This window comes from Poeciliopsis prolifica, unplaced genomic scaffold, assembly GCF_027474105.1.
Source record: "Poeciliopsis prolifica strain line A6 unplaced genomic scaffold, Auburn_PproV2 SCAFFOLD031, whole genome shotgun sequence".
In the NCBI taxonomy this organism is placed as follows: Eukaryota; Metazoa; Chordata; class Actinopteri; order Cyprinodontiformes; family Poeciliidae; genus Poeciliopsis; species Poeciliopsis prolifica.
In genome coordinates, this window is record NW_026562406.1 from 1,089,332 (window position 1) to 1,214,214 (window position 124,883).

Below are 124,883 nucleotides of genomic sequence, written 5' to 3' on the forward strand. Positions count from 1 at the left end.
TCTTGTGACTGGGCACAACAGACTTCTGTTACATTACAGAACAATAAATGTGCGACGCGCTGCGCTCTGACAGGTCTAATGATGTGAAGCTGGAGGGTGTAACTGTAGAAACATCAGCACTATGTCGGGTCACATTCAGTTCACATGACACAAGAGTTGCTGGCAGCTGGTAAACCATCAAATAGGCCGAGACGTTGCCCTGTGGCGCGGCGAAATGCTAAGCATTTGCGCGTAAATCATTAGAGTCAAATGTCAGCTCCCACAAGGTAGAGCTTGTTCGTCTTGGGTGACCGTCCCCTCCCAGCTTCAGCACGCAGCCTTGACTGGAATCTACGTCCTTCTTTTTCTTTTTGTTTTCTGTTTCTTTCTCTTTGGGTTGTTGACAACAAAATCCCCAAAGGCGATTCCTTCCAACTGTAACCAGTTTCCTCTCTTCTTCCTCGTGACATTTCATCTGCGTGTTTGTCTCCTCTGCCTCTATGCAGGCTTTTACAAGGACACCTGACAGGCCTAAATGGGGCCTCAAGTTGAGGGCTTTTAAAAGTGAAGGAGAGTGTGTTCAAGCTTCTAGGCTAATGCACTGCGTCTCGCAAAAGCCTTTGTGCACCGGTGGATGTTTCTGCATGCTGTCATGTCTTTTGCCTTGAATCAACAATCTAAACATGTCGAGCGTCTGCATTCAAAGTGCACACACGTCGAACTTGAAGTGTCGACTGCGTGTGACGCCTTTGGAGTGAACACGCCATAAGTTGTTTTTTCTGCCATCAGCACATTTAGCAGTGCACACACAAGGTTGGTTGACAGCGCTAAGACCCTCCTCCAGACGCTGATTGTTTGTCTCTGACTGGGAGCGGTGCATTTCTTCCTACAGACGGCAATAGTAGCACTAGGAGGTGGAGGAAATTGATTTGTCTCACATTGTACAGTCACAACATGGTGACAGGTTTAACAAATTATGTGCAAAACACATTTTTGTACAAGTTACACACTGCAGCTTTAATATCCAAGACAAGAAACTGTCTTCAGAAGTCCAGCTGTGTATGAAAAAAAATGAAAAAAATACAATGTTCACAGACACCCTCTGTCCAATCCAGCTGAGCTCAAGTTTCAAAGAACGTGCAAATATTTGAGTCTCTGCATGTACACACCTGCTACAGACAGATCCCAAACACATGCAGCCGGAATTGCAGCGAATGTGTCTCCACAAATTATTCAGACTGCCTAAAAACATAAAAACAAACACTTTACAGATTATTTGTGAAGAGTGTGGGGGTTTTTTTCAGTGCACAACATTGCACTGCTTTCTGCTGGTTTGTCAGTCAAATTCCCAAAATAGTGACTGGATCTTGTGGGAAACAACAGCAGGCTCTTTGACATGATTGCTTTTGCTTAGCACTGGATGTCTATCACTTTAGATCCAATAATATTTAGTCTAGATGCATTATTTAAAAACAGAATTTGACTATTTGTCTAGCATCATAGCATGGAGTTAGGCTTTGCCTTCATCATTTTGTCACTGATTACTTCTGGCAGCCGTGCTGCAGAATGTAATTGGATGAGTTTCAGTGAAATACATCATAATCTCCACAGTTTTCACTGGATGTTCTTTTTCCAGGGAATGGATTCCTTGGAATTACCGGGGAAACTGTATCCCAGCAGACATGCTTTTCTTTTTCTTTCTCCTAAGCAAAAGTAAAACAACTCTTGGAAACGGTTTCAAACTTGCAGACAGCCAGCTGCCTTCACGAAAGTTTTGAAAGGCTGGACGAGATCGACATACGATTCAAAATGTCGTGACTCAGCCAGCAGCTTGTAGGCTTGTAAAAACAATCAATGTTAGGGAGGCACGATGCTTTCTGTTTAAAGTTTAACTTCACTGAAATGAGGCTAAAACAATCTTAATACGAAACATGTCCTCCTTCAGCTGAATGAACAAGATTTAGCATCATGTTGCTCACATCTGTTGCTCAACGGGAATTGATGATCTGTTGCACCTGAAATCTTACCTGAACTACGCAACGAGGCAACGCCGGCCCCTTGTCTCCCCCCTTAGGCTCACACGATGGAAGAACCAGCTGCAGGGTCATGCCTGAGGTCAAACGGGCCGTGGTGACAGGTCGTATTATACCTGCTGCTGACAGGGGGCGGGGGGGAGCGGGGTCAGCAGCTCCATTTGGACCGCGAAGGGAAAAAGAGGAGGTGAGAGGAGTGGGCGGAGGAGGAATGGAGCTCCTTTCATTGCTGGCCTTTCTGAGTGACGGGCAGCGCAGCTGCGACTCGGACGATGCAAACGAGTCCATATGGACAGGGCCGCCAGGAGGACCGCAGGAATGTGGCAGGAGCACAGACCCGACTCACCAAATTCTGTTTACACATCAGGTAAAATCGGTTAAAAGGGTTCGACCGCCTCATGAAACTGAAAAAATAAAATTAAACACAGTTCTGTATCGTTTGGATTAGATTAAGTCTTAGAAAAACAAGTGTGAAAGGAATTAAAAGTGACATTATGAACATACCAGCCAGGTAGAATACAAAACTGGGGTGCTGCGGTGGCACAGTCGTTACGCACAAACCCGCATGAGGAGGCCTTAGTCCTGAGCGTGGCCGTCGCAGGTTCGATTCCCAGCCTGGTGACCTTTGCCACATGTCTTCTCTCTCTCTCATTACCCAACTTTAATGTCCTAGCACTTTCAAATAAAGGCCACTAGAGCTAAAAAAAAAAAAAACCTTTATAAAGAATACTTTTAAGTTCACTATCTTTCAAACACGAGGCCCAAGGGCCAAATCCGGCTCCCTGCAGCTTTTTATATGCACTTTTACTTTTGGGCAACATTTCAGTCTGATATTTTTTCTATTGTTCCAGCTGACTGCAATATTTTACGTGCGGCCCTTCTCCAAGCCACTGATGTGTGGCGTATATTGTTGTTCTTTTCGCTAACTGTGGCTTTCTTCAACCTTCAGTGCCCAGAGTTTTGCAGCTGGCTTCGGGGACAAACACAGCTGCGTCAACTGCCTTTAGACTCATCAACCGCGACACGCGTCCCCGCTGTCGGCCCTCGCCGAAACCCCTCATCGGCTTGACCCAGTTTCAGCCGCACTCTTTCGCCCTTTCGTCGGAACTGTGAACACTCACCTGGAAGACTGAGCACACAAACGCTCAAATCATTAGAAACACCGTTCCACTGACTTCCAGACATATGTTGTTTAAAGGGACAGTACAATGAGTTTCCCAGGCACATTGTGCCATTTTATACTACAATCAAGTCTGTTCACTTCAGTTGTCATAGAAATGATCTATATAAATCATGAAATATGAGTTTGAAAAAATTTTAACACCTTGAAATTGGGCCTTTGTTTCTTTAAGAAACTCCTGCTCTCGAGGAAGTCGTCACAGAGTGGCTCTTCTATTGACCCTTTGCCAACATTTTTACCAGCGTTGCTCCTCATATTGAGCTCATCAGATGCTCAGTTCCACCAGGTGTTTGCTAATTGCTGCTGGCTAGTCTGCAGGAGCTGAATTGGGGAGTCAAAGAGGACGGACTGCTCTGTGAGGCGGAAGCTTGAGAACTGCAGCTCTGAGGAGGAGCTGTGTCTCGAAGGCGGGGCCAGGTCCATCCAGCTGAACGGTTGCCACGGGAGATCAAAGGAGCAACTCCAGGTATGTTTTTGACAAGAGAATAACATCATACCATGACGCAAAGCTCTGAAAAGTTGATTATACATAATGCTGCCCCTTAAAATAAGATTTTAACAAGTCTTCCAACAAAAGCTATGTTCCATTTCTAATTATACGTTTCTACAATTCACTCTGTTACTATTTTCTTATGTCAGATTGGATCCTGCGTGCCTATTTTCTTCTCCTGGCTCTGGCTGAGAGGAGGGATTGGTCAGTCCAGTCGTTTTCTAACCTGTCAGCATCATTAGTACTTTCACCCCACACCCGCTCATATGCATGTAAAGTAAGTAGCGGGTTTACGAGGCTGCGGTAAAACAATCCACCCTGCACTATCTGAAGCCAAGCACAGAGAGAGACAGCCAGTTCTCCTTGTTAGACTCTGCTGACACAGCTTGTCTGCCTGCCTGCGTGTTTGGGGAGGTGATTTTGAGCCAGGTGGCCATTTCAAGATGGCCGACTGGCCTGTGTCCTGAGAGGACGCGCCCTGCACACAGAAGAGCATATTTTTGATTATTTCACCTCTGCTTATTTGGTGTACAGTCAGGAACATTCATACGTACTTCATGCTTCTCCATCTCACCCCACACAATGTGCAAACAGTGCAAACGTCTAACACTCCTAATGTGATCCAGTCACGATGTGTTTTGCCAAAACTACATTTAAGTAACGTCTGAAAGTTACTTTTAATGACAAAGGTTATTTGTTGATCACTTTCTAGCCTTCAGATCCACGACTCCTTGCCCGTTTGAGTCACTGCGCTGTTGCAGCAAGAGACCGACTGATTGTTTGACATTTCTAATTAAACTCGGCCTCAGAGATATTCCATCAGTTCTGCTTCGAAATTATGAGTCTGTCTGAATATCAATTAATTTCCGAAACAAAGCGAACACAAAGCGTCTTGTTGTAGGGAACACAATGTGCAGCTCAAGCAGCACAAGCATGTAATGTATAATATTTATCAAAGTTCTCTTGACTTGCAGCCCTCACACAAACAAAACTTCTTCTGCATATCGACTGAAATATCACAACTGAACACGGTTACACAAGTTAAATTTTTTTTTGTAAGGCCAGATGAATTTTTATTCCAAAGAACATTAGAGCACTGCAGCCTGGCTGCGTCTTCCTACGCAATTCAGTTTGATTCTCATCTCTCCTCTGCGCTCCATCTGGGCTTTCCACCATTGACTTGAATCTCCGGACCACCACTGCTCTACATGTTTGCTAAAAGTAGAAGTCAGGTCTGTTGCTCAGGATTCTTGTGTTTTGCAAACCAAGCAGACAGAACTGTACTGATTCTGTTTGGATGAACTGGATCTCTTCTGCTTCATGTCAGACCCCTGACTGCTAAGTCCTCAGCCTGACCTGCTGCAGACACACAGAAGACCTGATCAACACCCGGTCCAGACCGGTCTATCCCGGCGTAGGCGTCAACCTCTCCTCTCTTTCTGCTCCTCGAATCGGTGAAGTCGACCTCCATCTGTTCCCGGTTTCCTTCGCGCTGACGCACACCACCGACATTTGACGAGTTCACCGGGACGACATGTGTGCCCACATGACATTTGCACCGTGTCATCTTGTTGTGCCCCCCACTAATGACCGCACACACACACACACACACACACACACACACACACACACACACACACACACACACACACACACACACACACACACACACACACACACACACACACTAATGCAGGGCTGAAATGACTGAGGTATTTGGACGTGTCAGTCCGATGTGCAGCGGCGCTCGTCGGCTCACCAGGCGAGATCAGATCAAGCAGACAGGCCTCTTCATGGAGGTCTGGCCTCTTTCTCCCGGCGACAAACACACACACTCTGATTCGCAGGTAATTAGAAGCTGGAGACCTTCCACCAAACACAGACTCACCCCTCTTAACTCAACAAATATTGATTGGCTGCAGCCACGCGGAAACAAACGTCTCTGTCAAGACGCTGTTTGCATTATTTGATTTCGGGCGTGCAGGTTACTTGCTGACTTATTTTTTCAATTTTTTTTGAAAATGTCATCCGCCCACCGTGCGCGCTGACACGGCTTCTCTGCACATCAGGGCACATTCGTACAAAAAAAAAAAAAAAAAAAATTAAAAAAAGAATTAAATAAATAAATAAAAAATTAGGTTTGCAACCCAAACACACCGGAGTTCAACACAAAGGCAGCCAAGTATTCCGATGAAGCCAAGCGAGGTTCATGAGTGTCAGTCAGAGGTGATCTTCCTGTCTGTTGGTTCTTGTTTTGTATTTGTATTTGTGTGTGTGTGTGCGTGCGTGCGTGCGTGTGTGTGTGTGCGTGGGTGTGTGTGTGTGTGTGTGTGTGCATGTAGAAGAGAGTCTGCTTGGTTTTTTTGGATCTCAGCCTACAGTCTATCCAGGCCATCACTCACACTTTACCCAGGGAGAGGGCGTCGGACAGGTTTTATTAAAACCCTGTCAGAGGTGTGTGTGTGCGTGTGTGTGTGTGTGCAGTTTGGTGTGTATGTGCGTGCGTTCGCCTCAGGCTCAGAAGAGATATCATCTCTCCCTTGACATGTTCTTTCATCTTGCCTTTTTCCTTCTTGACAGACACTATTTTGGTTGCCAGTCATATTTTTTTTTTTTTTTACCCAGGTCTTTCTGCAAGGCTGACTTAATCCATTGTAATGTTCGCCGCAGCACCTCAGTTGCTCTCTGTGAAACGCCTTTCAAGTCACACGACAGAAGCAAAACCAACACAACGCAAGCGAATCACAACATGGGGGATGTAAACTGCAGTAGTTCAGGCCTCCCCGCCGCGCAGCGACCATTTGTGGCATTTTCATTTCGGACACAATCTCCAGAGGGACGTCGACACCGTTCTCCGCCCAAACGCTGTGCAAATCACGCAAAGCCTCATGGGAGCTCGGAATGAAGTGGATTAGATGGACTAGGCCATTCTAACAAGATTCATTTCTTGCACTTTTCATTCAAAACCTTTGTTTAGGTCAACATGTGACACGTTCATTTTCAACTTTAAATTAGATTTTTTTTTCTTTCAAAGTAAAATGATAAATGGTTTTCAATTCTTTTCAAAAATCTGAATAGTGCGGAGGTCCCTAGGTTGATATTTAACCATGTTTCGCTCCACATACTCTACCAGACTGCTTTAAATACACAATGGCACTTTCTGACCGTTCTTCTAAAATGTCTCGTCATAGATTTTCAATTAGATTTAGGTTTGGGCTTTGACTAGGCCATTCTAACACATGAATTTACTTTTATCCACGCCATTCGATTCTATCTTTGGCCGTATGTTTCACGTGGTGGTCCTGTGAACCGAGTCTGAAGGTTTCTTCAACATTAAGAAGATTTTCTCCGAGCACTCATTCTCTCAGCAACTGTAGGAAGAGCATGCCCGCAGCATGACACTGCCACTTTCCCATTTGAAGGCATGGATGATGAGCGTTAGCTCCACCACCTGATTATCAGGAAATGAGAGCAGAATGACTCTCAGTCGTCACTAATGTTTTTGTGAATCCTTGCCTGACGAGGTGTGATGCACAATAGTAGTCATGCTCACGTACTCGGAATAAACACAAACAACTTCTCTCCAAGGTATGAGAAGTTATGAGCAAAATGACTGACGTGACGATACTTTATTCGGTGTCATCACGAAGCTACTAAAAATTTCAACAAAATACAATGCTAATAGATAAATTGCTGAATTTGTAAAAAAACCCCCAAAAACAAACAAACTATGTTTTGGATATTCTGATTCCAGATGCTGTTTGACAGAGCCACCGCAGATCGAACTGAGCTATAACGCAGCTGCACAGCATCTCCAAACGTTGATGGATAACTACGGCTGACAGCCGCCACGAGTGATGATGATGTCACTTCCAGAATTAGCGGCTCAACTCGTCACTTAACCCACATGAGTTTCTAAAAACCGTCAACAAATAATTTAGAAACTGCCACGTTTGCATTAAGCAAATTTATTTATTTTTTTCTGATTTGACATGCAATATCATGACCAGTGGAAAGGCAGCTAACAAGACCTACACCACTCAGCCAGAAGGACCAGATTTATAACATTAACAACCGAGGATTCCCACTGATGTCCAGGCTGCGTCTCTCTCCTTCCCCATCCTGTAGACCCGCAGGTGAGTAATATAATTTCCAATAAAGACTTGAACAGGACTTGTTGCAGAAGTTAACAACAATTTGGGACCTGACTCTGCTTCAAACTTCCCCTCAACTTCCTCCCCTCCATCCCTGCCATGTTCCAGGGTTTTTGTAAAGCCGTTTGCTCAACGACGTTCCCTAGAAAAAACCCCAGAGTTCTTCAAGTTCCACTAAAAAATCAAAAATACGTTATTGATCCCAACATTGTTGTCACTCATATTGATTCAAAACTCTTCAGAGAGTTATTGTAGATGGTGACGGCTGTCGGCAGAGAGCATCTAAAGACCTCAGTTTGTTTCTGGGGGATTTATTTAGGGACTTCAGAGGCGAAGGGGCTGAGCACGACTGCACCTTTCTGCAGTGAGAGGTGGCACAGATGTTATTTTTTTATATCCGAATATCTGCTAATTGTCATAAGCAGAGCAGTTTCACGCACACACACACACACACACACACACACACACACACACACACACACACACACACACACACACACAGCGAACAGGCGCAGTAATTAGAAAGCCAAGACAAGGCTTCCCCTGTGCGACGGGCTTTTCGCTCCCCCTCTCCTCACGCCCATCAACAGGCCGTAAGTTTTTAATCACGCCGAAATGATTTATTTAAATGTCAGCCGACGTGTCACCCCCACTTCCTTTCATTTTTCAACATGTTTGTGTTCTTTGCCGGATGATGAATTTATCTTCAGACAGCCCCAATATGACTAATTAACTCTGAAATATCAGAACCAGATGTCGACTTGAAGGAAGTTCTTCACGGGGAGCCAAGAGGACTGACTCACCTCCCGCCTTCCTCCGCCGGCCCTCACATATTTGATTCCCTCTCCCGTTTTTTTTTTTTTTTCTTTTTCTTTCTCACTCTTTCTTTTAAACCCACACCATCCTGTCCGCCTCGTCGAGGACTGACACTCGTCCGACCGGGTCGTAAATCTGATAGCGCCAAGTCAACCTGCGCATGCCCTGTGTTCACCTCCTCCTCCATTACTCCTCTGTGACACTCAGCACCTCCACCTAATTTATTTCCCTCCCTCCTCTCCCGACCAACTGGCTCTCTTTTCTCACTCCACCTCCAAATATTCAGGTTTTTAGCGAGGCATTGAGCCCGAGCCCAGAAAGTGTAACCAGACTCCAAAACTCGGTGAGTTATTGCTCAGACTCTTGGAGAAAGACAGAGAGAGAGAGAGAAAATCCCCAGTGCAACTAACTCTTTAACTTATTCCTGTCTCTTTCGCAGCTATTTTCAGATAAATGTACTTTTTTATGATTTATGTCACTCTTTATTTCCGCCTAATGTCAAAAATGTTTGGATCAGGAGAATTAAGTGGGATATAAATTCTGCTTCTCTGTGTTCTGGCTCGCACATTCATAATGTTTGGAGTTGAAGAAACCCGGTGGTGAGGAAAAAAAATAAAACAAAATTTAAAATCTCGCCCCCCCTCACCCCCCGTCCCCGCAGAGCCGCCTGGAAAAAACAGCAAAGGGCCCCTGCAGGAACGCTGACACTTTGACAGTTTGCCATGAGTGACGTCTGATCTGTACAAATTTCAGGACTAATAAATCTACCTGTCAGAGCTCGGGACTTGAAAGGGGCCGCAGCCCTGCGGCACAGCTTTAACACAACTTGTGTTGATGAAATTCTGTAGGCTGGAGAATTATAGCTGTCAGAAAAACGCCCACATCAAACCTGAAGCCTTGGCGTTCCTTCCTTCTTTCTTTCTTTCCCCCCTCCCCCCCTCTCAGCTCTCTCAACACTCACATATTGCTCATTCACCTCCTCCCCTCCACCACATCTCTCTTTTTTTCCTTCCTCCTCCTCTTCTTCCACGCTGCTTGAAAAACGAAACAGGCGTCCTTTCATTCTGCGGTGACCATCATTACATCATTTTGACACCCGGCAGCACAACACGCACTTTATCATCGATTTTTTTTTTCTTTTATAAATCCATCGCTCTGTTAATGGGAAAAAAGTTTTCTTGCATGGAGTAAGTTACAAAAAGAGTGACAGATGAGGCTCTTCGGCTTTTCTGCTGCGTCGGTCAACATGGAGTCGGAGCGTTCTCATTGGTGGGCTGCAGGTTGCAGCAGCAGCTGCACAAAATTATTCACACCTCCTGAACTTTTCACAACACAGCAACTATGTGATGGCAAATGGACTGAACTTATATAGCGCTTTTACAATCATTTGGACCACTCTGAGCTGTCAGTTGGATCGAGGTCCGGACTTTGACTTGGCCATTTTAGCACATGAGCATTTGTTGATTTCTGTTGCGGCTGTGATGGAATGCAAGCCTGTTTTCAACGATGTTAAATGGGAGCATCTCTTTGATTTTTGTCCAAATGGTAAATATCATACTCATCAAATGGATTTTTGCTCATTATGACAGGATTAACTGAACGTTTAGGATCGTTGTGCTTCTACAAGTCAAGTTAGGCAGGTGAATTTTCACAGCTCATTTCAGCGTTTAATCTCCAGGATGACCAAAACACCTGGGTGGACCTAGCTCCGCCTTCGAGGATGAAGCTCCACCTCGGAGCGGCAGTTTCCAAGCTTCGGCGCTTCCGCCTCAGAGACCTGCCCTCCCTCGCGGCTCCCCCAGCTCCTTCAGACTAGCCAGCAGCAATTAGCAACCACCTGGTGGAACTGGACATGTGCCGAGTTACGAGCTACTTCTCAATGAAACGCCGGTTAAAAGTTGTTTCGGCTGGCAGTGTTTCATAAACAGCAATGGCAGAGGCTCAATGTTAAATCAGGAAGTCATATTTGATATATGTAGCATTTTTTTAATGACTGACACTAACATGGTTACTCGATTATGCTATAAAATGGCACTATGTGTCCGGAAAACAAAACTGCCCCGTTAAGGACTGCGGTTGCAATGTGAGAGTCATAAGGCTGTAAATGCGTCTGTAAGGCACTTTGCAGGTCGAATAAGATTCTGGTAAAGTTATGGAAAGACACTTCTCACAACAAGGGGTGTTTTCAGGTGACAGATGACTGAAAGGGTCATGAATCAGCTGTCCGTCCCTCCCCGCTTCACCGTCTCCTCTTCTTTCCAAGCTCCTTCCCATCCCTGCGGGCCTCCCCTTTTCTCTGGATTTATTCCTGTTTATCTTCAATCCCGGACTGGTTTGTTCCTCGTCTCCTTTCAACCCGAGCCGACGCATCCTGTGGCTGATAAATCATCCGCGAGTGTTTAGATAATCAGTTGCCGCCGCGGATTTTCCTGTAAACATTTCAAGAGGGGCGGACACTATTTGCATTCTTCGATGCACCGTCGTCCGTGTTAAAAGTTCATCGGAATCCATGGGATAAATGGCCGCTCCGGTTTAATCATTGAAATGTCAGAAGGTGTGCCTCGTGAAAGAATTTGGGACCATCCTCACGCAGCTCCATTGTGTCCCGACGGCGAAGGGTCAGCGAAGCTACCTTCTTCATCATTAAACGCTTTTCACTTCAGTTTCACGAGATAGGGATGGCGTCTTAAAACAAAGTTTACATTTCTGTTAACACAGTGGAAGAAGTGAGTCTCTTTTAATAGGGAACTGATGATTAACCAATTCTCAGCAAGATTTGAACATGCTGCCCGGCTGCAGAGCACAGACGTGCGCTAACTGCGGTGCAGTCTTAGCGCCAAAATTAAGACGGTGGCGACATCCTGGTCTGTATCCATGCTGAAGCCAGCCAGTGGTCTGAAGACCACTCCCTCACCGGACTGTCTTCTTCTTCCTCTACTGACTATTAGCACAGACAGGCTAACGTTAGCATTGGATATGCTGGTGTTCCCCTTGATTTGTGAACATGAATGCGACTATGGACCTTTTTATTGAACCTTCATGGTTACAGATATTGTGTACCAGTCTTTTTTATTTCATTTTGGGTTTTTTTAAAGAAGAATGTACGAGTCACGGTTGACCAACCGAAGCATGCTAGTTGTTAATATCTCCAAAGCTAACGCGAGCAGGTCAATCATTAATCAGATCAGTGGAATGGATTTAGCTTCCTGCTATATAGAAGGAGCCAGTGCTAGGCGCAGAGCAGTTTTAATTTTGGCACTGAACCTGATACAGTTAGCACTATGTTAACATAAACAACAAAATGTATGAAACCGCTTTTGCTTCCTGCAAAACAGGAAACAGATTGTAAATAATCTCGCAGGGGCTGTGAGATTATTTACAATCCGTTTAAGGTTCAGTGTTATCTAGAGAGAAAGATTATTCCCACGTGTAAAATATTAAGAACAGGTGCAACATTCCCAGGAATGGGTGTCCTGGCAAATTCACCCAAAGTGTACAGTTTGTATTAATTGGAAAATTTCCACAAAAAAAAAAAAAAAAAAAAGCTTAATCTCTGCCTCTAACACTTGACCGATCTAACTGAGGCCTCTACAGTTCTTTGATGTGCGATGAGAAAAGGACTGAAAAAGAACGACTGCTTTCAAAGAACTGGCCAAAGAAAGCCTCGGTGTGATTTCGGTTTGCAAAAACTTCACAAAACTTATGGAACAATGTCGTCTGGACAGATTTAGACCAACGTGGAGATGTAAAGCCATGTCATGTGCAGCACTAAAGCCCAACACAGCATGTAACCCAAATCACCACATACCAGCTGTCGGCTGCGCAGAGGGGTTACAATCTTGGTTTGTTTTGCAGGTCAGGACCTCGACACCTTACACCCATGCAGTTCACCATTATCTTCTCTGAATGCCAAAGCATTTTGATTTCAAATATACCTGGAAAACTATGGGTCATAAAACAGGACAATGACTAGAAACACACCATGACATTTCCAAAGAAGGCTGGAAAAGGACAAGAATCAAGGTGTCGCAGTGGCCCAGTCAAAGTTTAAACCTTACTGTGATTAAAATGCTTTCTGAGGCTTTAAGTAAATGCACGACTGAACTGCACTACAAAAACACAAAATCTTATCGTTTTAGTTTCTCGTGCAAAAATCTCAGTACACTTGAAATAAGACACAACTAACCTACAAGTAACTTAAGCAAGAAATATGAGTTTGTTTTAAGGTAATTCCTTAATATTGACGGTAAAGTATTTATTCAATTGGCAGATCATTTCACTTATAACCACAGCACCAGACAGTGAGTTTGTCTGTTGAACTAGTACTTTTTTAACAATATTAAGGCATTGGTGACTGAGAAGGGCAAGAAAACTAATCTAAACTTAGGGTTGGCGGAAAGCGAACCCTTCAGCTCCGGCGATTGCCGCTTTGTGCGAGACTCTCCGACCCCGGTGTCGTTTCAACGAGATTTCTCCGTGTGATCTCGGCTGACTTTGATCTCACCCGAGATCCTCATCAGTCACGTGACAACACCAAATATCTTTGTCCATCAGCCCCATGCTGAAACGGCAGCAGCAGCCATTTACACTACACACAGCGCCAGCGCAGCGACCCGTCAATCCGCATGCTTGTCAATCACCCCTGTCCTCTGTGGGAAGCCGGCCCTGACTGACGGCCCGTGTGATCTCTCCCGAGGGCTGGCAGCGAGGCAACAAAAGGCCCCGGCTGCAGTAATTGGCAAGACAAAAGACTTCCCGCGAAAGCAGCTCTGTCACTCATGGCGTTCCAGGGCAGAGAATCGACACGGAACACGCCACACCAGTTAACCAGAGGGAGAGCGAGCTTGTTGGCTAACCGCTAACTAATCGCAGGGCCGGCTGCAGGTCGCGTCCCCTGACGACTAGCTGAGAGGTGACCTGTCTAAACCAACACACCGGAGCTCTTTGGATACACCTTCTGACCTCCCCACCCTGCCTGCGCTGACCCCTCGCCGACCCGCCAGCCTCTGGCTGAGAACATAAACGCTCCCTCCTTTCTGTCCTCCAGCCTTCACACACCTTCTTTTCATTTTTTGCCGTTCCATGCAGAGAGCCCATCTGTCTGAATTTCTTGCTTGAATCTCAGTATTTGGGACTTCATGGTGGGGTAATCATTAGTAGAAGTGGGTTTCATGACACAGCACTGACTGTCACACAAACACAAATGCTGCTCTTGAAAAACATTTGTTGTCCACAGTAACTGCATTTAATCATACTTTTTAATTTCTTAATATTTACTGATACACCTTAAGTGAACAAACAGAAAAAGTAAGGGATCAATCAAAGATATTGATAGAGTAAATACCTGTGTGGAACCGATGCTAGCGTGGTAAGATCGATACTTTAGATTCAGATTTTGCTAGTTTCTGAATTCTACCTAAAAATATATATTTTTATTTTCTCTCAAATTATTATTATTTTTTTTGCACTTTTATTTTAGAACAAAATAAACGCACTTGTTTTGATTCTGTTGTTTCTGTTCATGCTCTTCATATGTGTATGCTATTAAAGGTGAACTTTGTTCACGTTATGTCCAATGTTTTAAACAAAATGATTCAAAGGAAAAAACAAAGAATAAAACAACTTCATATATCATCAAACTTTAATAAAACGTATCTGTAATATCGGTATCGGCGATACTGGCCCTGTATTTACTTGATATTGGGTCAACACTAAATTATACCATGTTGCACACCTCTAAAAAAACAAAAATTAAAAATTGCAATTACATTCTTAATTAGAAATCATAGTGACAAAGAAAAATAAAAAAATGTTACTTCCATTCACTTATTGGAGAAAATGTAGAAAGAATTACGCAGACAGACACACACTTTCGCTTTTTTTTGGTTTCATAAGTTTTACATTGAAAGAAATTGATTTGGAAAACTATGTTTTCTTCCCTGAAGCTGTCATTTTGTAATTGCATTATACATTTTCATTTTGGTCTTTAAAATAGCAAAAAATGTCCACATCACTCTACAATTTTGTCCGTCGGATGATGCCGTTTTTAAATAACAAATGTGATCGGTTCTTCACTCGAGTGGCATTTTTACCAAATCCATTTCTATCATTGGTATTTCCAATATCTTTTTACTTTGGCTGGAGTAAAAGTAAGTTGAAGTCGTGCTGCTCTCACTCCGCTGTCGACAACGAACCAAATGACTGTGGAAAGTCATTTCAGGAAAACGCTTTTGGTCTGAGATGGAGCAGAGCAGGACGTCCACTCAGAAAGGTCGAGGACGGTTTCTTTTTTTCCTGAAGACGTTTCGTCACGGCGTGTCGGTTACTGAGCATGTCTCCTGGTGACCTTGGAGTGACCTCCTCCTCTGTCTTCTCTCAATCACCCCTGTCTCCTCAGACACCTTCCCTCCTCTCTCCTCCTCCTGCTCTGTAGCAACACGAGAGCAGAATGTGTGTGTGCGTGTGTGTGTGTGTGTGTGTGTGTGTGCGTTGGGTGGGTTTGGATGGGTTGTGTCTCTGCGAAGAACCCCCCTCACAGCATATCCACACACACGCACACACACACACACACACAAACACACACACACACACACACACACACGCACACACACACACACACAAACACACACACACACACACACACACACACAGCCTGCGTGGCTCTTCACAGGCCAGTCATTAGTCATCAGACGTATCAAAGGACGACGACAGGAAGTGAAAGCAGCCTGACAAGCAGCGGTCCATCGGGCTGGCAGGCCATCGCTCATCCTCAGCTGACAGGAAGCCCTCCATGCATCTCAATGCTCAGCTTGCTCAAAGACGGATTTCTGGGGGGCTTTTTTCCGAGAGGTTAAAGGGTTCTGTTGAAAGATTATGATCAGTTAAGATCTTAAATGTAGATGTAATATAATAGTTTACACCCGGAGCGCATAACTCTCTCAGTTCTATGATGAATCTCTAATTTGTCACATTCATCATGTCTAAAGGAGCATAAATTCATTTAGAAAACGTCACACTTTGAGGAAATATATGACAGTCTCGCCACCTTAATTCAGCTTCCCAGTTAATATTTTGAGACAGACGTCTAGCCAGATGTTGAACATGTTCGGCCCCTGTGTTCAGGTCCAACCGTGCGAAGCTGACATTTCACATGCAGGAGTTTCTTCGGCCACTCAGCTGGAAGAGGACATTTCTAGATGGCTTCCTCTGAACCTTCCTGGATATAAAAACCAGAAAAACTGAGAATGTTTGAAGAATAAAATCATTTCAAGCTTACAAAGTTAAGCATAGTGATTAATCCTGACTAATCACAGCACTAGTGTGTGAGTAATCTGATTACATTTGTTTTATCTGTTGAGAAATATTTCCTTACTTCCAGTTTTATCAAAATTATTGCAAACACCTTGTCTCGCCTTGTGACTCTTGTATCTTTGTAGCGCTGCCTTCCAGCTTCATACCACAATCATGGAACCTCTTTTGTAATTAAACCTGCAGCTATTAAAATAAAGTAATTACGGATACAGTCATTGCAGGAGGCCGTAATCCATCATGCTAGCAAGCGCAACAAAAACTAGTCGCGCCAAGCAAGGGCGCCCCGCTCCTCCTGTCACCGCCCGCCCGGCCCGTAGGCAGGGTGACCCTGTGCTTTTCGCTGCGTGACCGAGCGCCTCTCCTGCTGCACAGGAGGCATCAATTACAGGCCCTGCCGTTCCCGTGTCACTGCTCTGTAATTAATGGGCTCTCCCGGCACTGCGCCATGGGGCCTGGCCTCACCGTGAACTCCACAGGAATTCAGAGGCAAACACACACACACACAGACGCACGCAAGAGAAAAACACACATGCAGGTCCTGGAGACGCTTTGTTGGATGCGAGATGCTGGCTAACACCTGTTCTTCGAAACGTCGTGGAAAACTGACATAAATAATAGTGTTGATACGTTAGCGCTGAAGGACATACCTATGTGCAGTTTTGTTTGAGGGAGGGTCTCACACACACACACACACGCACACACACAGAGGCGCAGCCCCCCTGCCTGCTGCCCCTTCATTTGTCAATCAGCCAGACAAACAGAGGCACAAGGTTTCCCCAGGTCACAGGGTCATGGGATCCTGAGCTACTCCATATCTCTACACACACTCTTGATGACTTCCCTCCCCTCTCAAGCTATCCAACAGGATTCAACCTGCACCTGTAAAGCACACACACACACACACTGTGTTTCAGGAACCCTACAGTACCTGAACATGTCACACTAGCTACATCACCATTAACCATACAATTGAAGGAAAATTGAAATCATGAAAATAAATATGCTCAGTGGAATCGCAGCAATGTCAAAAAAATTTCCTGTTTTTGCTAAAAAAAAAAGAAGTCTTGACGGAGTGTGCATAAGCCTGACACACTGTCACAAACACATGGGAAGATGGCCACACACTTCATGAAAGTATGTGACATTGTGTCATTTTGTAAATTACATTTTTAAATCAAAGTTGACATTTGTTTTCTTTCATCAGAGACTGAGTCTGATGAAGCAAGTCTGACTGGCCCAGACAGGATTAGGAGCCAAAGATTAATGAAAAAACCTTTGATTCAAAGTCATTGGAACATAACATACGATTACCTTCAATATTCAATAACATTTTATCAGTGCTAGCTGTATGCATTTACCGAACAGAACATTTAATTATTCAGAACCAAATGTGTTTGGAAGAAGGAAGGAACCAGATGGCAGCAGAAAGGTACGACAGGAGGATAAACTCTGCAGATGTTTCTGTCTGCTGCAGACATGCTTGAGATACTTCCTGAAGTTTTCTCTCTTTCACTTTCTGCTTTCACTTCTTCTCTCTCTTTCTTTCTTTCAGGTTGTTTCCTGTTTCCTTCCCCCATCACTCGCTCTCTAAAATGCCTGTTGCTGACACCGAGCGTGACCCCGGCTTTATTGTTGCACCGGGGCAGAGGCTCAAACGCGGGGCAGGAGCTGTCACCCCGGTGATTAAAGAGCGCATGCTTTCAGTCAGACCGCTCAGAAGGGAGCGATCCCAGAGCGGCTGCAGGGAAGAGCGAAGGACGAAGGCTTTCAGCATCTTCCTCATCTGAGGAAGGAAAGCATTTTTTAACGTGAAAAGACGTCAAAAGGGACAAACGCTGCGCTGGTTGTGGTCAAGCCGCTGAAATAATAATAATAATGATAAAACCTTAGCCACCATGTCAACTCTTCTACACACTGCCGTCTTAAGGGACTTTTTAAAAGCAGCTTTGTGACGGGATTTCTTTTGTTTGTTTGTTTTTTGCCTCGTGCCGGGACTGCGTGATTGGTTGAAGGAGGCAGTTTAAGTGTGCATTTAATTTCTCCTCAGACATTTTTAGGGTTTGAAGTCGGGGGGAAAACTGAGCTACAAGTCATCATTCTGAGCGGGAGCTTTTTCACCACACTCATTTAAACCTGCGACGTGTTTAAAGCATCTGAGCCAATGTGCCAAAACACACCATCTAAGCTCCATGTCAGACCCACGCTTTGCTGTTTCACAGCTTCTTCTTCTTCTCTTTATTTTGTCATTGCTTTAAGTGTCAAAGTTAAAAGCAACAAAAGGGAGGGAGGAAGGTCTAAAAGGAGAAAAGAGGAGAGAAAATGCAAGACGATCCCCGAGAAATCTGCTTCTACAGCTGCAGAAAAAGAAAGCCGAGAAACCGTCGCGACATTTTACAGCTTCTACGTCCGCTCCGTACTGTGAACAAACCATTTGGCCATCACAGGATTAACCATTACTGTTTATTTCTCCTGGCACTCAGGTTGAGGATATAATGTTACATATAACATAGGTGAAATTTAACTTACATTTTAAGTAGTAAAATTCCTCAAGAATACCTATTTCTATTCATTATGACTCTGAGCCTCTGTTGGCTGGAAGCCCTGCATTAAATCGGGGAAATTATGACCGCTGGTTGAGCCAAAGCCAATGGCGCGGCCTCCTGCTGAAAGACGTTATTTATTATCGTCACATTTCCGTACAGCAGACTGGCACGGAAACTCCTCTTTATACCCCACCACCCCCAAAAAACATTTTGGGGTATGATTTGAAAACTATTAAGAAAATAAAGCGCAAGCACAAAACCCAGCATGCCATTTAAAAACAATGAATAAACTGGGGGGTTTTTTGCACTTCAGGTTGTTTTTATTCTTTTTAACTCTCCACTCATGTAGCTTTTTCAACCACCTTCAGTGAAGATGTTGATGTGGAGTTTGAAAATAGAAACCGCAAAGGAATACAACTTGTTAAAAGCAGTGAGCCTGGATGAGTGTGGCACTTACTAAACTTAGTAAACTTCAAATGAAGAACTACATGGTTACTTCAGGTCCGTTTTTATTCCTTGAAAAAGAGTCCAAACTTGTCTAAACGCGATAAAGTTCCTCTAAAACGCTTTGCGACAAACTCCTCGCCATGTCCAGCAGAAACGAAGGCCGCTGTGATCTGACCCTTCGAAAGTGGGAATAAATATATTGGTGCGTGTTAGAATATCAGATGGAGAGCCGTGAGTTCCCATTTTGAGAAGTGACGACCTGTAAAACACTCAATTACGCGTTCCCGTGCGTTTCTAGCAGCTGTAAACCTACTGGAGAAAAATTAAATTAGCGCAGAGTTATATCCCCTCGTTGGTAGCGAGGAGACATTTTAGAAGCTTTCCTCTAAACCTGTCACATTTAGGGATGTTAATAGGCAAAAGAAAATATAGGTATTGTCATCTAAGCTCCATAAAAACGAATTCAGACCACCATGAGAGAGAGAAAGAGAGGCTGGAAAATAGCAGCTATAGGACAATTTGTCCTTGATGGCTCAGAAAGAGGCAAATAAAAAAGCTGCTTGTTGAGTTATGGCACCAGGTTGAGAGGGGAAAAAAAAGTCGTAGATTAGTATTTTGACCATTAGCCCTCCCTCCAAAAAATATTATTTTTATTGATGTGAACAGGAATCGGTTTCTTCTACAGCACTCGCGAGGGCAAAGAAATAAAATAAAAATAGGGCCATGAAAGCACCAGGCAAGGACAGAAATAAATAAATAGTCCTGCTGCCTCCATGTTTCATATAGCAGTCACCTCTGAGAGCTGTGGGCCTCTGTGTTAGGCGTCCAAACTAAACACATGGAAGTTTGCTTAGCCATAAATTAACAACTTGACAGTAAAAGTGTTCAAGCTAATTTGTCAAACCTCGCTTGTTTTTTTTTGTGTTTTTTTTCCATCCTTTAAATTCATTGCAGCAGTTTTTTTTTTCTCTTTTTTTTTTCCCCCCCTTTCCACAGGCCCTCCATACCTTGCAGTATTCTGGAAAAGATAACTCCAGAAACTAAAAGCCTTCAGCTGTAAATCATCTGCGCTGAAACCGAAATCCATCAGTTCCTCCAGTACAGAAATAGGCCTGATTTAATTCACGCCCAGGCACAATTCATCTCCGTGGGTTGCCGTCAAGGGACCGGGGCTCTGTAAAAAAAAAAAAAACCTCCAGGCGTCAGATCAACATCCAGAGCTCATCAACAACTAGTATTTATTTATTTATTTATTTGTTAATTCAGCAGTCATGTTTCGCTAAAATGGAATAATTACTATTGACACGTTTTTGCCAAACATGCCAGTGCAGAATAAACACGGTGATGCCTTTGGCTCGGAGCGTCAAACAAACAAATGTCTCGAATATGGAGGCAGAGCCGCTGCAGAATACCCACAATGCACTGCTGCCCTATTCTGAATTGGCTATTTCTGTGTGATCCAAATGTCGATTTCTTTTTTAATTAAGAACAATAACAAAGTCTGAGAAGCAAAGAACAGTACAGACGATTCTTTTCTGTTAGCTAAATGAATCTTTAAGATAAAGGTATTATTAATTTAGTGCTGAGCGCCACAGTAAAGGGAAAGCAACACAGAAAACAGCTGAAAAACATCTCAAGACCCTTCGTAGTCTTTTTTCTCGCTACGCAGACCCGTCGCCATAGCAACTGACTGACTACAGCTCCGTTACTATATCAGGATTCAACACCGAAAAACTTTTCCCACACATAGAGCAGAATATTCAGTCTATCACAGCGCCATGTTTTCAGGCTTGATGTTCATTTTGCCATTACGAGTCAGTGATCGTCTGAACACACAGCGGCGCTTCATTAGCTAATTTAAACACCTGCTCTGCTGATGATCTGTCAGAGTGGGTGTGTGAGCCGACACACACCGACTGTGCGCTAAAGAGTTTCGGTTCGCACCAGAAGTTGCCGTGAACCGAAACACGCCGCATTCTGCAGCACATCTACATGCAAAGGTTGTCAAAGTCAAGCTAGCATTGACCTACTTCCCTCTACCTCAGCAGATTAGTTTTTTTTATTGAAACCTTTTCCTGACCGGTGACATGTGAAACCTTGGACATTGTTTTCTAGCTGATGTAGGGTTGTCAATTAGGAGCCAAACACTGCGTCCCCTTTTCTTTTACATATATATGACACGTTAAGTTAAGAGTTAGTGTGTTAGGTTGACAACTCGACAGCTAAAACAATGGTAGTCATCGTCAGCGAGCAATTTTTTGTTGGAGGGCGAGATCTCGTGTTCATGACGTCACACTGTGTTCTTTGACATCAAACCTGGGAACGTATTGCATATTGGGAGGGGGAGGGGTGTTGCACAATTTTACCCACAATTCTTTGTGGGAACAGTCTGCAGCAGTCGGCAGGCTGAGTTAGCAATAAAATCTGTTACTGTGTGAGGATCACCGAGCCGACCTCAGCTTTAGGCAAACAAAACGACCCAACACGTACTGATAAAAGTCACATTTTCAAATCTGTAACTGCAAGTCGAAAGTCTTTATTTTTCCTGACGAACATTTAGCGCTCCCTCACCCTCCTCATCTATAAGCCGATGAAATCATTTCACAGTTGGGAGACGTCAACATAAACAAAGATGACAGCTGTTTAGTTGTGAAGGGTCGGGCTTGTGTGGAAGTGTGAAACACATCTGTAGCGTCTTGGCAGAGACGAATGCCGAAGGTAAACATTTGACTCCAGTTGTTTCGTTGCAGCCGACTTACAGCTGTTGCAAAATCCCCGATATGGTGTCAGATTAGCGAACCAGGGGCACAGAGAAGTCCAAGAAACACAGCAGACGGGTCAAGAGGGTTCTGGAGAATCTTACGCATATCTACAAAAAAATCTGTCCCTTATGAGGAATGGCAACATCACAAGAAGTTCGATTTCCAGAAGCGCAAACCATGTAGACGACGCGATGTCTCTTGGTGAAAGGTTTCTCCTCTCATTCCAATGTGTCACATCTGCATCTTTTATCATCACATTCAGATCCATTTTCATACCTTTCCCCTCCCCCGTGTTATGTGTGTATGTGTGTGTGGTCTACGTGGCTCTGAACATGTGAGTGTGTGTGCCGTACCCTGAGGAGAAAAGACAGGCACAAAGCACGAAATCCAGCAAACCTCCTCTAATTCCTGCCTGAATTTATGGCTCTCAGAAACATGTCATGCTTAGCCTAAACAAACGGTCCTTTGTCACTGACAGCAGCCTTTGATCACAGCCAATCGGATTCACTGTCTAGCTACCGCACCGGATCTGCCCTGATACACACACACACACATACACACACGCACACACACACATGCATGCAGTCCTAAGGTGCACCTGAAAGGATACACCCTCTTCCTGAAGTCTAAGCTCTATTCTCCCCCACATTTCATTTTATTCTGAACTTTTGACCCCTTACAACACACCCGGCCCTTCACGGGGCCCCGCAGGGTGACTGGCAACTGCGGGAGAAATTATGGAGCGTGGGGCGGAGATCGGTTGGAGGGATCATCCAGCAGCCCGCAGAGGGAGAAGGTTATACAAGCTGATGTGACTCCCTCCAGTGCAAACTACCAAGGCCTTTGCAGGCGATATTCTCACCCGTCGACTTCCTGGCCGGAGATCGTTCTCTGCAGAGTCCGCCCAAAATCGAGTCGCGCTTTAGGTTGGTGGAGTCTGAAATATACAATAGTGGATTAGGGCCACCGTAGACAGAGAGGGACAGGAAAGAAAGGGGTCAATTTTCCCACAAAAAAAAATCTCAGAGAATTTCTGAGTTTCAAAAGTTGAACATTTTTGACTTTTTAGCAAATTTTCAAAATCAGAAATGTCCTTGTCTGTTTGAAATCATTTCAGGGATCGATCTCTTTTTTCTCTCATTTTTGGACTTTTCAAACTCAGAAATTTCGTCTTTTATTTTTCTCAACAATTTCTAAGATTGACTAATTTGAAGATTCCTGACTTCTTTCCGGCGGACATTTGCTCTTCGTTCTGCCCGCAGCGCTCCTGATGCGTCGCGGTAGGCGGGGGTGGGGTGGGGTGGGGGTGGTGGAACGCGGCTGGTGGAACGCGGCTGACAGCCGGTGGAACGCGCAAGTGCGCGCGCAAGCTCGCGGTGTCGGCTCATTTAGCGCGCGTCCCTGCTGGCCTGTGGGGGATTGACAGTAACGCCGGCTGACTTTGGCGCACAGGAGGAGGGGGGAGGGGGGGGGGGGGACCGGCGGCTCTGGTGTAACAGAGACACACAGGCAGGTACTGTTCTCCTGCTGAGCTCGAAACAAACCGCTGTTGACATCCCTGTCACCGGCGCTCATTTCCAGTGCTCAATGAGATTAGACTCAACTGGCGGCGGTAGAGACAGAGGCATCAAATTAAGCGAAAGCGGCTGACAGCGAGCATGTTCGCTGCGCCGGCTTTCTGCAGGCTGTTTTCTTCCGCTTTGCTTCGCGTGAAGCGTTATCTTTCAGCCTGCATTCCAAGAGGAGGGATCAAAGATTGAACTTGGGGCAGATCTGGAGAGCCGGTTTTTGAAGAGGAAGTGCTCCGAAAGATGGAAGAAAGCACGAAAGGGAAAGAAAGTGTAGGTTGAAAGCAACTGAACTTGAAGGTAGAGTTACGAGACGGGATTGCGTCATCCGGCTTCCACTTCTCCAAACTTTTTTTTTGTTTTGTTTTGTTTTTTTTTTTTTTTGGTGACATGGGCATAATTCACGCCTCGGTCTCACTCTGTTGCGCGCGTGCGTTTTTACGCCCGGAGACGCCGTCCCTCGCGCGCACGGCTAAACAAAACGCGCGGTCACCCGCCCACCCGGCTGAGCGCTCGGCATCCTGACACAGTGAAGTTGTCAGGGAAACTGAGAGGAAACGACACGGGGCATATTTCCCACAAATCTTCCCTGTTGGCATCGCTCTGCTCTGGCACGGGGCCTGTCAGCAGCCTGTCTCTTCGGTTCAGCCATCAGACACAGCCGGGCTGCCAAACACTCTGGGACGCGCCCGTCCTGAGACGGAGGAGGCGCGCGTGGAAATTCGAGAAAGAGATGCTGCAGAGGAGGCAGGAGATGAGGGAAGTACAAGAAGAGGTTTGATGTGACTCTTAACTGCCTGCCTGCCTGCCTGTACACCCCCGTCTCACCAGATCCGTAACCCAAACCGCCGGGCCTCAGGGCGCCGCACGTCACCTCGGCTTTGCAGAAGTTGCTCTGATGAGGTGGCCGACGGCCAAGGCCAGGCGGCCTGGTTCACCGGAGCTCTGCTTTGGTACTGATGGATGTCTCCTTCAACCCCCTCCCGCTTTGCTTGCCGCTGCGTTCCTAAACACACCCGCAGTCCCCAGCTGTGAAAGGCGTCCAACCGCCGCAACAGACGCGTCGCTGTTCTGCCTGCTCTCTGCTGAAGCCGTCTCCTGTCATACGGGACGCTTAATTATCCCACTGCAGGCACGCTATGTTGCAGCACTGTCTGGGGCCGCTGAGGGCCCGATCACACTGAGACCCTTTTCAGTAGCTGTGTTTGTCAACTTTGTTGACGTTCTGCTGATGTCGTCATTGCGGCGTTTCCATTAAATAAGAAACACAATTAAAGTCACGTGGGCAATTCAAGCAATTAGTCATTAAAAACACAACTACTACTTCCCGTCGACTTCTTCGGGGCTTGCGCCAATGGCAACATCGGGTTGTTGATCATCAATAGTTTTCATTGCAGTTTTGCAGAATAAACCAATTTCAATGCTGCCAATTTTTTTTTTAAAAAAACACGCCATCGTATTGTGTTTCCATTCAACAAATTAATTTTCTGTCAAATTGTGCAATTGCATGGTAAGAAGCAGCTACTGAAACTGTAACGCCCATTTACTCCTCTGCAGGGATTGGAGTCTCTGTAAACCGGGTCTCAGGATGGAACTTTTCGGGAACACGAGCCGCACATGGCAGGACACAAGGCTGCAGGGTTTATTCTACGCATGCCTGGGCAAATACCAACTAAAACAATCCCATATTATAAGGAATATATACCTCACATGAGCATTTTGTTCATAGAAGACAGGATACTGTTTACCAGAGATGCAAATCTTTTGGTGTTTTTCAATTTGATTCCGATTTTTTAGGATCACTATTTGATTCAGAAAAAAATTTTTGATTCAGAAAGTATTTCCAGTTTTTCTGTTAAAATGGTACAGATTCTGTTTATGTTATATGACTCACAAGAAGAAGAGAAAAACATCTATAAACAGATTTATAAACAGCGGAAAATGTCAGACAGTTAGGAAGTAGGGAGGGTTTCCCGTCACCGTCAGTTCCCAAAACCACACACATAAAAATACAAATTTTGTGAACGCGCACGCGGGACCAGTGGGACTCCACTGCTGCACGTGGTCTGATGTGCAGCAGACCACGTGCACAGGGTCCATGCTGCATCGCATTCCATCAATCTATACAGAATAGACGCGCAATGCGGTACGCAGCATACTCACAAATTGGAGCCATAAACATTAACAACTTAAAATCCATTTTTGAGCATTTTGAATCAACTCAGAATTCCCAGGAATGGGAATAAATGTTCTTTCTGTCCTGTTTTCTAAAGGAGGTGGAAGCCAAAGGTCAAAAGCGCATGTGCGTTTTGACTGCACACTAAAATTGCAGCGCCACACAGTGGCCTGGCATGACAACTACAGTGGATTCATGGTGTCTTTGTTGTCTTGTAACGTGTAACTTTTCCCCCAATCGACATCCAGAAATAGCACTGAATGTGCAGTTTCTAGATAGCGCTCATGTGTTAACGTAGCCCAATGCAATTATAGCAAGCTTTCAGGATCCGCATGTGTGTTTTGGTGCATTTTTGTACTCCAGTAGAACAATATGATGGATAAAAGGCCCCTGGAGAGGACAGTGAGGTGAGATGCCATTGGGGGATGACATTGCGGGATGTCCCTACCCCTCTGTCCAGGAACTGTTTCAAAGTTGCTTCAGGAAATGAGGATCTGAATGTTATCACAGATGGTCTCTGTGCCAACTGTTTGAATAACTCTGGTGATCTGAGTTTTCTGTTCTAAATTACTTCATGTTGTGCATTTTTTTTCATTTGATACCATGAATTCATAGTATTTTTACTCAAGGTTATAATATCTGGGCAAACCTACTGCTGTGGTGTTTTACACTGATATTTTTAACCTTTCAAACACTGACTGGTGACATTCAGTGCTAAAGAAAAACAGCCAAAGGAGAAAAGAGAGGTCAGCTCACTGCTGTCGGACTGCGTGGAAGCCTCACAGGAAAGACCAGAGGTCAAAGCCACCTTTCACCATAGTCCCTGTTTGCAGCGGGGACAGTGGCACGGTTACAAACAAGGACACGAATCTGTACTGCACTTTCGCCTGTGTGCAATTGTGTTTGTTTACGCCGCTCTGTTGGCTTTTGCCAAGAGACTTTTGATTATCCTGTCCTGAGGGAGTCATCTCCCTGGGGAGTGTGGATGATTAGCCTGTGGTTATAGCCTGTCACCAGTTCCTACATGTCAACACACAAATATTGCACACATATCGCACGCTTTGGCAAGGAGAGATACAGTTAGCATGTACTCCTCAGGCGGCGTGAGGTCACTCGGTTCTCTGTTTCAAAGGAGTCAGGGTCGCCGCCGAGCCATCCGAGGACCCCGTGGAAGCAACTAGTCATGTGCGATTTTCCAGTTCAGTGCTCCGTGATGAGCAGGTGTGGCCGCGGCTCGGCCCCCGGGGCTCACCCCGCGCAGAGACTGGCAGCCTCGGAGCTTGTCCACCTTCTGCTCCAGCCCCGACTCATCATCGGGAAATGAAAACCCGTCACGGACCTGCCGTCCAGCGCCGCAGTCATCATTCTCCTCTGGGCCGTCGGCCCTACTGGGGGCCTCAGCCCTGTTAAATTATGCTTACCCACACCATTATTAGACTCATTATAGACCCATTTGAGTGGCTTTCAGGCTGTCACAGCCGTTCAACTATATCTTCAGCCTGACTTGATTTCCTCTGACAGGCTTTTCTTAAGCTAAAAGGCTGGGGAGGAGGGTCACGGAGATGTGAGTCTGGAGGAAAACAGAAAAAATACATCTTGATGGAAGAAAGCAAGGGATTCTGGGGCTGGTTCAAAACACTCATTTGATTTTATCACAGGCATATTTTGGGGCACGGCTCTACATTCAAATATATATTTTGATTCTTTTTTTCAGTTGGAAGCGCACACATTGACGAGAAACTTGGCAGATTACGTCAGCTCTCCTGCTTGTCGACACATTTTTAAACACTGTTGAGAAATGACCCTCGTTTCTGGAAATCCACAGCCTTCCACTTTAACGGCGCTTGGCAAACAGACTCAGGATCACTTAGATGTCCAATTCCCTGTCAACTGGTAGATCCCTCATCTGTTCGTTTCACAAGTTGTGTTCCTGCTCAAGTCTGTCTCGGCATCTTTCATTCTGTCATCAGGAACATGAGAGGGAATTCCTCTGGAGGAAGGAAAACGTGATTGGTAAAGGCTCAGAGACATGTGTACCAGTCCCCCCCTTCCTTGCCAAAATCTCTCAATCTGCAATGGCTCATTTGGAAACGCAGCCTTGAGCTCATGTTCCTCCCTCCCAATGCCAAATACAATAACTCTTTTTCATTTCTCCATACCGCTTTGAAAATGATGGGATTTTTCACTCGCAACTCTGGACTCTTGGAGTGTTTTATTGAATTTCCTGCTGGACTTGGCTCAAAAGTCCATTTGCATTCAGCTTAAGCTTAGATCCTTCTGCTGTTTCACTTTTCTGTCACTGAAGAGGCCTCGCAACATGGTCAAAGACCGAAAAGCCAAAGTTCCCTTCCAAATGTATGTCGACTGCAATCATTAATGCTCCATCTGGATCCGCCGTTATTTCCTCTGATATTCCTTAGCATTTTACTTCCCCGCTCTGTCAAGGATAGCTGCGGGTGATATCATTGTTGTGTCACCGCTCATCTTCATCACGCAGATTGACAAGACGAACCCACGGCCAGCTTTGCTTCTGATAATGGCTGATCCAATCCACACTGCTGTGTACTTTCTCCCACTCAGCTCCTCTGTTCTTGGCAGAGACGCGTTTTTAAACCCAGAAAGCCTCTCCTTTCACCCCTCCCTCACGCCTCCCCCATTACATGTGTTTGCAATTCCCCCTCCAGGGGGTTATGATTCAACAGCGGCATCATCTCAATTCGTCTCAAAGCGTGAGCCATCGCAACTGAAAACTAAAGTGGGAGACAACACGGTCCTCTCTGTACATCCCTCTCCCCCTTCCCATCCTCTCTCTCAGCAAAGAGCCTGAGTGTGTTTGGCGGAGTTGGACGGGGAGGCTCGCTCTTCGGGATGTGGGAGTTTAAGAAGAGAGTGCTACGCTGGCCTAATCACATTACGGGTGCCATATTATGTGTCAAGCTGTCACTTTCAATTGGAGCCACCCCACTGCAGTGGCGGGCCCTGGCTTTCTTCACATTACTGTTTTGATTGGGGCTTGATAGTGACGAGGCTGAATCCGGGTGAAAGTGGAGAGCGGGGAAAACGTCGTTCCGCCGCGGGAGGAGCACTGATCATATGTTTGCCATTAGCTCTGGTCAAGGTGGAGATGAAGGGTATCTGTGAGTCCCTCCGAGGGGGGAGGGGACTCTTTCCCACTGACCTCTTTGCATTGAATCATATGTCTAATCTTATTCTTGTCTCCTTGTTTGAACTGATGTCGTGTCTCAGAGTCTAATCTGTCACAGCACTTGACGTGCAGACAGTGTAGAAATGCCATGGAGGAGAGGCAGGGTTTGTGCAGGAAACTCTATGAGCAGTGTATGTTGAAGAGATACAGACTGACAAGAGGGACGGAAAGGGTAGGAAGGGTTATGAGATGAGGAAGGGGTGGGAGGGGGAGCGCGGGGCAGGAGTTCGCTTAAAGCCAATTGTCCAGCAATTGAGCGGAATGGCTCAGGGGAATCGGCAGAAGTCAAGTCTTTTGTGTGCAGGCGACTGAAACATTTGAGCGATTGAGTTAAAATCCGCCCTGTTTTTCTACTCCATAGACTCTGTTTGGACAGACAGTCCAATTCAGCTTCCCCTGAGCAATCACTCTCCGCCCTTTCTCTTCTTCTGCCTCTCTGCATTTATCTGCTCTGTCTCTTGCTCCATCTCCCCATCTGTCTCTGTCCAATAGATCATCGCCATGCTAACAAAGCCCAGCAGGCTGTCAACTCTGAGGAACTTCAAGCTGCACTTTCCAAAAAAGCCCACACCACCATGCCACAAACAAGGGAGGGTGGTAGGCAGTAGGCAAGGTGGTTGGCTGTGGGTTGAGGAGAGAGCTAGCCGTCGGTAGCCTGTGAGATCCAGCCCACGTTGTTGATCTTAAACAACGTGAAAATACCAGATTTCCCCAAAGCTCCAGAGTTGGTTAAATCTAGTTGGAAGTCTTTGAGGTCATATACACCTCGTCAAGCGTTTTACAATGACCACCGATGGGCAAAGTCATTTTAGGAAACTGTTGATCAACTGTTGCTAGCCTGCCACAAATGCTAACACCAGCTGGCATAGCCACAGATGATGGCAGGTAACAGTTTTTCTGAAGTTGTTTCCCTGCCATTGGCACATTTAGCACACACACACACACACACACATGTGATTGACAGCGCTAAGACTCTCCTCCCGGCTCTGAGTTTCTGGCTGGGGTTGTGCATTTTTTTTCAGCCCGCAATGACAATTCTGGAGGAGGTAGAGGAGTTTCATTTTTTTTCTTTTTCTTGTCTTTTTACAGATTATCTGTCTCATACCAACATCTCACAACATGGTGATAGTTTTAATAAATATGGATAAAACATATTGTGCAAAAGTCACATAATGCAGCTTTAAATGATCTTCTTCCGCCATCATTATGGACTTCCGAAGGGCCAACGGGTCTAATGGAGACCCGCTGACCCTGCAAGGACCAGAGGGTTTAGATAAGAGCTGGTTGGATGGGAGAATGTCCAGCAATCAGTTTGTGACCTTAAGGCATGACAATGACCAGGAAGTCTGCCTGTGAATGGTAAAAAAGCAAGATTTTGGAGCGATCTAATCAAAGTCAAGAAAGCCGTAATTCCACAAAGAAGAGAAGAACAAAGTTTAGACATAGCGATGTCAAGCAGAGGACAAGTGACGATGGTTAAAGGTGCCACAGCCAGCAAATCATTTGAAAACTGTCTCTTGTATTCACCATGTCATACCTTAGTCTGTTATTCAAATTTGTGAAACATTTAACTGAGAAAAAACCAAAAACAGGAAAAAAAAAGTTCATTTTCACTTCACTGTATGCTAATACTTTCAACAAAACATTGTGTCTCATAAAACCTAATACCTAGAGCACATAAAAGGGCTGCATATCCATAAAATTCCCTCCAGACCTCAAATTTTCTGTATACATAAACAACCCGCTGTACTAATTCTAAAAATAACGAAAACGACCACGGACAGGAAGCTCCTGCCGCAAAGTCCAAGTGTGAAACGAGGAGAAAGTCCAGAAATGGATCCTTTGCACATTTTCCAGACAATCCCACGCAAAAAAACATTCTTTCATTTCCCAACGCGGCAGCAAAAAAAAAAAATTAGATACTTGGATAGGAAAGTTGCCTTTCAGTGGGAAATATTTGCATAAATAGCTGAAACCGCAAGTTTTTTTCCAAGGAAAGAAAAAAAAGCTGCATGACGTTGAGATATATGCAAAACAATGGCCCTGGGAAAAAAGAAGCAAGTGTCAGTCGCACAAGTTTCACGACCAAGATTCAAACTAAAGTAAGTTTTGTCCATTTTTTAGGCACTAATCAACTTTATCTTTCACTGTTTGATGCAACGACGAAGGACAAATAATAAGGTGGCAGGACCTGATTATCTGAATGCAGCTGCAGAGGCATTCACGTAAATGCAAGTAACTTGTTACGCTTCAAATGCTCAGTCTGACTTGATTTATTACACCTCATTTACATTCCTGCTTCTCATGCAGCTAATGGACCATAAATCCAGTGCAGATAATGTCAATGGATTAAAGGAAAATCACAGGCAGTATAAATCAATTGTAAAACAGAAGGATTTGTTGTTTTAATAACATGTGCACCATTAGTTTGCAAAGGTATTATTTATGTCTCCTTTTTTTGATCCATAATTTTGTTTTTTTTTGTTGTTGTTTCTTTTATCTTGAAAGACTGGAAGTTATTTATTAAATTTCAGATGTTCCCCTTTTGTTTGCAGGTGCCCACACCTTTTTCTTCTTTTTTAAAAATTAGATAAGCCACGTGACGCTTACAATGAGCTAATGGGAAAACAAAAATTTAATACAAAAACGAGATCACTGAAATACAAAGACGTTCGTGACGTCAACAGTAAAACTGTGTGACTCGGTTTGATCTGTGAGAGAAGAATCTACTTAACTACCTGATTGGACTTCATTCAATCTCTTCCATGGAACGAAGCGACAACAGCAAAAGTATGCTGCTTAGAAATGCTGCTGTCAGAGGGTTGTGTCGATGAGTTTAGTTCTTGTTTGTGTTCCAGGTAGGTCCAACATTCACTCTTTGACTAAACAGTGATTCAGTATCTGCGGATTCACCTATTCCTGGGTTAAACTCCAATGAACTCTCAGGAGAGTTTGACTTCCTGTCATCCAGAGACATTTATGCCAGATTAGTTGACTGGTCTATCTTAGCTCCTCACCAGACGTACGTTGTTCATGGTTATTCGCCTTTTGCGTTAACTTGTGGTGGAAGCCCAAGGATACGAAGTTTAATTCATAATAAACCTGAATTATTTCATGTTTCACCAAAAGCTAGAATAGCTAAACATAACCAAGCTTTACTTTTACCCCAGTAGTGATATTGTGTTGTAGTTTTTGGGGGGTTTTTTTTACTAGCTGCTGCTCTTTCTCATGTCTGAGTGACTGCAGTAGTAATAAATTTTAAAACATTTGCTTCGAATGAATGTTTATGCCTTTGGCTGATATTTGGTCAAACAGTAAACAGTGATTATTAAGGACTAGCATAACTGGTGTGAGAGAAATATTACCTGGGGCCAGATAAATTTATCACATGCATGTAGAGAGTACCTTTCTCTCTCAACAGACTGTGCATGTAGGAAATACATAGTGAGCTTGATGTCACTATTTCATGTGAGCTGATATTTTCAATTTGTCAGTCTCTCTGTTTATCATCGGATCTTGGCCTTTTGAAATTAGGAGAATGAGAAAGTTCTGACAGAACCGAAGAAAAGGTGGAGCCAGTGAGACGACGAACCAAGAGGGTCCGGAAATCTGGCCACAACACAAGAACCAGAACCATTCGACTTGCAGCAATAGGTGGTGAACGGGGAAACAGTGGTTATGGTGACGTCAAACTGAAAAACAAGAAAAAAACAAATCGAGATTTTATGTCATTTCAACACTTAAAGTCTCCTTTATATTCAGCGATTTCCACGGCATCGGCCAGATTTATTTACATTTCCTAGAATATCTGACTTGTGCGTGATCTCCTGTGTGAACGGCCCAATAGTTTCCCGCACGCACACTAGAGGACACACTAAGGTCACATGTAGCGAGTGTCCTCAGTGCTGGCGGAAGTAAACATGGACGCTAACTTTGGAGCAAAACTTCTGACTTTAACCGGAATAGTGACTTTTGTCGAGCATCAATGACGTACACGTGAACCTGGCCGAACCGACACAACTCACATTTGAAAAGATCAGATATGTATCGGATTCATGAGCACATATCCAAGAGGCCTGGGTCTCGTTTGTGTTGTTCAGACTGTCACGAAAAGTTCAGATACAGGTCGCGTAAGGACAAAGAAATGAACTGATTTGGTTCACTTCGAGCTGCACTGCGAACGGAAAGTGTTTTACTTTTTTTTTTTACACACACACACACAAACACACACACACACACACACACGCTGCCTCTTCAGTTGGCATCTGTGAAATGAATGTTGTGGACTTGTATCCCAAATCTTGTAGCAGAATACATTATGTCTCCTCAGGCTCAAACTGAATAATGCAAAGCAGAGCCTGATACGTGTCAACCACCAATGAGAGCGGAGGCAGCAGCAGCACAGAATGAACGAGAATAAGAAAGAAATGTAGAAAGTGAGAGAGAGACATCAAAGGCCAAGTGTTTTCCATACAGCAGGGCAAGCAGGGCTTTGGGTCTGACAAGATCTTCTGTAAACAGCCTCCTCAGATCCTGCCAGCAGGAGGTTCCCCTTCAGCATGCTGCTTTGTCTATCAAAGTGTTCCCGCAGCATTGAGGGCCACTGGAGCAGACCTTCATCACCGCTCCTCACCCTCCCCTCTCGTATACGCAGGGCTGCAGCAACCAACCCCCCTAACCCCCACAACACAGAATCACAAATCAAAGTGATAATCTCCTGCAGTACCACCCCACGCCCCCCACCCCGTCTCCCCTCATCCTCTGTGTTCTCCTTCATGTGTTTCAAAGGTCTCTCTCCTGACGCTGCCTCCTTTACCTCAGCTCTCCTCCTCCTCTGCTGCACCCCAACACTTGTTTTGTTCCTGGGAAAACGCGGATCACGTAAGACGCGCGCTTGCTAAATTCTTATGGAGAAGCACAGAGGAGAAGTTGTGACCAGGCTGATGCCGCCATTCAGCTGATCACAATTTATGTTTACGAGCCATAAGACACAAATTTGCTCCATATCATAAGAGATTGTTTTTACCCCCTTCAAGACATATTCGAAACAGCTGAATTCAGCTTAATATTTGAGAGCGCGCTCCCACTCTCCTCATGTTTTGCTGCTGTCTCAGTAGCTTGTTTTGTGCATCTTCAGGCTGTTCTCTCAACTAATTAGTTATATGTTTTTCTGCACTTTTTCCAACAGGTACATGTTTGGGTAATTTCCACCCAAGTCAGTGATTGGCAGTAAAATATTTTTCGGGTGACATCAGTATTTGCACGGTAGAACATGGGAGACAACGCTCAGTCTTGCCGTATTTAATTTCTCTCTCAATTTTTCGTGATGGAGGGCGACACGCTAAACATGTCTCAGAGATCAAAGGACAAGTTTCCACTTCTATTATTTTAAGGAGTATTTCATTAATGATTAAAATATTAAAACATTTTTATTGGGTCCCTTCATGTCACTTTTTTCCCCATATTTTATGAGCCATTGCACAACTGCAACTTCAACTTGCTATCCTTTATTTTATTTTTATTTATTTTAAAGAACAGTAGTTTTTGGGAGGTGTACTAGATTGGTTATTATTTACTCAACAATACTGATGGAGTTACAGAAATGTGTTTCACGTTTCTCATGTGAACGTGAACCTTTCTGTCGTGATGAACAGCAGTCACTAGAAAGCTCCAAAAGTTGAGCAGAATTGTGCAAAGGCAGACAAAAAGCTACAGGGCTGACATTTTAAGCTAATTTCCTATATTTTTAATTAGCATACTTTGGGCAGCTAATATGATTTGTGTTCTTTACACTAACACAAAGTAGACCCTTAAGATAACTGTGATATTTTCAAAATTTGCCAACTCAGTATTTTAATTTGGACTTTAGAGAGGAATAAAACAGAGAAACGTGGCTATATCCTATCATCCTCTAAAGATTAACTCACAGTAGCCTGAAAAAAAACCCGGGCCCTGTTGTATGCTTTGTTTCGTACAGATGGTCTGGACTCTTAGCTGCTGAGAAACAATTGTTTCCTAGAAGTGTGGTCTCCGTTTAGGTTTTAAATTTTACCCAATCCCTAACGTTTGGCTTCGCACCAGTTGGATGTTATGAAGCTCACCAGAAATTTGCTGCTAAACAGCCGTTCTCCACTGTGAAGAGAGAAGCCCTGACCTGATCTGTTAATGCTAATTCAATATTTAAAGTGTGGCCAACATAGACTTCATTCAGTGCCATTGCTAAAACTACAACCAGACTACTGCTGGAAAACAGCACAGAATCACAACCACATCATTCACAACTTCTCCTTGTGTTCACTTTTTGGCCATGTTGAGATTCTGCCGGAGGGAATCCAAGTCAATTAGAGAAAGCCCAGACTGAGATGTGAAACAAGATTAAAACCGAGCAGGATTGTGTAGGAATGCGATGGCCAGGCTGATATATCACTGTTGTGACATCCTGAATGAACTACATCCACACTGAAGAGCATCAGTGTCATCAAAAACTGGTAGCACTAAGGTGTAGCGTGGAAAAACAGCAGATTTTTCATCATTATTTTTTTATAACCTGCCCTTCTAGTATCTGGTCGTCCTTCTCCAGTCACCAGACGTTTTTATCTTAACCAATTTTCCACTGTGTCCGGTGACAAGAAGAAGGAAGGCCTGCACCAGTAAGCATAACACCGCCACCAAGAGAAACTCAAGCCGCTCTTCGTGAGCGAACTGCTTATAGTCTGGTCCTGAGTGGGAAGTAATTGTGAGACTCGTTCCTGTCTTCTGTTTCTCTCTTTTCCTCTCTCCGCCTTTTTTCAGTGGGCTTTAGGATCCGGCTCTGCGAGCTCTTCCCCTACTCTCATCCTCCACTGATCAAAGCCTGTTCGCACAGATATATTTCCCCTTGCAGACAATGCCTCTTCTCAAGGTGCTGTCAGGTTCCCTTCTTTGCTTTAATTTCATCTCTTAAACTTTTTTTTTTTTTAATCCCCCCATACTCCCTGCCTCCCTTCTCGCTCCTTCTTTTGTGAGGGCTGTCAGCCGTGACAGTTTGTTGCCGGGAGGGACTTGCGAGAAGAGAAGGTAGGTGCACTCTTACAAAGAGCCGCCGCCTGGCTGCACCTCACTCACGCTGTCACTCAAAAACACCCTGCCTCGCGCTCGCAACACACGCACACACAGGCGAGGTGACACGCCCCGGCTTTCATGCGCCGACAACAAAAACGCAGACGCCACTTGCGCTCAGACCCGACGCAGCGAAACATGACAGACACCTTGACCTTGCGTTTGTTGCGTGTGTCCCACAAGGTACAGGCGCTGAAGGAGGGGGTGAGGAGAGGAGAGTGAAGGGTTCTGAGAGGCCGGCTTGGGTGTCTCAGATCAGAGGCCTGCAGGAAACTCCGAGCGACGAGAGCCGAGGCGGAGCGCTGGCAGCGCCTGCGCTGACGGGCCTCCGATGACAGACAGGAGCTGACAGACGCTGACATCTTCGTGTCGCCTCGGGGAGACGAGCAGGCCTCGAACGAAACCCGAGGAGTCCAGCCCGCAGACATAACTACCAGCCAGCCCGCGCGAGTTTAATCCCTTAAAAGTTTGCAGAAAGACGGGCGGGATGACAGAAGGGCAGGGAGCGACGAAAGACAACAGAAGTATCATTTAATTTCTAACAGAAAGGAAGATGAGAGGTTTCGCCCGGAGGGGGAAAAGAGGCAGGGCATGTGAAACATTAATTACACTTTCTTTAAGCCAATAACCTTCACATGCATCATCTCTTCCTCCCCCTCTTCCTTGTCTATCTGTCTTGGTTTCTGGCAGGTGCTGGTGTTGCTCCAAGCAGGCGAACAGCTTCATCTGGTCCTTTGAAAGGCAGAAACCTGAGGAATATGTTCTGACATTCCCCCACAAAGTTCCTCAGTTTGTTCTTAATGCTGTTTGATCTTAAAATAAGACGCTTACAGTCGACATTTTGTTGGTTGAATTCATTGTGAAGCTCAGCACATATTGCTACAGAAAGCAAAGTCTGATGTCTTCCATCCAGACACCATTGTATTGTCTTTGCTCTGCATGATGCAGTCCACAAACTCCTTCCCAGTCGGCCATCTTTGTTTACTCTGAATTTACGTCTGTTCTCTGGATCTCAGATTTCTCGACATCTGAATGTTGGTGAATGAAATTGATATAACAAATCTGTTATATCATGAAAAAAATTTATTCATATTTGTATTGTCTCAGGTTTTGAAAATCATCTGACAATTTAAAAATGTTACCATGTGGACCAAGGATTAGCCCCACTGTTTTAGCTGCCGGTCTCCTGATGGTCATAATGAATAATCACAAAACGTTCTGAACAACACATTGTAGGTTCGTAACCTCCAGCCTTCTTAAAGTCAGCTTCTGTTAAAAGGTTTTGAGCACTAAATACTTTACCCCCAGAAGATACTGTAACTTTCTTGGTGTCTCTATTTGGTAAAAATTCAAACAAGTTGGTCTGGGAGGCCAAAGCTAACTTCTTGTCCTGGAAAACTAAAGGTTGAAGTGTGTTTTTACCATGTAAAAATAACTCAGTTCCCAAAGAAAGTCCTTGTGGTTCATTTGAATGCCATTTTGTGAACTTTAAACTGTTGTCATATTTACATCTGGGGGTTATTGACACAGAGGTTAATTGGTATTTGCCCAGGAAATGGGGGTAAGACGTGTTGCGCCACAGATGATATTCCTGTGTGAAACCCAAACTGGAACAGAACATATAAACTACTTGTGGTTAGATGAGATGTCCAATACAAAATAATAAAAAAAATGTAAAAGTAATGCCTGGCTACACTGTGGCTGATTTTTATGTTCTCTGACTTTTATTTTGGAACTGGAAGCAATTTGTATGTTCCACTTTCAACACATGTTCTTCAGGAGTTGATCATTAGAGGTACACCACCTCCTATTTTCATTTCCTGTATTAATTATCATCAGGTTGTGTTTGAAATAACCCCCCAGCGCAGGCCAGCGGCAGATTTAGGGTCATAAAACAGTGTTTGCATAAACTGACATAGCATTTCCAGCCTTGTTTCCACCCGGTGGCGCGTCTCGTTCTGAGCTCCTCTCTGGACGTTAGCTTCACCCTCTGGGCTCAACAAATCTGGATTTATGATACACAAAGATTTTGTTACAGCAGATATGAACTTTGTTGCCTATAAACTTAAAATATAGCTTCACTGGAAAAAAAAAAACACTGACAAGTTTCTTTAACAGGAAAGAACAATGTTGTGCTTTCAGTTCAATTCTCAAAAGCCGTTTGCATTTAACCCTTACAGCAATTGAACGTCTCGTTTGGTTTTCTGATTATCTTAATCATCCTTTTATTTTTTTTCCTGTAGGTAATTAATGCTGATTAAAAGAAAGACAATAAAATTTTATACTTTCGCTTTAATCTCATAGCAGTACATCACATGCATTTCTAGTTCCTCACCCTGCGGTTTGTTTGTTTTTGTTATTTTCATTTTTTTTCATGTTAGCAGGACACCGGCTCATAAATTCTGACTATAATGAAAGAAAAAGTTCTTGGACGTATTGTGTCAGTCCAACTGAACCGGTCCAACAACCTGTTCTCGGTTCGGTGGACATGAACGCATCTGCTGCTGTTTGTTTGTTTTAATTAATTAATTAATTTAACATTTTCTAGTAATCCGATAAAGTGAATCTTCATCTGCTTCACATGGAAGTTTTGGCCTCTGGTTTGCCTCTAAAGTATTGCTTTCCAAGTCAGACAGGAGATAAACGGGGCATAACTATTGCCTCCAAATATGTCACAACTTTAAATATCACATTTCTCTCTGCTCCTCCTGTGGCAAACAGCACATTAACGTGACTGACAGCTCCAATCATTCCACTCTGTTTGCTGAGCAAGTTCAGGATGTGAATGACACTCTGCCCATTTGGCAGCAGGAAGAGGGCAAGAAATTAGGAGGCAACATCTACCAAGCATGACAGCCCCTCCGACCCCCCTCCCCCTGACTGGCCCGCTCTTCTGCCATCTTACCCCCCCCCACCAACCCCTTCCTTCATGCCGTTTCGTCCATCATCCTCCCATTCTTGTCATTCCTTTTCTTCTACAAAATCCGTTCTGATAGCGAGCCGCCATGGCCCGCCAAAAACCACGTCTAATCCCTCAGTTTTATCGGCAGACACTCCTCGTCTTATTTTGTCTCGCAGCATGTAAAGCACAGCAAGCCGCCACGCTCGCTTGATACAATCTGCCGGCCGACACAAGCCGCGGCAGATCGCACAAAGGTATGAAGGACGCGGCAACACACTGCCATGGATCACACCCGATAAGGCCTCTGATATTTTGTGTGTGCTTTGAAGACGAGATGCATGAGTATTTACAATGTTTGGCAAAAATACGTTTGTGCATCTTATAAAGCGGTGCTTAATTATGAAGCGTAGACATGTGGAGACGGAGTTTCCAAATGATTTCATTGGTCAAAACCCGAAAAGTGAGGCACGATCCTATTCTATTGGAGCGTCAACAAATGGACTGGCAAGCAGCAGCTAGAGCGATTTCGACGCGCCTCCAAATAGACTTTAAATGTAAACCAGACGTGCCTGATGCTCAAAAAAAAGACTTGGTGTTGAATGCACACGCGTCAAACTTGAAGCATCGGACGCGGCACAACCATAACCATAACTACCTCTCTCTTTCTTTGGTTACCTAGCAACAACCTGGTGAGTAACTTGCATGGTGTAAGGCGTCATCAACAGTGAGCAGTGAAAACTGTGTAGACATGAAAGGTCACACCAGGTGATTTCAAAGTACTTTTCTATCATTTCATTGTTCGTCTATTAGTGGCTGTTGCTGATGAATTTGTTTTCAATACGACTCCTGCATTTGTTAGAAAACGCCAGCATCGCAAAGTCAATTCAATGTCCCCCAGTCCTCCCCATGAAGTACGAACAACTGCAAAACTTTCACCAGGTCCTCGGATTCATTTTAAGATTCAAATGCGCTTCAGCGGAGCAACGTCTGTCAAACAGTTAGATCTCCATCCAAGTCGTCAGCAGTTCTGTCGCATCTCACCGAATGATTAGTACGTGTCTGCACAAAAGATGTAGACATGTTTACGACGGCAATAAACTGTCTCCACTGACACCAAAAATAGGAGAGCCGCTATTGTTAAAGCTGTCAAGCGGCAGCAAACAGGCGTTGACAGTCGTGACAACGTGGGAACTGACCCCTGTAATTTACCTGCTACAAGTCAATCTTTCCTCATTTAAAAAAAAAAAAACACAAAGATGTCTTTCTGCATACCTACATAATCGCTGATATGAGCTGCAGTAATTTATTGCTGTCAGTGTCACGTCAGCTCGCCCAACAGGCCCGGCTGACACATCAGAGGAAAGCGGCGCCTTGAAACGGTGGCGGGTAAATAACTGCGAGGAATTAACCAGATGATTTACTCCTAATGGTTCTGCAGGTTAGCCCAGGTAATGACTCCGATCTGTCTGAGAGGAGGGAGCAGGAAGAACATGGACGACAAGAGAGTTTTAATTCTTCATCATACGAAGCATGGAGCATACAATGCCAAGCGTCGGCTTTATTGGGTGAAATGCAGAGCCAGTCAAACATCTGTACAGATGTTTCTCCCTCATAGTCGAAAGAACTGCTCTTCCATTTGTAAAAAAAATAAATAAATAACATGTTCTTCCCAGACAAACAGGGAGGGATGACTCTGACGCATCGGAGACTTAACGCAGAAAATCAAGGCGCTGCTTTGTTCCCCGATGAGAGAAGACATGCTCTGACGGAGATGAGATCAGAGACAAAAGTTAAGATGTTTCAGGCATGATTCTGCACCAAGCAGGCATAACATTATGGCTACTCACTGGTAAAGTTAATGAGCGGGTGGAATAGATAAAGCGGCCAGCAAGGGATATTTTTCTTCCTGCACAAAGACGACGTTTCCAGTGGGACCAGATTTGGACAATTCCACTAGAGCCAGACTGTGATGGTTAGACACACAGAGTACCTCTGTTGCGGTGTCCCACTCTGCAGTGGGCAGCACTTGGGGTGCATTCACACCCCGTCCGCTTTAGTTCAACTCGACTTCGTCTGGTTTGTTTGGGTAGGAGTGACCAAACAAAGCCAACTCTGATCCGTCTAAAATCCTGGGTCTCGGTTGGGTTGAAGGGAGCTTGGCATCAAATGCATAATGGATGCCAAGCGACTGGAGATTGCTCCAAAATCAGGAAGCTGACTACAGCGCAGGGCACTCTGGGTAAATACAACCAAAACAAATGAGTTTGTCTTGTGTTAACGAGGAGTCTGTCACCGAAGACAAAAGAGAAATCCCTCAACCGCTGAAATCTGACGCCACTCCATTTTTGTTTGCATTTCGTGAAGAAGGACGTTGTGCTCTGTGTCTTCTTCGGAGGTTTTTGTGTCGTTTCCTTCAGTGGTGCAGCGCCGCCACGGGCGAGGAGGGGAACGGGGTTTTCAAAGGGTTTGGATTGTGCAAACCCCATCAGCTGAAAACTTAGCAAATGTTGCAATTTTGGTCCCCAGTCAAAATAAGTGCAAAGCATCAAAGGAACCTGAGCACCAGAACAAGAAGAAGTCAGTCTTGTCCTTTTAATAAAATTTTCTCTTACATACCGTGAATGTTCCTTGTCACAAAGCAGCATTCAAGGCATCAACTCAACTTCCTAGTTCTTAAAATCTCAGTAAAAACAATCCTGAATGGGATTTGTTGCACAAACTGCTCAGATCAGTAGAGGCCCAACCTCATCGCCTCCAACATCTTGGTTCCAGGCACTAACAGCGAGTCTCGCTGTGTCCACACCGCAACAGGGGTCTACCCATGAAATTTGGTGCATGGAAAAAAATCATTTAAAGTCATAAAGACAAGACGAGTCAGCCCAAAAAAACAAACAAACAAAAAAAATAAAACTGTAAGTCTATCCTGAGAACCTGAGGACAAAAATTAAGAGTTTGATGTTCTGTTGTCATTAGAAAATGAATATTGAGAAAGGATTTTTGTACAGAAAGGATGACCTAACAAAGACAATCTTTGTCTATCAATGGATCCTTTTAATGTGTTTCAGGAAAAATCTATCTAGGAACCTTCTTGGTACAATAAAACTTTATTGCTGCATGACTGCCATATATACATATATATATATATATTTTTTTTTTTTTGAAGACACACAAGGAGAACTTTATCTTGGTCTTTTAAAATAGTTTGTCTGTTACTTTTATTGGTTCAGAGACTTTTTCTATTGGACTATTTATATTGTCATAGTGAAGTAGACTCAAAATACAATATATAAATGTTTTTACAAGAGATAATAACTAAAACCTCAGTCAGCCAAAGAGTCTAAAACAGTACCAGTCTCATCAACTTGGGAGACTGAATTCCCAGTAGTTTAAGCTCGGTCTCAGAGCTGTTTGTGCGCTGATGAGGACGTGTTAGTGTCGGATTGACTGGGAAGCGTTTTCTTTTTGTAAAAGGCTTTAGGATTTTGCACAGCAATTATCCCGGCTTGTCTCAGCGGGTTTGAACAGGCTGGCCTGTGTCGGATGCAATGACTGACTGAGGTCGGGGCAAAGAGTCGACTGCACTTTGAAGTGGGACGATGCCGCGCTCGTTTCCAACAAGGTTGAGAAACGATGACTGTTTCTCAGAAGCCTAAGATTTTAGCCACGAGGTGAATCAGTTTGGAGTGTGTTGTTTGTTTGGTGTGTATAATAAATGGCTCTTACAGTTGTTAAGCACCCTGAACTTTTATAAAAGGTAAAGGAAGTCTTTCAGCTCTACCTGTGCTACATTTTGACGCCTCAAACACTTTTCTGGTTTTGCTGAACGAAATGTAACGATTATTAAATTTCTCAAACTGGAAACTTATTGTAAAATAGCTTCAAAAGTGCTCCTGTAATATCATTTTAGGGCCAGGGATTCCAGGAAGTGGCTTTTCTCCAGCTATTAAGCAAAGGAGAAGGCGATTACGAGGAATCCTGAAGTGCGTGTTATTGTCTTGAGTCGGGTTTACTTGGAAGCTGTGGCTCGGCTGCTTGGAGGGGGGGAGTTGTGGTTCAGGGGTTGTTCATGTTTTGAGGGCTGGAAATCCAGTGTTGACATAAAACAAGCTCATATTTTTGCTGGAAAGTTACTTGTAAGTTAGTTTTGTCTTATTTCAAGCTCACAAAGATGGCTGTAAATTGAATCTATATATGATAGAAATCGGAGAAGAAACGAGGTTCCTGCTCATCCCGCATTGGAACAATGAAGGTGCGCGACACTGGCTAGAGCGGCTAACAGCTGCTGTCCCGTCCAGCAGTACCGACATGGTGCTCACCGTGTTCGAAGGACACGTTGCTGTGGTTGTTAAAAATTAACGAGAAGTGCAGGTTGCTGGACACGTGGGCGCTCCCAACCCCGAAGCACCCAGCGCCTACGATGGAGGGCGTTTTGAAAAACCAGAAAGAAAAAAGAAAAAGAAAAAAAAAACGCACTGTGAATTTCAAAACCTAATGTTAATACCATGTGCTTTACCAGCATTTGGGATTATTATTGTTTCACAAATGGCAAAAATTGGTAAGATGAAACAAAAGAGGCAAGTAGTCCAACTTTAAGACCCCAGTGATTGATGAATAAGGCAGTCTAATTCTAATTACATGGCATATTATTGGTGCATTTGAGTCAGATTAAATACCTTAAGAAGATATTTGATCTTAATAAGGGTTTATCTTACAGTGGTTACTTAATTCAACGCTTTAAGCTGAAAAAACAACACAGAGCGAGCTTCATGCATCAGGATCGGTGGCCAGCCTGCCTGGGATTAACAGATTCAGAGTGGAGTGAGTTCACAGCAAAGACAGGAGGAACATGACTCATGTGGCTTTGTAGACTCAGCCTGTTAAATGGTTTATTACCCTTCAGCTGCGCTATAAGATTGTAACATATCAATATTAGCAAAGCTTAACATCGTGCACCACATGGGTAGACTAAGCAGCCCAGCACTTGCTGTGGCACGAACTCCACCGAAGGCCAATTACCAGAAAACGCTGGACTTCCTGGGTGATTTTACAAACACAAAGACCGATCTCTGGGCATTCAGTCGAGAACAAACTCCCGTTATACCCATTTTTCCCCACCATATTTTGACAAAAGATTTGTTCAAACTGGTTTTCGAGATGGAAGGCAGATTCACAAACCAAGAACTAAATGTCTTCACAAAGAAACACACGAAATCAAAATCAGCATAAGAACAGCAGAATCCGCTAATGAACTATAAACCCAGGCTGCTTAAGTCGTGAGGCGGAGTGATAAGTGACATAGTAACCAGGTGAGTGTAAAAAACACAACGCTGGAGAAGAAGTCAAGCAGGAAGCCAGAGGAACACTAGCTGCGTTTCCACCGGCAACATAATTGCCCAATTTGACATTTCAAAAATCAATTTGTTTAATATAAAAATGCATACTATTTCTTGATTAAAAGCTTTGTCACTAGGAATGAGGTATTTTTTTAGCCATATGGAAATCGGCTAACTTTGCAAAACTGACATTTTAAAAACACATTTTTTGCGTCACGAGTTGCATGAACAACTGCCGGTCGTTGCCCCAGGGCAAACCACAAAGACAAAAAACGAGTATCTGGAGGATGACAGGGCTGCAGGTTTTTTGATGACTTGTCGCGTGAGCAAAACTATTCATGTCCGATTTTAATCGCCTTCATTCTTTGATGGAAACACCACAATTGCAAAATTGCGTCTTTACGGCATTAGCAGAATATTGACAAAGTTTAATGACTAATAGGCAATGAGAGAAGCTGAATAGAAACACAAGTTGTCCAAATAACCAGGGGCTCAGAAATCAGATTAATATGAGCTTAAAATTTGAAGCTAGCTTCTTTGCACACGTTCCATCTCTGCAGACGAATGTTCATCTGGTGAACTAATCCAAGCTAAAATAATATTAAAGACAAAAACATTCAGCTTTTTAGTGCTTTGCTTTATCCTCCAAGTTTCTCTTGCTGAACATGTTTGATTAGGTGTTCTTTTGTTTTCCGTTTACAGTCAACGCCGAAACCAAGCAGGATGTTTATGACTGGAACAAAGAGTCAGGCCCTGGCGTGGAACAGCGGCGTTGAGTGGCGACCGTGAAATCAGAAAGCTGATCCACAAATATGATTTCATTGTTTTGTCAGCTGTCGAATATATTAGAGAAGTCGTTAGTTTAGGCTGCGTGCCTCTTAATTGGCTAATTTCGATGATTATCATAATTAGGTCATTTTCTGAAAACATCAAAGCCAAAACTGCGACTTACGACTCTGCGATTAAGTAACAGGGATTCGTTTCCTGCAGGGATCAGATGCTGACGGATGTAGCTACTGATCACATAAGCATCCCCATCGTTTCCAACTTTTAACTTTTCACAAAATTTGATTTCACGTTCAAGACGAAGCAAGAAGAAGGGTGATGAATCTTTCTTCCTCGGGAGAAGGACTCCTCTCAGCAGGCCTTGTGAACTCAGCAGCCTGGCCCAGACCATGGATTTTTTTTTTCTTTTCAATATGGCAGCTCGCCCTGATGCTGCAGATTTATTGCTGGGAACGGCTCACTAAAAAACAACTTGAAATCTGCCACGAGTCCAATCAGCAGCTTCCCACTCCACCCCTGACTGTGCCCCGTTCTCTCTCAAGGTACTGGGCGCCTTCTGAGTGGAGTTAAAAACATACAAAGAGAAATATTGCTGTAATTTTCCATGTCAAAGTTGCAGAATTTTGATTTTTTTTAAAAATACATGTATTATTTAGTCTGAGACTGTTGCAGACTAAACCCAGCTAAGGTTGGGTATTTATTGTATCATTTATCATGGTAAATTTCTTATTGTGATTTATCGGTGTCATGATAAATTCCAATTAATAATGCTTATAAAGCCCCATAACTGTCTGTTTTGTAATCTCAGTTCAGTGAGAACTATTGTTCTCCACTGTTTGCTCGATAAAGGCATCGATAAATATGAAGGAATTGAAGAACGTGACTAATTTCGGTCACTGGGTGATGTTTCTCGAGAGCCTTATCTGCGTTTGTTTGACTTTGGTTGACATCACCTAAAAATAGAAACAATAAAATAACTCTTATCGTCACTTTTATTGTTATCACAAAATATTGTGATAGTACGTCAAGTCCATATCGCAGACCCAAAGTCCTAGCTGTTGCTAGGCTTGTGGTTCCCAAAGTGTGGGGCGCACCCCCGAGAGGAGGCGCAGTGACACTGCAGGGGGACGAAGGCAGCAGTATGGATGAAAAAAAAAAAAAATAGTTTCACAAAAGTGTTTCACTGTAAAGATGGTTTGTAGTTTATTTTGTTGCAACCTGAAGTGTGAAATAAACTTCAGTGGAGTTTAAAAACAAATTATGTGTACAGGTTTATGTCTGGGTGAACGATGTGTGTGCCCAGTTGATTTTTTTTTCTTTTGGGGAAATTTATTGTAATCCATAGGGAGGCCCGGAAAAGGCTGTATTGGCACTGATACAGATATAAATATCGGATTGCCGCATCTCTAATGTACACACAAAAATGTGAATGTTATTCTGCAGTCTAACTAGTTGTGTTCTCTCACTCCAGTGATAGTAATAAGAAACGAGAGAATAGTGCACGGAAAAAGATTCATCAGTTTTTATCACTGTCGGATAACTGCAGCGTAACTCCAGAACCAGATTTGGGATCATTGTCCTAAACAGCCAAATTTGTCTAAGTTCGGGTCATCTGGTTGTTTATTCGGGATGGACTGTAAGAATTGAGAGGCAGTCCACAATCCGCTTGCGTAACGTGCCAACGCCGACGTCAACAAGAAACCCTGTATTATGATGCTGCCACCGCCGCCCCACACACCACGGCTGGTTCAAACCTGACCCTGGATGTCTGCATCCGTCACGGCTTGTGACTCATATTATCGCCGAGACGCTTTTAAGACCTAAATCGCAGCTGTATTCTCCGCTTCTCCTTCGTAAGCCTCATTTGAGAAATGCGTCATTTTAAGGATATCCTTTTTTATTTTCGGTGTTTGTGTGTGACTATTAAACTACCCTTTTAACATTTTTTTAGGACTCCATGTTCCCTCTAAACAATGCCACATGATCCTCTCGTCCTTTGTAATTAACATGTTTAAGTGGGATGAAAGCAGACGTTTCCCTCGTTGTGGGAACCTCATAATCTGCCGCATTTACTCAACAGAAATCAGCAATATTCAGTGCCCCGGCGCGCATAAGTCACCGGCAGCTGGAGGTACTCAACACTCACCGGCTCTGACGCTGAGCTTTGAAATAGCAATCAATGCCTTTATACTGCAGAGGGGGGACTCGTAAAAGTGTCGCTGAGAGGAATATATGATGTCGTATATCAGCCTCCCCTCCCTATTTTTAAACGCTGAGTTACGACTGCAGAAATGTGTACCCATTAGAGGTGATATGATGTATTTTCTGCCTCGTTCAGAAAGCCATTCATCACCAAAGACCAAAAAGAAAACTGCACTTAATCTTTCACCCCTTCTTCTTCCTCTCTTATTTTTCCTCTCCTGTTCTCCCCCCCCAACCCCTCCTTGTCACACACACCCTGTTGTTGTACGCTGCCTGGAGTAATTTACGACGTACCAACAGAGAAACACTCTGGCAGGAGCTACAAGAGCATCTTGCTCCCAGTCATGGCAACAAAATAACCTTTCACAAAAGACTAAATTTGGCCAGATCATCTGTGGCTGGAAATACGAGGGCAGAGCTGGACGGAGAGCCGATCGGCCTGCAGAGCAAAAAGAGAAAAGGAATGGGTCAAAAACAAAAGAAAGGAAGGTTGATCTAGGAATAGTTCAAGATGCCGCAACGATCTCGACGTAAAACAAAAACTGTGTAAGTTTGAATTTGTTGTTGATATTCTCTAATGTACAAAGTCACAGTTTTATGCGCAAGCTTATCGGTACATTTAAACTGGCAGTATGTAAAATCATAATAAGAGATTTGTCTCAGTGAAACGCCAGTAAAAAAAAAAAAACATGTTAAAGGCTTAATGGAGAAACGCTGAATTGACTTCCTGAAGGTGGAGCATCGGAAACAGAGCAGGAGCTTCTGACAGAGACAGAGGCCCAAATTCAAGCCATTAAATTGAGAAGTCAGATTTTTTTTGTCATGTTTGATATATGCAGCATTGTTTACAACAACTGAAGATAACATAGTTCTTTGATTTTGCTACAAAATGGCACTATGTGCACATAATGCTGCCTCTGAGACGTTCCTTCAGTCTTGTTGCACAAGTTAGTAGGGCTAAATTAAACCTGACAAGCCCGTGTCATCAGATGACGGGTAATAGATTAAGGTGATCAGAAATGGCTCAGGTATCCCGAACATTCAGGGCTGCCATGAACTGGAAGAACATCGGAATCTGTTCACAGGAAGTCAACTTACGCATTGTTGAGAGTAAATAAATTCTGTGTTTTCCTTCTAGCTCTTTTACACCTACAGAAAATGACATGTCAGGAAACGCAAATCAGAGCTCTAATTACAAGAAATGACACACTAAGGAACGCCCTCTTTGGGGCGAAGCTTAGCCAGAGGCTAACAAAGGTAGTTACCAACTGTTGCTTGACGCCATTTTGACCGTTAGCTCTTAAAGGTAGCAGGTCATAACAGACCAGCTGTATTTTGGAATTGATTAAATGGAAATCATGAATTCAGCTCGCTGACTCTTCCTCAGCCTCATACATCAAGAACTCAGCATGGAGAACTGTTAACTCTCCACGGCTCCATCGTGTGACGAGTCGGTACAAGAACCTCTAGCCCCAGAACTGCCACCTTCAAGCTCAGCTCGGATATCCACAAGAATGAGCCGAAGCATCTTCTGGAAAAAGCATTTTATACCAATGAGACAAAAACAAAACCATTTGACTGCAGTGACAAGAAGAATCTTTGAAGCAGTTGAAGGTCCCCTACTTTAGAAATGCAATGCTGAGTGTTTTATCTTTGTTTAATTTTTTATAAGAATGATTTCTCTAACCATTTAAATTTGACTAGAACTGGCTGGTTAGTTGGAGAAACACTTGCAAGCCACTTAATGTGGGCTGATGACTTGGTTTTTAGTCCAAGATCAGCAGCTTAATGTGTCTTTGGTGTACGCTGAGCTACATGACGTTACGTTTTAACCAACAAGTGTAATGTTGATTAAAGAGGACACATGCAGGGCTTCAAGTTGACTGTGATTTTATTCTGTTTAAAATGAAGTAAAGTATCTCTGTCACGTGTCTCTTCATGTCATTTGGACAATAAGTCTGCAGTAAAGTAAAAATCTATCTGGAAAGGCGGCTGAGGAACATCAATCAGAACTATTCACATGTCGGTATGTCTGTACTTACACACACTTTTAATTATGTTTGTGTAAGAGAAAATCCAGAATAAACAAAAACTGGTCCATCCAGTTCTAGTTCCTGAAATTTACTGCAGATGTTTGCTTTATCAGTTCGTGACCCACGCGTCGTTACGAGCCCAAACATGGTCGGATCGTCCGCCATGTTTGATCGACGATTCCCGAACCGATTCTACAAACAGCCACAGGATATTTGACTATCCTCTCTACGCCCAGTTGATGCTCAATCGCAAAATTTCCCCCTTCCTGACGTTCCATCCTGTAAATGAAATACAAAGGGTAAAACTTTCCCCCTTGTTCGCTGCTGTTCCAGCCCATTGTTTAGTTGTGGTGTTTGCAGCGTTGGCCATATGGCTTCGGCTCATTACCTGCAGTATATCCTAACCCTCCCGACTGTTCCTGGCACACACTCAGATTTAGCTGAAATAAATCTACAGAAGCAGTAATCATTACTATTAAGAATAGATGTCGCTGCTTTGTTTCTTGCAGTCGCTCTGTACGAGTGCGCGTGTGTGTGTGTGTGTGTGTGCGCGTGTGCGTGCGTGTGTGCCTCTGCTTCTGTTGCTAACAGAGAATTAATCTCCCCAGCTGAGGCACTACCTAAGGTCAGCAAGGGAAATATTTCATAAGTGTCAGCTTGGCCTGCAGCCCTCGACGCACAGCTCCAAACGAGGCCGCGTAACAAAGGCCGTGCGTGACTTTGCTCTGTACTCTGGAGGCGGGAAGTGGGTTGATATACGGCGCTGCTTTGCTTTCATGTATTTGTCTGAGCCTGTGAATTACTGCCAGATACAAGCGCGGTGCTCTGTCACTGCAAGGACCCAGTTGGGAAAAAAAAAAAAATCTTTTTTTTTTTTTGGCCTTTCCAGGTGTGGATGTGGAAGGCCTTTACTCATAGCATAAGTCTCTGACTTTAAACTCTTACCAATAAAAAATGCTAGTACTGCTCAGACTTATTTAGGTCAACCCAATGAAGCGGGACACTTTAAAGGGACGGTAGCGTTTTGACGGCGCCCATATTTTCTACATTAAAAGCTCCGGGTTGCAGTTTTTTTTTTCTTTTTTTCTTTCCTGCTCCTGCCATGACCTGGAGTTGGTACACACACACACACACGCACGCTTGTACACACACAGACAGAGCGAGATTATTGACATGGGCGGGCCGCTTCAATAACTGTTTGGTGTGGCAAGTGTGAGAGGTGCTGATTTACTTGCACATTCATCAGCTTCAACTCAGTGATGCCACTCCTTGTCAAATCAAAGAGGCGGCTGATTACATGACTCGCCTTCGCCAGGGCTTGTGATGACTGATGTTTACTGCCGGGCCCCGCCCGCCCCGCCACTCTTCGTCTTCTTGCATTTGGCAGGAACCGCGGCAGGGTCTGCCAGTTCACAAATCCCCAGCAACGTGTACTCTTGGATAGGGCCCGGGCCGCGTCTGAGCACTTTAGGGCTGAGCAAAACCTTCTGTTTCCTTGCCCGGCTCCTGATGAGAAAGTCAGTCGTGGTTTTGGTTTCGTGACAAAACCCGAGAAGCTCCGCAGGAGGAGATTGAGAAAGAGCGGATAGTCCTGGCGGCGCACTCCTTGACAAAGGTTGGCCGATGAAGACGAGGTGGCTGAGACTTGGCCAAGGGTTAAAGGAAGCAGCACTGTCTCAGAAAGGCATGAAGGATTTGCTTTAAGAGATTCTTTTGTCTGGCCTCTTGTTGTTCCTTACGCCAGACTTGTCACACGTCCAGTCTGTGAATACCTTGATTGTGCTGCTGTCAAAACAAACCCCAACAGCCTAGTAGCACCTGACCAACAACAACAACAAAGAAAAAAACACAAGCATGAAAGAAAACATGTTTGAATGTCATCTGAAATTTCACACGACACCGCCGGATGATATGGTTGGTGCCGAAACAGTCTGACGGCGCAGGCCTGCTCCCTCCTCTCTCCTCTTTGCCTTTCTCCCTCGTTGATAACTTCCCTTGCGCGGAGGACAATGGCGGCTTTGTTTCCCCTGGAGGCGCCATGGGCGTCGCGCGGCCCCCGTGCTCGTGTGGGAGTGCGTTTTCAGGTGCAGAGAGTACGACAAGGCGGAACCCTCGCGAGGCGCGTTGGATTCGGAAATAAAAGTGCCAAAAGTGTAAGGGTTGGTGAGGGGCGCCTATTATCCTGGCGTAATTATAATGCAGACGGATAGATGGCAGGTAGGCAGAGTGGTTAAGAGCGTTGGCTTGTGAGACGTGATGAACTGACAAGAGAGACAATCTCCCACCTAAACTACGATAAGGCAGTGGCTGATAAGGCTGTCAGCCACTACTGTGACATAAAGGTTTACTATAAGCCCAGATAGATGGTAGTCTCTGGAAGAACTTAAAAAAAAAACAGCCAAAAAAAATCCCCAACAACCCCACAGCTTTCTAAGATGTTATCATACACAGCAAAGCCTGTCTGTTTATGTTTATGCGCACCGGCCAGGTCTTCACGTTTGACTGCGTGCACACTCAACTGTGACAGGATTAGTGTGTGTATGTCAAAGATAGAGGGAGAGGCAACCGCAGAAAGACAAATGAGGAAGTGTGAATGCATTAAGTACACTGTGTAGACATTGTTTGTGGACCTTTCAGCTCAAGGAAATCCTTGTTTCAACAATCTGTCCTGCCTGGAATGTTGCCTGTGAGGCTCTTTTTAAGTGTTCGCTTCTAAATGCCATGTCTGCTACACCCCATGAAACTGTCTTAATCCACTTTTTCCCCCTCGGTTTTATTACCGCTGGAGCAAACGCGAGGGATGGAGCAGAGCCCCAGCCTGGGGCCTCTATTCCCATTCCACACACCCCATAAGTCAGTCACAGATAATTAAATAGAAGTTATTTACACTCGTTTTCCCCTCCCCTGCTTCTCTGCTGCTTTTATCATTTCATGCTGCTCTTTGTACAGTACTGCACACAGCCAGACCCTGTCAAAAGTCTGGCTGACATCAGCGAAGCCCTGTTGAAATGTTATAGCTCGAAGAGGAAATAAAAAAAAAAAAAGAAGGGAGAAACAAGACTGTTACGAGCTCCTGTCAATGTCAGCCTTTCATTAAACCGTCACATGCAGCATCTATGCTAGTCCTCCTGTGTGCCACAAAACACCTCTGCGCTTCCAAACGGACGGGAGAGGCTTCGCTCGAGCTCGGGTTGAAGAATTCGGTCGCCTAACGTCAAGCACTGCTACATGTTTACCTTGGTGTCAGGCGAGCGGCTGCTTTTCAACACGCCGGTGAATTAGAGCTGTGGCGTCCATAGCAGGCCCTTTGCGGTTCTCTAAATCCCAAAGATCAGAGCGTCTGCTCCTCCATGGCTCCTGCAGGGTTAGGGTTTATTCTACGGGGTGTGATAAGAACCCGCACCACAATATTTCTAGTTCACTCAGTTGCTGTGACCATGAGACTTCATCGGTGAAGTGAGTCTTAGCTGTTACTCTGAGGGACAGGTATAAAGACGCTTTTAAGCTCAAATGAAACGATTTTTGTTGCGGAAGGCTAGCAGCAGGTAGAACCCTGGATTAGCGGATCCTAATACAGTGGATCTTGTTTAGGCAGCGCATCCACTGAGACTTGGCATCTTGGGAGACCAGAAATTATGTTTTTCGAAACTTTGATCCAGACGTGATAAGTTTCGGAACGCAGGTTCCATGTTTCCATGTTTACGATTTTGTAAAGTGACGGCGTCGTAGTTCCGTCTCTCTCCGCCCCGTATGCGTCTCACTCTCCCAAGTAAACATGAACCTATTCTACGTTTTTGTGTCTTTCGTGTGCCTGTGCCTTTTCAGCTCTCATTGCACTTTGGAAGTTACCCACACTGAAAAAAATAAGTCATTGGATGAACATAAAAAAATTATGGAAAGAATTTCCACCTGATTACTTTGCTTTATTTCAGCACCATGTACTTGTGTTACTCCTATTTAAAGCAAATGTGTTAGGTCAACCTAATTTATTAAGATTATTCCAATGTAAAGCAAATGTGTTGGCTCAACTTGTTACAATGGTGATTCAATGGGCGATTCTAGATCAAACATGTTGGCTCAACGTAATATATTGTGGTTATTCTTATATAAATAAAATGAGTTGGCAAAACATAATTCATTAAGGTTGTTCTAATTTAAACCAAATATGTTGGCTTAACCAGAATTATGGTAATGCAATGGATGATTGTAAATCAAATGAGTTGGCTCAACTCCATTCATTATGGTTATTCAAATTAAAATGAAATGTGTTGGCTCAACATATGTTTAAAGGTTCCTTTAACTGAGTTACTATAGCGTGACCCAGTGTAATGCAATACAGCCCGCCAACTAATCTGCAATGTTTAGGACCAAATCATTGATGTGACTTCATTAAGATGAATGTAAATCTAGTTGAAACCACCTTATTTACAGTGGTACCTTCACACTACCTGATTCAGTAGGTCCAACCCACTAAAAGTAAGTTAGCTCAACAAATATGCTTCATGCTAAAAGACAGCTAGTTAATCGTGTGGAAATCCTTTCCATTATTTCATGACGTTAATTCAAAGACATTTTTTCAAGCGTTAATGAAGCATTTTAAGATAGCACTAGGTGAAAGTGTAGGAAGAACACTCAACAATTAGAAAAGGTACAACACAATTGTATTTTCAGAATTGTTATACATCGTTTTTTTTACACAGCACAAAACACAGCTGAGTTGGACATTGAAATAAAAAAACAACTACAAAAAGGTTACAGTTTCATTTCCCAGCCAATTCTTTACAACATAAAACATGTCAGTATATTTGCTCAACTTAGAGAACTGTAACAATATAAATCTTTTCTACTGCAGACTTTAAACACTCATTTTCCATATGAAACTTTACTCAACTTAGCGGCGAGTTTCATATTGAGAACTTGTGCTTTCTTTGATAAGTTCTTTCCATCCAATTTCATTATTATTTCCTGTATTACTTCAAAGGTATGCTTGAGTTACTGAGCAAGTTGAGTGCTGAACGCACTAAACTTGAGGGTAGCTCAAGTTTAGTGCGTAGATTAGTCCCAGCAGCATCACTATTGCAGAAGATACATTGCCCAAGCTGTTCATAACTTCCACCTCCTCCAGGACAATCCCAACATCCAGATGTGCATCGGCACCCTCTGCTCAAATGACGATTCCGAGGACAGTCTCGGCTTTGGCCATTTCTGCACATCATCAACGTCCTAAGGGAGTTAGGGAAGGGTATTGGGGGGCAGACAATTCACATGTAATTAAATAAATAAATTAAGACTGACATTGATTGAGTCACTCATGGACCTTAGTTGGTGAAAGTATTTTAACAACTCTTAGGAGTTCTATTGTAAACACAAAGAGAATTTAACATACCATGTACTCCCTCACCAGCTTCTCTGGATCTTCATTTAGGTACACACAGACCTTTGAGGATGCACTCTCGTCTGACCTCAGCAGTGTCTTCCTAAATATGCAGATCAAAAAACAAAGAGAACAATCTCAAAACTCCAGCAGTATAGGTTCACACACTTGAAAACATAGCTACATTCAAAGGAAGTCACAACAAAAGTGATCAGTGGCTTGCAGTCTGTTTGAAAGATATTTAAAATTGTTAGTATCCTTCATTGTGCCATGACTAAAATGGAGTTTAACATTTTATTTAAACATCTAACTGAAGCTGTTAGATGTTTAAATAAAGACATGAATATATCACCAAAGAAATATGTGAAAAGTACAGAATGGTCAACACAGTCTATATCCTTCTACTTAAATGAATATGCAAAGCATTCCATGTCTTACAAGTACATGGACAGTCTATGTGTGGGCATGGATAACGTCGCATATGCCGGTGTTTAAGTGTAAAATGTTTTAACAGGTCATATCTACGAGACAGAGAGAGACTACACTCCTTACATTTCCACATCCCCACGCAAATAAGACAAATAAAACAGACTGGCCAAATAAAAGTTTAGCTGAACCCTAGCTTTATAAGCTCTCTAACACTACATTCAGTCACTTTAGATCTGGCAAAACTTACTATTAGCCACTGAATCTATAATTTGATAGCCGATGAGCCCCTTGACCAGAACTTAAGCAGGTGGATTACAGACAGGTGATCAGGTGATGTTCTGAAAGAGATCAGATATATTTTCAGCCATTAAAATATGCAATTCATACTGAACTGAGTTGTATCTTTTAGTACAAGTCCCTTGAATGCCTCATGAATATAACCACTGGACACTTGTATGCAAGCACATATGTGCAGAACAATGGTGAATTGAACATGATAGAAAGCAATAGTAACATAGGTCAAAATGAGCACATACAATGAACACAAAAACGTCAACATTTCAATTAAACCAATGAACTTCAATATTGTTTCTGAGCTACAATTATTTGGGGACAACAAAGAAGAGTCCAAAAAAAAACCCAACATCTTTACAGCAGAGGAATATGTATTTTAAAGAAAAAAATTAGAAAGCTCAAGTCTGTAATAATGGATAATCCATTGAGAGTTTTAGCCTGACAAAATATACTAGAAATCCATAACTAACAGGTATTTAAGGAACATTTAACAAAGCTCAGAAAGCAATGCTTTCTGCAGGTTTCACCGACTGAAATGTAGGACTTTTTATTACCATAATTAATTAAGAATCTCGATGATGATAGAAAGGTACCAAAGTGTGTGTATCTACATTTACCTCCATAGTAACATTACTGAAATAGAATTAAAATAGTTAGAAATAGACTGATGTTAGATCCGTGTGTTAAAAATCCACTAAACCTCCAGGGAGCTCAGGAGGAGCAAAACTGTGACATTTCTGGGGTCCATTTGTGTCTCTGGCAGCAGCTTTGTACACTACATATGGCTCTGCAGACTTTTTTCGCACAGAATGTACCTAACATGGTGCGGCGATAAATGTAAACTTACCAATGATATCACATATAGCTATCTGCCTTAACCTAACCGACTTAATCTACAGAACATGAAATAATGTGACACAAGTATGGAACAAGTAGAAAATGGTGCAAATGTAGAGACATTTTAAGTTACATATTTTTATATGGATTTAGATGAAAATAGTTTGACTCTTACCTTCTTCAAATTAAGTGGATGCACGCCAGGAATCTCCCCTCTGCCCTTGAAAAAACCCAACAAGGTGCAAGACAGTTATCTCGCGTGCTTTTCCGTAATCTCTTGACCTGGATCCTCTTCAGCGGGAGATGAGTCTGACACAATAGCGCTTTGGAACTGACGTCACTGTGTTTTTTTTTTATTAGATTAACTTTGACAAATATTGATATGGAATAAAAAAAAACCCAAAAACACACATATATATATATATATATATATATATATATAATATATATATATATATATATATATAATATATATATATATATATATATATATATATATATATGAGCTACAATTTAAAGAAAAAATAGAAAGCTCAAGTCTGTAATAATGGATAATCCAATATATATATACTGCGCAGGACCCTCAAGCTCCCAGGCCTCTGGTAGAGGACCCGAGCTCAGAGGATAAGAACCACCCGCGGTGGGTATATATATGTTTAATTAGATGTATTCAAGTTGAGATAACGTCATTCAATCACGTTAGTCCAGTTGAGAGAAAAAAACCGATTTTCTCGCGTTTTCTCGCGTGATATCCCGTGATCTCACTCGTTGTCGTCAGCACAATATCAGTCTGACTATAATGAATCATGTTAGCTCAACATGATTCAATTTTATAAATGTGAAGTCGTGGAATATCTTGTTTATCCAACATGATTTTATCACGTTTTCGCTTCAAACCCAACATTATTGTGTGAAAGGTACATGATATTCTTTTGTTAATGTAATACGCCCCGACGTTCTTTTTTTTTTGGCGGAAGATCTAGCTGACGTAATTGAATCACGTTATCTCACCTTAAATACATTTTATTCCATTTGCGAGAAAACCGATTTTCTCGCGTATTCTCGCGTGATATCCCGTGATTTCCCGTAATCTTGCGTGATATCCCGTGATCTCACTCGTGGTCTTCAGCATAGGATTGGTCTGACTATAATGAATTATGTTCTCTCAACATGATTCAATTTTATAAACGTTGAAGTTGTGGAATATCTTGTTTATGCAACATGATTGTATCATGTTTATGGCTCAAACATGGAATTATTTAGTTAACAGTACATGATATTCTTTTGTTAATGTGATAACCCATGAGGTTCCTTTTTTACAGTGCAACAAAACCTTGACGCGGCCTCCACCACCGTAACGTTAGTAACACGGAAGTTGCACGGTCGAGGAAAAAGGAATAAACCAAACAAAAGCCTTTTGTGAAAGTGCTGGCACTTATCAACCAACATAGAGTTAAACAAACTGAAACTACACCAAGCCTCTCAGTGGATCTGAATTCTTATTATTTTTTAAGTCTTAGATTCCTCTTCTGCTTTGACTTGATCTGTGGAGCTCCAAGCTCTTTGAATGTGGATACATGTGAAATGTTCTGGTTATGTTGATGTTTATGTTTTATGTGTTTGTGTGTGGGCACATAAATTTGAATGCACTGCAAAACAAATATAGCTACAGGTATAGACAAAGTAACCTAACCTCAAATCCCAGAGATAGAATCAGCTTAAGTTCAACTTCCTGTAATGAACTAAAACCTGCTCAGGTTGGTCTGATAGCCGCTGGCCTCCCACTGCTCTGTGGTTTTCTTGGCTTTTCTACAAACTTACTGTGACATAACATCCGTCTACTCCCTGTAAGAAAATCACTACAGATGTTATTTTATAGCAGCTCCCTTTAGATAAACCCAAAGTGTACACTCTGGATCTGTGTACAACACTTATTTTGATGGGTCGGGGGGAGGTCTTGAGTCCCCTTATTGAATTCAAGGAATTGATTAATACAGACTTCCTGTCAGGTCAACTGACAATGTCCAATTACAATAAATATATATGTATTTCGTAGGAGCCTTTATAACTTTAAGATCGTTTGGGTAATGAGTGACAAAAACATCCAATTTGGTCGTGTCCAAGTTCATGGGCTACATCCTTTGAAAGCTGCATTTGTATAATGCACCAGTCCGATGTCATGGAGCTTACCTGGAATTTTTCTGGAAAAAATGCCGAGCTGAACAAGAAGGCTGTTAATGTTAACATGACTTAAAACCGTGGCCTGATTGACTTTGTTCACGTTCTCCTCTGCTTAAACTGCTGGAGAACTGCGATTCAAAAACAGCCCAGAAAATCAGTGTGATCGTTCACAACTTCTGCTTCTGCCTGCTGATTGGTTGAAATCCTACCGGAGGGAATCGGAGTGAATGGGAGAAATCCAGGCTGTCTGTGAAGAGAGATTTTATCAAGCGGAACTGAACAGGAAGACTGTAGTCCAGTCAAACCTGCACTAGAATACTCTGATTACATCCTGTTTAAAATATGACACTTGATTCTTTTCCTTTGTTTTTTAAAACTGAAAAATACTCAAGTTTCCCTTGACAAAAAGTCTTGTCTTGTTCTGGCGGCGATAGCGTCATGTTGGTAGCAGCTCCAACATGGCCACAGGAACCTGTGAAAAATGCCTCCGGGGTGAGTTGGACCGGGGCATGCTGAGAGACCTCTTAAAGTGAAAATATGTCCCTTTAAAATATCTACAAGAGGAAACAGGCATCAGTCATCCACACGCCAAAACAGCTGTTACGAGCCGACTTCAAGGGGACACATGAAAGGAGCTGCTCCCTGTTGTCTGAGCCCTCCCTTGTTTTATTCTCTCACTGCTTTTGTCTGGCTTTTCCCAGGGCACCTCCTCCTCTGGTGTCCTGTTTAACACCCCCGCCCTCTTCGATGGGGCAGACCCGGGCCACACTACTGCAACTTCGCCCAGCAACCCTTTTTGATTGTCACAACTTGATCCACGGGAGGGGGAGGACCCATCGTGATCCCCTTCAAGATCTGAGCCTCACCTTAAAATCTGTCTGCGAGAACGCGGTTTTGTTTCGCGTCACCTGTTTATGTGTCTCAGCCCCGACATGGTGAGAGAAGGTTTCAAACAAACAGGCCCGTTCAACCACACAAAAGGCAGCGGCGGCGACGGGGCACGTATGAGCTCACGTACCCCCCGGATCCTGGCAGGTCACTGGAGCGTGTGTGTGTGTGTGTGTGTGTGTGTGTGTGTGTGTGTGTGTGTGTGTGTGTGTGTGTGTGTGTGTGTGTGTGTGCGATGAGAGACGACTAAGCCTGATCATGACAGGTCAAAACGGCGATGCTGTTGAAGCGACTTCACGCAACTGAAGTTGTCCGCAGATAAATGGCAGCAGCCATTACAATCAGGCTGTGGTTGATAAGGCCGGCCGGCGCTGTGAAGCGTCGAGGAGCTGTTTCACTGTTCCAGACCTCGGAAGGAAAAAAGAAGGCTTGCTGTAATTTTCCTCAGGCTGCAATCACAGAATCTTAAACGTGCTTAAAACACACACTCGACAACATATTGTGGATTGCAGATGTGGCACTTTCGAGCCAAACCATTTGATCATTTCGCCCACGCTGGAAATCCCAGTGAAGTGTGCTTTCCTGCAAATGATGTTCAGGAGGCCACTCTTACTTTTTTCACAAACGCTTGATGGATGGAATGGATGTTGACTTTTAACAACTTTGCTGTAATATACATGCATATTAGGGCGACCAATTTTGATGTACCAACACATGAGATTAGTCTAAAAAGTTGAATCATATCAATCTATTTTTACCTAAAAGCAGAGGGCAACCCAGTTCAACGCAACCTGTTACGCTGTCTTGTACTGCGGTCAACAATGTGGTGCGAGTGAAATGATGAGCGAGGAGCGTCAGATTGGTGAGAACACCGCGATGGACGACTCAATAAAACCAAGAAATGTAGCGGTGAATTATCAACATTTCAAAATTAACGTTTGTTACAAAAATGACTTCCGTTTTAGCTTCCTGGATATGAAAACGTGGAAACCTGAGATGTTTGGTTGGTGATAGTAAAACATTTTTTGAAAACATGCATTTTTACACTTCAAACTAATCAGGGCTAGAGGGTGATTAATTTGATTAAAGTTTTTTTTTTTATCAATTCACAGCAATAATACATACAGCCCTGGAAAAAAAAGAAGAGTCCACTTAAAATGATCAGTTTATCTGATTTGACTGTTTATGGGTATATGTTTGAGTAAAATGAACATTACTCTTTTATTATATGAACTACTGACAGCATGTCTCTGAAATTCCAAGCAAACATTTAGTTTTTATTTGCAGAAAATGAGAAATAGTCCAAATAACAAAAAAGATGCAGTGCTTTCAGACTTCAAAATAATGCAAAAGAAAACAAGTTTGTATTCATTTCGAAACAGCAATGCTATTGTTTGAACTCAGAAAGAGTTCAGAAATCTTAATTTTGTCCAGAGGTGTATATGATTTATTTATTTTGTTTATTGTTTTAATCATGTTTTATTTGAGGAAGATAATATGCTTTTATATGAATTTGTATAATTCAGAATTATATAAGGTGGGGCCATGGCCCCTTTCAAGCCCCCTCTTGGGAGCACCACTGGCTAAGACATTAATCATAACGATGGGAAAGGAAGATGAACTCTGACATTCCATCGTTGCCAAATTTGACAGAAATCCATACAGTGTACAAAGGCTACGGGTACAACTCGTTGGAGGGAGGAATTTAATAAAAACATGGGAAAAAAGATCAATTGCTTTTTATCTTGATGTGACAATTTAAAACATCAACAAATATCTGAAGGGAGCTTAAGTGATTTCACAGAAAAGTCAAACCCACAGCTTTAACCAGGTGAGGTGAACTCACCGGTGTTGTCTGACTTATACAGACAACTACAGAAATGATTCAGTGTCGGAGCAAAGGCCATTAAAGTTGAATCTCGTGAATTTGTCGGATTCCACAGAAATTTAATTAGCACTGAAATGGTTTTTTGATAGCTATAATCTAATAAACTTGTTAACATTCTTGAAATGTGCTCAGACACCAGTTTATGACCGACTGTGAACTGGACATCGACTTTTATGTGCACAAAACCTGATTTCGTAATCTCTTTTAACATTGTGAAGAAAATAATAATATTTTTTTAAAAGGATACAATATAAATAGATGCGTTTTGCAGTTCAGTGTGAGATTCCCGTGATTCATCCTGCATGTAAAATTTGGAGGTCACTGGCACACATTTTCCTGCAACATTGCAGCTTCACCCACATGATGGGGAGAGCGGGAGGCAGGCCACGCCCCCTCGGCTTGGTGCTCCTCCCCTCTCTGAACGCAGCCGCTTGTGATTGGAGCGCAGCGGCCTGATCTGAAATTCCGCCTCTTGCATCCCCAGTCCGTGTGGAAGAGCCAGTGAGCGAGAGACCGAGAGGCAGCTGCAGTGGGAGACGCAGCAACGCCACACCGCGCAGGACTTGCCGCACACAATTCCCTCTGCGGGGCTGTTCCCACAACTTGCCTTCTATTTTTAATGGTCTGTTGTTGTTGTTTTTCTCCCCCTCTTTCTTTTTTCTTCAAAAGCCATTTTTCTGGATGAAGGATTTCTGAGCGATTACCTCTGAAGGATGACACTTTGGGTATTTGGGCTTTTTCTAAAAACGGCTTGACTCCGAGGCGGAGGACGCGTCCTTTTGCGCACTGCCATTTTGGATTAGCGCACTCTGTTCCTGTTCCGAGTTTGCCGTCATGAAATGCGCAGATAAATGAAAGCCGAGCCCGCGTCCGCTCCCCGCGCGCCCCTGGTTCTGTTCACGCCCAGATAGATTCAGATGAGAGATCTGCCCGCTGGATCTGACGCGCCTTTACGCAGCCAGCCGTCCCCGGTGCGCAACGGCGATCCACGCCGGAGAGCAGCAGAGAGCGCGTCCGCTCCCACACCCACGTCTCTCCCGTGTCCCGCGGACCCGTCGCGCCAGAATAAGAGGCTTCCCGTCCGGATCGTGAAGATGTTGACGGCTCACAGCGGCCACCTGCTGCACCCGGAGTATCTCCAGCCCCTCACTTCTGCGCCGGTTAGCATTGAAGTAAGTTTCCCCCAGCCTTTTTCTTTATATATATATATATAATATATATATATATATATATATATATATATATATATATATATATATATATATATATATATATATATACATACATTTATATATATATATATATATATATATATATATATATATATATATATATATATATATATATATATATATATATATACATTTTTTTTAAGTAAATAAAATAAATAAGTTGGCGTCACTTGGTATGTTATTTCTTTGCTTGTTTCACCTTAATAAGCACTTGTGTTCTAGAAAGATTTTCTTACATTATTGTTATTCTACGGTGGGAAAATGCCTTGTGGAACACTGTATACACAGTAGTTTGCTTGAAGTGTGTGTGTAAGTTCATAAAAAATGTAAAAGCACATCTTTCTATTTTTATTTTGCTGTATATGTTTAATGAGGGGTAATGGCTATGTGCCTCTCTGGGATTTGGAGCTTTTAAAAATGTGAAAAGCAAAATAAAGTTCCTCAAGTTGCCTCTCTTGTTCTCCTCAGCTGGATGCCAAGAAGAGTCCTTTGGCTCTGCTGGCCCAGACCTGCTCTCAAATTGGCAAGCCCGACCCTCCCTCCTCCTCCAAGCTGGCCTCCCTCTCCTCCGGCTCTCTAGGAGACAAGGAGTCGTCCGGCAGGTCGTCCAAGCCTGGAGAGCAGCACCAGTCCCTGGATGACAAGTCCAGCTTCAAGCCTTACTCCAAATCATCAAGCGAGTGTCGTAAGGATGTCTTGGTGACGAAGGGGGCAACAGATAAAGCAGCGTCAAGGGTGCCAAATGGAAGTTCCAGTGGAGGAAATGCATCTTGTCCACCGTTCCCCTCCCATTCCAGATCACCGAACTCCAGCTCCTCTCCATTGCCCCACAGGCAGAGCCATTCCCCTTCCATGCAGCCCCCATCACACTCCCAGACGCCCCACACGGACAGCAAACCCGAGCAGGCGAGCTCGGATAATAGCAGCAACGTCGCTGGCAAAAAAGACTCTGATGTTACAAAACCAGGTGTGGATGGGGCTCACTTAGCCAACTCCAGCCAAGTGAGGGCAAGCGCTAACTCCAGCAACGCCAGCTCGGCCAGCAGCCCACGGCCAGAGAGCAAGACGGACCCTCAGGCCTCTTCGCAGCCTACTCTCAGTTCTGGACACATCGCGCCAGTCTCTCCGTTCAAACCGGGGCATTCTGTTTTTCCTTTGCCCCCGGCTACGATGGGATACCATGGATCCATAGTGGGGGCCTACGCCGGCTATCCCTCACAGTTTGTTCCCAGCTTGGATCACACCAAGTCCAGTTTGGGCTTAGGACTTCAAGGGAAGCACCATAGCTCCAGCCCGCTAACCGGAGCATCCCCTCCCTCTCTGATGCAGGGTTTGTGTCGGGACCCTTACTGTTTGAGTTACCCCAACGCCCCCCACCTGGGGGGTAGCAACTGCTCCACGTGCGTCCATGATCCTTCAAGCCTCAAATCTGGCTTTCCCCTGGTCTACCCCTCACACCACCTCCACTCCTTACACTCTGGCTCCTTGTCGTCCAGCACCACACCCTCCCTCTCTCACCCCCTTTATACCTATGGTTTCATGGTCCCAAATGAGCCCTTACCCCACGCCTGCAACTGGGTTTCCGTCAGTGGCCCCTGTGACAAGCGTTTTGCCACATCAGAGGAGCTACTGTCCCACTTGCGTACCCATACATCCCTGCCTGGAATGGTAGACAGTAAGCTGTTGTCGGCCTATCCCTCGTCTGTTTCCTCCACAGCCTCATGTCACCTTCACTTGCCCCCACCCAGCAGCCCGGGAGCCCTGCCCAGCTCCTTCTCCCTACGAGGCTCTCCTGGATTAAGCTTGGCACGCTACCACCCCTACGGCAAATCCCACTTGCCAGGCGCCCCAGGACTTCCGATGCCAACTCTTCCCTCTTCCCCGGCCTACTACTCCCCCTACGCCCTCTACAGCCAGAGACTCGGCTCTGCCTCGGCACTGGGGTATCAGTGACAAGTCGAAACGCCACCAACAACTGCGCACCGCAGGCACTGGCTTGGCAGCCTGAAGATGGATTCATGAGGCTAAGGTCATTGTGAGTGCAAGGCATCCTGCCTGCGAAGCCTGCCAGGAATACCACCTGTTTGCCTCAGGATCGTGACCAGAGCTCCGAAAGGCTAAAGGCCCCTCCGATGGATTGTCTGCAACAACAGACTTTAATTGAAGACAGCAGGACACTGAACTTGAAAAAAATATGAGATTATCTCCAGAGTTTTGAGTTTTGTTTTGCTTTTCAAACTTCTCCCGTCCCCGCTCCCAGAATTAAAAGTCTGTATTTATTTTTCATGGAAGCGCTTGGTTTTCAACCCAAGGGTTTTTTATTTTTTTGCATTCTGAAGTATTCTAAGAGAGAAAGATTGATTTTAACTATAATACCATTATCATTATATCATTAGAAAATAAAAATGTTGCACCCGGACGTGAGGCTGTATTCTGTGGAGATTTTTTCTTTTTTTTTAAATCTCTTTTCCTGTCGGCTTTCATTTTTTTCCTGTGTTTATTTTGGATTTTCAGAATTCCTCCACTGTGTACAGAGACGTCGGGAGATTTGCATGTCCTTGAGAATTATCTTGAACAATGCTATTATTTCTATTTGTAAATATGCAAAGATGTAATATTTTTTCAAGTTTACAAGGGATCGGCAAGTTGACGAAATACGGGGAGGGGGGGAGATAAGGGGATGTCGCTTCACGCAAAATGGTGCAGAGATTAGAAATGACATGAACAAAAATGATGGCTGTGCTGTCTGACCAACAGGAAAAGGTCGTATTTTGAATAAATGATACATGGTTGCATTTTAACTTGTTTTTCTTCCCCTCATTGAGTTCTATGTTTAGATCCTTGGTGTGTCTTTCTATGACGAGCCTTAGAGGACGCCGTAAATCTTCCTCGACTGCAGCGCCGCACTTATCTAAGACTATCTATCATTTCGCCTCTTACAGCCGCGCTATATGTGGCCGTGTGTAATATTTCATGGCTCATATCCCTTGACAGGGCCATCCCGAAGAGGGCATCTTGGGTCACATTAGGCCTGTTAAGTTAGTCTCAGAGGACTTTCATCCCTCCTCCTTCCAACGTCCCCCGCGTTGCTTTTTTGTTTGCAGCTTTTAATTGCTGATTCTACTTTGCACGGGCAAGAAAGAAACGGCCTCCTCAGCAAAGTGGAAGTGCTGCGCGGGTCAGAGGGACCTCGATAATGACCTTGGGGAGGTGTCGACCCAGGATCTCCTTGCCCCGTCTGACGGATTGGCCCGCCACACAAAAGGCCAAAGCTGACAATGGGAGGTGGTTAATAGAGAAATATTCATCAAGGCACTCAAGGACTCTCTCCTACAGGAAGCCAGCTCATGTGAGGGCCTGCTTTCTTGCCGTTTTAGCGCTCTTTGACGTCGAGCCGTAGGGTGCTAATTCAAGCCGAAGGAGTTGGTTTGTCTGCCGTTTGGAGTGTTTGGTCCCAAATAAAGTGTGTCCTCTGCTCTGTTCGGCTGTCAGGGCGACGGAGGCTCGAGTCTCCGAGGCATCTATTGACCCGGACTCCCAGACTCCTCTGGTCTCGTGGTTCATTAGCACTCCACTCAGGGAAGAGCCAAGCACAGGTGTCACTTGACAGGACCATTAAGAAAATGGATGACCCTCCCAAACGGCATCCAGCAAGGTCACGGCGCCCCGGTCACCGCTCCGTGGAGCTCTGTGGGACTTAGCACTTACTTCTCTTCTTTAAAAACGGAAACTAAATACATGCAGGGGATTACTGTTGCTCCAGCTGAATCCTGGTGAAAATACACTCATGCTAATTTCTTCAGGATATATAGCTGTTAGAATTGTCCAGCTAAATGTTTTTAGTGCATAACACAACTTTTAATTTTAATTTTCAAAGTTGAGCCAATTGAATCCAAAGGAGGTTGTCGCCCCCTCAAGTTAGTTTAGTGAATTACAGCTCAATATGTGCAGACACCTTTCATTTTTTTAACTCAAGCTAGTTTCATTGTAAATCTTCTTTTATACACACACAAAAAACCTATCCCTCCTGTTCCAGAGGGAAGATTTAGATATAAAAACACAGGACAGCTACACTGGATTACTTTTTAGCCAACATGTACTACATTTACATACAATCATACCAAGGTAATCTTGACCCAGTTCAACTTTTTCACATTTTGTAATATTAAAACAACAACTTTTATGTTTTTCATTTGAACTGCATGCTATGGATCAACACAAAATAGAAGGAAACTTATGTGTGGCTCAAATTTCCAGGGAGATTTAGTTCTGGACTTTGACTGGGACATTGTGATACGATTGGATGTTTTGACCTAAATCGTAACATGGTATTTCCAAGGGGGAATTTCTGCCTCACCCTCTAGTCGCCTGCAGCTTTTAACAGGTCGAACTGGCTTTATAATTCTCATTAAACTCTGACCAGCTTCTCTTTCCCAACTAAACAGAAACTGTCCAAAGCATGATGCTGCCATCGCATGTGTAGAGGTGGACATGGTGTTTCCAAGGTGATGTGAAGCTTTTATTTTTTTCCCCCATCTAAAGCATTTTGCGTGTGGGTCAGAAGACACGGTTTTCGTCACTCTGTGCTCTCTTCTTTCAAGGATGACTTTCATCTTGCCACCTCTTTATAAAAGTGAGGTTTACATAAAGCCTTTGTTGTCTTTGACATCATCAAATATTCAAACAAAGATGTTTGGAGTGCTGCCACTGAGATGTTGCTCATAGTTGAACAGTCACAGTAACTTGGCTGCTTCTTTGATCAATGCTCTTCCTGTCCTGTGGTACTGTGACTGATTGCAGTTGCGCCGTACTCCTTCCACTTCCAGATAGTGAAACTGTGAGACTTTTTAAGTTGAAGTTTAAAGTTTATGATCTTGATTTCCCTTGTCGTCATGATGCTGCTTGTTCTCCAATGTTCTACAGCAACTCTGTTTCTGAGGGGTTTCTGTGCGTCCCCAAGGAGGTTCAATTTCGTGCATCTAAAAAACAAAAAGAAAACAAACTATATAAAATACGCATTTTTTTGTACATTTCTGTTGTGTTACAGGTCTTACATTTAATTCATAAAGGCCTTAAAAAGCCTTCAGTTTGAGTTGGTGAAAGTAGCAGGAACCTTGGTTCACTAATTATGTAACATCTGAAGTCATTTAGGAAATGTCTGAGTAAAAGGGTCTCAACACAAACACTTTTAGGATTCCATATGTAAAAAACATAAATGTTAATCTTGAGTACTTTTAAATATATTTTGTGAAATACAATTTCAGTTAAACACATTTAATTTTGGTTGTAAAGTTTTTCTTTTTAAAAAAGAAAAAAAAAGGTCTTTCACGTCTCATGGTGTTATCTGACCTCGGGTTTTGTAAGAAGGCTGGTGTTGGGCTGGCGCTTCCAGAACCGTAAACAGAGAGCTGGTTCCATTGGATGTTGAGATGATTCGAGCTGGAGGTCACGCCGAGGGCAGGAGATTAATTCCTCTGTTGCCAGTTTCCCCTCATTCATCAAGCGGCTTACTATTCGCCCAATCCCGGCACTCATCAATCTCCTGCGTCCATCTTCCCAACCCACACACTTAATTTCCCAGCTGAGTCAACACCCACGTACTCCATTTATGTTGCCTCTGTGTGTGTATGTGTGAGTGTGTGTGTGTGTGCGAGTGTGTGTGTGTGTTTGTGTGTATTCAGCTTTAGTCTTTTGTGAACTAGGAACCATGAGGTGGGATAGCTGATCCATCATATATTCAATCTGATTTTTTTTTTTTTTTGTCTAATCACAGTCATGTTAGCTATGTGTGTGTAGTTTTTAAAATATCAATATCTTCCACTTTAAGATTTGATTATATAGACAGATGCATCTTACATGCAATGTATCAGCTGATACCAATTTTTAAAAAGAAAACAATTCTCGTAGTCAGCGGTTCTTATAAACAACGTGAAAGCAGGCTTTACATAATTTGTAGCCATAATATTTCATCTTTTTTACATAACAATTTAAAATATAGAGAGAAAGTAGAAAAGAAACAGCAACCTTATAAGAAAATTTTGACTTTTTATTATTTTTCTTACCTAGTTTTTTTTTCAACGTATAAAATATAAAAATGAGGTGAAAATTTATTTTGTCTTTTCTATTGTGGACCAATTGAGCAAGTTTTGAAAATTTGATAATGTTCATTTCCCAACAAAACTTTGACTGATCAGGTTAAGTAATGCTGGACTGTAATTATTTTGGGCAGAACCTTATTTTGAAATGCCTCCACCCAGTCACTTTCTTCAAAGCAATCTGAAATCAAACATTGAACCAAACACACCGGATCAAAACGCAGCGGCCTCACGGCGCCCGGGTGAAGTTCGCCTCCACATTCTGTAAATTTAAGTGGCTTGAACCGTGTGCTGGGTGAGTGCTGGCAGTGAATTTTAGCTTGCTGCAAAAGGGTTCAATTCCAACCTGGAGTTTATCCTTGAACACGTGAAACCCTTTCAGTCGTGTCTGATGAATGTGGAGCATGTTACCTCACTCTCTGGTCATAGAATCAGGACTAAGACACTCTTTACCGCTTTTGGTTTGTCCAAAAAAGTTAAATCTTCTTCAGCATAAAATTATAACACATTCCTAAGTTGGAAACTCCTCTAATCTGTTTCAAAAAACTTGTGTGTACGAAGAACCTCTGCCATCACTTTAACATTAGCAGTGCGTCTGAACCAGCTGTAGCTGGACACAAACCTAAAACACAGAAAATTTTGTGAAGTCCAAGTCATTCGTAATAATTTGTTCCTCCTCAAGGCTCAGCGTCGTTCTTAGGTTCCTACGGACATTTATAGAGGACAACATGTCTCAGCAATGCCCCTAAAATGCTGTCTGGAGCAGGAAAGGAAACAAAAACCTAAATTAGTGGAAATGTAGAAGATTTTACACAAATAAAAGACAAATTAAGCAATACACTGTCCCTCATTGGCTACATTAACTCCAGAGGAAGTCTGTAATTTCAAAGTTGTGTTTCTGACATTACCAGAAAACTGACCAAGCTGTACTGAAAATGCAGCTATTGAGAGCAAAAGTGGAAGTCAAATTCTTTCTGCCCACAAACTCGGTGAGTAAAACTGATACTAACATGCTGCGTCCTACAAAAGAGAATCAACACTCTGACGGAGCCAACATCTCCCCTTGAAATCTAGCCAGAATGTCTACGTGGGATTTGCCTCCATCGCTATTATTACACATTACAAAATGAGTACACCTGATTCGCATGTAAAGGGTTAATATTTAATGAGCCCCTTTTTACAGCCAGCTGGAATTGAGCGGCGCTGTGGCATCACTGGAGCTGCTGACTGTGATGGACGCTCTGCGCGTCGGGGCCGAGAATGCCACTGTGAGGTCCGGAGCAGCGGCTGACAGGCCCAGTGATTAATGACGACAGGGTGTGGAGCTGCTCCTCAATTAGACGCCAGCTCTGCCCGAGCCCACCGTCGCCGATGACAGATTGGACAGAGAGCCGGAGGAAGGGGACTCGCTCTTTCTCTTGCTCCTTCGCTCTCCGGCTCTCCTTGTCTTCCGAACAAAACATTAACTTCAACTCCATGACTACCACCTCTGTGTTTAACATCGGGACACAATGCAGTGCCCTCGGCATCCAACAGCGACCGCAGTGTTAAAGCAACCCAGATGGCGTGAGCACATCCCTCATCAGGGCCCTGTCACACAGTCTCTGCTTCGTTTCTCCACATAAACGCCGTGATTGACTCTTTTTACGTGCCTGTTTCAAATCCTCCCTCGTTCATGTCCGCAGTCAGGCATGCCAGAGCACAATAAAATAATGATAATAAGTCCAACGCTCCTAAACGGCATAACAGAGGAAAACATTTTTCTATAGTATAGTTTTTTGGCCGTGTAGAAATTAGTGTGTTTCCCAAAACTGCAATGGAAACACTTATCGCACTTTTTACACAAGTCACGTGATCAACACCGGGATGTTACTACTGGCAGAACAGACGAAGAAGAAGTCGACAGGAAGTGGTGGGAGGGCATTGGCACTGCATGTTTTTTAACGACTTAACTCGTGACCTTGCTTGTTCACGCGAGATTTGAATTTCTTATTTAATGGAAACAAACGTAATTACGAAAGGGAGTTTTTTTTAAATTAGCGAAACGTTGACAAACTTTTGCCGAGGTCTGTGACGGAATCGCAGTCGGTGTGTTTGTAAGGTACTCCGTATTAGCCCGCGTCTTGCGGTTTGTTGAGGGTTGGGGAAAAAATTAGTTTCCAGACTTTAAAGACTTCTTCTTTGAATCATTTCAAAAACATTCCCTCCTCCCTGTTTCTGTCCCGTAGCAGTGAAACACCCACATAACCGTGAATGTTCTTGAGGCCAGAAAGAGAAAAAAAAAAAGAAAAAGGAAGAAATTGGGGAGGGGACATGAGGACGGGAACGGGGGGAGCCAGGCAGAGGGAAACCGAGCTGATTATCCAAATACAGTCATTAAAGGGGAAATGTGTTTTTCAAGCTGTCAGGATGATTAATGAGCGAGAGCAAATCCTCACAAATGCTCTTGTTTAGTCTAACTGGCAGACATGATCCTGCCCATTGATTTATGGCAGGCCTGCTGTGTAAGACCATAGTGAGGTTATGGGGTGTGAGTCAGGAGGGGTTTGTGTGTACATGGATGAGGGCAAACCTCGCACTTTTGCGCGCACGCGCTTGGTTGGGGGAGGGCTGAGGGGCTGCAGGGTCGGGGGGAGGGGGAGTAAAAGGAGGCTGCTTGTTCACATGACCACAGGAGGTGAGGATCAGAGCGCCGGGAGAAAATTCACCTCATCAGCTTTCACCCTCTGCTCTGACGAATCAACAACACAAACCAGAGACGGTTAGCCGAGGCTCTTTTCTATTTATTTTATGGCTCCATGATTGAACTTCCAACAGCAAAAAAAAAAAAAATCAATGCTTTGCCCAGAATGAATCAAGCTGCTGTCCTGAACTACTTAGGTTTTCATCTGTCATTTCCCAATTTCCCTCGACGCAGACCGGATTGGAGCAGAATGAACGGTATTTCTCTCTTTCCTCAGCGGTAACCGATGTCCATCACATGTTGATGTGTTGCACCTATCCAACTTTTCTCATATAGGCCTGGCTAACAGTTCAAACTAAGCCTGACGTCCGCCAGAGAACGTTTGACGTTTTGGGGATGGAACTTGTTTGCTTTTTTGTTACAGAAGAACAACGCAGAATTCAAACAGGGTCCCACATATTGCGCTAAAGTGAACAAGTTAGTGGAAAGTCGTAGAAAAATATCAGGCTTCGACTACGCTTCAGTGTGTTTTCATTTCTTTTACTGTTTTTAAGCTAGACTATTCAATTTATTCTCATCTCATTAAAGTTTATTCAAGTTACAATAATCCTGTTATAAAACGATCAATAATTTTACTGTGCTCTGATCCAGAACCCTAAAGCATTCTGGGGGATGTATATTAGGCAACAACCACTTAGTAGTTGCTAGGTGGTTACCTAGCAAAAGCCTGTTGAGTTAAGTGGCACAGCAGCAGTTTCAGGTTGCACCACTGTGGATACAACAGGAAAAGTGACCAGCTTGGCAGTATTTCAGATAATTAAAGCAAAAGACCTAATCAGTAATTATTAATATCGACTGGTATGAAACGATTATATCGTTTTTCAGCCACATCGCCCGTTTTACCGAGCCTCTTACACTGCGCTGCAGCTTTTTTAAAAAATTTTTATTCCCAGGATTTTTGACTTGAACAGGAAGGTTTTCACTATTACGAAACGAATCAATTTGAAAACTTTTGCTGGACAGAGCTCCGACGGAAAGTCCCAGCACACTGGGCTCCTGGAAAGTGAACGCGTCATCATCGCCGAGCGGTCCTTTCCTTGCTGGTCCGGATGGATCGCTAGCAGCTGTTGGCCCCTACAACCTCTTCCCTCAGCGCAGCCATTAAGCCGATCTGTCTGCAATTTCCCCATCCTTCCTCAATTCCCTCTGAAGTCGGCAGCGATCGCTTTCCCACACCCCCGCGGCCCAGCGATGCGGCGCACTGTACTGCAGCGGCATGTGCCCTGGGCCAACCCGAGCACTTTCACAGGACCGATCACCATGTCCACCCACAGGCGAGCGGATACACTGGATCACAAACGCCAGGTTTCATCATCCAGAGGGGGAGACAAAAGGCAGTTTCCTGTTGTATTTTTCCCAATAAGTTGTTCGTCTCAGTCGTGATTCTTTTGGTATCGAGTATCGTTATCGCTAAAGATGACAATGAAAGCAAAAAAGAGGAGACTGTGTTTTCAGGTTCTTTAGGCTAAATTGTTATATATTGGTGTTTTGGCAATCATCTCAGAATGTTACATCAACAAATTGAACAGTTTTACACCACTGTGTAAAACAGTGGTGTAAAACCAGTCCAAACACCATCCTGGGGTGTTTGGACTGTTTGTTTGTTTCTTCTGTGTTTATATTTTGATCATTTCTTCACTTATTAATTCATATCCAGCAGTTATACTTGCTTATTAGTTGATTAGTCCCACATTAATCTCTCTAATAATTGGTCAGTATGTTCTGTCATAGTCTTGAACAGTATATTATCATAATCATATTTTATTGTGAACCTTTGTATCCGTTGCCGTTTCCCCTTTGTGCCACATAGAGACAATTTTCAGCTTAGTTAATTCTTGCTATTAGATTGAATTATTATTAGACACAGATATCGGTTTGTTACCGTTCCGTGATCTAAAAGCGACAGCAGAAATGTCATTTTCATTGTTGCTTCCTGAACTATTTGGCTCAGAAAAAACAAAGTTGCAGTCCTTCAGTAGAATCACTCCAACTCACCTCTTCTCCCGAAACCGCATATAAATCTCTCACGACTTCCTTCGCTTCTGTCTATTCAGCCGTAGTTGTCGACGCTTTGACTTAACACCGATTACATCACAAGATGGCACCAGCGTTTGATCCAGCTGCTATGGACGAACACGGCGACACTCTGGAGTTTACGGAAATACTTGTTGTGAAAAGCTTTTGTGTACACAGAATGGAAGCTCAGTGCTTCATCTTTTTAAATCATGTAAGTGGTTTTACTGTCTTACTGACACTTTAAGCCTCACAACTGTGTGTGTGTGTGGGTGTGTGTGTGTGTGTGTGTGTGTGTGTGTGTGTGTGTGTGTGTGTGTGTGTTTTCACATGCCCCAGAACAGTGATTAATGGGTCACAGCCCTGCGTTCTTGTACTTCCTTCCTTTCCATGCGCGCCGCATACATCATCGCGCCTCACCGTAAGTGACGCTGGCAGCCGGCTACTGCTCCTGCTTGGTCACGTGGCTGCAAGCAAACCATAACATCCTTCATATGCTGATTCAGACATTCACTGGGAGCCGTACAAGGAAACGTCCCATGTCAGGAGTTCAATTAGGCGACTTAGAAAGCTTTGTCCCGCTCTGACCTGTGGCTTGTAACGGAACTGTTTCATCCCCTACACTGAAGCTGATCACTTTGGTGTTTCCATTTTCTTGCAACTGTTTTAAAAAATAAGATAAAAAATGCTGCTCATAATGTGACAGTCATATATTGTTCCATGATGAGAGGCGCTTCATTTTTATCTGTCTTTGCAGAGAAAACTCCAGGGTGTCTAGTGTGAAACCTTTGTTTTGTTCTTGTTCTACGCTTTGCTGCTCGCAATTGAAAACTATTTCTTACTGGAGGCGTCTTGGTCAATCCCTGACGTTCGTCAGTGAGGAATGCAATGCGCCCAGTTCCACGTGAAGCTTTCCGGAAATTGCCTGCGTTGTCGACAGCCATCCTGTGTCAAAACCACTTGACACAGCAACTGATGCAGTTGTTTTATCAGACTGACCTCAAACAATTTCTTGTTTGAGGTCGGTTAAGATTGCAAAAGTATTTTTTTGATGGCTTCGCCAAAACAACATGTTCGCTGCCACTTTGCAGCTAATTTGGAGGCTCACTCAGTCACTGACCAGAGCCGTTGTAGTCCAGACCACCAAACCTGAAACCAAATCAAGACCAAAACTAAAGAGCGTCGAGGCTGAGGCAAGGTCAAGACTTTTCGGGGGCCAACGCCTAGTCCAAACTAAGACCAGCACCTCACCGTGCATGAGACAATAAAATGTGAAACACGATCAAACGCGTCCTTGAGTTTCATCTGAAAGATACACATTACCATAAATGCAAACACTCGAAGCTGAAACAAACTTGACCGTCTCTACTCAGGTCTCCTGGGTGACGTCCATCGTTTAGTACAGAATGTACAGAATGATTTCTGTCAGCTGAGTTATTTTTAAACCAACAACTAGTTAACAACGGGTCTGGTGTGAATGTGCCCTTAAGTATCCGGTTTTAGCTGAACAAACCTTCACTAGACCAGCTTCAGTTTGACTGGTTTTCTGCCACAGCGTCACATGGATCTGACAAAGTAATAGCAAAAGCAGCTGTAGAGTCAGACCTGCTCCACTTTTAAATATAGGACATGGGGATATGCTGCATATTAAGCCTTTTGACATATCTTCTGTTTTTTATACTGTATGCATGAGAAGTGATTAGGGGAGAAACACAGGAACACATAGCAAGACTCGGTAAATACATATCATCCACCAAAAAAATATATAAATAAATAATAAATAAATATATATATATATATATATTATATATATATATAATATATATATATATATATATATATATATATATGCCAGACTTGTCCAAACCTCTTTTGTCTGCTTCGCAAAAAAAAATTGGTGCATAAGGCAAATATGCAAGCACATGTGTTCTGGGTTGTCCGCTGACATGTTTTTGAGTGTGGAGTGAGTTCGTGTGATGGAGACGGATTGAGAGAGAGAGAGAGAGAGAGAGAGAGAGAGAGAGAAGAATGAGCTGTGGAAAAACAGAGCGCGAGGTGAGAGAAAAGAGAAACAACAGGGAGACGGAGCAGAGCGAGCTGGTCCTGCATGTGCGCCGGTTCCCAGCCCTGTCTGGGCCCTGAACCGCCTGTCAGCCGGTGATTTATGGCACCGAGACTGGGAGCAGTCTCCGCTGCCAGCTCGGTATTGTTACAACTGACAGCTAATGAGGCTGGACGGGCTTTCAAGCACGGCACTTAACAGAGGCCTCCAAACTTCACGAGTCAGGAGCTCTCCTTCCTCCTCTCTCTCTCTCTCTCTCTCTCTCTCTCTCTCTCTCTCTCTCTCTCTCTCTCTCTCTCTCTCTCAGGGTGGCAGTAATGGTGTGGTGAGCCAGCGCAAAAAAAAAGAAATAAAAATCAAGCAGGGTAGAAAATAAATCAGGAGACAGAGATGTATGACTCGCTTCCTCTCGCTTTCCGTAGCAGAAGCTCCTGCGGTTCTTTACCTCCGAGGCCTAAAAATGACTTAACTTCATCCCCTCAGCAATTACCCTGTCGTGTGTGGGTTTTTTTTTCTTTCTTTCAGAGGTTTGGAGAGTCGCATATCTACCTGTGATTATGTGAGGGTGATCTGTGTGAGGTCAGCTGAGCTTTACGGCCATTTGGCAGCGGCGCGTTTCGTACCTTCACCAGCCCACGGCCCGAGCTGCCCGGACCGACCGCAGTCTATAATCACAACCAGTCTCTGGCAGAGCCGCCCTCCTTCCTCCTCCTCCTCCTCCTCTTCCTCCTCCTTCTCCTACTCCTCTCCCTTGGCCCCTGGTTTCATGTCAGTCGTGATTAATGGCACTCGGGCCCCGGCGCGGCTCACTCTGCCAGTTCCAGCAATGTTCCCTTGATACTTAATGAACTCTGACAAACTTCTTTTCCCTAGCTCTGTTGTTCCCCCCCGTTTTTTTTTTACAATCCCACCCCCCGCCGGCCACTTTAAAATGCATGACACAGAGCTGCCACAGCAGCACCTTGGGCTCACAGCTCCGCTCGTCCCTTTCGTGCATTTCTCAGGAGGGCCTAAAAATAAAGCGCCGTTTAAGGAGTCCGGTCTCTCTCTCTCTCTCTCTCTCTCTCTCTCTCTCTCTCTCTCTCTCTCTCTCTCTCTCTCTCTCTCTCTCACACACACTCTCTCTCTCTCTCTCTCTCTCTCTCTGTGTTGTTAGCCCGGCGTTGCCGCACAAACGAGCGAGTTCAGATCCTGCAGGGCCAAATGAAACATGACTGCTCCGATTCCTGCGGCTCCCGGAAAAACTGCGCTTCGTGCCGCCGTGAATGTTTTTTGTCGACAACGGCGGATTAAATGAAGGATTGTTTGCTGGAATAAATGCAGAGTGATATCGTGTTTTTGCTTTTCCTCTAAGGGCCAGTCGTCTGGAAATGAATGCCAAGTTTGATGCAATACAGCAGGGTTGAAACACACACACACACACACACACACACACGCACACACACACACACACACACACACACACACACACACCACACAACACACCACACACACACACACACACACACACACAAATCCATCTGAAATGTTACAGCTTACAAATTATGGTGGAGCCTTAAAAGCCGACAATACTGCAGACTTTTAAGGGTCACATTTCAACGTGGTCTTTGTCTCCCCCTGCTGATCACTTTAGGAAGGCCCACCATCCTAATATGCATAATTAGGACAAACACAGGGGGGAAAATATGTGTATGCTTAAAAAAACGCTATTGCCTTGAGGTGAAGTTGAATAACAGTTTTTAATTTTTTTTTTGGCTCTCTACAAAAAAGAATTTGAATATCTTGATGGCAGTCCTTTTTCTTTCTTCTTCACCTCCTCTAGCAAAATGATGCTGCCATCACCATGCTTGACTGTTTGACTGCTATAAACAGTTAGTTTCTTCAATTTTTGTTCACAGAAAGCTCCATTTTATTTTATTTTTTCTCCTTTTGCTATAAAACGTTTGCCCTCGTAGCTTTTTGGACTATGACTTGACTGTTTTTGGAGAGTGACATTTTGGGTCAGACATGTGACACCATACATCAAAAACTGGTTCTAGCCAGGTTACAAAGCAGGCAAATTAAAACTGCAGTGAATCCAGCTCTAAACCTTGTTGGAACATTTACAAACTACAGTCAAAAACTACAATAAGAGTGTGTGGTGGAGATGCAACATGCAGGAACATTTCAAACTTGTGTACACAATAGTTCGCTATAATCACGTTGTTATTATGCACTAATTCCACAATTTTTTTTAAGAGTCCAGCTTCATTCGTTTTTCTTTTTTTCCAGTTACCATAATGTGGCGGTCATTCAGGTCGCTAGAGGGCGCACTGCACAGCGGAAGAGAGAGGACGTGTGTGAAGCGCAACCAATCACAGAGGACGACGGAGAAGCCGACGCAAGGCTGTCGTTAGCTTCATGCGAATGTAATGACAGTTTCTTCTTAGTTATTTATTGAATTTTATTTCTTTAAATCGTTAGTTATAAAAGAGGCTAATTTTAGCCGCTGGAAGAATGGGTCGAAGCAGGAGCCGAACACCTCCGAGACGAGGTAAGAAGACGCGAAGCTTTTACTGCTGGATAGCTAACGTAGTGTTAGCTTAGATCACTGTGAACAGTTATGTTGAGAATAATGTCGTGTTTTCCCCCGTTAGTTCTATAATTAGCGGCGTTTCAAAGTGTTTAAGTGGGTTAAAACAATATGGGGCTACTTTAAAACCTCCCGAGCAAACTGAGTCTTTGTAGAAGCTTCTAGATCTGCGCGTCTGGAGCTAAAGCTCCAGACGAACTCCCGAATTTGACCTGGGAGTCATTTGGTCAAATTCGGTGAAAGTTGCACTCTGTCAGCCGAAATCACGTAGTTTTATTACTGCTGCTCGACCAGAGCAATCTATTATTAAAAGCACAAGCATGTAGTTTCAATAGATTAGTCGAAGTTGTTGTCTTTACGAGGCTGAAGGAGCGCATTATTTGTTTTATCTCAAGTGATTAAAAGTAATGTGACCATTTACTAGATTAGACTTATAAAATTTTACAGTTGTTTATTTATGTTTAAAATGAGTAGTTATAAAGCGGTCTCCTCTCACAATAAAGCTAAAGTGGAAGGAATTACTCCACTGTCATTTGATTTCTCTTTTCCTTTAGTCAGATATGAACTGAAAAACTATTTTTCACATGCTGGCATAATGATTGGTCAAAATGAGCCAATTTTTTTTTTTTTTTTGTTATATCCCCAGGTCAGCAGGTCAAGTAGTGCTAATAAAATGAAAGTTTTCTGCTCTTTACACACACAGAAGCTGATCATTCCATGAGAACTCGCAGTGTTATTCCTTGCTCCCAGTGTGCTTTACGACATGGCCCAGTTCCTGACATGATGTCATTTCCTGCTGCTTGCAGAGAGAAGACGATCCCGCTCGGCCTCGCGAGAACACGAGCGACGCCGGCGGGACAGGGACCGCTCTCGCTCGAGGGACCGGGACAGAGACCGCCGCAGATCTCGCTCGCGCTCGCCGCACAGAAGAAGGTCCAGGTGGGGTCGAGATCGTTTTCATACGCTGCTGGGATGGGCAGATAATCCCCTGTACAGCTGGTTTTACTGTAACATATTACAGTGAAGGGGTCAAAGGGGTCAAACTGGTCTGGAGGGTACAGAGTGAAGGGAGTTATGTAGATCATCTACAAATACACTTCTTAAATAGGGATGTTAATTGGAAAATAGGATATATCTGCTCAGCTTACCTTTAAATCAGTCAGTTTTAAAATGAACATATTTAAAGTTCCAAACTTTAATTGTTAGTCCAGGTATCTATAGATTAAAGTGGGGAAAATGATGATCTGATACACCGCAGATGTGTATCTGTCAGAGACTGCGGAGGTCTGCAGTATGTATCTTGGCTTCACCTCAACACAAACTGCGTTTCCATCCACCATATAATTGGAATTCCAAAAATAAATGAGCTCATTGGGAAATAAGCAAATTTCCACTAAAAATCCCTTTTAAAGTTTTTGCACTAGGATGATGTGGTTTTTTGGCAGTATCCAAAATTATGTTTTTCGCTAAACTCCAGTAGAAACATTTTCATTTTGCATCGCAAGTCACATGGTCAATAATTTTATGTTACTACTGGCAGAAAAGACAAAGAGGAAGAGAGGAAGTGGTAGGAGGACAATGGCGTGGCATGTTTTTTAATGACTTATCGATTAAACAACTTATTCACATGTGATTTTAATAGCATTTCTTATTTAATGGAAACACCACATTAGCAGCATATTGACAGTTTTGCAGACTTTTGTAACGGAAATGAAGCTTGCGAGAGACAGAATATAGAACAATCTAGATCATCGCATTGTATGAATAGTTAACTTGGATTTAATTTAATAGAATAAGCATTTGATCAGCTACCAAGCAGAAAACATTCTGTCCCTCACAAACCTGCTAGCTCATCTTTAAGAAGCCCTTTTTCCCTCCATCTATTAATTGCACTTGCCCACCCAGTCAGGCTGCAGGCTGTCCACAATGTGAGACCAAAGAGCTGTCGATGGACGCCAAGAATAAAAATGTAGAGCTGCTCGAGGTCATGGGGTCAAGATGAGACCGAAACAGAACTGTTTGGAGGACTAGAGGGAGGCTGGTTGCGGCTGTGCATCGTTTGATTGTGGACAGGAGGGAGCTTAAAATCTGTGTTGCCTAGCGACAGCTCTGAAAGCAGAAAGGTCTGCACGGAGGAGTGGAGCCGAAACCTCTGCTGCAGTGGTCCAGAACCACAGGAAACGTCTGACCTCTGGAGTTGTTAAGAGCTTAATTAAAAACGTCTTTTACAAGAGAACCCTGGCAGCACACACAGAACATTCACAGGAAAAAGATAACCCATAAATAAATAGATGAGAAGATTCCTCAGTTGAAATGTTTACAGGGAGCCTTTAAAAACATTCAGTCACAATGGCTCCATGTGTTTTTGCACCAAATATTTAAGTTCTGTTTTTTAATTGTATCAAGCACGGTTTTTCATTCGATGAAATGAAATTTACTTAGTCATACAATGTGATTTTTTTTATTATTATTTTAAATTTTATTTAAAAAAAAATATAAATATAAATATAAATATATATATATATATATATATATATATATATATATATATATATATATATATATATATATATATATATAGTATTTCACACAGTTACAGAATCTCTACTGTGATGTTGATTGAAATCAGTGCTGTATGAAATTCCTGGCTGTAACTGTGTGAAAATGTTCCCACTGCTTGTGTTTGTGGATCACGGCAATCAGTAAATCTGTCATTATTTGCATCTACAGTGAATAGAATAGAAAAGTCCTCTATTGTCCCACAGTGGGAAAGTTTCTAATGTCACATCTAAATCCATGTCCTCACAATAGAACAGCCATGAGAAAGATAACTATATCATTCAAGGTTTCGTTTTGCTTTCACGCCGTCCTGTATAGGGGCGTAATAAGAAGGAACGGAATGTCTGGATTGCTAATCGTTTGTGCCCGGCTCTACTTCCTGCTTCCGCGTGTGTAGTCGTGACAATAAATCCTGAAGCAGCGTTTCTGTTCCTCGGACAGGTCTCCTCCCAGACGCCATCGCTCCTCATCGCTCTCTCCTGTGCGGCAGAAGGACCGCGAGAAAGAGGCGAAAGATAAACCTGGGAAGTCCATTCAGATCTCCGGTATGGTCATCAGCAGCAGAAACTCGTCCGTTCGCCAACATGCTGACTCGGAGTTGAGCCGATAAAGTAGCGTTTGTTTTTCCTCTTGTGCTGTTGCAGCTGAGGATATGCAAGGCAAAACAGAGGAGGAGATTGAGATGATGAAAACGATGGGCTTCGGTTCCTTTGATTCAACCAAGGTGAGTGCAACAGCGGCTGCTGTTTGCCACACAACCACAAGGAGGCACTGTTGACCCAAATACGATCTGGCACAAGGGGCAGCAACCTCCGAGTCCAGCTAAGACTTATTCAAAGCTGCAAATGTTACTTTTTTTTTTCAGATAATGTTTGATTACTTTATGAACTAAGACAAATGTATTTATTCATATAGGTCTACATTTATTTAAATAGGTAAATTTAAATATATTTCATGGATGAACTTCAGGAATTTGGTCTTTTTTACAAATAAAACGTTAAACTTTTGCACAAAAGAGGATGGATATGTAAATTTATGAAAAATAAAAAAAGTACATAATTTCTAAACTTGATAACCAAAAAAACAACTAGTATCATTCTGTTGTAGAAAATCAGTTCAACGCATGAGACAAAAACAGGTAAAACCAGCGTTTGTTATGAAATGTATATTTGAAACATTAGCTGACTCTATCATTTTTAGCCGGAGTTATTAAGAGCCATTGTGGACAGGCCAAAGAGCCAGTGGAGGGTCTGGAACCACATGTTGAACCCCCTTGTTCTAGTAATTGAAGATTCAACAATCTGCAGGTTGCTTTCATCTTAAGTGTGTCATATTTTCTAGCAGAATATCAGCAATTAAGAGATTTCACAGTAAACAAATGGCCAGTACAGGACAGCAAAGTTCTATTTTTATCTGTATAAAAAGTCAGTTTTTACACAGATAGAATTTTGTGACATTTTTAAACTACTGTACAAAGACAATAAATGTGTTTTTTTTTTTCCATAGGGTAAGAAAACGGATGGATCAGTTAATGCATATGCAGTCAACGTTACCATGAAGAGGAAATACAGGTACATTTATTCACTAAAAATGATTTCCAATTTGATGCTCATCATTACAGCACTGTGAAGCTTTAGAGCAGAGTAAAGAATTTCCTTGTATTTATCGAATTTGGCTCTTTATCTGGAGGTTTCATGCCTGCCTAGCGGTGAGTGTTCTCTGCATGCTCTGCTGGTAGAGCAGCCAATCACCTCTGCAGGTGTTTCTACGCAGATCCCAGCCCGGCTAACGGTGATGTAATGTGCAAGTGCTGCAAAGGAAGTGGTGATGTCATGTTTCCTGCTCCGTCTCGTCTCTTTCTTTAGGCAGTACATGAACAGAAAGGGAGGCTTCAACAGGCCGCTGGACTTCATCGCTTAAAGGTGCCAGCAGCTCGTTTTTCACCACCAGTCTCTCCTCCCTGCAGGAGGACAAGGACAGTATGGATTTATTTCTATTAAATGTGTCTCGTGATGCAGCAAGTCTTTTTTTTTTAACCTTGTAAATAGTTTTTCCTCCAGTTGTTCTCACTCAGGTCAGACCTGGTAGGAGGTGGAGCTTTTTGTTGTCGAGATTTGTGCCGTATTCTTAATAAATGCATACAAAAAAAATTGCTGATGCAGTGCTGACTATGAAACTTTTTTTTTCTTAATATCTTTGACTCATTTATCCATCGATATGTCATCAAACACTTTATTTTCTTGCTCTTTCGGTTTCTGTATACCTTTCTGCTTGGTTTGTCTGGTATTCTGTTCAGTGTATCGTGGAGTCCTGCTTCTCACCCAGTACTGAACGCAGTCTGAAAATAACTTACCACTGATAGATAAACATATTAAACCAAGAATAGGGTAAACATTTCCACAAACATAAATTAAGAGGTTGATGATACACAGCTGGTAGTTCGTATTTCGACCCTCCTGTGGTCTTAAGAGACGTACAGGTCAGGAACAGACAGAAAGGTCAGGTGTGGTGTACCAAGCAACAGTTTGACAAACCAAGGAGCTCATTTTCATCCATTAACAATAACCGGATCTATTGTCACTTCTGCAATTCATACAATCTGCAGTCGGATCCTCAAACCTGGGGAAGTGAGTAGGGGTCGGGGGCTGGACAGTGGAAACCACAACCACCTCAGGTTTTTACTGCTCATCAAACTGACTACGAACCCCAACTTACAAGTCGAAAAAAACAAAATGGAGATGAGCTTTGTGTAAGAAAGTGGGAAGATCTGTAGGCTATAATCGGGGGCCATTTATTGAAAGCTTTAGTTCTTTTAAGTGTTGTTTTTTTGTGCAGTTCTGTAAATCCCTGCGGTGCTACTCATTTCCCTCCACAGATTAATGTGATACTTCTGGTTTGTCTCAAATTTCATTTCTCTGAGGACCCCGGTTCCTTATATTGTCTGCGATTTGCTTGTTTTGATTTTGAACGTCAGTTTGCGCTTGCGCGGATGCGCCATTTGCGTGAGGAGAATGAGTCCGCCACATTTGACAAACGACGCAACATTCTCATGCGGCGGCATGAGAATGTTGCGCCGTTCAGACCGGAGGATGCTTCGACCGCATGACTGAAATAATTGCAACAGAGTTGTTTGAGTGCCACGATAGTGTATAAATATGTCTACCACACCAGACAAGACCCAAGGTGTAGGTTGTGCAAGGAGGCCCCTGAGACAGTCCAGCACATCACAGCAGGGTGCAAGATACTGGCAGGGAAAGCGTACATGGAACGACATAACCAAGTGGCAGGCATAGTGTACAGAAACATCTGTGCAGAATATGGACTGGAAACCCCGAGATCAAAGTGGGAAACACCCCCAAAGGTGGTGGAGAACGCCAGAGCTAAGATCCTGTGGGACTTCCAGATCCAGACAGACAAAATGGTAATGGCGAACCAACCAGACATTGTCGTAGTGTATAAACAACAGAGGAAAGCCGTTGTGGTAGATGTAGCAATACCAAGCGACTGCAACATCAGGAAAAAGGAGCACGAGAAACTGGAGAAATACCAGGGAGGAACTGGAGAGGGCCTGGAAGGTGAAGACCACAGTGGTGCCTGTGGTCATCGGGGCCCTCGGGGCAGTAACCCCCAAACTGGATCAATGGCTACAACAGATCCCAGGAACAACATCAGACATCTCAGTCCAGAAATGTAAACTCCTCCCGTGTTGCATTGTTGCAGCTTGTACCTCCGGCTGAATGTGACCGAATGGGTCAAGTCTGAGAGAGAATGAAGTTGAACCAATCGGGAAGGGCGAAAAAAAGCAAACAACACCACTGGGAGCCAATCATTGCCGTACAACGTTAAACAGCATGGCACAAGAGGCGTGGCTACCCATAAAGGTGTGTTATCATTTTATCTTTTGCTTTTGGGCATTGAAGCCAATAGCGAAGACGTCTGTCAGGCAATAGCCAATCACGACACACCTATGTGCTCAGAGGAAACTACGTCCATTTCGGCTTTGAGTTGTGCGTCAACACCAATGGGAAATCGGAGCCAAAATGGCTGAAAAAGACTCCCAGTTTCAGTTAGGGGCCGAATCATTTTTGTTGAATGACGGTTTAGCTAACCAATAAGAGACTGAGTTGTTATACCCAGCATCCAATTGCGTGACAGCACACAGAGGCTTTGTGTTATAGTACAGTAGGTATCTGTTGTCCACATTAACAAGGCACTATTTTGGAAGCACTTTGACAAGCTGTCGCTGTTCCATGTCATTCGGTACGTCCGCGTCCAACGAGACGTTTCAGGCGGTCCATTAGCTGTAAACCAGCACAGACAGAACCAGCCAGCCGTAAACCACTAACGGTGGATAAACTTAAAACACTAGCAGCTCCTTTTTATAGCATTTTTCTATCTGGCAGCTTCAGGCAACTGTAGAGGCTAATGTTTTCTTTTTTCTTCCTTTAGCTGACGCTTCCAAAACACAACCGAAATAGCAACGTCGTTATTTTAGCATTTTGCCATTTCTGCAAACGTTAGCCAACTTTTTCCCTTTCCCCCCCCACTTCAAAACAAAGCTGCCCTCTTGACACAATTTACTCGCTAGGGGGGGAAAAAATCCTCAAATTTGATCTACAAGCCGAATTTTCTTCGGAGACCCGTCAGTATCTAGCAGTTTTATTTAGCTTGCATTGAGGATGTTAAGGACTGTTGAGCTGTGTTAGCCAGCCGCTAGCTAGTTCCCACCAAGCCTTTTAAATCATCATCTGGGCGCTCAACAAGGAAGAGGGCAGTCTCGGTGTTTAACCGACTGGTGCTTCATGCTGCCGGACCTTTAACTTTTAAATACACCCAGTGATCCACGGCCACCGCGTCTCCCCTCCTTCGCCCGTCAAAAGACAAAACAAAACAAAGACTGACACAACAAGCAGATCACCTGAGCGCCGAAAGGAAGAGTCTGGGGAAGGACCTTCAGCAGGTTGGACACACTCCTGGAATCCCTCTTCGGATTGTTATAATATTAGTGTTATTGTTGAAAATGGCGGCGATCGGAATGGTGCAGATGTTGATTGAAGCAGCCGAGTACCTCGATCGCAGGGAAAGAGGTAAAGTATGCATATATATTTATATATGTATATTGCCTCACTTCTTTTGTTGTTGTTTTGTTTTTCTTTCCTTCCCCGATTAAACTTCACACTGGCCGTCCTTCCACTGCTGACTGGACTTTATGGACATACGTGCGTTTGCAGCCCTGCTTTAATTTTTTTTATTTTTGCAACAAGTCATCTGGCGACACATGCACTATTATTATTGTTTTTTTTTTGTTTGTTTGTTTGTTTTTGGGAGTTTGAACAGTGTGTACTTTACCCCGTTGTCTTTATAATCGTCGTGATAGTGGTAATAATTAATATTTTTGGGGGGGATTTCAAATGCGTTCCGCGAAGACATCCGTGCAATTCGGGAAGAGGAGAGAATGAATGCATATGTTGCAGAGGCATTCAGACGTGCAGGAACACAATGTTTCAGTGGAGGCCCCTCCTTTCCTTCTGTTGTGGTTAGCTAGTGGGCTTTATTCTCTTTCAGGATGACATCATTGTCCAAGCTGATAAGGGAGGGGCGGGGGGTTGGGGGGGGGGGGGGGTACTATATCAAAATACTGCATAAAATAAATGGCATGCATGCACCATGGCATTAATAATATGCCATGGTAGATCCAAAAGCGGTGGCAGATCTTGCAGTCGTCCTCTTCTTTTTTCTCTCATGCTCGGTTCATGCTTACTGTGGCTATATTTTGCACCACCAAATAAGACATGTGACCACGATGTTGTTTATTTGCTTGCAGAAGCTGAGCATGGCTATGCCTCTATGCCACCCTTCATCAGCAGCCGGGAGAGGGAAAGCCTCAAGAGGAAAAACAAAAGCAAGAAAAACATAAGTAGCAGGTAAAAAAAACAAAACAAACAAAAACAAAATACAAACAAACAAACAAAAAAAAAAAAGCAGCTGGTTGGCTTTTTGTTGCATAGACCTGCCCAGACATGGAGAGGTAGGGGCTGGGTCCATGTTGCAAGGCTGAAACTTTGGGTTGCGTTTGGAAAACAGGAAATGACACAGATTTGCCTCCAGTTTGTTAAGAAAATAAAGCGCACGGTTCCCAGTGTGCCCATATATGGCGAGTGGCTAAATTGTGTTGGCCTACCCAGCTGGGCCGTTGTTGGTGAAGTCAGTTTGAGTCAATCTAATTTGATCGTTTATCATCTGGTCGGGTAGCTGTTCTCAGCATGGAATGCTAAGGTGACTAACAGCAAGTGTACATGCAGGAGTGAAAAAGATCAACTAGTCATTGATACAAACTGGTTATAAAACTAGTACTGACGCCTGATTCCCTTAATTTGATGTGTTCAGCGATACGTCCACGTAAAAATCATCCACTGTCCCAACTTTGTCACTATATTCAGCAACTTTTCAGACGAAATAAATCTGCATCAACCACAATCAGAATCGTCAGGCTTTTAAAAGATCTGTGTTTGGCCAGAAAACTACAATCAGTAATAATAGGAGGGTTTATACGGAAATGCATAAAATAGCATTTGATGTATTTCTTGAACAGATGGATCTATTTCTGTATAAACTGTCCATCTCCAACATTGCAATACTTCCCAAGTTATGTGGCAGGTATCAGCCAGCACATACACCGTAGCGTGTATGTGCTGGCTGAGGGGAGAGGGAAATGAGCATAGAGAGGAAATGTAGACGGGTCGTCTGTGAAGTTGTAAAAAGAAGCAACCCATTGAGCAATAGACCTAATTTCCACGTTGAAGCTACACGTTGACCTCATTTAGACTTGTTATCTCTGGACCTTGACCTGATTCAGACCTGTGTATTTTGTCTCGTTTTGAACAAACCTATCTGGTCTTAATTTTTAGGGTAAATATTAATTGCATGCAAGAAACACAAAAAAAGCAAAAGCGGAGACTAAACTTTGTTTAATTCATAATAAACTAACTAATATCTTTGCATTTATTTCAGCTGTGATATTGTGGGAGCAACATCAATGTGTGGGGAAAAAATATATATATATATTTATTTGGAAAAAAAATATTGACATAAAAGTATCAAATATGTAAGTAGGCTTTTTTCCAGTATACTTACATATTTCTATGGTACATGAGATTCACTGACAATAAAATATCTGCATATAACCAGAGAGAAAACAAATGGGTTAGGGTTAGGTCGTTAAACACATTGTACTACACATGATGGAGTGCTGACTAGATGTAAGCTCCATGGCAACCATTCAGCTGTACACAATGCCTGAGTGGAACAAGCTCCGCCTTCAAGGCTCAGCTCCTCCCCAGAGCTGCAGTTTCCAAGCTTCGGCCTCACAAAGCAGCCCATGCAAGGTTCAGGTTTTTATTCATGCGTTTGAGTTTTAGCGCTCTCCTAATTTGCTCTTTGTGATGACAAACTTCTTCTGTGTGATTCAGGCGAATTGACCAAATGTAAAATGCCAGAATACCATTTTGTAGCAGAATTTCTATGTGTTTTTGTCTAGGACTTGTCCTAGACTATTGTCACCCAAATGTCTTCCTCTCGCGTCAAAGGGCCATAAGGTAGTACAGTCCTTATTATTCAGGTTTTAACTCGATTCTTGGTTGAAGCGTTCATGGCGATGCAAAGTTGGAACTTAACTATCATTGAACATTTGCAAAACACCTATAAACGACATGCAAATCCGTACACTGTACAGCATTGATGGCGGATGGAAAACACCGCAGGGATCCACTGATGTAGCAAGCCGAGTTTGACGGAGGAGTAAATTTAGACGTTGCTTTATGTTCTGACTGACAGCAGCACACATCAATCCGGCTTCAAAGTGGGCAGCAGCTCGCCGAGACCTCCCGGGTCAAACCGGGTGACTCCAGGCCGATTCAGGAAACCGCTCTCAGTCCGAGCGTTGGACGTTAAAACCTCCAGGTTTTCTGACCTGCGTTCGTGTGCGATGCGTAGCTGAAGTTTGGTGCAGTTTCATGATCCATTCCAAGAACACGAACATAATGTTCTTTACCTGTTGAGCCTCATTTATAATGTACAGGACTATCTTGAACCGCTGTGTCTGTTTGAGAACAAAGGGTGGTGTTGTTCCAGGATTAAAAGTGGTTTCAGTGGAGGGTTTTCTTTCTAAACCCAGGAGCTCATGTTTTTGTGTTCCTGGGAGGGTTTTTCATACGAGGGTTAGTTTGGTGCTATTCCATGGGTTTCATTTGACTCAAACAGGAATAAAGAAAAACTGAAATAGTTTCGGCAGATGAGTGAAATAACAGAAGGAAAAGATTAAATGAAGGTAGGAATTGACCAGTAAAGGATTGATGACAGAAAAAAACAAAACTGATGTGTTTTTAATGTCACTGTTACTTGTTAAAAAACAATCTATTTAAAATAAAACACTTGGTGTGTTGGGGGGCCCAATTACAGCCTGGTGGCCCGCTAGGCTTATAATACGCTGTCACTAACAAAATGCCAATGTTGTGGTTATTATTAATTAGAGTCAGCGCTAAACAGATTTTTTCTATCCTTGATTTAGAGGAAGTCTTTTGGCAGTTTTTCATTTTTCTGAATGTTTGTTCCAAGTTATTAGAGCATAAAAGCTGAATGCTGTTGTTGTTGTTCATTTCAAAAGGGATAATGTGCATCAAAACATATGCAAGACTTGGTCTAAAAGGCTAGATTTCAGCTGTTGTCCCTGCCGGTACAGTCAATATGAATTCAATATATTACAGAGGAATACAGACAATTTAACAAGCTTCTTTCAAAAAGAGAGTAATAATAATGGTCAATAAAAAGCTTTATTTTTTTTCATTCTAAAAGGAGCATATCAAGTCAGTTAAAAAGAATAAAAAGCAATAAAAAAATGCGTAAAAGAATAAAGATAAGAGTCACAGGATCAGTGTCTGTATATCTAACTATCTAATTGTGCTTCTTCCAAAACAACAACCCAAACAGACTGAACCGACTCTTTAGATTAACTGAGTGGTACTTGCAGTACTACTGTGTTCTGCACTGCACAGATGGGACGTGTTGGACATTCCTTCGTTGTAGATCAGTGTTTGCTGATGGAGTTCATCTTGGTGTGGGAGTTGGGAGGGGGGGCAGAAACATCCTGACTTTTTTCTTTCTTTCTTTTTTTTAATAAACTCATCATTGTTTTCTTCCAAATATATACCCATTTTTTAATGTTTCTTTTCCCAAAAAGTTTGAAACGTAGCAGCGGATTTAAACTCTGGCAGGTGTTTAAAGTGTCCCAATGACCTAATTGAGTCAAACAATAAGGTGAATTGTGCCACATGACGGCCGATTGTTATATACGAGTCTGTGTTTTGTCGACATGTGACTGATGATGACAATATGAGTTGTTCTGCCACTTCCACTTCGTTACAGAGATGGTGTGCGCCTCCAGCTCGGATCATGTGCGAACACGTTGAGCCACGGCTGCTTTTCAGACACGTCAAGCGTGAACTTAAATGGCTTAAATGGCTGCTCCAGTCTTGTGTGGTAATTAGCAGAATAAGTTTGACCTCGTTAGACTTCAGCTTCTCATTCTGTGTTTGTTTTGCAGTTGTGCTTACTTATTCTTCTATATTCACTTTTCTGAACTGAAATCATTATCAGCAGAGGGAAAAAGTCATTTAGAAACCCTGGTTTAAATATAGTGTTGGTGCTGTGAAGCTTCTTTGAGATTTCCATCGTGCTCTAATGTTGTTCTCCCATCAAAAACATACCTGGAGTGTTGCTTTGATGCTTTCATGAATGTTTGAGAAATCCTTTGATCTGCCCAAAACGCCTGGATAGACCGAGGCTCGCCTTCCAGACAAGGCACCTCCTCAGAGCTGCTGGTTTCCAAGCTTCCACCTCACAAAGCAAACCTCCAATCCTCACGACTTTTCCACTTTTTCCTAGCTCCTTCAGACTAGCTAGCGTCAATTAGCAAGAAACAGCGGTACTGTCGGCCGAGCTCATTATAGGAGCAGTGAAATGCGTTGCTAAAGTGTTAATAGCGGACCTTCCTGAAGGCGGAGCTTCTTAAAGAGACAGAACCCCAATTTCATAGCAGTAAATTACAAAGTAAATTTTCTTTTAAATCATATTTGTTATTTGTAACATTTTTATAACAACTGAATGTAATATAGTTACTATGTGCCTAGAAAATCTGTAATACTGCCCCTTTAAGAACCACCCTGATAATCATTAAGATTGTCTTAACAAACTAAACCATGTGTTTCCAGTCCATATTCTAAGAAAAATATTGAATTCATTTAATTCAAAGGGTTTTCTTAAAATGATGTCACAAAGAACAACTTTCAGTCTTAGGATTGGTTTTTCGAACAAGCTTTGACTTTTAGGTTACAACCAGCCAATCAAGAAACACCAGTTGGGACCAATCAAAGGCTCAGTTCAGTCTTAACTAGATTTCTCAGCATCTTCTTGCAGTTTAGCTATTTGCATTGGTAAAGTAAAGCTGCCTCGGTCACTCCTGTATCTAGTGCAGAGTTACATGCAAATTAGTTTTATCTGTTTTCAAGTGTACAAAGACATTTGCTCTACAAACTAGACCAAATGACTCGTGTTTTTGAAGTGTGTGACATCAAACTGAACTTTAACCTGACTCTGTTCGGTCTCCCTAAAGGTTTGTGCGTTTTGCATCCCAGTTGAGTACTTCCTTGATCTAAAACGAATCATTGCAAATACTCGCGGCCCAAGCAATTACGCAAGCTTGTGTAATTTTGAATGTAGCGCTGCTGTGGTTGCTACGTGTGAAGGGGGTGGGGGCAGGGTGGGGGAGCAAACATCACAGGAACCAAGGCGGGAGGAAACATCTTCCAGAGCCAAAAATCTAGCCTGAATATGTAGGATCCCTTCGCTGCCAGATCTGTTATGTCACCCGTGGCTGTCTGCCCTGTGCAGGAATGCACACTGTCCTGGAGGGGGAGGAAGGGGCCGGGCGAGAAACGGAGCACCCCCGAGTGGCTGCCTGAAACTTGATGATGCCCACACAAGCAGCTCTGTGCCACATCAGGAGAACAGGCTTCACTTACAGCCTTTTAAGCATCCACCATCACCCTGCTGCAAAACAAATTCTTTTTTTTTCAGGAGCTTTAATGCGTCATTCCTAACAGGAAGTCGTAAAACACATCAAACAGCCTGCCTAGACGTCAAAGTTCGAATGAGGGTCTTAAGTCGGTGGCAGTGTGGGGCGTAGCGCAGCTGAAAATGCGGAGGTTATTTTTGGGAGTCGTGGTGGGACGGGGTCAGGTGGAGGTGGATGAGCTGAACTCGTCGTTTTCTTTATACTGTTTCCTCCCAGGTTGGTTTTAGTTAGTTTTCTTTTAGTCTTTTTGAAAAACCTATTCCCTTTACCCCCTCCATATTCTGCATCTACTCTGTTTGTGACTGAATGCACCACTGCAATGCAGGAGCAAAGCCAGCCATCAACACTCCTCCATCTCTCCTTTTACCTCTGCTGTGCTTCACCCAACTCTTCCACTGATCAGGACAACATGTACACTGGAGGATCTGGCAACATGAACGGCTGAGTGGCATCTTACACTGCCTAGTCTTTGGGATATGATCACAGTGTGTCTATCTCTTTATCACGGGTCAGTGGGTAAAGGTGGTCCTTAAAGTTCCCACATGGTGTATTTATTTAAAACAACCATAAAATTTCTTTCTGAGAATAAAATAACGTGATCATTTTTTTTTCTATTTGCTATAAGAGGCAGTATTATTTAAATATTGACTTTCTGTTTTTGCTTTACATCGTGTTATAATATTATTTCCTTATCAAAAACAAACCTGGAGTGTTGCTTTGATTCTTTCATGCATGTTTGAGAAATTCTTTAATATCCATGGTGACCATTCAGCTGTGGGACTAGCTCCACCTTCATGGACGAAGCTCCTCCTCCAAGCTGCAGTCCCAAGCTCCTGTGATGCCTACGTCAACATATTAGCCCATTAACGCTTTTAAGGGGTTACCAGAGCAGCCATGTTGTGATGACTTCCTGGAGGCGGAGTTTCAGAAAGAGCAGGAGCTTCTTAAAGAGACAGAGACCCAAATTTCAAGGGATTCCATTACAAAGTAAAATTTATTTAAGTCATGTTTGGTATATACAGTATACACATGGTTACTTGATTTTGCCATAAAATGGCAAAACACATAATATGCCTGAAAAATACATAATATTTTCCCTTTGTGTGATTTCTTTTTTTATTCGTATGATCATTAAAAAAAACAAAAACAAAAAACAATATTCTGTTTAAATTCTAGTGTTTTGGGGCACACTGCAAAAGTCTGTATTTTTCGGCTTAAAATCAAAATGAATAAAGTTAGGCTGAACAGCCTGGAGGAAAACGAAGCCTTTATAAACCAGCTTGCACGTCAGAATATCTCTTCATCTTTCCTGAAATCCGTCTTTGTTATTTCTTTTCAGAGAACTCGTACACACCCACACAGCCATGTTTTTATTTTATTTTATTTTTCTCGGGTGCTCACTCCTCCACATTCAGGTCCTGGACTGCAGCAATGCCACATGTAGAAGTCATTACTCACCCGCGTAATTACCGCCGCTGTTGTATTAGCTCTGATTTCGCTCACATTCTCCTTCTGTCTTGTTTACCTCTGCAGGTCTACACACAATGAGATGGAAAAGAACAGGTGAGTAATAAAGTCTTCATATTTGTGTGTGTGTGTGCGTGTGTGTCTCTGCATGTCTTAGTTATTGGTGGAGCATCATCACATGGTAAACATTTAATCAACAGAGTTTTTGCTAAAATCCTCCGAGTGTGATTTGACGCATCCCATCGGCGGCCATCTTTAAAACCATTCACCTGCATATGCAGTGATTTTCCCACTATGTGGAAGGAATAGTTCAAGTTCTTTTTAAGGGTTTTGGTGCAGAGTAATGGGTATCGTTCTCCATATGCTTGAAATATTTTCATATTTTACGCCGTTGACCAAAACATTTTGTTTGTGCCAGACCAGACCAACATAAAGCTCTGTGTAATTGTTAAATATAAAGATAATTGGTCATGAAAAGTGCAGAGTAGATGATGCCTCTACATAAAATCTGGAACCATTTGCCCTCATGTTTACTAGTTAGTAAATATAGTCCACTTTTGTGCAATGTTAAATCAGTATAGTGTCAATAAAGTTGTTGTGTGAAGGCCTCAAAGGTTTGTTAGAAAGCGCTATGACCGAGGAACGCAGCGGCACAACTATGAGTTGCTCGTTCCACAACATCCACAAATAAATATGGGACAGTCGCAGAAGAAAACAAAAATAATGACTGCAGCAAACGCTGCAACTCTTACATAGCATAGCTGCTATGTAAGAGTTTTAATGATAGTAGTATATTAATGTGTTAAAATGGCCTAGTCAAATTCAGAGCTAGATCCAAATGAGAATCTATGGTTTGAAGATCGATTTTCACAGATACATTCTGACTGAGCTGAAGCCGTTTTGTGAGTCTTTGTCTCCATAAAGCCGGTAGAGACTTGACCCAATTACAATGTGTTTTATGCCTTTCATAGAAATTTTGAAAGCAACAGTTTTTTTTTTCTTTTTATCTTCTTCTTCCCAGTTGGTCCATCCTAAAAAAACATCTCGGTGACATCTGTGGTTGTAATGTAGAACAGAGTATTGGGACCATATTCAGATAAAAATCTATAAAATTATGAGAATAAACCAGTACAAGAATAAAGTTATAAAATTACGAGAATATAGTTATAGCATTACAACAAAGTTATACGAAAATAAAAAAGTCATGAGAAGAAAAACTTGTAAGAGAACTAAATCATACTATTATGAGAATAAAGTCATGTTAACAGAATAAACTCATACAAAAATGGCTATGAAATTACTGGAAAAGTCAAAATAACATGAGAATAAAGTTTGTAGTAATATGGTGATAGTCATTATATTTAAAGAATTAAGTTAAAGAATGAAGTTGTAATATTACGACTTTATTCTCATGCGACTTTATTCCAGTAATTTTATGTCTTGTATTTTCATAGCTTGGTCCTCGTATACTCTTATAGTGACATCATAAAACACAATACTTTTGAAAGGCTCTTTAAAACCCATTCAAGTTATAAAACAACACTGAAAATGCTCGCACAGATTTATTTAAACTCTTCAGTAAAACTTGTTGTTCATGCTTGTTTTTCGTCGATTCTCCCGCTGCTTACAGGATCTGGCGAATAGTTTCCTGAGGGAAAAAATCCCCCTCATGTTTACGAGGCTTTTGTAATCCAAGCCTCGGGCCTCAATAAAACACCAAATCAGGTGTTGTCCTGAGACAGAACAAGAGCTCGCAGTGTGCGCCCTCTGACTAAAAGAATCATGTTAACCAGGGTTGGCTGCTGTAGTGATGCCTTGGGCTGAGTGCTGCAGCAGGTTTGCGCTGACTGAACCTTCGTTTGTTCGCCGTGGCCTCCTGACACCCAAAAGATACATGAGGTGTCTTTGTTTCGTCAGCTGACTCACCATCTCCTCTGGCTCAGGAGATAATCTCGTTTAAACACCAAGAGTAATTCACAAAATCACAGCTTTATCAGCTCATTACTACATGTAGCATCTCTTCAGATTATGCGAAACTATCACAAGAGTCAGATAATGATTTGTTTTTTTCAGTTTACAACAGACAAAGCTAATTAATTATCTGTTATTAGAGACAATTATGTAATCCTCTGGCTGATACGCCACCTATTGGCAGAGATGGTGACTCGGGTTTTTGGTCGTGGACTTGAGTTGCGTTTATTTCGCGCAAAAAAATAACGATAAAAAAAACACACTACAGACTTGATTTGGACTCGAGACTAGCCGTAGTGTCAATTACATGTTTTCTTTTGAAAGAGTACGCTTGATGTGATGGCCAACGCCGTTCACACATCGAAGGTTCTTTATGTCTCTTTATGACGTGTTCACCTTTGTTTTCATTTCATAACAAGGGCCAAACAGACATCTCTCTAAAAAAAAAGGTACGTTTGATGACTACTGGTCATTTTAGGTAAAAGAGAGAAATAAGAAAAAACATCTAGCTGCTAGCTAAAAGAGGCACTTCCTGATTACAAAATAAAAGCCAACAGGCGACAGTATGAACATGACTGATTCATTCAGAAAAGTGTTTTTTTCTTAGAGCATAAATGTGTATTTTTACATGTAAATACACATTTACATGTATTGAATTTAGCATTTTAATCAACTTTAAAACAATTCAAACCAGATCAATTATTTGCATGTTGAATTGCATTTAAAGATTCAAAGATAATAGTTAAATGGTTGTGAACGTGCAGAAGGCAGACTGGATGGCATGCATTGGGTGAAGATGTTTATTCATATGTTAAAGGCGCCACTTGGACTTTGGTACCAGACCGCCGACTGCTGCCATTGGCATCGTAACAGACCAAATATCATTCACCTGATAAACTCCTGAAAGCCTGCCTTAAAATGAGTTCACTCAACTCTCACACTGAAGTCGGCGTCGGACTCAAAGGTTCAACAGTTTTATCTTAAAAGTGTCATTTTTCCACCTGCGAAATTAGAAATTCAGAATTTCTTTGCGTAATGTAGCACTTGAAATGAACGCCGAGGTGATGTCCAATAGATTTACTTTCACAAGTGGAGTATTACAACTTTCACTCTAGTGGCCCCCTTGATGCATGTCCAAAATGTTATCTGGGAATCTCTTTGGGTTTATTTCAAATGTAATGGAGATTGGAAAAGAAAGAGAGAAAGCAGAAACGGTTCAAAGGGAAAGGACAAGTCAATGCCCTAGAAGTCTACACCTGCAGAAAGAGAGAAAAAAGACAAAACATTGCAGCAACCAACAAATGCTTATATATCGGCCTGTTACAATAAACAATAAATCAATCACATGATAAACTAAAGCAAGTTCAAACATTTCCATTTTATTGATTTATAGTTTTTCCCTTTTTCTACCAAACTTTGGAGGACAAAAGTCTTCGGTCTGGTGATTTGGTCTCAACCAGCTCTTTTTTGTTTCCAGAGACTTCATGATTCATGTTATTTATATATTCTGGATGTTTAAAATGTTTTCCAGTTCCGGTGTTAAATTTTCATTAGAATTTGAAATTCATTGATGTTTGAGAGGGTGTGCCTGCATGGTTGTGCCATTACCATTATGTTACTTGAAAATATCCTCAAAACAGCAATATTATCGTTTATCGCAATAACCTCTGGGACAATTTATCGTCCAGCAAAATTTATTAACATGGTTGGCCTATTTATATAACAATGAGGACGTCACTATAAGGCGCATGGCACAAGTTAAGTCGAGATTCATTTACTGCAGTTGTAGCCGCAGTAAAGCATCATCTTCAGCGAGGTCTCACTTGGACGAAGAGTGGTGGGAGGTTAAAGTTGATGCTTTCACCTCCTGCTGGTCACGACACAGGAATCAAAACTCGTTTCCTCCTTTTAATTTGCACAACGGGCGCAGAGAACTAGCTTTTGCTTTTCCCGCTTGCGTCTTGTTTGACGTAAAGAAGACCTGTAGTCATAGCAGTTTCTTAAAGAGAGGAGTCCTTCGTGGCAGGTTCAGTGACAGAAGACAGCGCTGAGGAAGGTTGTCGACATTTATATGAACAGAAATCTGAGAGGGATAGTTGATCCAAAGCAGCAGCTCAGTTGATCGGCTGGAGGATCCATGCTAATGTTTCCTCCCAGTGGCCCAAAGCTCCTCTGCTCTGTGTCTGTCTAGGACAGTTTGGTCGAACGCGAATATCTCCCAACCGCCGATTCAAAAAAAACATAATAATCATCTCCCCGTTGGAGAACTTTCTAAACCATTTCCTGCCTCCAACATCCTGCAGAAAGTGCGAGTCGGAAAGCCGTCGTAATGCGGGCAGATCGCCATCCACCAAATCCGAATCCTGTTCACACACACTGCAGCGTCCCTGTGTGTGTGCGTGTGTGTGTGTGTTTACTTCGAATGTAACCCGACTCCAATCAGTAGCGCATTTTCTACTCGCACGCAAGTCTCTCCGTTCCGGCTCCAAGGGGTCAGAGGGCGAATGCAAGGACAGCGAGGTGATTTATTGCTGTCGGGGGCCGGAGGGCTCCGGATGACCTACATGTGGTTCTGAGTGGAAAAAACTATTTTCAGCTGCAGGGCGATGAAGTGGCCGGACTTTCAACTTTTAGTTTGGAACCGGCTCCGTCTTTAGGCTGAGAAGAACATTCTCAACCGTTGACACACTAAACCTGAATAACCTGTCGCCGATAAGGCGCAGAGCGCTGTGGCCGTGTCACTTGGCTGTGACCTGACGAGTGTGCTACTCGACAGCGTTGTTTAGCAAACATTAGCTTGCCCCTTTGAGCCCTTATTATGTCAGAACAACCTGGGCGGGGACGCTGCCAGGTTATGTAATGGCACTTTGGACGCCCTTTGGACGGAGTCAGCTGAGAAGTAGACGCTTGTTCTCAGCTGTTGACTGCAGCGCTCCGTGTACGAGTTTGTGTGTGCGTGCAAAAGCTTCTCACCACTGCGCAAGGGGTTGAGAAAGTAATTAAAAGCTTCCTCTGCCCACAGTCAAACCAGTTGTACATCTGTTATTGTGTCCGATTTGAATAGCTCTGACTCACACGGCGGTGGCGTGCCAGGCCTTCAGCCGCCTGTAGAGAATGAGGGGCGGAGGGGACGCAACATTTAAACACTGCTGTCGGGACGAGTCTGACGTACGCGGGGCACACTCGCTCAGGCAAACACAAGCACTCAGACACGTACACACTCCCAGCCTGGCCGGAGGTGTGTGTTGTGTAACAGTGGGGATCGAGTGGTTAGCTCCACACACCGAACTACAGCAGGCGTTTCTCAGGGAAGAGAAATGTAAACGTGAACCGGGGAGGTCACTGTACTAATCTGTTCACATGTGATCTCAGGGTTTGATCTGTTTGCTGGTCCCGTTTTGATGCCGCTCAGCATTTTCTGCTCCGAAAGTGAGTGGAGCAGAAGTGGTTATGTTTGTTCGTTTGCAGCCAAAGAGAGGAGAAGGGAGAAACGAGAAGTGCAGAAAGATTTCTTCGTCATGGGTAAAGAGCCTTTCAAATTAGGGCTGGGACTTTATTGTGTGATTAATAACTTTTTTTCTTTTGTATGTAGAGGAAAAAAGAAAAACAAAGTCCTTCCTGGAATCTCCCGGCCCACTGGGGTCTGACCCGGATTCTATTTGCAAACAGCGATGGATAATGAACCCGATCCTACTGGCCCACCTGGGATTTTGTTTTTGTTTGAAAAAAAAAGCAATCCGACAGGATGCTGGAAAGACTACTGTTGTGTTGAAGTTGTGCTGAAATGGCATCTCAACGCTAAACATGAAGCAGAAGTGCTGATGTCAGCGTTCACAGGCGTTCACGAATGATCCTGAGCTCCTGAAACAATTACAAGCTGAATGGGTAGAATAACACTTCGCATTAAATAACCCAAATAACTGATTAAAAGCAATAAGTATATTTGTTTTTGAGCTCATAAATCTCACACACACAGGGAAAGAAATGGTCTTTTCTGTCTCGTGCCTCTCAAGCAACCTGTTGTGGATGTTGTCTAATGGTTGTTATGCCACACTCTGCCAGTTCTCTAACACTGAGCATTACATGTTTCGATAGTTTTTTTGTGCCACACTCTCCTCTGTGTTTGGTTCACACAGATCATAGCGGACAAGGGCAGTGAAGCTCACTACGACTTAAAAAGCAAAACGCAGGTCGAGTCAAAACTTAATAAAGTGAAACGTTTCCGCTGCACATTTTAGTGTGGACATGTTTTGCAGCCGTAACTCTGAACTTCCTCTAGTGGTAGAGCTGTGGCTGATTCCCACATTTCTTCAGCAGCTATACTTTCAGTAATTAGGAAGTTCTCCTCGTCTGCTGTCCATTGTTCTCTCAGATCAGGAAGTGCAGAAAGTGTTGCACATGTAAAAAAAACAACAAAAAAGGGGACATCATTAACTGAAGATTCAGCTTAAAATAGACAAAGGCACAGTGAGAAACATCTGCTACTTATTACACAGCAGAGATAATTAACTCGCTCTTGGAGCACGCCGCCCTATTTACTGTTTAACTGTTTGGGTCTTAAAAAACCCGTACATAAAAAAAAAAAAAAGTAAATAAATGCAACGCTTTTGCTCTTCTCTTGCAGAGAGCATTGATAAAAAAAAAAATCACCTCAAAGTATTTTGGAAGTGTAAGAACGCTGCCTTTCTTTATCTGATGAATGAACATCCTCCCACTGGTGGTTGCTTATTTTTGGGGGCCTTTCAGAATGTGTGAACAATGCTCTGAACAATGATTGCAGTGCGTGTGTGCGTGTGTGTGTGTGTGTGTGTGTGCGTGTGTGCGTGTGTGTGTGTGTGTGTGTGTGTGTGTGTGTGTGTGTGTGTGTGTGTGTGTGTGTGTGTGTGTGGGCACGGTTATCACCGAATGTTCAAAGTGATGTTCCCGAGCCGTGTGTCGTAGTAATTCGCTGCCGGCTGGAAGGAAGCGGCTCCATATTTAGACAAATCATTCAGTTCAGCTCGTGGTGCCGAGCAACTCGAGCCACAATGCGCGCATGTTGGCACCGTTTGAGGAGGAGGTGGATTTCTCATCCCATGTGTCCTTTCTGAAGAGCGTAGCCGGCCTCTCTTTGGAAAGTACCGTGCAGCAGGCAGTATGGATCACAATGCGCTAAAGCGGTGAAATCCAAGAATATCTCAGCCCACACAAGGTTAGCGGTGGACTCCGCGAGTTAGACTCATACTTGCTAAAACCCAGAGGCATTGTTTGCCTCTGTTTCTGAGGAGAAAATAGTTTGGCTTGATTGCTTCAATCGTTTCCCCTCCCTTTTTTAATTTTACTGTCTTCTCTCTCCAGACGGGCACATCTACGGCTCTGCCTGGAGCGCTTGAAATCTCTCGTTCCTTTGGGACCAGACGCCAACAGGCACACCACCCTCAGCCTGCTGATGAAGGCTAAAGAACATATAGAGGTACTAATACGAGTAAAACACATTTGTTTGTTGCTATGGTTTCTTGCTTTTCTTCTTTCTCTCTCTCTCTCTCTTCCTGCAGGTGTAGAAGCAGACTTTCTCGGGTGGTGTTCTCTCTCCTTCTGTCTGACTTCATTTCCTTTAAACCTTTCCGTCTTCTTTTCCATCTCCATGTCCACTACATTTGAAATGAACCCAAAGCCATTTCTATTCAATATTTCTAGCTGTGCATGAAGTGGAGCATCAAAGATGTTCCTCCACTGGACGTAAATCTGTTGGACCTCACCTTGTCACCTGGACAACAATCCTGAGAAAATAACATCGCGTTTAATCCGTGTTAGTTCGTTGTGTTAAGCTTACACAACGAAGCTTAACACAACGGAATGAACATGATGGCAGTTCATGCCGTCAATCATGTTCACGTTTTTTCCACGAGCTCCGTCTTCAGTTATTGGGATTTCATGTGCTAGAGCGATACATCCAATGTCTTTTCTACAGCATCTAGAGACATGTCCCTTGCTTGTCCACAAAACAGCTCCGACTCAGACGAGATGGAGAGCCCCCATGAACCTCCGTTTTAAGTCTTACCTCTTGAATCTTGAGTCAGATTATACTAGGCTGTTCCAACTTTTGGACCTTAGTCAACCCTGACCAGCTTTCCTTTCCCGCCTGAAGAGAAACATCCATACACCACAAACTAGCGAAGATCAGGGAGAGTTGCAGAGTTAGTTTTCTGCTGCACACTCCTTGCTAAGCTTGTGGATGGCCATGTCCAGGTAGGTCTTTATGATGCAGTTTGTTCGCTAATGTTTTCCTACAAATGTCTTAGGCCTTCATAGGACAGCAGAGCATCCATTGAGTCTTAAAATTTGTTGTTGCAGCGTCAGCAAATTTGAAAAAGTTCTGAACACCGTAAAGGGTACAAAATGTACGGCTGTATCAGCAGCTCCTAAAGGCCTCCGTTTCCTGTCTGCCCCGATGTTCAGAGGCTAGAGGAGAGTGACAGGAGAGCTCAGCACACCTTGGAGCAGCTACAGCGGGAGCGGAGACACCTGAGGAGACGCCTGGAGCAGCTGGGAGTGGAGCGGACCCGCATGGACAGCACCGGCTCTACCCGCTCCTCGGACAAATCCGACTCTGACCAGGGTGAGCGCCAACAACGCAGGCTCAAAGTCTAATACCCATCAGGGTTTCCCCAAAAAAACCTGCTAAACTCCATGGTAGGGGGCGCAAGAGCAGCCCATTAGCAGCCCACACAGTTTCTATGGTGAAAATGTTAAAGGTTACAAAAATGTGGAGGTCCTTGAACAGATATCATAGTTTGGCAATAATAGCGAGTGACGCCAATGGGCAGGCGAAGAGATGGTACAATTGATGCATCAACTAACTATAAACCCAGCTGAATTCTTATAAAAAACCTTTTTAAAATAAACAACACTTTGCCTGGCAGCCCGCCAGGCTGGTAATACACTGGGGGAAACTCTGCATATGTCCATCCACCAAAATTCATGCAACACCCTGAGTAACCGCTTGGTTGGGAACCAGAGGTGTTCCAGCTGTTTTTTGATCAAAAAGATAAAAGAACAAAAAATCCTTTTTAACTGGAACCAAAGCTGATCAGAAAAACTTGACATTTCAAAAAAAATCAGCACATGGTTAAACTTTGCTGTCCAAGGTGCATTTTGACATCTTTGTATTTTATAGAAGCAGCACATTTCTGCATGCGCGACTGTTCCGACCCAGACCCGAGCATTGATGGACTAAACCAGTGCTTCTCTATTATTTTCCGTTACGCCCCCCCTAGCAAGAAGAAAACTATTCTCGCCCCCCACTCCCCACCGTGACTATCCATCTCTGCATAACATTTTTTCCTTATTAACATTTTTTTCGCTGAAAAAACTCTAGCGGCTTATCGGCGTGATTGGGATGTAACATATTTAAGTGACGCGCAAATTTATTTGGCTTCATGCTGTCCGCTGCGAGCATTTTTAGACACAGCAAACACACCGGTCTTTCCTCTTCTCCAACTGTAGTCACAGTGAAGCCAAGCTAAATACGCTTCGTCGTATTTCCTCTTCTTAGCTTTCGGTTGACTTTCTGTTGTCTCATTATCTTTGTCTCTCTCCACTTTTCTTTTCATCCCTGTGAAAAACTTTTTCATGTTGGGGGTTGTTGAATAACGGAGGCCATAGACAGAATGCAGTCGGAGCTTTTTGTTGACTTAACACTGCTAACCAAGGCAAACCTGTTGTCTTGTAAGTCGTAAAATGTTGCACTGTCGCAAACGTGACAGAAGTAACAATGAGAGCGCCACTGCCGCCTACTGTGCGCAATTACACTTTATACTAGTTCGGCCAAAAAAAAGCCTGTTCCCAGGATCACACGCGCCCCCCCAGGTATCGCACCGCGCCCCCCAAAGGGGGCCCGCCCCACTATTTGAGAAGCACTGGACTAAACACAGCGAGTGAGTCACTGCCTGAGTCAGCTGTGCTGCAGGTTTGAAGGGTTTTATTGTGGCTGATTGATTTTGTTGCTCCAGCCGAAAGAATTGGAGTTTAGCGGCTTCATCTAAAAACTGGCGTGTTTAACTGATTAACCAGTTAGTCGGTGTGAAAGCTTACGTCAACCAAACTGGGTCCCACAGCTTGAATAAATCATTCTACACATTTAAAAAAAATGTCAACAATCATTGAATTTGATAGTTGCATTTTAGTTTTTCCTTCTAATGTAATGTCTTCCACAGAGGACCTGGACGTGGACGTGGAGGGGACGGACTACCTGCTGGGTGACCTGGAGTGGAGCACCAGCAGCGTGAGTGACTCAGGGGACGAGCGAGGCAGCCTGCGGAGCAGCTGCAGCGACGAGGGCTACTCCAGCGCCAGCCTGCAGCGCCTGCAGGACACTCAGGAGACGGCCAAGCAGCTGGCCTGCGGCCTATAAACAGCCCGGACCGCCGAGCCGACACCCACCCACCCCACCTCCACCCAGAACCTCCATCTCACCACTTCTACCTGCTCAGACCCCGCCCCCCTCCACCCTGCCCCCTTGGTCCCACCCACCCACCCGTCCTCTTCTCCTCTGCAGCTGACTTCCACTCAGACTGCAGCAGCTCAAAGACGCCCACACACACTCAGCTCTTCTTCTTCATCATCAGCGGTCAGTCTTAAGGGTGTTGCCCGCTCCGCTCCTCTCCGCTCTGTGCCAATCAAACGAGTGGGATTTGAAAGACACTCCGCCCCCTTTCCGTCTCTCCGTCCTCCAGAAACACAACTTTCAGCCAGAGAATGTTACCACACAATGTCCCACTGCCTCTTTTTCTACGCCTCAAGAGCCATGGGAAGCACTTCTAAGAGATTATTCTCTTCTGTGACACACACACACATACACACGTGTGCGTGCGTGCACACACACATACACACCTCTCCTCGGTGACGCAGGGCCCATTTTTCTGCCCCTCTCGCCACTGAAACATCAGTGCATGGTACCTTGCACTTGAAATTGCTTTTGTAAACAAAAACTGTCATCTTTTTCAAACGCCGTCTCTTGTAAAGCCCCGCCCCCTCCCAGATGAAGTGAATGTTTGTGAAACATGTCCGTCAGCAGACTCCGTGGACGCTAAACCAGACCGACCTAAACGATCTGAGCCGGCAGCAATACATCCTGTGGAGACTGAAGCTTTAGCCGGCAGGCTCCTTTTGTGACCCTTTGTGACCTTTTTTTTTTTTTGTTAGTTTTTTTTTAACGTCCACCTCTGCCACTCGCGGTGAGAAGGAAAAAAGCGAAACGATGCGAGATTGTGAAGATGTTTGCGGGTTCTCGACGGGTCCTGCCTCTCTCTGACGACGGTGGCGTTTTTACAGCGTTCCCCTTTTTCTCTCCCCGCCCGCGTGAATGGGCGACGGCCATTGACCTTTTTTTTTTTTTTTTTTTTTTTGCCAGGTGCTAGCACATCGTTGTACGCTAATCTGTCACTGCCCCAGCTGTTCACAGGAAGGGAAAAGCCCATCTACCTAAAAGCAGTCGAGAGACTTGAACACATTCCACGACATAAAGAGGAGAAGCTGGTGAGACTGAGATGAACTTTTTGTGTGTTTTGAAACTGGGCAGTCGCATTAATTACATGAAGGTTGAGTTTGGGTCAGGATAGGGTGGGGTTTTTCTTTATTTCATTTTTTTTTTTTTAGCGGGAACACTTTAGTCAGAGGCCCAAAGTTTTCTGTGTTTTCTCCTCTTAAAAAGCACTAAAATGTCAAAAACCACAGAAAAAAAAAATCCTTTCCCTTGCCATCATAGCTATTTATTATTTCTGGACAAATGTACACCTTTTAATGTAAATAGTTCTCAAAAAGAGTTCTATGTCTATCACCAAATGTATTTATTAGATATCCTAAATATATAGATGACTCTATAAAAAACAAAAATATATAGAGAGATAAATATATATATACTTAGTCATAGCTTCTGTTCATTTTTGTGAGTTTTATGGAGAGTTTCCTACAACGTAGTTGGTTTGCACAGCAAAGTCGATCCTTAGAATGCTTAGAAAAGTCTCTTGTGCCTCGAGGCGTTCGTGTCTGTTGAATTTGGCACAGTTTCATCGTGGTTCGTTTTCTTTTCTTCCACTTTTATTTCCTTGTGTTTAAAAGCCGTCCTGTCCGGCCGTGGGGGACGGCGGAACAGCAACAACAAAAAAAAAACAAACTCAATATAACTTTGGAAAAATCTGGATTAAAAAGCCTAAGAGCAATGGAGATGCACCAATCAGGATTCTCCTGGTCGATTCTAGTTCACTGTGAGGTTTGACCTGCTGATTTGGCCAAATTTTTATTTTCACTTCTTTTTTTTTTCTACAGATTGTAACGCAAAAAAAAAATATTAAAATGAATTGAAGTATTAGAGTTGGGTTAAACACAAATTGAGGTAATTAAAGATTTTTTCCCATTTGTCCCTAACTGGATCCTGGTCATTATGTCCATTTGGCATTTTACCTTTGAAGATTTGGTTGTTCGATAGTTTTTTAAAAAAAAATTTTATGTATGTATTTATTCCTCTTAGAAACAAAATGGTGCCCTCCGATACTGGACTTTTTGTACCTTGCAAGAGTCAGTTTGTACTCCCGTCAAAGCCTTTTGAACGTTTTGTACCGGCAATCAATAAATATATCGCATGGCTCCTTTCTTCCTGTTTAGACCTTTGCATTTTAATTAACTTTACAAGTGAAGCTCTAAATTTTCACTAAATTAAATGAGTCATTCATACTAGTCTTTCATTTCTAATTCGTCAGACATTTGACCTAAAAACATTATTTGACATAGAAAAATATTTCAAATGTTCAGGTAGTCCTAAATTATGATTCTGAATTTGTCTTTATGAAAAAACTTTGCCAAGTACGCGGTGTGAACATGGTGAAACTGTTGGGATGAAACGGCGCCCACATCAGGACAAACTGACTTGTTTACAGCACAAAATCAAAGTCTGAAGGGGTCAAAGGGCATCGATATGGAGCAAAATGGGGGTACAAGTTGACCTGCAGCCTCAAAAGTTCAAATGACTTTTATTAAACTGAACAAAAGTGCATGAAATCATTACGAGTTAATCCATATTTAGACCAAAAAGTAGCTGGACCTTAGTCAGGATTCCATCCTCTAATCGATTCAGGTTGAAGGAAAAGTTGGCAGGTTCTGATCTCCGGCCGACGGATCGGTGCATCTCTACTGGTAGAAATTTGGTGGCCAAATTCTCAGAGGCGACGATCCAACATCCCGTCCTCCCCCCACCTGTCCCTCACCTACAACTCCCAACATGGCCGCGCGGCTCCGTGTGCCCTCAGGAGAGCCGGGGGGGCAGGAGGGGGCTTCACAAATACCTGAATGTACACAGACCGCAGTGCAGCGGCGCAACGCTGAAGGAAGCTCCCCGCTTGCGCATGCTCTACTTGTAAAGCTCAGCTAAAGCATTAACATGTTACACCAATGACATAATTTTTTTTTTAAAAAACTCTCGAAAATCTATAAAACTTAGATTAGAATTGTTTGGTCTGTTCGTGTGGCATGCTGCTTATTTTCGTCAAGTTTAAAGTTTTTTTGTTTTGTTTTTTCCAACGGAGAGGAACCGCGAACCGCTAGCACACGAAAACAGATGTAAGAGTCGGTGCAGCTGTGTTTCACTGAAATGCCACCTGTTGGCTGATTTGTGTGTGTGTGTGAACGTATTCGGCGCTGTCTTCAGATAGAATTTTATTTCGGGGTGGCAGAGGATGGGCAGCCAAGAAACACCGACTGGCTATTTTCCTGTTCCCCGTTTCCGACTACAACTGCCCCCACCTTCACTTCCAGTCCACCTGTGAGTTTTCTGGATCGGCCCGTTCATTTCCCAGCTGCTGTGTGCGAGCACGACTCCCTCCGTGTCGGCTTACGTGCGCTCGCTGCCCACGCCCCTCAAAACGACCCCTCTCCTCCGGTGCTCTCGGCATCCGGCTTAAGAAGCCGGTGTTGAATCTCTCGAAGAACAAGCCTGCAGTCAGACCAGTCGTTTAAGCTTCAAGGGAGTCTCTTTCCTCCCATCCAAGATGGCTAACCATGCCTTAAAACAGTAACAAAAGTACAACCCAACACGAGAAAGCCCATGCCCAAGCGCCTATATTGTACAGGAATGGTCATTCCATTCCTTCGTGGCGCTCTTTCATACATCACATACAGAAAACACACGCCGTGTCGTCGCTCCATGAACATCGCCCCCGACCCTTCTCCCTCCTCTCCGCCGCCTTTCTCTTCAGGAAGGACCGGTTTCCATTTCCCGGGTGGTTGAATGTTTTTTCAGCACTTACTTTTTAAAAATTGGGGAATTTGAACATTGTCTTCTAAACAAATCACTACGTTGGGTCAGGAGACGCCCTCTGACAATGAATTGTGGAGCCGCAGTTGTGATAACAAAGAATAAACTATTTGAAACCCTTGTTTACCCACCTGACTCCGTGTCTCAGTCTGTTTGTGATGTTCAGCCTATAGACATGTTGCTGCAGGGATAAATCCCCCCAGTTTAGTCCGAGTTTTATCTGAATGCCAGCACCCTGTCCAGGCAGAAGAAACAGCAGAAGCAAGAAGAATAAATATCCAAACAAGCTTAGCATTAGCATCATCACTAAATAGATTGACGATATCTGTTGTGGCAATGCCCTGAACTTTTAGCCAGAAGGCCGTGCTTCAATACCTCGCCATAACGTTTCCTGGATGTACCCACAGTGGGACAATAAGGGGTATGTCTATTCTGACTTTCCTGTGTATTCAAAACGTAACTTGACAGAGTAAGCAGGTGTTTACTTGCGTGTCAGGGTCACTGCACTTCCTCTGCATGCCCTCATTTGTGAGATTAGTCAAATCTAGCAGCTTATCCACGACCTGGACACCTGTCCTACTTTGACCTTAACCTCCCTGCACCACCTTGACCGATCATAGAAGGTCAAAGTGGTGTGTCAGAGCCTGCACTGACACACTCAGCGTAGCAGAAACACCCGCCCAAACAAAACAACTCGACAAATGAATCCTGCGATGGAAACGGCAAGCCCTGAGCGGATTTGATCAGGTATCGGTAATCGAGAGAAGACGATGATCCTGGCCGCAGTCCTGTTGGTCAATATTTAAATCCAGCGGTGTGTTTTGTTTTTTATTTGCATTGCACATTATTTTCTCTTCTTGCATCAGTCACATTTAGAGATTGATGCTGAAACTGATTGGTACGGTGGCCCTGAGGTGCAAAACACGACAACATTAACAAAAACACAACAACATTAACAAAAACACAACAACATTAACGGAAACACGACAACATTAACGAAAGCACTACAACATTAACGAAAGCACTACAACATTAACGAAAACACGACAACATTAACAAAAACACAACAACATTAACAAAAACACAACAACATTAACAAAAACACAACAACATTAACAAAAACACAACAACATTAACAAAAACACAACAACATTAACGAAAGCACTACAACATTAACGAAAACACAACAACATTAAGGAAAACACAACGGAAGAGGTAGGTCCCAGTGGGAGACCTAAGAAGTCGCTGATTGGACGACAGGTCGTTTTACTTTTGAACCGGAAGTTATGCTGGAGTGCTTCGTTTGATTGAAAACCTAAGGAAGCGGGAATACAGTCACTTCGCCATGTATTGCCCGAACTGTGGAAAGGAGGTGGTTGAGCCGTCACCAAATTTTGCAGTAATTGTGGCAAGAGGCTTCAAGAAACTTGTATGGAGGATACTCCACAATGTTCAAGTAAGTTAAAAAGTATAAAGGAAGATTCATATTTCTTATGGATGTAGTAACTTGCTAACGCTAGTGGTCTCCAGACCGTGTCCTGTCATCTAGTTGTTCATTATAAATGCAATTAAAAGTACACAAAGTCGCTATAATACAGCAGAATTGTATTAGCTATATATCGTAAGGTCCGTTACAGCCTTAGGCACTACTTTTTTAGGATAATTGGTGTCGTTCTGGTTCTGCTGCACTGCGATCAGGCTAGCCGCCTTTTTGGAAGCGAACTCGCACTTAATTTATACTTGTGGCAGCTTTACTTCAGTTCGTAATACATATCGTCTGTTTGCATGAATGTGATGTGCGACATTTTTTCTTTGCTTTACTTCTAGCACACAGACTGTCCCATCCTGCCGTACACCAGCCCTCAGCACCTTCCTTGAATAGAAAAATGAGGAGCGACCAAAGTATTCTCTTGGGAGAAAGGGGTTAAAACAAAAGGTAGAAATGAAAGTTCGGGTAGGTGCTAAATTGGGTTCCCCTGTGTCGGGAGCGATCATTACAGCCAGAGAGACGAATGAGGCGGATCTGACCATTTTCACGTCGCTTCTGATCGATTTCTCGGTAAAACAACTCATATAATCATGTGAAGGTTGTAACATTGAGTTTAATTGGCAGCTGTTGTTTAAAAAATTGTATAATAAATAAATAAACAAGATCTTCTGATGCTGTTTTTTGTTATTTTAAACGCCAAGAGAATCGCTCTTTTCCAACGTTTCTCACGTAAGCCTGGCAGAAATAAGTCAGGCACCAAACACAGTTTTCCCCAACACATAGTGTGTATGTAAAGATTTTTGAGAATTTGGAAACAGTTGTTCTTTATTCCCCAAGGTTCGGTAAGGGTAGGAAAGAATGGAGGAAATTAATCTGGTCCCCCTCCATAATATGGGAACAACTTAATTTACCAGCAAGATTTTTTCTCTGTTTATTCCTCATCATCAACAATAAATCCTGTGATTTTGGTAGAATTTGCTCCTTGTTTGCCAGAGTTATGAGGGGAAAGCCATATATTTTAGGTGACTAAAATAATCTGTTCCCCCTTCAAAACATGGGGACTATTTACCAACAAGTCTTCAACTGTGCTTATTCATCTCTTCATCAACAACAAATTATTTGAAAACATTCCTCTTTATTTGCCAGAGATATGAGGGGGAACCATATATTTTAGCCACCTGAAATAATGTGTCCCTTCCAAAACATGGGAACCAATTAATTTACCAGGAAAATGTTCTCTTCATTCTCAAAGGTAAGTGGCCTTGGGATTTAAACTATCTTTCCACAGCTGTCTTATATCACATTATCCTTCTCGAAAAACCATCAATGCACCCTGAGATGGCCAAGCCGAATGGCTTCAGTTTTGTCGTAGCCATCTACATGCTATATGTAATTGGGCCCCGTGGAGGGATACGTGCGTCTTGTAAACCTGCGAGTTCTCAGAGCGATGCCTTGAGGATTCAGCTGCCTCAGCAGTCTCATTACAACATCACGTTTGACACGCAGGTTGTGTTTTAGTTTGAGAACTTGCCACATGGTCCGATAGCCAAATAATTGCCCTGGTCCTCTAAGCTGGGAATAATGGCACGTCTCACTTCAGGAAGTGGAGAGTAGTTGCCTCTTCAATGCAGCCCTGCTACTTTCAAATGAGTCTTTACTGAACGCATGCTAACCGACACTTCGTGGTTGGTCTGGAGCATGTACAGTATCACCAGTATCAGTATGTCCTGACTCAAAATATTTACGAATAACAGTACTAAGGTTTGGATCACTGAGAACATTCTTGTTTTCAGCAATCAAGTTAAAGCCAGAAGAACTTCCGGTTCAAAAGTAAAACGACCTGTCGTCCAATCAGCGACTTCTTAGGTCTCCCACTGGGACCTACCTCTTCCGTTGTGTTTTCGTTAATGTTGTTGTGTTTTTCTTAATGTTGTTGTGTTTTTCTTAATGTTGTTGTGTTTTTCTTAATGTTGTCGTGCTTTCGTTAATGTTGTTGTGTTTTTCTTAATGTTGTTGTGTTTTTCTTAATGTTGTTGTGTTTTGTTAACGTTGTCGTGTGTTTTTGTTAATGTTGTTTGTTTTTGTTAATGTTGTTGTGTTTTTGTTAACGTTGTCGTGTTTTTGTTAATGTTGTTGTGTTTTTGTTAACGTTGTCGTGTTTTTGTTAATGTTGTTGTGTTTTTGTTAATGTTGTTGTGTTTTTGTTAATGTTGTTGTGTTTTTGTTAACGTTGTCGTGTTTTTGTTAATGTTGTTGTGTTTTTGTTAATGTTGTTGTGTTTTTGTTAATGTTGTTGTGTTTTTGTTAACGTTGTCGTGTTTTTGTTAACGTTGTTGTGTTTTTGTTAACGTTGTCGTGTTTTTGTTAATGTTGTTGTGTTTTTGTTAATGTTGTCGTGTTTTCGTTAATGTTGTTGTGTTTTTGTTAATGTTGTAGTGTTTTGCACCTCAGGGCCACCGTAGATTGGGGTGAAATAAAAATGTTTTTTTCGAGCTGTAGTCTCAAACTGTATTCCTTGGACCAGAGTCCTGTAAATTTTAGGCAAGCGCGCCGCCAGGAATCTTGGGCTCCATGACAAAAAAAAAAAAAAAATCCTGCCCTGCTGTTCCAATTTCTTTAGAGGATTGCAAAAACACGGTGCGCTATTTAATAAAAAATAATTTATCGGAGTTTCGAAGCAGATATATATTTTTTAATCGAGATACTCAAATCACACAAGGAATTGTTTCAGCCCTAATGGTGGTGTAACCCACATAAAGTGGGGATAGCCTTTTGGGAAATAGAGATTGGGTAGGCGGGGTAGTCTGCCTGGCCAATGGGAAGTTTGATTCCCATGAATGTTTAGACCAATCAGAGAGCGGAATGCCACAGAGGCTCCACCTTCTTTCCCGTGTTGGCAGCATTGATTGTGAGCGGGAGATCCAACCCTGATCAGACAGCTGAGCCAGAGTGAGAGTCTTTTGGTTTCTTTCTAATATCATTCATTGACTTTGAAGGAATTTTTTTTTTGTAAATAGTTATTGTTTAAATCCAACTTATAAGTTAGAAAGAGTGATAAGTTTCAGAAAACTGAACTTCAGTTTTCTGCTGTTAGAACCACTAAGATCAGTTGGAACTGTTGCACTTTCTGGCAGTTGATTGGCAGTTGTTTTCAGTTCAACTGAAGGTAAAGCCTATATAATAATGTATTTTTATTTTACTTAATTCATTTTCTTTAAGTTAAAACTTAAAAAATATGCATTTTACACTGTCTAGTGCCCTCCGTGTCTGGAATGAGAGTCCCTGTCTAGTTGTTTTGAACGTGCCGCACTGAGATCGGTGAGCATATTTTGTACCTTTCATTTGGTTTTTGTTCTTTTATCTTGTTGTCAAATAATGATCTTTATTTGACCTACTTAGTTATTAAAATGTGAACCTTTGCTGAGTTTGTGTAAAATGTAATGTTTTATTATTGTTCTTGGAAAAGGATTTTTCGAACAGTTATGAAACATAATAAGCTAGAATGGTTTAATAATAATTCTATGTTTCTGCTGGTCTTGTCTGTTGACAGATCAGGTTTTGTTTTTTTTGTTGTGTTTTTGTTTTTTTGCTTTTTCTTCTCTTCTCCTGGATTGTTCCTGGAGTGGATTCCCCTACTGACTTTGATGGCGAGCCTTCCCACCTGGACTTAGAAAGATCTGGATTTCCTCCCATGTTGAGTGAGACCTGAACCAGGATTTATTTTGATTCATTTGTCATCTAAAAGAGATTAGAGCGCAAACTACCAGGGTGCACCCAATAGATTTAAATTTGATATTTAGCACTTGGCCAAGTATTGTTGTTTTTATTTCATGTATTATTGGTGTAATTTTATTTTCTTAATTGTATGTCTTGTCCACTTGTGAGTTTATGATTCATGTTACTAAAGTTTAATTGTTTTTTAAACACTCAACTGTGTATGTGTGTCATTTAAACACCCATCGTGCTCCGACAGCCGAACCTATTGGCCCATCTACCTAAAACATATTGTACCCTTCTCAACTGTGTTACAGTAACACTTAATTTTTACTTCTAAAAACAATTTTAAAAAAAAGATTCATTTTGTAATTGAAAGGGCCCCAATTTTTATACATATATTTATATTTCTTTGAAGAAGAAAAAAAACTATTTTAACCCCTGTCTGTCAGAGGGTGTGAAAACTTTTGCAAAGTTGTGTATTTCATTGGAAATGTAAATCCAGACATATTTTATGTAAGTATTGCCAAAAAACAAACAAAAAAATGTGTCTCTCCATAAATCAGCAGACAGTGTAACTAACGATAACTAGTAGTTTCTGATGAGGTTTCTACAAACAAGCCCATTTTGACTCATGATACGTATCCACAACCTGGACACTTCTCCTACTTTGACCTTAATCTCCTTGCACCACCTTGACCGATCATAGATTGGTTTCAATGTACAGATAAATGTCACAGTTCCAAACAAGACCAATAATGATTGATTCATCACATTTCAAGATCTTTATGCTAAGCTAATATGATCTGTGTAATATAATACGCTCCAAAAATGATCATTATTACTCTTGTTTGTAAGTTTTTCCTAAATCATGAGCTGCCATCACTTATTCTAAGTTGCTTCTCAATGTAAAATGATCTTTGGCCAAAAACAAAGCAGAAAATTCTCACCAGCTTTTATCACACACTTTTTGAGTGTGTTGGTTGGTCAGTGTGGTAGATTCCTCAAACACTCACATCATCATTCCAGAGATGAAGTAAAACTGTGATGTCACAACTAGAGCCATGCTTGTGATGTCATCATCACTGTATGTATGTAACAAACTTCTACATTCTGGTCATTGCTTGCTGCACTACTGACAAGTTCAGACCTTCGCAAAACACTTTCAAAGTTGAACATGGAGATTGTTTGTGGATCAAAAGTGATTTTAACAAACATTGTTTTGTCCAAACATGTTGAACCAAAGGACACATTCCTCCAACGGTGAGATGAGACCCCAGCATGGAGCCTGGAGAGCTGGACAAAATCTGCAAGGCTGGATTGAGAACAGAACGCCTCCCATTGAGTTACAGAGAGACATCCAGAGACTTGGCTCTCTTTTGGAAAAGGACAGAGCAAGATGGTTTGAGGAGAAACAAAAGCTGCTCAACGTGCAAAGAGGACTGGAGAAAACAAAAGCTGAGTTACAAGGACAGAAAAGACTCAAGGAGATGAAGAGAGAACTACTGACAGGAGAAGAGTTTTCTGATTCAGAGTCTCTCAGACGAGCTATAATCACTTCCAGGAAGCACAGAGACATAAAACACAAAACGAAAAGGCTGCTGCAGGATGAATTTGAGTTCATATTGTTGGTGAGGAAGCATTCAGGACACAAATCCAGGCAGAGAAAGAGAAAAGTGACGCCATCCAACAAGAGCTGGACCAAATCAAGACTCACTACGAGGAGCTTCAATCAAAATATGAAGCTGCAGGTGAGGAGAACCTGCAGGTCAACATGCAAATGTTTTATGAAGAAAAATCAATGAGCAAAAGCTCCTTGAGAACCTGAGAGCTGAGAAGGACGATCTCCAAGAAAAAATGTCCAAGGAGATTGACGGCCTGCAGGATCATAGTTGGACTATGATCTTATGACAAAACACACGCCAATGTCTGCCACCAGTTTTTCTGAGCTCTCTTTCTTTCAGTCCAAGAGAGTTGATATGGAGGAGGATTTTTATGATCTTTTCAGTATGTTTAAAAGGGACTTTTTCTTTTGGAATCAGCTTTTGACTTACATGACAAGTTCCTGCGAAGGAAAAGATCCGCTCCAGCTTCCACTGTCGCCTCCGTCCCTCCGGCCCAGGCCACATTGTCTCCAGATCCAGATCCTCTCACCAGCGTCGCCACAGAGGCTGCTCCATCCAGAGCCTCTCTGCTCTCTCCGGAGCTTCTCTGCTGCAGCCTCTCCGCTCTATCCGGAGTCTCTGTGCTGCAGCCTCTCTGCTCTATTCGGAGCCTCTCTGCTGCAGCCTCTCTGCTGCAGCCTCTCTGCTCTATCCGGAGTCTCTGTGCTGCAGCCTCTGTGCTGCAGCCTCTCTGCTGCAGCCTCTCTGCTCTATTCGGAGCCTCTCTGCTGCAGCCTCTCTGCTGCAGCCTCTCTGCTGCAGCCTCTCTGCTGCAGCTTCTCTGCTCTATCTGGAGTCTCTGTGCTGCAGCCTCTGTGCTACAGCCTCTCTGCTGCAGCCTCTCTGCTCTATTCGGAGCCTCTCTGCTGCAGCCTCTCTGCTCTATCCGGAGCCTCTCTGCTGCAGCCTCTCTGCTCTATCCGGAGTCTCTGTGCTGCAGCCTCTGTGCTGCAGCCTCTGTGCTGCAGCCTCTCTGCTGCAGCCGGAGGATGATTGGGGAGGTTGGTTGGTCAGTGTGGTAGATTCCTCAAACACTCACATCATCATTCCAGAGATGAAGGAAAACTGTGATGTCACAACTAGAGCCATGCTTGTGATGTCATCATCACTGTATGTATGTAACAAACTTCTACATTCTGGTCATTGCTTGCTGCACTACTGACAAGTTCAGACCTTCGCAAAACGCTTTCAAAGTTGAACATGGAGATTGTTTGTGGATCAAAACTGATTTTAACAAACATTGTTTTGTCCAAACATGTTGAACCAAAGGACACATTCGTCCAACGGTGAGATGAGACCCCAGCATGGAGCCTGGAGAGCTGGACAAAATCTGCAAGGCTGGATTGAGAACAGAACGCCCATTGAGTTACAGAGAGACATCCAGAGACTTGGCTCTCTTTTGGAAAAGGACAGAGCAAGATGGTTTGAGGAGAACCAAAAGCTGCTCAACGTGCAAAGAGGACTGGAGAAAACAAAAGCTGAGTTACAAGGACAGAAAAGACTCAAGGAGATGAAGAGAGAACTACTGACAGGAGAAGAGCTTTCTGATTCAGTCTCTCAGACGAGCTATAATCACTTCCAGGAAGCACAGAGACATAAAACACAAGATGAAAAGGCTGCTGCAGAAGGAATTTGAGCTCATATTGTTGGTGAGGAAGCATTCAGGACACAAATCCAGGCAGAGAAAGAGAAAAGTGACGCCATCCAACAAGAGCTGGACCAAATCAAGACTCACTACGAGGAGCTTCAATCGAAATATGAAGCTGCAGGTGAGGAGAACCTGCAGGTCGACATGCAAATGTTTTATGAAGAAAAATCAATGAGCAAAAGCTCCTTGAAAACCTGATAGCTGAGAAGGACGATCTCCAAGAAAAAATGTCCAAGGAGATTGACGGCCTGCAGGAAACAGAGAAGCGTCTGCAGAGTGAACTGGTGCTGTATAAGATTTGATACCAAGAATTAAACAGGAGGTATGAAGCAGGCATTTATCAGTATGAGGTGAGTTGTGAGAAAGAAGCTAATTTGGAAAGAGCCAAGAATGACCATCATCTTATCAATGGACTTAGAGCTGAAAAGAACAATGAGCATCAGAAAATGGCACTAGAGTTCTCTGTCCTGCAGCAGCAATCCACAGAGACCATGAAACATCTCCAAAGTGAACTGGATAAAGTTTCTAACCAGGAACTTAAAATGACATGTGAAGGAAATGTTTCTGCTTTAAGACAGCAAGCAGAAATATTTAATCAGGAGGCAGATAAAGAGATGAAAGCTGACATTCAGAAAATGTTGAGGGACCAAAAGATTATCAGAGAACTTGGAGCTGAGAAGGACAGTCTCCAAAAGCAAGTCACTGTCCTCCAACATCGGTACTGTAGCTGTGAGGTTAATTATGAAACAGAGCTGGAAAATGTGAAAACAAGACTGAGATGAACCAGGACCTCCAAGAAGAAAAGTGTCCAGGCATCAACAACCAAACTGGGAAAACTACACTATCCCTGTAAAAACCATTTATGAGCCTGAATCCATGGATCTGGAACATCTATTAGAGAATCTTGAATGCAGCTCCTTGGAGATGCATCTCCAAGGAGCTAAATGACTTCATAAACCAGATGCTGAGAGATTCAAGTATCCTTGATCCCAAAGCCTGCGATTATGTAGTGGATGAAATGAACAGGGAGCTCAGGTCTGGATATGGACTGTTGTGAAGCTCACTGGCATTGAGCCTCTTTTAAACTTAAGTGTTAAGAATCACTGCATGGATAAAGCGCTTTGCTACTAACACAAGATCATGTCTGAAGGACCAGGGAGAGTTAACTAGAGAAGAACTTAGTGCAACTGAAATGTACTGGTTAAAGTCTTCAAAGTCTTTAAAGTCTGAAATATTGCAGCAAAGGTCAAAGCAGAGGTCAAAGCAGAATGCGAAAGTAGATTCTAAAACCAAAGATTTGAAAGCACTCTTAGATGAAAATGGTACTAAGTGTTGGGGGAGGACAGTAAACCCAGACAGATGTGGGTAGAATGGTGGAGGTCTTTCCAAGGAGTTTTGTTCTCATACCTTCATGCAACGTTTGGACTTCTACTGGTGGCTTGTTGCACAGGCCTGTTCAGTCATTGTTTCCTTTAGAGGTGTTTTAAATGAAAGGTAAATCCTGTACAGATGAACAGTTGTTGATGTTGTCACTTCTGTACATTTATATGTTGTTAATCGAATTTAACGTGATTGTACATAATTATCAACAGGTTCTGGTTCTGTATTCTGTGACCGTCTTGTTTCTGTTGATTTTGGTTGCTAGGCAACGGACAGCCCGTTATGAGCGGTCACCGTTTTCTCCTCAGCAAAAACTGAACCGAAATGTTCAGGACGCGACACCCGAGCCTCCGTCTGGCCTGAGGAAGCTTTCACTCCGTAGCCATAAGGTCCTATTGGCTTCAACTGGCCGTCTGCTGAGTGCAACTCTTTAAAAGTCTGTTGGAATCGTTCTTAGATCGTCCCTCGTTCCACATGCTTGACTTCAATGACTGACCTGCTTCCCAAGCACGCAGTCAGGTCCTTCAGGCCGCCGTTTTAGACGCCACGGCTCAAACAGACTTGGGAATTCAGGAAAGCGACACCAGCTCTACTTCTTCGGTCTCGGGATCCGATGGAGGAAACGAGCATCATTTGGTCGCATCACTCCCGGCGAAGCTGTACGGCAGCCAGATACGGCATGGCTGCGCGCCTGGGCAACAGCGGCTCTGCACCGTCGACCTCCATCACAGACGACGGCTCGGAGAGAGAGAAAGCACGTGTGTGTTGCAGCTGACAGATGGGCGTCTCCGCACGAAGGAGAAGAGGGATCTCAGGGGAACGAGAGCGAAGAGGCCACATCACACACCGCCAGCGTGTCCAAGAGCGAGAGAGCCCTGCGGCCCGTTGGGATCCCAACAGGGTCTGAACAGAAGCACCTGAGAGGAGCACCTGGCATATCAAAGCAACAAAGAGAAGCAGGCTTCAAAGGGAACCGGGGGCCCGCTTGTCTCAGGGGCCTCTTGTGGGGATCTGGCACTTCTGAGTGAGAGGAAGTCCTGGAATGCACAAACACACCTCCGGTATTAAACCGTCGAGAGTTTAAAATGCAAGGACATGTTTTGTTGTTGTTGTTGTTTTTTTAGACAACGGTTTGGGTGTGTGAAGTGTTGGGGTGGATCTGTGCAACATTTTTACTTGTGAGATGAAAGGAAGAGCAGCAGGTTGATCCAGTAGCAGGAAGGAGGAACTTCCTCTTCAGTGGCTCTTTAAGCTTTTTTTCCAAGACGTTAAAAATCGTCCGGCTGAACGCACTTGGGAAGACGCAAAAAATTAGATTTCAGTCAAAGTTTCAGTACATTTTTTTTGTTGTACTTTTTTGTTTGCTCAATAAACAAACAAGATTTTATTGGAAGGAACGAAAGTATTTTCTTTTTCTAAAAAGTGACCTGTAAATTGTCAAAGATGCAAAGTTTTTAGTCTCAATTCAGCAACAAACAAAAGGACAAAAAGCGACGGCCCTTTAAATGAGAGCCTCCATTTGCATCGCAGGTCAGATTTGTTCCAGTCCAAAACAGGAGGCCCAAATATTTCACAAACAAGACTTGATCACTGCATTAACAGGGGAAAGAAGGTGAATAGTGCACCTTTTGTTGTAGTAGTAACCCTACTTTAGTATTTATTTTGGGGGGATTTCATGTCTTTCACTCCTCTACGTTTCTGGAAAGCTTGTCGTTTCTCGTTCCCTGTGACTCAGCGTAGCGTTTAGTTGACTTAGTTGCTGTTTTTCTTTGCTGAGACGCCGCTAAGCACACGCTGTGCTCCTCACAAGAAGGGGAACCAATCACAGTCGCCACTCACTAATGGGATTTTCAATTCCTTGGACTACTCCTGTATTTTCATAAGTAGGCACATCAGCACTTTTTTGACTTGAGTAAACCTTTGCCCGATCAACATGTACTTGTAGCTGAGTGAGATTTGACAATGAGTATTAGCACTTTTCCTCGAGTACTAGAGTTGGGTACGTTGTCTGCCATTGCTACAATCACTGGCTCGAAGCCATTGACTCTCAGACTGATTCAGTCGTGTCTTTGGTTTGCCAGATCTCTTCCTGTCAAAAGTTTTCTCGAGTTCCTGAGTGCCTCCCGAGGGTGAAGAAAACTGTACTGACATCTTGACTTTCTTTGCAATTTCTCCATAGGAAAGGCCAACATTTATCAGTCTATTGCCGTACCTTATCTTCATCCTCTGCCAGGACACTCCTGCCTTTGTAACATTTCAATCAGTTCCTTGGACTTGAACGACTTGAATCGCAATCAAAAACTGGAAAAGTCGGTGTGTTTGACGGCATTAGGGTGAGTCACAAGTTTCTTACTGACTGTGTTCCGTGCTGCAACCTTGTTCACCATTCAGCATGCTTCATGAGTAAAACTGGAACCGGATTAACCTGGAAAAAGATGTGCAAACCCTAAAAGTAATACCCTGTTTGATCACCTTCTGGTTCAGTTTCAGGGTTTGGTTTTCTTGAGTTCACACCCGACATCAGAACCTGAAACGAAAGGCTGATTTCCTAGTGGGATTTTGCTCTGAGGGCCCCACAAGAAAAAACCACGGACAAAATGACGAGAATACAGTTGCAGCATTGCCAGTTCATCCTACAAATAATTCTGACTTTATTCTCGTATGATTTTGACTCTGTTCTTATTAAATTATGGCCTTTTTTTTTTCTCGCTATGTCACGACTTCATTCTCTTGACACATGGGTTTATTCTCGTGGTATTAAGACTCCACTCTCGTAATTGTACGATTTGATCCTCTTCATTGTTTTTTGCAGACTCCACACACACACACACATACACACACACACACACACACACACATACACACACACACACACACACACACACACACACACACACACACACACACACACACACACACACACACACACAGCAGCATCATTGATCATCTTCAGATGTGATGAAAATGACAGCAGAAGTTCATTCAAAAACAAAGACTGCAGCTTGATATTTCAAATGAACGTTCATTTTTATGCCTGGATTTACACGGCAAGCAGGAAACAGCCTCCTCATTTATGAGACCAGGAAGCTTTGCATTATTGGTGCAATACCGCCCTCTAGTGGATTTAATTGACATCACGGACGCAGTGTTGAGGTTTGAAATTTCCCCCTTTTTTATCCCACTGCAGTGATAAAAGTCTTCATTAAGGTTTTTTGTGATACAGATGAATTTAAATGTGTGCTTTGCATTTGTGTTCAGTTCACTCAGTTACATTTGCTTGTTCTGTTGTTCCTGTCAAATGAGCTGATAAATGTAATTGACTCTAATATTATTATGAAGTATCGCTAATCTTAGCAATACTTCATAATAATATTAGTCATCTATACTGCTATAGATATTTTGGGGGAAAAAAAGTTTCTTCAGTGTCAATGTATTGCTTTGTAATTGTGTTGTGTGTATTATTATTTTAGTGTTTAAAATGCCAAAGATTGAACAATACTTCATAATTTTGTGCCTGATGTCTTAAAAAAAAACAAAAAGCTAAAATTACAAGCAGACTAGATTGTGTTCCAAATTATTATGCAAATTTGATTTAAGTGGCACAAAGATAGAAATTTTTGTTGTGCTATTAAATGTATAGATGGTATTGTGTGTCAGGACTCTTTGAATCACTGTAATTCATTTCAGAGAGCTGGTTGATTAGCTTGTCTGATGAGCTCAATTAAAGGAAATCTACTAAAGAAGGATGTTCCACATTATTAAGCAGGCCACAAGTTTCAAGCAATATGGGAAAGAGAAAAGATCCCTGCTGACGAAAATCATCAGATAGTGTAGTGCCAAATGGTAAGGTATGAAAATATTAGATACGTAACCAAAACTGAAGTATTATCATCGTACTGTGAAGAAATTTGATTCAGAACAAAGATGGGTTTGTTCAGATAAAGGCATAATGAGGAAGGTTTCTGTTAGGCAAATTCATCAGATTAAGAGAGCAGCTGTTAAAATGCCCTTACAAAGCAGTAAACAGTTAATAGAAGCTGCTGATGCCTCTGGAACCTCAAGGTGGAGGATCCTCCAGAGGCTTGTGGTGGATGAAGCTACTATTGGTTCTACTATTGGGCCTCTAACACAAGTATTCACAAGTAGAAACGGTCACAGTGGGCCCAGCCATACATGAAGATTAATTTTCAAACAAATTTGTTCACTGATGACTGCTGTGCAACCCTGGATGGTCCAGATGGACTCAGTAGTGGATTGGTGGTGGATGGCCACCATGTCCCAACACAATGATCTGTGACGTCAGCAAGGAGTTGGTGGAGTCATGCTTTGGGCTGAAATCATGGGGAGAGAATCATTGATCAGCTCCTTCAGAGACCCTGAAGGAGTGAAAATGACCTCAGCAAAGTGTATGGACTTTCTGACTGATCACTTTCTTTTCTGGTTCAAAAAGAAGAGCTGGACCTTCAGTAGTAAAATCATCTTCATGTATGACTATGTACCATCTGATGCTGCAAGGAATACCACTGTGTCATTAGCTGCTATGGGCATAAAAAGGGAGAAACTCATGGTGTGGCCACCATCCTCCTCTGACCTCTGACCCTATTGAGAACCTTTGGAGTTTCCTTAAGCAGAAGATCTGAGGGTGGGATGCAGTCAATATCAAACAGCAGCTCTGGGAAAGTTTTCTCACATCCTGCAAAGAAATTCAAACAGAAACTTTCCACAAACTCACAAGTTCAATAGATGCAAGAATTGTGCAGGTGATACCAAAGAAGGAATCCAATGTTAATGTCAGGAAATGGTGGTGGTGAGGTGGTGAGGCAGACGCTGGAGACCCAGGTAGGTGTATGGTGAGTAATTTAATGAAAATAAGTCCACAAAAACACAGAGTCAATAAACAATAGTCCGCGGCCAGGCAGCACGGCTGAGCAGAAGCCAGGGCTCACACCGGTAGCAACTGGTCTTAAGGGCGGCACAAAAAACAAGGACAATCTGACAAACAACGACAAGGACCCGACGAGGAACAAAGGACACAGGAGGGACTAAATACACTGAGGGTAATCAGTGACACACCTGGGAACAATCAAGGGGAAGACAGGACAACTAGGAGAACTCAGGACACAGAAACTCAGAATTAAACACAGAAAAACACAGAACCTGACAGTACCCCCCCCCTTAAAGGGCGGCTACCAGACGCCCAAAAACAAAATCCAAAACCCAAAAACCAGGGTGGGCGGAGGGGCAACGGAAGGAGGGCCAGAGTCCAGAAAACAAAAAAACTACCCACAAAAGGTGGGCGGAAACACAAGGAGGGGCCAAGAGTCCAAAACTAAACAGAAAGAGGGCAGAGGCGTCGAGGGGGGTCCGGAGGGCGTCCTCGGCGCCCGCGGCAGACCCCACGGGGGAGGTCCGGAGGGCGTCCTCGGCGCCCGCGGCAGACCCCACGGGGGAGGTCCGGAGGGCGTCCTCGGCGCCCGCGGCAGACCCCACGGGGGAGGTCCGGAGGGCGTCCTCGGCGCCCGCGGCAGACCCCACGGGGGAGGTCCGGAGGGCGTCCTCGGCGCCCGCGGCAGACCCCACGGGGGAGGTCCGGAGGGCGTCCTCGGCGCCCGCGGCAGACCCCACGGGGAGGTCCGGAGGGCGTCCTCGGCGCCCGCGGCAGACCCCACGGGGGAGGTCCGGAGGGCGTCCTCGGCACCAAGGAGCACTAGGGGACTCGGGAGGAGCACTAGGGGACTCGGGAGGAGCACTAGGGGACTCGGGAGGAGCACTAGGGGACTCGGGAGGAGCACTAGGGGACTCGGGAGGAGCACTAGGGGACTCGGGAGGAGCACTAGGGACTCGGGAGGAGCACTAGGGGACTCGGGAGGAGAACTAGGGGACTCGGGAGGAGCACTAGGGGACTCGGGAGGAGCACTAGGGGACTCGGGAGGAGCACTGGGAGTCTCGGGAGGAGCACTAGGGATCTCGGAAGGAGCACTAGGGATCTCGGAAGGAGCACTAGGGATCTCGGAAGGAGCACTAGGGATAGAGGCTGCCGGAGCAGCGGCACGAGGAGCAGAGTCCACGGAGGCCGGAGCGGAATCCGGCGGAGCAGGAGCAGGAGCCGGAGCGGAATCCGGCGGAGCAGGAGCAGGAGCCGGAGCGGAATCCGGCGGAGCAGGAGCAGGAGCCGGAGAGGAATCCGGCGGAGCAGGAACGGCAGCCGGAGCGGAATCCGGCGGAGCAGGAGCGGCAGCCGGAGCGGGGTCCGGCGGAGCAGGACGAGGAGCAGAGGCTGGAGCTGGGGCTGGGCTGGCGGAGCGGATGTCTGGCCTGGGAGGCAGAGGTTTTGCAGTCATGGCAGAGAAGGCTGTCCGGCGCACCTCCTCTGCCTCCCGCTGCAACTCCACCAGGACTGGGTGCTGGAGACGTGGTACCCAATAGTCCAGCAAAAGCCCCAGGCGTATGGCGAACCCAGGCCGTCTCAGGGCGAAAGTGGACGTACTCCTTGACTCTTCATACTCGCGGATTGTTCGGAGTAGCTCCTCTAAACCCTCTGGGTCCATGATCTGATTCTGCGAGCCTCACCGTATTTCTGGTCGGGTCCTTCTGTCATGAATTGGTGAGTAGTGGAGGTGGTGAGGCAGACGCTGGAGACCCAGGTAGGTGTATGGTGAGTAATTTAATGAAAATAAGTCCACAAAAACACAGAGTCAATAAACAATAGTCCGCGGCCAGGCAGCACGGCTGAGCAGAAGCCAGGGCTCACACCGGTAGCAACTGGTCTTAAGGGCGGCACAAAAAACAAGGACAATCTGACAAACAACGACAAGGACCCGACGAGGAACAAAGGACACAGGAGGGACTAAATACACTGAGGGTAATCAGTGACACACCTGGGAACAATCAAGGGGAAGACAGGACAACTAGGAGAACTCAGGACACAGAAACTCAGAATTAAACACAGAAAAACACAGAACCTGACAGTTAACATGTGACTGGGTCTGTTAAGATGTTTTTGATTGAAAAAGCTTTTGATTTTAGTATATGTGACCTGCTGCACATTCAAAGAATGACCATTTGCAGTTCTTCATAATCCATAAAATGTTTAGAAAATCTGCTGTGCATAATAATTTGGAACAGTGCACTTTGAGCTTTTTATTTTGGAAAAAATACTGTTCTCATGGGGAACTTTGTTCAGTAAAATTTGATTTATACTGTAATAGTTCACGACTTGAAAATTACACTAACCATCATTTGAATTGATCATTTAAGAAAATCTGAGGAAAATATCACTTGCATAGGCCATCGTTCATAAGTTCTCCTTCTGTCCACTGATTGGCCCGGTTGAAAAATTTGCCAGCGGGAAACCAGTGTGCATCGAGCCCATCACACACTGATCACTGGACGTTCTTCATATCCTGAACTGCCACCTTTTTTCCGGGTAGCTTCGTCATGCACTGATGTCAGCTTTTCGCCATTTCTTCCGTTTCGTTTTAAAGCCTGACGCCTTCAGGTTCTTTCATTTGACTGCCTGGCTGTTGGCCAGACAGTCGTTTTTTATTCCTTTTTCATCAGGCGCCTCTGAGGGTGTTTGGAGGTGGCGAGGCTGCAGTCCCCGGCGTGGTGGAGGTGGTGGGGGTTCGTCTCCTCTCCAAAACAGGGGCGTGGTTCTGCCCTGCTGCCTGGATCAGAACCAAGGCCAGCGCAGCATCCAAACTCCCAGGAGTCCGGGCGGGACGCCGGACCTCACGTTTCCTCCCAGGGCAAATCAATCTGGAGACGGATGCGCGTGTGACCTCCGAAACATAAATCACCCCTCACCAGTTATTATGACTATTCTGATTATTTCTACTCTTTTCAGCAAAAAGCTCATGTTCCTCCTTAGTCTCACTGATCAGCTCGTGACTCAGAGCAGCATAATGCGGACTGGAGGCGCGTGGAGGCGACTGGGTTCAGACTGCCGCAC

At 43.5% G+C, this 124,883-nt stretch overlaps 3 protein-coding genes and 2 long non-coding RNA genes across 6 annotated transcripts; all 5 read left to right on the top strand.

Annotated features, from left to right (window-relative positions):
• The first annotated feature begins 61,386 nt into the window (after positions 1–61,386).
• On the top strand, positions 61,387–64,942 carry znf703 (zinc finger protein 703). The gene is made up of 2 exons (XM_055050563.1): positions 61,387–62,081; positions 62,610–64,942. The coding sequence occupies exons 1-2, from the start codon at positions 61,827–61,829 to the stop codon at positions 64,092–64,094; spliced, it is 1,740 nt and encodes a 579-aa protein (XP_054906538.1). The 5' UTR covers positions 61,387–61,826; the 3' UTR covers positions 64,095–64,942.
• A 12,452-nt stretch (positions 64,943–77,394) lies between these two features.
• On the top strand, positions 77,395–82,337 carry snrnp27 (small nuclear ribonucleoprotein 27 (U4/U6.U5)). Its single transcript, XM_055050574.1, has 6 exons — positions 77,395–77,587; positions 78,433–78,565; positions 80,627–80,730; positions 80,830–80,909; positions 81,692–81,756; positions 82,051–82,337. Exons 1-6 carry the CDS (start codon positions 77,551–77,553, stop codon positions 82,103–82,105), a joined length of 474 nt encoding a protein of 157 aa, XP_054906549.1. The 5' UTR covers positions 77,395–77,550; the 3' UTR covers positions 82,106–82,337.
• A 1,633-nt stretch (positions 82,338–83,970) lies between these two features.
• On the top strand, positions 83,971–107,163 carry mxd1 (MAX dimerization protein 1). 2 transcript variants are annotated; one of them, XM_055050573.1, is made up of 6 exons: positions 83,971–85,145; positions 86,010–86,109; positions 92,847–92,876; positions 100,089–100,203; positions 101,190–101,349; positions 102,947–107,163. In XM_055050573.1, exons 2-6 carry the CDS (start codon positions 86,033–86,035, stop codon positions 103,141–103,143), a joined length of 579 nt encoding a protein of 192 aa, XP_054906548.1. In that variant the 5' UTR covers positions 83,971–85,145; positions 86,010–86,032; the 3' UTR covers positions 103,144–107,163. The 2 variants fall into 2 exon arrangements, with proteins under 2 accessions (XP_054906548.1, XP_054906547.1); XM_055050572.1 differs by having other exon boundaries at positions 83,973–85,272.
• Positions 107,164–111,236: 4,073 nt separating this feature from the next.
• LOC129372946 (uncharacterized) lies at positions 111,237–112,066 on the top strand. Its single transcript, XR_008607300.1, has 3 exons — positions 111,237–111,475; positions 111,621–111,692; positions 111,782–112,066. It is a non-coding gene; the product is annotated as an uncharacterized LOC129372946 (long non-coding RNA).
• Positions 112,067–117,207: 5,141 nt separating this feature from the next.
• LOC129372949 (uncharacterized) lies at positions 117,208–119,555 on the top strand. The gene is made up of 3 exons (XR_008607303.1): positions 117,208–117,993; positions 119,112–119,265; positions 119,417–119,555. It is a non-coding gene; the product is annotated as an uncharacterized LOC129372949 (long non-coding RNA).
• The last annotated feature ends 5,328 nt before the right edge of the window (positions 119,556–124,883 follow it).

What these genes read in the sequence shown, in the direction of transcription:
- znf703 (XM_055050563.1), top strand. Translation starts at nt 61,827, where the DNA reads ATGAGAGATCTGCCCGCTGGATCTGACGCGCCTTTACGCAGCCAGCCG. An exon ending in CTGCGCCGGTTAGCATTGAA is followed by an intron (nt 62,082 to 62,609) that starts GTAAGTTTCCCC and finishes TGTTCTCCTCAG; the next exon opens with CTGGATGCCAAGAAGAGTCC.
- snrnp27 (XM_055050574.1), top strand. Translation starts at nt 77,551, where the DNA reads ATGGGTCGAAGCAGGAGCCGAACACCTCCGAGACGAG. An exon ending in CCGAACACCTCCGAGACGAG is followed by an intron (nt 77,588 to 78,432) that starts GTAAGAAGACGC and finishes TGCTGCTTGCAG; the next exon opens with AGAGAAGACGATCCCGCTCG. An exon ending in CCGCACAGAAGAAGGTCCAG is followed by an intron (nt 78,566 to 80,626) that starts GTGGGGTCGAGA and finishes TTCCTCGGACAG; the next exon opens with GTCTCCTCCCAGACGCCATC.
- mxd1 (XM_055050572.1), top strand. Translation starts at nt 85,206, where the DNA reads ATGGCGGCGATCGGAATGGTGCAGATGTTGATTGAAGCAGCCGAGTAC. An exon ending in CCTCGATCGCAGGGAAAGAG is followed by an intron (nt 85,273 to 86,009) that starts GTAAAGTATGCA and finishes ATTTGCTTGCAG; the next exon opens with AAGCTGAGCATGGCTATGCC. An exon ending in AAGAAAAACATAAGTAGCAG is followed by an intron (nt 86,110 to 92,846) that starts GTAAAAAAAACA and finishes TTACCTCTGCAG; the next exon opens with GTCTACACACAATGAGATGG.